The sequence below is a fragment of the Stegostoma tigrinum genome, chromosome 13 (assembly GCF_030684315.1).
Source record: "Stegostoma tigrinum isolate sSteTig4 chromosome 13, sSteTig4.hap1, whole genome shotgun sequence".
NCBI classification, from domain to species: domain Eukaryota; kingdom Metazoa; phylum Chordata; class Chondrichthyes; order Orectolobiformes; family Stegostomatidae; genus Stegostoma; species Stegostoma tigrinum.
This window is the reverse complement of record NC_081366.1, coordinates 68,237,092-68,356,773: the sequence shown is the minus strand read 5'-3', so window position 1 is coordinate 68,356,773 and position 119,682 is coordinate 68,237,092. Positions and strand designations below refer to the sequence as shown.

Below are 119,682 nucleotides of genomic sequence, written 5' to 3'. Positions count from 1 at the left end.
AAGCTTGCTGCTTTTTGCAACAATTTTATGCATCTCATCTTAATACTTTCCCTAACTTCTTTTGTATGCCAGGGTTGAGCTGCATTTCCTCTTTTTATTTTTTTTATGCCAGGCAGGAATGAATAACTGTTGTAACTCATGAACATGTTCTTCAAATGTTCTGGCCAACATCAATCCCTTCAGTCATGATTCCCAATCCTAACCTCATGGTTATCTTGCCCTCGATTCAGTTCTTATGTTCACACTGAAGACACGGGTCAGGAGGTTATTGATTAACTTTCCACCAACTTAATTCCTCGGTTGCTGTGACTATCTACAAACGAATCAATTTTTCTCTCCACACAGCAGCACATGAACTGGATCAAAGAACGCTCTGAGCTCCTTAGACAAACATCACTTCCTGTCTAGCACTGCAACACAACCTGCTGGCTGCGAAAAAAAAGTCCGGAACTGCACCGACGTCATTTGAGTGATAGGCAGTCTAACCACTGGGAGGCGAGAATGTGAAGAGGATACCCAATAGACATGCCGAGCGGGTCTTCGGAGGAGGTTCTTGGCCAGCAGGTTCGGTTCAGTTGAGCGGGAGGCAGCAGCGGTTCCGATTCCCTCCCCCCCCCTCTGATCTATCGCTTCCTCCCTATCATGGCCGACGTGGGTTTGTTGATGCAGGATGGCCTGTTACACCCGGGTCAGGCGCAGGCGGACGGAGCCGGCGAGCAGCCGAAACCCAACACGGATAACTCTAACCAGGCCCGGTAGGTGTCGGCGGTTGAGCTCTCGCCTTTCCGGAGCTCTCGATCGGTCTCTTCTCTCCCAGAGCGGGCTAGGCCTTGAGCCGCTGGAGTGGGCCTGCTGGGGAGGGAAAGGGATTCGGATATCCCTCCAACACAGAGTTTCTCTCCTCCCGGCGGCAGCTGTCCTTGGACACGGGGCTCGTTCCCCTCTTTCCTTCTGCGAGCTCTGGTTATTTTTGCCCCGGCTCCGAGGCTCTGCACGCGGGGTACAAAGTGGTGGTAGTGCACGAAGAAGCCATGTTTAATTATTCACATTTCACCTTCCCCTTTTAAAACTTTAACTGCATTGTCTTCCGTGCCCCACTTTTCTCTTTTGGTTGGTGTGCAGGGCGTTTCAGAAGGCCCGTTCGAGTATTTCCGTAACTTTATTTGTCTTCCTTTTGCGTTTATCACGCGGTTCCCATCCAAAGGCAACCAGAATGTTTGTACGGGGCCATGCGGAGAGCTCTTTGACCGTGGACTGCTTTGTAACACCTTGCAGCCTGTCAGTGTACTTAGAGATGGATAACTGGACAATTTGTTATTTCAAATTAATCTGTTCAGGCACTTCTGAAACAGATGGGATATGAACCTGGCCTTCTGGCCTAGACGTTCCCAGAAACTATGCCACAGGTGCCCCCTTTTCTCAAGGCAAGAAATTTTGGGGGGGAGGGGGGTGTATCGGTCGGTGAAATCACATCACATCACATCATCTCATCATCACATCATCACATCACATCACATCAAGAAAATATTGATCTTCTCAGACAGTGTAAATTCAAGTCAAACAAAAACTGTGTAGAAATGTTTCGATCTAGGCTAAGTTACAATGTTGTTGATCCACAGTAATGTGCATCCCCCGTTGCTAATTGCTTATGCAAAGTTCAGAGGTCATTGGATCTTCATCGGGGCTGAATGTCATTGCATTTTCTTTAATATTTGGCATTGTCAATTGCTTATTTGGTGTCAACAGTAAAACATAAGTTGTAAGTTATTTTTGTTTAACTTCCTTACCTCAGTCAGTTGGTGACTGAAGTTACTTGTTTGTAAAATCGTTTGCCAGCAAAAGATCCTTGGCACATGTATTTGACACCCTGCTAGGGTACTGGAATATATTGCAAGATGAGCACTTGGAGAAAACGTGGAGGAATTTCAATATTTATGACAGTTGGTGATTTGAGACTGATTGTGTCACGAAGTTTATTAATTTTCTTTATTCTAATCTTGATGAGGGGCCCAAGTAATCTGAAGAAGCAGGAAGTATGACACAAAATCAGCATAATGAACTGTCACTGGACTTAGCATATTTTTGTTAGTGTACAACTGCTAAATCAAAATGTTTTCTTAGTAACTTGGAATTATATTGTGGCTTTTATGCTCACAGTAGAAGTGCTTTACTGTCAGTGAATTAGCATATATAGTTCTCAAAACAGCTGTCAGATACATAACCAGATATGTTGTTTTAATGAGGGTGAAGGCATAGATACTAGCCAGGATATCAGATGAAATTTGCTTTTTGACTCCCACCGGTGCCATGTGATCTTGTACCTGTACCCAGGAGGACAGAAGGAACCCTGTTTTGTGTTTCAATCAGCAATCCAAGGTAGCCAACCTTATATGTTCCATGAGAGTTTCAAGTTATGATGATTTGTGGAATATTTGGAATGAAAGTACAATGTGGATGTGAGTGTAATATTTGAAGATTAGTATCTAATGTATGATTTTGAGATAATTGAAATACGAGGTTAAACAGGAAGCTGATCTAATTTTGGTAGAGATAAAATTGTGGGGCAATTTGAAACTGGGGTGAAAACTGGGGAAGCAGCAGAGCAATATTATAAATACCAGTGTTAACAAAAGTAGGGTGGCAGAGGCTGTGATGATGAGAAGCCTCAGCATTTATTTGTGTTGGAACAGTATTGATGTCTTGGTCAGTCCTGACTTCTTAGGAATTCACGACATTTTATGAAACATTATGAAGTGTTGAAGAAGAGATAATGCCCATTGAAGTGGATAGCCAGCTTGCACACTGTAGAAGATGTGTGTACTCTGTTCTGAAATCCAATGAATGAGTGAGGAAGAGTAGCAACAGAATAAGCTACTCTGTTCAGTAAGGTTGTTTTAGAAATGTTTACAATTCAGTATCTGCTGTTTAAAAAGAGCGGCGTTTCATGATTTAATGCCATTATCCTTGACAGAAATATTGAAAGGGACCTTGACTCTGAATCCAGATTTCTGGTATTCTGGAAGGAGTCTGTTTTTGTTTGTTTTTAATGTAAAGACGTCAGACTTTTTTTTTCTTAATCTCGACCCTTCACTGAGGCAGAAAATGAAGGAAATCAGGTATCATAATAGGACTGCATCTTCTTGTCAAACATGACTTTTTTGAAACTGAAGACCCCTCTTCATTCATAGAAACTCAGTTTGTGCCTTCGCCATTCTGGCAAAGAACCTTGGTTTTGAATACTGAGATTCCCTACAATTTGAAGTGTCTGCTGTGTATTCTGAGGCACGCAAACTGTTCTTTTTTCCAGAAGGAGAAAAGTGAGTCACTCAACAAATTTCACATATCTTGGGTGGTAAATGCCTGAGGCATGTTTCCTATCTGAGACTTGTCTTAACTTAAGACTGACATTTAGCAGTCCTGAGGGACACCCAATCTATGACAGGTGCTACCTTTTCAGATTACATTTTGACCTGAGACTCCATTTGTCCCCTCAAGTAAATATAGAAGATTGAAAGAAGTGCAGAGCAATTCTGCCATTCCAACCCATATTTGACCTTGTATAGGCTCCAGTAAACGATGTTATCCAGTCATTATCATGTTGATGTATTGGATCTTGCTGACCCCAAATTAGCTTCTGTGTTGCTGATAACAATGATTTAAGTTGAGCAAAAATGACGATAAATTACTTTGGGGCATTGTGAGATTATGAAATGTCCTGCAGAAATGTGGGGTTGTTCTTTACAAATTCCTTACTGTATTGGCAGGGAATAACCTGAAGAGGGAACCAAACTGTTTAAATTGTGTATTACAACAATGTCAAAACTGTGAAGATGAGATGTGAATGAGAGGATTAAAAAATAACATGGAGACAATATTTGAAGTAAAAATGTTGTTCAAGGTTGATAAATTATGCATTAAATATTTATTGGAATGATATTGACTTGCAACATTTCTTAGAATGTATACTTGAATAAAAATCTGATATCTAAAATGCGCCTTTGAGTAAGAAGAGACATGCTGTTTGTTGGTTTTCTTTTTGTATCTCATATACTGATCCCTTTTGAACTACTCATTATTCTGGAGTCCTGTTGTGCTTGTTTATTCTTTTCAGCAGTAACATTAGTGCCAGCATTGTGAGACTTGTTTTATACTGCCAACATCGTTTTGAAGGTTTAGTGGTTGGAGTTTCATGTCCATTTGACCTGGCTAGGAATGAGTTTTGGATTGATTGGAAATGTGCAACTGGAAATTGCTACACTCATAACTATGATTTCCAGGAATATAATCAACAAATACCTCCTGCCTTGATGAAACCCTGCAAACTGCTACAAAAGAAAGTGCGCACTCTTAGCGAGAAGCATCAAGTTAAATGACTATTTTGGCTGCTTCTTGATGTTCCCACAATCACTGATAGCTGTCTTCTTCCAGTTTCATCAATAACCTGCTAACTGACACTCGGTTTGGATTGCCAGCTCATTGTAGTCTTGACCCAAATATGAGCAAAGGCATGAGAATAAAATTGACTGCGCTTGGCATCAAGGCAGCAATTGGTCATGTGTGACGCCAAGTGCTTACAACATCCTGGAAGTGAGCAGAAACTAAACGGGACCAGGCAAGCAAATACTATGGTGACAATAACAGGTTAGATGCAGGGAGTCCTGCGACATGACACATGCTTCCTTATTGAAAGTATTATCAAGGTACAGGTCAGTAGATGGAATACTGTCCACTTGGCTGAATGTGTTCAGCTCTAACATTTAAACTTTAACACTACCCAGGACAAAGCAGCTTGCTTGATAGTCATTCCCATCTACCTTCAACCTTTATTTCCCCCACCAATACAAGATTGATTGACTACGGAAATTCACGAAGTCTCTTTTGACAGCACTTTTGAAATCTGTGAAATGTGCTATCTACAGGGATAAAGGCAGTAGCTACATGGGAGTGTCATCACCTGTACAGTCCCTTCCAAGTCATACACAATCCTGACTTGAAAATATATTTGCCATTTCTTCACTGTCACTGTGTCAACATCTTGGAACTTCGCAACGGTACTGAAGATGTGACTACACTGTTCGGACTGCAGCGGTTCCAGAAGGTGGCTCAACATCACCCACCTCTGGCAATTGGGAATGGGCAATAAAAAATGCCAACTGAGCCATTGATGTTAAAATCCAAAGAATAAAAGAAGTTTTCGCGAACTTGAAATCAGTAGTAATTGGTGAGAAAACACTCCACAGTTTTGAACCGTACCTTGTAGAGAGGAAGATCAATGTTGGATACCAATGATCTGAACCCAGGATATTGGTGTTGGTATTTCTGTGTCATCTTGCTTCATTATGGATTTCCTTCCATCTACCTGAGAGCATCATGACCTGCAAAGAGGTGGATGAAGGGAAGGAACCTTGCTGGTTGATAGTTCCACTCCTGATATTGTGTACTCTTTTGTCTGGCACTTCTAACTGATTGGACTTATGACAACTGTAAAACCACCGTCTTTCTATGGCATTAGTTTTGTCTATTGATACAGAATTTCAGCTGTATTCATGAGATAGCGATAAGAACCCACCTTGTCCACCTTTTCAGGTAGCTGTAGTGAATAGAGGTTAAACTTGTCTACTTAGATTTAAAGATGGGAAATTCTTTGAGGGAATATTGCTGTCTGGGTTACAAGTGCATTTTCGTCAAGCCTTTTGGATGCCAAGAACGTGTTGCTGTTGAATTGTAGCTGACATGCATCCCTGCTTTTGTGGATTAATTCTCTTTCATGACTCTTGCATGAATTGTAGTATAATGGCAGGTGCATTTTTCAGTCCATTGTCAGCTGAATGATATCACAGACGTGTTAGGGTGCAGGAGGAGGCTATTTGGTCTGTCATGTCTGCACTGACTCTTCAAATGAACATATCCACTGTCAATTTCCTGCTTTTCCCCCGTATCGTTGCACATTGTTAATATCCAAAATGAACATGCAGAACATACTCTGTTCAGTGCCTCAGTTGAACCATATTTCCAGGCTGTGCAGTCTGTGTGCCAATGTTTCTTGTTTCATCATATTTGCTCCTGTTGTCAATCATTTGCAAATGCCATCTGGTTCTGAATCCTTGTATGAGCAGAAACTGTTTCTCCCTAACTACTCTATTCAGCCATGAGTCAATAAGAAGTAAGCCTTTCAGCCCATCACGTCTGCTCTGCCATTTAGTGAGATCATACCCGATCTGATAATCCTCAACTTGACCTTGCTGCCTTTTCCCCATTTTCCCCGACTGATTAAAAATCTGCCAACCTCAGCCTTGAATATATTTAATGATGTAGTCTCTACAGCCCCCAACAAAGAATTCCACAGATTGTTTGATTGTCTGAGGCAAGTTCCTCTTCATCTCTGTCTTAAAAGGACAGTGCCTGATTCTGAGATTTTGCCCTCTAGTCGTAAATTCTCCTACAAGGCAAAATTGCCGTTCTGCATCTAACTCCTTGCAACATTTCATTAACTTCTCCTGTCATTCTTCGATATTCCAATGAATACAAATCAGCAATACTCAACTTGTTTTCCTCAGACAGTCCTTCTCTATCTGGTATCAGTCTAGTGAACCCTCTTTGGATTCCATCCACTGCCAGTATATCTTTGCTTGGTTAGGATACCCAGAACTGTTCACACTATTCCAGCTGTGGTCTGACTAGTGCCTTGTAAAGCTTCAGCTCCACTCTCGTTGAAATAAATGTCAACATTCCTTTTGCATCTGTGATTAACTGCTTAACTTGGATGCTAACTTTGTGTGATCCTTTGGCAAGGACTTCCAAATTCCTCGGTTCTGCAGTTTTTCTTCACTTTAAATAATGTTTAGCTTCTCTATTCTACCTGCTAAAAAGCATAACTTCACACTTCTTCACATTATGTTCCACTTGCCAAGTTTCTGCCTACTCACTTAACCCCTCTGTATACTTCTTTAGACTGTTTGTGTCATCCTAACCACTCGCCTTCCCACTTATTTTCATCCGCACACTTGACTATAGTATGCTCACTTACTTCATACAAGTTATGAATATATATTGTGAATAATTGTGACCCAGCACTGATCCTTGTGGCACACCACTGGTTATAGGTTGCCAGCCTGAAAACATACCACTTATCCTGCTCTGTCTTCTGTTCATAGCCGATCCTCTATCTGTGCTAATATGCCACCACCTGTACTTTGGGCACATATCTTGTTAAATAGCTTAATGTGTAGCACTGTAGTAAACACCTTCTGAAGATCAAAATATATTGCATCCAAGGCTTCCCCTTCATTTATCCTGCTTGTTACACCTCCAGGAACTCTAGTTAACAGGTCAGGCATGATTTCCTCTTCATGATGCCATGCTGACTCTGTTCGATCGTATTACGCATTTTTGAATGGTGCTCTATTACAAGTGCATCCTTCATAATAGTCACTCACATTTTCCCAGTGATGGACATCAAGCTAACTGGTCTGTAGTTTTTCTGGGACTTCTTCAGAATCTAAACATTCGTGGAAGATACTACCAGTTCATCCATTATCTTTGTAGCAACTTCCTTTAATATGAGGATGCATTCCATCACATCTAGGAGATTTAGCAGTCTTTAGCCCCATGAGTTTCCCTAGCACTTGTGCTGCAGTGACAGTTATTGTTTTATTTCCTGTTTTCATTTTGCACTTTGAATATTTAGCAAATTTGGGTAACCATAATGTCATCTTCTGTGACTGAAACAAAGGAATTATTCAACTCCTCTTCCATTTCCTGGTTCCCCTTTTCTCCCCAGCCTCATTCTCCAAGAGGTTTAAGCTCATTTTGGCTTCTCTCTTCCTTTTTACGTATTTAAAGAAACTGGTGCTGAGCTACTCATGATTTTGTAAACTTCTATCAGATATTTTCTTACTATTCTTTACTCTCCAAGAAAACTAGTTCAAACTTCTCCCACTATTCTCGCAGATAAAATTTTGTATCCCTGGAATCATTTTTGTAGGTTGCTTCCGTAGTTTCTCCAGTGCCTTTATATCTTTTGTATAATGTGACACCCACAACTGTACACTATATTACAGCTAAGACCTAACACATGTCTTATACAAGTTCAACGTTATCCTTTTGCCCTTGTGTTCTATGTCACAGTTAATAAAGCTGAGGACACTGTATGCATTATTAATGGTTCTTTCAACCTGTGCTGCCACTTTCAGCAATCTCTGTACACACACACCCAGGTCCCCCTACTACTGTACCTTGTATGTTCTGTTGTCTTTCAATGTTTTTCCAAGCAAAATGCTTTACCTTGCACTGCACTGTTTTGAACCCCATCTGCCACCTCTTCATCCAATCTACCAATTTATTCATGACAACAAAGTATGGGGCTGGATGCATCTGCAGTTCTCGTTATCTCTGATACCAACTTATTCATGTTGCTTTTGGAGTTCCATGCTCTTGACCTCACAGTTTGCAACTCTTCCAGGTTTCCTGTGCTCTGCAAACGGTGAGTTTGTCCCTTGTTCACCATGATTGAGATGATTAATATATTATTGCCAAAAGTATGGTACTAACTCTTGGGGAATGTCACTACAAACCATCTTCTTGCCTGAAAAATATCCATTAGCAACTGTGCTTCCTGTCACTCAACCAACTTGTAGCCATGTTCCTACTCTCCCTTTTATTCCATGACCACTAAGTTTCTTCAAGTTTACATATGTTCAAACATGGAAAAGTTTCCATGCACTGAATTAGCATGCCAAATGTTTACTTGTAAATGCTGATAGTTGCATTCGCACATCCAAGAAATATGGCAAAAATGATGGCTGTTTGGCCCATTGTGTCTACACCAACCAGAAACAAATATAGCTAATCTGACCTCACTGGGTAAATCTTCTCTCTGGAATATCACATTCTTCCATCATGTGCCAAAAACTGGACAGAATATTGCAGCTTGGGGCGGAGCAAGCATTTTAGACAGCTCTGACCTCAGTTATCTGCCCTTGTATTCCTGCCTTGGCCAATAAAGTACAATATTCTTTCCATAAAGGCCTTTGACCACCTTTATCTATCCTGCCTCACTACCTTGAGGAATTTATCACATGATTAACTATCCCTTTACTTGTATTTTATTTGCTGTTCCTTAACCTTAAATGCGTTTTCTCACTTGTGCAATTCAGATTTCATTTATCACTTTTCGGTCCACCTTATCTGTTTGTATCTTGTCACAGTCTGTTCCTTGCTAATTCAATTTGGCCCATTGGTGAATCACCTTCAAAGTTCTGAATGGTTCTCCTTAGATTTGAGTCTGAAGTGTTGAGTAATGTCAAAAACAGCCAAGGATCATTTTTAAGCCCCATTGGATGCAAGCTTCCAGTCATAAAAGTACTCGTCGTATCCCTACAATGTGGAAACAGACCCTTCTGTCTAACAAGTCCACAGCAATCCTAAGTGCATCCCCATAATAACCCACCTAACCGACACATCCCTGAGCACTACAGGCGATTTAGCATGGCCATTCCACCCACCCTGCACATCTTTGGACTGTGGGAGAAAACCAGAGTACTCTGAGGAAACCCATGCAGACAGTCGCCCAAGGGTGGAATGAAACCCCGGTCCCTGGTGCTGTGAGAGTGCAATGCTAACCACTGAGCTACTGTGCCGCCACCAGCAGTAACTCTTTGCTTTCTGTATTGATTGTCCTGTCAATAGTCTTGCTTAGTCTCACAAACACATTGAAATGTGTTCTCCTAATTAGACCTCTGGGTTTGATTCTGTTCTTGACTTTGAGTCACTATGTATAAATGGTAGGTTTTTGAAGTTATTTCAGTGAATCTTGTTTAAAAACATGTAAAATTCTCAGTGATAGACATTAAGCTAACTGGTCTATAGTTGTTCTTGCTGCCCAAGCAGTTTACAAGTGAACTTCAGGGAGGTAATACACTACCCATGACACTTGACTGAGGTGTCATGCAGCATGATGGGCTCTCACTGCCTTTGGATTATATACAGATGGGTAATAAGTTAAGCTTTTCGCCTAAAAAGTGTCCTAAGAACAAATAATTGAATAAATAGCACAATCAGTCTATCTGGATTAGACGCATTGCTCTGGAGCTTAAGATAGAGGATCACATTGATCTGGATTTTGCCAATACCGGTATTTGTTTTTTCTTTGCTCCCTGATATTATTATGGTGTCACTTATTTCGCTTGCTTGCTCCTTCCACAAAAATTTCACTCACGTACACTGCCAAGTTGAATAGACTTGGTCAGGTAATGCAGTGCAAACCGAAGTCCTTTGAACTTTGTTTTGGTGTCTGTCTTTTACCCCGGAACAAATGCTTCTACTGGAACTTAGAATAATTGCTTCTTAAGGATGAGTGTTGAAAACCGGGGAAGCGCATTATCCTTGCACAAGTTCCTTTTGTTGAAGAAGCCATTTTCCATGGTAGTGAGCTGCTTTATGAATGTGTCAGTACATTGACGTGTCAGCAGTTGGGCTCATCTGTGTGAATTGGTTCTAAAAGTTTTAAAAAGGCAGTGTTTTGAAATATTGCAAAGTACTTAAGCTTTATGTTTTTGTGTCGACAGATGGATCCAGTGAGGGCAGAATAAAGCAAATAATAGCCCCCTTTGCTAAAAGCATTATTTGTGGAATACAGAGTTACATAGCAAGATCCTAGATTCCGTGCAAAAAATAATTGAATATTAAAATATTGTAATAGCAATTTGGATGCAGAAATTGTTGGGCAGGCCTCTCATAGGTTCTGATTTGTGTCACTGTTGCTGAGAAGACAAAAATTTGAATCAGTATGTGAGCACAGAATTTATCTGTTCAATGAAGCCTCCCCTGTCAAATGTCTTGCTGACATTTGCTGCCAAGATCCTGACGACGGCTTGAAATACCAAAGGCTGCCGGTAACCTTGGAAAATTCAGTATGTCAGCACATTAAGTGCTCAGAAGCAGAGAACTGACAGTCCTTTGAGTAATGATATTCAAAGGAATGTTTTGTGAGGCAGAGGGTAACTGGTGGGCATGTTGTGTTTATGCTTTGCTAATTACCATGTTAAAAATTATAATTTACTCAGAGTACTGAAGACTGATTTGTGTTCGTGCGTGAGTTAAATAACCTTTTATAGTGTGAGGGAAGTGCTGTTTTACTTCGGGTGCCCCCTTATTGGCTTTCTTGGGTTTAGTTCATTTTCTCTTGTAAAATAGTGACCTTCAGTCTGATGCACGGTTTTAACAGACATGCTGAGAACGAAGATCAGGGCTCAATGTTAACGCAGAGAATTTTGGGGTGGGGAATGATCTCCAGTGGCTTGTTGATTTAATTCCTACGTGATTAGGTAGAGTGATGCTTTGCGCAGAGTGGTCCTAGTTTGAATCCAGAGTCTGTGCTGAGTGAAGTTATTAGCAACATTTGGGGAGTGAGATATCTGGCTTCAGGCAATTGACATGACCTGTCTTAGTTGGTGTGATGAAGTAGCACTTGGCTGGGGAATGCAGGGGCTACTGCACACCAGTTGAGCAGTTGGGCTTGAGGGGGAAACTTTTGGTCAGATTGCATTGCCGCATCTTATGAAAGAAAGTGTTACTGGGAAAAATGTGTTCATATTCAGCAAACATTGATTTCAATTTACTTGGATGTTAATCTTAGCACACTGCCATAAATTTCAGTGGAATCTGTACATTATCCTTACCCCTTTTTACCAGTAAGAAATTGCATGTCCCAAAGGAGATGCTAGTGTCCAGAAGTGGATAGAACTGTGCAAGACACTTCATCTTTGATTTAATATATCTCCTTTCAAATGGATTATCTTTTGTTACCTCATCACTGAACTTGCATGCAGTCTTGGTATTGATGTCTTCCTTCTGTTCTGAGTTAAATGACAAAAATACCTTTGTGCTATTCTTGTTAAAGAATGTGTTTTTTGCTTCCTCAGCATGTTAGCAGAGCTTGTCTAATTATTAACAGCTAACAAAGTAGAAATGCTACAACTGTGGGTGCCAGGAACGTGAAACAAAAACAAGTGTTCCTGTGACTGCAGCATATTTCCAGCATTTTCTGCTTTTGTTTCTGATAGGTTAAATTGTCACCTGAGCTCTGATTTGTACTTGGTAAATCTGCTTGTTTGAGAATCCATTGAGATAGTGTTTGAGGTACCTCACACTTTTTTTGCGATAACTTTGAATCTCAGTAACTTGAGTACTTGATGTGGTTATCAACTACAAAGGTAAAGAACTCTGGCTTACTGATGTTGGTGGTATCCAGCGACCTCTGCTAGGTCGCGTGTTGGTGGACATTGGATGAGAACAGGATCGTTTGTTTAATTCTGTCACACCAATGCTGGAATTTAACAACGAATACCGAGTATTGGATGTCATGGTCTTGGAGGGTGGCAGATATCTGTGGATTTGCTCCCAAAAGGAGGAGGATCGGAAAACAAAATGCCGAATTTTGAAACTGTCGATAACAATAAGATAACCCATGCAATATAATGTATAAATTATGACAAATCTGTCTTTTTATTTCCTCTGATAGGATGGCACACCAACAAGCGCTACGATTCCGTGGTCCAGCTCCTCCAACAAATGCAATGCTGCGGGGTCCACCACCACTTCATGTACGTCCACCTCCTCCTCCATTTGCGATGATGAGAGGACCTCCACCACGTCCTCCTTTTGGGCGACCACCATTTGATCCTAGTATGCCACCAATTCCACCGCCACCAGGAGGAATTCCACCACCTATGGCTCCACCACATTTACAGGTAGGAGGTACAGAGGATGGACGTTTCAAAACACATTTTTACTGTCTTCAAATACCCACAACTCAGTTGCAGTTTTGAATGGCTCCCTTTTGTTTGAGCATTTTGTCAGGCCACAGTTTCAGCCATGTGGATCAGATATTTTTGTTTATGTAATAGATTGCAGAGAATATGTGCAGTAGTTTCAAGGAGTAAATGCTGCAGCTAGTTTTATTGCTTAAATTCAAATTGGTATGCAGTCAGACGATACTTCTTTTATGGCTATCCAGTGAACCCTTTGACAAACAATATTTATTTGAACCCAGGATAGGGACAGTGTTGAGCAAGACTGTGATACCCTTTGTAAATCTCACTGGTCTGCCTCTGATCCCATGTTGATTCATGCATGGAAGATTGACCAATTGGGTGTGTTCCCAGTGGCAATAATGGTCTCAGCACTATTTAATTCCCTCAAAGGAGGAGAGGCAAATATTAGAATTTTAATTACATGTGGTGAATCAATTTGAGATTGTAGTTCGGATGTAAAACGAGAATGTGATTAACCGTGTGCTGGAAAATCCATGTATCCAGTTTCTCTGAGCTTTATGGTCTTCATAATTTTCTCATCCTGTTGTATTACACTGTTCAAATTCTAGAGCAGGTCCATAATCTGAACGCTTGCCTTTTATTGAGATTACAAGTTTTTTTTCTTCCTTTACTTGTGAATTGGTTTAGCTTATGATTACCCTCAAAATCATGACTAAGGTTTTTTTGAAGATTAACTGTCACTGACGTGAGTCTCTGTTTTCCAAGAGTAACAACCATTTTCCTCAAATCACTTCTTATAACTGCATTTTCTGACTCTCAACTGGATAATATGCAATTCTCCATTTCACACACAACCCCTGCAACTGTTGGCTTGCTGAACCCATTCTTATGTGTTACTTTGATAGCAACAAAATCTCTACCATCCTGGTTATTTGCCCTCGCCTACCCCTTTTTCATTAAGTGAGCACGTAGTGAATGTTTGAGTTTAAACTGATTCAGGAGCAATGAGTCTTTTTGTGAAATGGACGGTATCTCTACTTAGTTTAAGCACTGCAGACAAGACAATATCTGGTTCACAACTGTTTCACCCATCTTTCTTCAGATCTGGATGTACTTTAACAAAATCTTCATGTATTTCTGAGTCTGGAATATGCAATGTGACCAGGAACAAGGGCTAACTTAAAACCAGTGGAGGTGGTAATTTCTGTTGGATTTTTCTCAAGGTGTAATTCAGATTCGCATTCTGATTAACTGTGTGAAAACTGAAAGCTAGTTAAGGAACCTAATTAATAGCTTTTGTGCTCCTGAGATGCTGCTTGGCCTGCTGTGTTCATCCAGCCTCACATTTTATTACCTAATTAATAGAAGCTGCCTGACAGTGGCAGTTATTTGTCAATCAACTGAGAGTGACTGATCTAAAAACAGAAATTGCTGGAAAAGCTCAGCAGGTCTGGTTGCACCTGTGGGGGAAAAAAAAATCAGAGTTCATGTTTTGGGTTTAGTGACCTTTCCTCAAAAATCAGAACAAATAGGATGTTCATTCCTAGAAAAAGGAGCTAACTTTGCAGTTGCAACTTGGTCATGACCCATAGTTCCTGATAATTGTAGACATGTTTTGCTGTCCTGTAGACTGGCAGAGCTTGAATGCAATGAGGGCTATCTTGGGAATTGAGCAGGAGGTGGAACAGATTTGGTGTTAGGATGGGGAGGAAGGTGCTGCTTTTCATAACTTGTTTAGACTTCAAAAACTGAGCTTTCAGGGTTTTCATTAGGTGAACAGGCAGTGACTGAGTTTTAACTGATCAGGAGCTATAAGTCTCTTGTGAAATATACAGTTAAGCTATTTGGTCTTGCTACAGACGACACTTGAATGATCTTGCTAAAGTTTAAAATATCATTTGTTAACTTGTATAATGAAGAAGAGGACCAGTGATCCGTTATAGCTGTGGCATGTGGGAGCTGGTGGTTACTCCGTGGGGCATGGCAGCAACTTGACAAACCAGAATTACAAGCTTGAGCTCAATCTGACCTTCAGATACTGTGATGTCTTTGGGATAGGAAACTAATCTTGATTCTGCAATTCAAGAGCTAGTCATACTGCTTAGATATGTGCTTCAGAAATGGATGTGGCCATGAATAAGGGGGTGTGACTTTGAAGTAAGAATGGAGATCCAGAAGGGAGCTATGGAGGAGCCTCAGCCTTGTAACTGGGGCAAGAGTTTGAAGTTTTTGTGGAGTGCAAAAACAACTGTAAGGGGATTAGCGAACTGGAACGGCACCCTGGTGCAGGGAACTGTTCAGCTGGCGCAAGTAGTATGTGAAGTAGTTGTCACTGGGAGCTAAATAGCTTTGGAGATGAGTGCTGTTCTCTGCTGTCATGAGCGTGATTCTTGAAGGCTGTGTTGCCACAGCTGGATGACATCGCCTCTGGGTCAGTGAGGACCCTGGAGATGGAGGGCTTGGTTCATGTTGGTACCAACAACTGAAGACCACAAAAAGTAGTTCTGCTGAAGGAAAAGGAGTGACAGGATAAAGTTTAAAATGCAGAACCAGAAAGATAATTTCTGGCTTGAACCAGAAGCAACTTGGCGTAAGGTAATTAAGGTTTACAAATCACATGCTTGGTTCAAAGGTTCCAGGGGCACTGGCCTCCACGGTGGGGAAGGAGAGAATTGTACCATTGGGATTGTCTTCGCCACAACTGTCCTATGACTAGTGTACTTGCAAATCACAAATTGCAAACTTTGTTTTAACCAGCGCACTTGACAAACCAGCAAGAATTATACACCTGAAGTATGGAAGTTTGCTATATTATCACGATGTCTGAGTAGTCATCTGAGGGTGCAAGTGAGGAGGCTGTCTGACCTGTTTTATCTCAGACATTGCTGCATTATTATTTGAAATTAACGCTGTAAATCAAGTATAACAGTGATGTGTTGTGTTTCTGTTACTTAGTGTGGTTTTTGACATTGCTTATATGGACCTCTTGATTAATTAGCACACTGCTGGCCCCACAGGTGGTGGGCAATGAAGACTTTAAACTAAGTATCCTAGGAAGGTTCACAGGAATGATAGTTTGGAAAGTTGAAAAGAAAAGACAAGGCAATAGCACAATGTAGCGATGTGTTAATAACCAGAATGTATCAGGAAGCAAGATTTATCAGCTTGGACCAACAAATAAACTCAATCTGGGTAAAATAAGTAAAATGCAGAATTCAAGTTTTTTTTTAATCAATGTGAAGTGTTAGAAGATGGTTCAAGATAGAGTTATAGGTGACCGCAGAGCTCTTGAGTACTGAAGGTTGTTTGACGTTTTGGAAGGACAGGAAAAAGAAAAGGGGGTTACTTGATAAAGAAGGTCGGTACAGTCATGTGAAGTAATTTTTGCTCAAAAGATCAAAATGTAGTCTGTTTGTGAGGAGATAAATATCAAAAGAAACAAATCATTGAGAGTGATTTGTAGGCTCACTGACAGTAGATACACGGAAAGACGGATTATAAATTAAGCATAATTGAGTTTTATGAAAGGGATTGCAATCATCGTGGGAGTTACATTTTCTCTAATTTTAGTAGCCACTGCACAACCCCTGCCGGAGACACCAGAGATTAATATGTTGGCATGCAATCAAGGATGGGCCCTTGGAGTGACTCAGCTTGGAGGGAGGGAAAGTTGCATAGAGATCTTGATTGTGAACAAGTTAACTTGACAAAGGTAGTTTAGAGGATTTGATTAAAAAAATGTACAGGAGAGTTTCTTCAAACTATAAATTCTGGAATCAACCAGGTATCAACCTACTTCAGATCTAAAAATGTGATAAGATTGGATTAATTAATTTGTAATCTCATTGTAAAGGATCTTCTGAGTAAGGGTGACGAGAACATTTAGTTTGAGACAGAAATTTGTATCTATAATTATTCTTAAATAGCAGTGGTTACAAAGATATAAAGATGAAATTGACTAAACTAGAATGTGAAATTAGCCTGAAACACAGGAATCAATGGTGGACATTTGAGGATGTGTTTTGAGATATCCTTTTTGCAGCATCTTTCTTTCTTAACTAAAGAAAGTTATGTCATGTGTGGCTAACTCAATTAATGATATCAAATTGAAAGAAAAGATGCTGTAAAGATTAGTGACTTACGTTGCAAGAAAAGCATGAAGTGAAATTAGAGTGAAAGCTTTTATGTTGGTATAAAAAGCAAGGGAATAGCTAAAGTCAGCATTAGTCCTTTAAACTCCACATCTGGGGAATTAATAATAAATTAAATTCAGTAAATGGCAGAGAATTTGACCAAGTATGTTCGATCTGTCTTTGTTACAGGAGACACAAAGAATATTAGGAAATAGTTGGCAAGGAAATAGGAAGCTTAAAAAATCACAGGTCACTAGAAAAAAAGTATTTGGAAAATTATTGGATCTAAAAATTAGTAAGTCCCTTGGACCTGATGGCCTGCATACTTGAGACTTATGGGAAATGGTTGCAAAGTGGATGCATTTGTTGTAATGATCCAAACATTGCCTAGATTTTGGAAGGGTGATGGAAAACAAGAAATGACAGACTATCTAACCTCATGTTTGTGTTGGTAAATGCTAGAATTGATGATGAAAGAGGTACTAACGAACCACTTAGAACACCATTACAGAATTAGACAAAGTCAAAAAGGGAAACACAGTTTGGATCTGCATTCCTTGCGGAACAAACACTGCTGAGAAAGGGAGGCATAAAGTGTATTTGAGTCTGCAAAAGTGATTTGACAAGTTGTCACCTAAAAATGCTGAAGATAAAACACAGGGGTTCAGGGGTAATATTGATATGGATTTAGGTTCAGCATGTCAACAGGAAACAAGATAAATTGGTCATTTTCAGGTTAGCACATTGTGTCCAGTAGAGCTTACTGGGGATAGTGCGCGGGGGCTTCAGCTATTTTTGATCAATATTAGTTACTTTGATAAAAGGACTTACTCAACCATCAGTAACTTTTCTGATGATAGAACAATAGGCTGAAAAGCAACTTCAGAGGAGAATTCATTGGGCTTGCAAAGGGATTTAGATATGTGAAGTGAGTCTCTCAAAATCCGGTACAGTAATGTGGGAAAATGTGAAATTTCTACTCTGGTGACAAGAATAAAAAGCCAGAATATTATTTGGGTAGAGTCAAACTGAAGAACTTTGTAATACGGGGCATTTGCCCTTGTACATAACCTGCAGAACGTTAGCATGCGGGTGCAGCAAGTGGAAAATATTATATTGATGTTAAAGCAACAGTGTCATTGTATAAGGTTGGTTAGACTTGTTCCAGCTGTATATAGTGTTGGCAAAACTGCACTTGGAATGTTGTGTCCAGTTTTCACTTCCTTAAGGAATATGTTTGCTTTGGAAATGGTTCAGAGAAGATTCAGTCATCTAATTCTTGGGAGGAATTGGTTGCCTTGTGAAGAAAGCTGGAGCAGGATCTGTACAAATTGATGTTCCTTCTTAGCTGCTTGGTTGAGCAGTTGCTCAGATGGCCTATGTACTGGCTGCATTGACTCGCGGTTCCAGAGACCCATGCAGTAGCAGGGAAAACTATGGAAGAATTAGAGGTTTTTTCTGAAGAAGGGTCTTGATCCGAACATCAGCTTTCCTGCTCCTCTGATGCTGCTTGGCTTGCTGTGTTCATTCAGCTCTACACCTTGTTATCTAGGAATCAGAGTTAGCTCATTTTGGTTTTCGGTTGGGTGGGGGTAGAGCTCAGAAGAGTGTTTAACTTAATACAGTATGACTGAGGATAGGGTGAATTTTGTGAGTATGTTGCCCTGTTGTGGTAACGTTCCGACCAGTTAGAATCTACCTGCACATTCTGGGAATTAAGATTGACAGGTAACAGTCTTTGCTATATCTCCATGTCAATCATGGCCTAAATAATCAGTACCCCTTTCTCTTTTTGTCAAAAGTGAGGTGTCTCTTTTTCAGGTCTGTTTCTCATGTTCTAGTTCTGATGAAAGGCTTTATCTTGTTTCCTTTCAGCAATGTTTAAGTTCTGTATTACCAAGCATTTATTTACCTATGAGGACGTAAGGGGCTCACGTTACGTGTAGGAGATGAGAAGAATCTTTCCTGAGACCGTAGTTAGACTTTGGAGGTCTGTTCCCGTGAGGGCAGTGGAAGCTAGAGAATTGAATATGTTTAAGATTGATTTTTAAAAAAAAACAAAAGAACTGTGGATACTGTACATCAGGAACAAAAGCAAAAGTTGCTGGAAGGGCTCAGCAAGTCCAGCAGCATTTGCCAACAGAAATCAAAGTTGACGTTTTGGGTCCTTTTGGAACAGTTCTGAGGAAGGGTCACAGGACCCAAAACATTAGCTCTGATTTCTTGCTGCAGATGCTGCCAGATCTGCTGAGCTTTTCCAGCAGTTTCTGTTTTTGTTGATGTTTAAGTTTGAGTTAGGCAGTTCCTTTGCTGGCAGGGAGCAGTGAGTTCTGAAGAACAGGTAGGTGAATGAAGTTAATGTCAAATCCAATCAAACCATGATCTTAAAGAATGACAGATAAGTCAAATGGCCGAAACTCTTCTTTCTCATGTGAGTTTATGATCTTGCTTTATTTTTTGTAAAACTGTCCAGTGCTGCTGACGAGAGGCATGTTGCCAACCATTTTCTTCATGCACTCATGAGGACAAATGCAACACTGCTAAATTTCAAATAATGACAACCATTTTTATGGCAGGAGAAAAGGTGCAAAACAAAATGGCCGCAATTAGGTGTGATTCTGTAGAGAAGCAGCACTTGCTGAGGAATCAACACTCTAAACCACATGAATGTCTTAAACAAGTCAATCAGTAAAAGTAGGAACTGCAGATGCTGGAGAATCCAGGATAACAAGTTGGAGAGCTGGATGAACACAGCAGGCCAAACAGCACCAGAGAAGCAGGAAAGCTGACTCTTCCCATTTCTGAACAAGGGTCTAGGCCTGAAACACTAGCTTTCCTGCTCCAGTGATGCTGCTTGGCCTGCTGTGTTCAACCAGCTCTACACCTTGTTAACCATGTAAGTTGACTCATTTATGAAGTCATGGATATTGGAATGCGAGTTCTGGTGTTCTGCAAACATAATAAGTGTCAAACTTTGTGCCTTTTCTATATTACCTGGAAGATTAGACAAGCTATTGTTCCATATTGTTTTCTCCCAAGGCAGAGTGTCAGCAAGTGACAACAGACTTGCAAGCAGCCAACACCTGGTTTCTGGTGCAGTATAAACTAATTTAGGTGAAACTAAATTGTGCATTGAGATCAATCTGCGATGAGTTAAGTTGACTTAGGCAGGATCCATCTAAAAGTTTGGACGTCGTAGATCAATGTGAAATTGAAATTAGGTATCAGAAGTAAGAATATGGAGTACATTTAAAATGGTATAATAAAACAGGATAGCTGCGGTTTTGATTTCTAGGTCACTTAAATGGTTCATTGTTTGTAGGTGGTGAACAAAGTAGCTAAAGGTTTGACTTGGATGAATAGTGATTTTGAAGTTTTGGTGAAGCCAACATCAAGAACATAATGTGCTGTGCATGTTTAAAATCTGAAATTAAAACAAAATGCTTAAACTGCTCACCATGTCTTGCACTACATGACAGAGGAAAAAAGACATGCTTACTGTATGACCTTTCATCAGAACAGGGAGAAGTTTGAAATAGAGTTTTTGAGCACGTCTGAAGAGCAAAAGTGTAGGTGAGATAACATGAGAAAATGGTTTAAGAAGTGGTCATGGGGCAAGTCAAAAAATAAAAGATTTGTCCAGAGAAGACTCGAATAGGAGGACCTTGAATAGCTGTCTGGGGGGGAAAAGAAACAGAACAAGCAAGGAAAGATACATGAAAGAATTCAGCAGGGGGCATGCAGTGCAGGCAGCAGCAATAATGATTGAAATTTGTTAAACTTGATATGCATTCCAGGATGCTGCAGAGTTTTCAGTTGAAAGGTGAAGTACTGTTGCTTGGACTTTGTCAGACCACGTTAGGAGGTCAAGGACAGAGATCAGAAGGGAGCAACATTTGGAATTAACATGACATGAAACTTGGTGTCAGGTCTATTGAATGAAGGTGTTCGATAATGCAGTCACCCAGTCTGTAATTGGTTTCCTAATTACAGAAGAATCAAATTCTGTTTAAAGCATGTCGTTTACCAACTTGAAAAAGGCACAGGTAAATCACCGGAATCACTTGGAAAGCGTATGAGATACTGTGAATAGCAAAGAAGGCATATGGTTTGTCACCTGTATGTTCTCACAAAGGTGCACTCGGGAAGACCATGGTTTGGAGATATTGAAGAGTTGGTCAGGGTGTTGTGGAGGAAGTTCAGTATGTTGCAATGGAAGGAAAATATGCTTTGGTGATGGCATTATACTGGAGGCTGGAAATTTTAGAGGATGATCTGCTGAATAGGAGGTAGGTGGTGTGGTAGAAACAGGGCAATGGGAATCAAATTACTGTTGTGAGAGGGAGTTAAAGTGAAGCACCAGTGCATGACGTAGGACAGATGTGTGTGAGAGCCACATCAAATACGGTGAGTTTTTGGGGTGGGAGAGAACAGTCAGTTGAAAAAGAACACAGATGCAGTAATCTATGAGAAACTGCGAGAATGGAACAGAGTTCTTTCAAGGGGTAACAATGTAGATATGGGAAACAAGTTATTTGTGCGAGTCAGTGGCTGATCAGTTTTCACTTGAACATAACTGTATTTGTCTCATTTTAAATTTAGAGAATTGAGTTTAAAGGAAAGCTAATCTGTTCGGAGAAACATGATAAATAGAAGAATTTCAATGCATTTTTTGGGTTAATAAAGAAGTTAGAAATAGAGAGGCATCTCAATTCAACTACTAGATTTGAGGATTAGGGAAAGTGTTTCAGGTTAATGGTATCAAAAGCATTGATTTTTTTTAAAGTTAGGTTGTTATATAGTTTTCCAATGAGAATTGTGGAATGGAAATAATGCCAATTTTTAAAAGAAGAACTTGTTGAACTAGTAATAAATAAAACTTGGGATTATTGTTTGAAAATTTGTTTGGACTCATTCTGGTAATTTGTTTCTTTGCTGAACCTTAGCCTGGTCTTGCATTCTATTTCCCAACATTGCGTTTCTTATTAAAGGGAACAAAAGACAATTTTAAATGTTTTTTTTAATGATACATTCTACAATTTGAGTTCACCAGTTACTTAGGAAACTGTCCACAATTCAGTTCAGTGACTCAATTTATCTATGAGAACGGTATAATAAAATTATTGTATGAAAGCTGAATGTGAGAATTTATCCTCAAGATTATTAACCAGTGAGCAATCACCTCAGTGTGGAATTTCTAACTGTTAAGAACTGGAACTGTGATTTTCCCACCAAATGTCAATATTGCCATCTTCTCAGAATCATCGAATATTTAGAGCACGGAGGAGGTCTTTCGGTCAATTTGTCTGTGTTGCATTTCTCAGAAGACAGCTCATCTAGTTGAACTCCTGCTGTTTCCCTTTATTTTTCTTTATTTAAATTCTTTAAATTTTCTTTATTTCTGTATGCTTAACTTGGTGGCTTTTAAAAGCCATGGTTCTTTCTACTCCACCATACTTGAAGATGTTGCAGTCCAATTCCGTAGAAAGATGTGTCCTCTTGTATGCCAGTGGTTATTTTGCCAGTCGCCTTAAGTTATTGTACTTGGTTTCTCAGTGCTTCCACCATTGTGTGCCCTCTTCCTGGCCCTCGACTCGTCATGAGTTGGAATATTTGTGTCAAATCTCCTGTCAACTTTGTCTGATCTAAGAACAGCCCCAGCTTCTTTAATCTGTCCATGTAACTGCAGTCCCTTGTTCCTCAAATTGTTCTCCTAAGTTCTTTCTGCACCCTCTCTCTCAACCTTTGTTAAAGTCAATGCGCAGAACTGGGATAGTGCTCCATTTCAGGCTAAACTTGTGCTTTATAAAAGTTCAACAGAGCTTCATTCTGTTTGTACTGTACAAATCCCAGGATGTCATATGCTTTGTATAACCACTTGTCAGCTTGCTCTTCCACCCTCAACAACTTGTGTACACACGCTTGGGCTTCAGTTCTGTGCTCCCTTGGAATTCTAAACTTCATATTTGTTGGCCTTTTTTTGTACCAAAGTACATGAAATTTAGTGCAGTAAAATATGAAGTTATGTATCAACACATTCCACCAGCCTGTGTTGTCTAGAAGCCTATTATCATCCTCACAGTTAAGAATATTTAAAACTTGTTGTCATCTGCAAATTTTGAACATGTCTTATCAACCCAAGTCTTCAGTCATTAATATATATCAAAAGAAGTAGTAGAGAGACTTTCAAAAAATGAAACCAGATGGATCCAACACACCATGCTTCTACGGACTACCAAAAATTCACAAACCAGGAGCCCCCCTCAGACCCATAGTGTCGCTACCTGAAACACCAACCTACAGATTAACCAAGGAACTACACCAAAGACAAAAACACCTAGTAGAAGACTCCTACCACTCCATTCGCTTCACCCAAGAATTCCTGAACACCATCAAAGACACCAAGATAGAAGAAGATGAAATAATGGTCTCCTTTGACGTAACAGCCCTGTTCACATCCATCAACATCAACCTGGCCAAAGAAACACTGACTACACTATTAGAAGAACAGAAGACACATACACCAGACACCACCAACCTCATCAGCAAGGACAACATCATCAAGCTAGTGGACCTATGCCTCACCACCCACTTCACTTTCAATAACAAAACCTACAGACAAACCAACGGAACACCCATGGGATCTCTGATTTCAGGGTTCTTAACAGAGGCAGTAATGCAGAGACTCGAACAAACAGCTCTGCCAATCATCCAACCCAAACTTTGGGTCCGCTACTTGGATGACACCTTTGTCATCACTAAACAAAACAAATTAGAGGAAACCTTCAAGACCATCAATAATACCTTTACTGGCATAACATTCACAAAAGAGGAGGAAAATAACAACAAACTGCCATTCCTAGATGTCACAGTAGAGTGAACAGCCAATGGGGAATTTCAAACCAGCGTCGACAAGAAAACAACACATACGGACTAAATACTGAACTACAGGAGCAACCATCCCAACACCCACAAACGAAGCTGCATTAGAACATTATTCCAACGAGCCACCACACACTGCAGCACAGAGGAACTACGCAGAGCAGAGGAAAATCACCTATACAGCGTATTCAAAAAGAATGGGTACCCTATGAACACAGTCCGCCGATTCCTCAGCAATAGACCCAAACAAACAGACAAAACGGGCTCAGAAACCATAACCACTCTCCCCTACATCAAAAACATTTCCAAAATGACTGCCAGACTACTCGGACCTCTTGGCATCAGGATAGCCCACCAACACACTAAAACAGCAGCTAATGAACTTAAAAGGCCCTATACAGATAACAAACAAAACAAACGTCATCTACAAAATACTTTGCAAGAACTGTGACAAACACTACATTGGACAAACTGGCAGAAAGCTAGCCACCAGAATACATGAATATCAACTAGCCACAAAACGACATGACCCACTATCACTCGCATCCTTACATACAGATGAGGTGGGACAACACATCCATCCTAGGACAAGCCAAACAGAGACACGCACGAGAATTCCTAGAAGCATGGCATTCCAACCGGAACTCCATCAACAAACACCTTGATTTGGAGCCAATCTACCATCCCCTGAGAAAAAGAACAGGAAATTACATCACCAACCCAAGGAAACCTAACCAGATAAATAGAAAGCGGGACATAACACCAGCGCTTCGTCGGAGGCTCACTGATGATGTTACCTAGAATGGTGGCGAAACGTCTGAAAACTAACCTTCCAGCTCAGCGAGCAAACTCACATCCAGAAGTAGTATCTAAGTATGAACCCCTGGGGAATACTGCTGTATATCTTCCTTTCTGAAAGAATCTCAATAAAAATGACTCTTTATGTCCTCAATTCTTTGTCTCTGTTGCTACTGTCCCTTGTATCCCATGGGCTTCAACCTGGACAGGACACCAGAGTATTGTTCAATGTGAGATCAATATTGCCTTGTGATTTCGGACAAGTTTTGTCATGCTCGATAAATTTCGTTTCAGCTGTTTAATGTCACTCCTCTTCCAACTTGCACTTGTTAACCAACCATCACTGTTTAGAATCAAGACTTGTTGTGGCATCTCCTTTTGGCTCTGTTTTGTTTCAGAAAATCTCATGATGGCATATGTTTTTGCTTTATTTTCATCAACGATCTTTGGAATTTTGAGCCTCAAATTTCAAGTTGTCATTTTAATTGTCGAAGTTTTTTTTATCCAAGTTGATTTGTTAAAAAAGTTTAATGATTCATCTGAATACCTGCTTCGTGATGCTTGGAGTACATGGGGGTAACAGGTGATTCTGCCCCTGAAATCCCCATTCTCTCAGAACAATTCATTCTCTGGTGTGGCCAATCCAAGAAAAGTCACGCCAAGAAATAGAACAGTGGAATGTTGAGGATCTGCTCCTAAATAATAGACTGGTTAACTTGTACACTTGCTACTAATGGGCTCATGGTGACCCTATTTGCAGCAGACATGGAAGATAAACAGTTTGCAGTTGGAAGAGCAGCCAACCTCTAAGTAAATGCATGCAGTTAAGGAGTTGTCAAAGGAGCAATGTGTTATGGTACAGGAGTGTGGACCAAGAAGAAGGCAGCTGTCAGCAGAAATCTAGTTCAGATTTGAGGTCTTTGGACTCCATGTTAATTCTGTTTTTCTCTCCACAGGTGCTGCAAGACCTGAGTTTCTCAAGCGCTTCTGATTTTGGCTTCTATACAAACTCTCCTGACTTAAGAGGCTGCGCAATTTCTAGAAACCCAACACTTCTGAAATGATTGGTTCCCCTGAACTGAATTGTGGAAAAATAACACTGATTTCCTCACTAGGACAACCTACTCTCTTGGGGAGTTAATTGATGTCGTGGCCGTGTCAGTTGGATAATGAGCTAGTTATATTTGCTGGAACAAGTGTTCACATCCCACCATGGCAGAGAGTGGAATTTGAATTTAATGAAGAAAAATGAGAATGAAAAGCTGGCATAATGGTGACCATGTAACCATTGTCGATTATTGTAAAAATCCACTTGTTAACTCATGCCCTTTAGGAAATAAAATCTGCCGTCTTTATCTGATCTGACATATGTGACTGCAGACTCAGCAATGTGGTTAAATCTTAACTACTCTCTGCTGGCATAGCAAGCTGTGCACAAATCCCATGAATGAATTGAAACTTCTGAACTCACTATTTAGATCCTGATTATTCTCAAGTTAAACCTTATCTAATTATTTGAATGTGTTTATTCTGTTTGCCATAACCGTAGCAATGTATAAACATTTTATTCATTAACACTAAAGGGTTTGTCCCTGGCATCCTATAACTCCTCTCGTCCTTAGTTTAAAAAAAACTTGACAGACGTGACCTACGTCTATCTGCATCTGTTCTGAAATCCAAATCCGAATTTATCAACCTTAAAACCTTTTTGATCACAGTACAGATATTTAATTTGTTTTTGTTTAGTAATGCATAGGACGACAGATTATGAACTGCCTGCTGCCAATAGGTTGACAGAATGTTCGCAAATGCCATTTTGGATCAATGAACTCCTTTTTGCCATCATCTTAAAATTCCTGTTGAAACCAACACTGGAAGAATTCTGCCTGAGTTAGGTCTCTATTTTGTGTTTAATTTTATAGTACTTGGTATGACTATAGGTAGGACTTCTGGTATAGAATAATTCTGCATTAATCATCTCCAGTACTCACTGACAGTTGAGATCGTAATTTTACAGGTTTACAGCATTTAGAAGCTGCTTCTGTTTTAATGTGGCTCCATTAATATTGCAGTTGACAGCCAGTAACACATTTGGAATAATTGTAACGTGAGCAGATGGCCCATGAGCTATGTTGGCTGTATGTCTTGTTTGCACCTCTTGAATACTTCAATTAACAATTTTAAAATGGCTCATGGAGGTGCCAATTCAGATTTTTCTTTGTAAAATGTTGACAACTGAGGAAATAAAAACACAATTACTTCTTTTAAAATCTTGCATGACAAGTAACACCATTTTGGTACATGGTGAATTACATCCATGGGCTGCCATTGGACACTGAATTCGTCAAAAAAATTTTTATGGCTTTTCTATTTTACTAAAATCTAAAAGTATTATCGTCTGTACAAAACTGCAGGTCAGTCAAAGCCTGTCAGACTAAAGCTATATAGGCAGACGTAGGATATTTGGTCCGTTGAGTCTGCTCTGAAATGAGATCACAGCTGCTCTGATCATCCTCAGCTTCACTTTCTTGCCTTAGCCCAATAACCTTTGATCCCATTACCTGTTAAACGTCTGTCTGAGCTTTGAATACACTTAACACAGCCTCTGCAATGAAGAATTCCACAAATTCACTGCCTGTGAAAAGAAATAGTTTCTTATCCCTTTTACATAGGGGAGGTGCTATTATCGCTAGACTATTAATCCAGAAATTCAGCTCATGTTCTGGGAATACAGGTTCAAGTTTCACCGTACAGATGGTGGAATTTGAATAAAAAGAAGCCTGGAATTAAAAATCTACTGATGATCATGGAAGTGTTGTCCAAAATACAGATCTGGGTTCACTAATGTCCCTCAGGGAACAAAATCTGCCGTCCTCACCTGGTCAGGCCTGCATGTCACTCCAGACCCACAGCAATATGGTTGACTCTCAGCTGCCCCCTGAAATGGCCTAGCAAACCATTCACTTAGCCCTGTCCCTACAAGTGAAACTAGATGGATCACTTGGCATTGACCTAAGCACTGGAAAAGACAATAGCAGAAATAATCCTGTCGACCCTGCAGAATCCTCCTCAATAAAATCCAGGGTTCATGCCAAAATTGGGAGAGTTGTCTCACACACAAGGCAAGCAACAGCAAGACATTAGTTGTACTCACAGAATCATACCTTACAGGCTATGTTCCAGACATCACCACCATCTCTGGCTATGTCCTGTGTTACCATCAGGACAGACCCAGCAGAAGTAGTGGCACAGTAGTCTACTGTTGGGAGGGAGTTGCCCTGGAGCCCTCAACATGAACTGTGGACCCCATGAAGTCTCATGGCTTCAGGTTAAAGATAGGCAAGGAAACTTCCTGCTGATTACCTTCTTCCCTTGGCTGATGAATTGATACTCCTCCATGTTGAACAACACCTAGCGGAAGCAGTGAGGATGGCAAGGGCACAAGATGAAATTTGGGTTCAGTGTTCACCAACCAGAGTGGCTCGGCAGCAGTACTACTGATTTGAGCTAATCGTGTCCTGAAAGACACAGGTGCTAGACTCTGTTTCTAGGAAGCGGTGAGGGCACTGACAGGAGGGAAAAATGAACTTAGACCTCATCCTCGCCAATCTGATGACTGCAGATACATCTGTCCACAACAGTATCAGTAAGAGTGACCACTGCACAGTCCTTGTGGAGACAAATTCCTGCCTTCACATTGAGAATAACTTCCATTGTGTTGTGTGACATATCACCGAGATAAATGGGACAGACTTCATATCTATCCAGCAACTCAAGACCAGGCATTCATAAGGTGCTATGGGACAGCAACAGCAGCAGAATTGTACTCCAGCACAATCTGTAACCTCATGGCCCGACATACCCCCCCATCAACCATTACCATCAAGCTAGGGGATCAACCGTGATTCAGTGAAGAGTGCAGGGGGCGTGCCGGGAGCAGCACCAGTCATACCTGAAAACAGGGTGTCAACCTGGTGAAGCAACCAGATTTGACTACTTGCATATCAAACAGCATAAGTAGCAGGTAATAGACAAAGATAAGCAACCCCACAGCCAATGGATCAGATCCAAGTTCTGTAGTGTTGCTGCATCCAGTCGTGAATGGTGATGAATAATTAAACAACCACAGGAGTCTTCACAAGTGTCTCCGTCCTCAATGATTGAAGACCCCGGCACATCAGTGCAAGAGACAAGCCTGAAGTGCTTGCAGCAGTCTTCAGCCAGCAGTGCCGAGTCGGTAATCCATCTTGATCTCTAGTGGCCCCCACCATGTATTTACCAGTCTTCAGCCATTTCGATTCACTCCACGTGATATCAAGAAACAGTTGGAGAAACTGGGTGCTGCTAAGTGACTGGTCCTGACAAAATTCCAGCAATAGTACTGAAGACATGTGCTCCAGAACTTGCAGCTCACCTGACCAAGTCATTCCAGGATAGTTAGGACACTGGCATATGCCTGACAAAGTGAAAAATTCCCCAGGCATAACCTCTCCATTAAAAAAAACAAATCAAATCTGACCCCAGCCAATGGAAGACTTATCATCAATAGTGCTGTAAAGTAGCATCTGCTCAGTGGCGCACAGTTTGGGTTCTGCCACGGCAGCTCAGCTTTTGACGTCATTACAGCCATGATTCAAACATGGACACGAACTGAATTCCAGAGGTGAGGTGAGAGTGATCGTCCTTGACATCAAGGCTGCAGTTGAGTGGGTATTGGCAACAACAAACAATGGCAAAATGGAATCGATGGATATTGGGGAAAACTCCTCACAGTTTGGAGTTATATGTAGTATGCGGAAAGATAGTTTTGGTTGTTGGTCAGTCATTTCATCCCCAGCATATTTCTGCAGGAGTTCCTTGCATTAGTGTCCTCGGCCTAACCAACTTCAGCTGCTTCCTCAGTGATATTTCATCCATCATAAGGCCAAAACTGGGAATGTTTGCTGATTATTGCACAATATTCAGCAAAGTTCATGACTCCTCAGAAACTGAAGCAGGCCGTGCTCAAATGCAACAAAAATCAAACAACATCCAGGCTTGGGGACTGCGTTGTGGAACACCTACACTCAGTTTGCAACAAACATCTCCACCTCCCAGTTGCAAACCATTTCAACTCACAGCACCCCCCCCCCCCATTCCTTGGACAACATGCCCATCCTGGGCATCGTGCATTGCCACAATGACGCCACCCAAAAGATGCAGGAACAGCATCTCATATTTTGCTTGGGAACCCCACAGCCCAAGGCTGCCAATGTGGACTTCACAAGCTTCAAAATCTCCCCTCCCCCAACCACATGCCAAAATCAGCCTCCCGTCTCCTACCCAGCAACCTCATCCCACCTCCTTGACCTGACTGTCCTCCCGGACCGACCTATCGCCTCCCTCACTCCCCACCTACATTCACCTTCACTGGCTCTAACCCTGCCTCTTTGACCTGTCTGTCTCCTTTCCACCTATCTTCTCCTTCATCCATCTTCTATCCACCTCCCCCTGTTTCCCATTTTATTTCAGCATCCCCTTCCCCATTTCTGAAGGAGGGTCCCAACTCAACGCCAAGCTTTCCTGCTCCTCTGATGCTGCTTGGCTTGCTGTGTTCATCCAGCTTCACACCGTGTTATCTCTAATATCCAGGCTTGGGTTGATGAGTGGCAAGTAACATTCATGCCACACAAATGCAAAGCTGTAACCATCTCCAGTAGGGAAGAATCTAATCACTGCCTCTTGACATTTAATGGTGTCAGCATCACTGAATACCTCCCCACTATTAATATCCCGGGAGTTATCATTGACTAGAAACTCAACTGGACCTACTACATCAACACAGTGGTTATAAGAGTAGGTAGGGCTAGGAATATTGCATTGAATAATTAACTTCTTGATTCCTCAAAGCCTGCTCACTATCTACAAGTCAGGAGTGAGAGAATACTCCTTACTTCCTTGGATGGATGCAGCCCCAATAACACTCAAGAAGCTTGGCATCATCATAACAAAGCAGTCTGCTTGATTGGCAAGACATTCATGACCATCCATTCCCTCTACCATTGAAGATTAATAGCAACAGCATGTGGTACCTGCAAGATGCACTACAGAAATTGGTTGATGATCCTTAGGTAGCAACCTCCAATCCCATAACCACTTCCATCTAGAAGGACGAGGGAAGCAGATACATGAGAACGCCACTACCTTCATGTTCCCCTCCAAGCCATTCACCATCCTTCGCCATCCCTGGGTCAAAATCCTGAGTTCTCTCCCTCATGGCATTGTGGGTCTACCTACACCAGATGGATCGCTGCAGTTCAAGAAGGCAGCTCACCACTATCTTGTCAAGGCAAACAAGGGACAGGTAATACATGCTGGCCAGCCAGCCATGTCCACATCCAGCAAATAAAATTTTAAATGATCAACAGCTTATTTTGAGACTCTGTGCTCTAAACCTAGACTGTCCTGCTAGAGGAATCAACATCTCCGTGTCTATCCTGTCAAATCCCATAAGAATCTTACATGTTTCAATAAGGTCTCCTCTGATTTATCTAAATTCTAATGAACTCGTTTCGCTAGTACTCTAAGAACCTCCGCGCAATGCAGAAAGAACTTGCACATATGTGTCACTTATGCTCCCCAGACTCTCCCAGAACCATTTTACAGCAAAAGATAGAGGTTTTTTCCTGCATAATCTAGGGTCCATATCTGCACATTAAGCGCCCTGAAAATCTGTCTCGTTGTTGGTTGAGTTGTTAAATATTCGCCAGGACACTGGGGAGGACACCTTTGCTCATTGTCAGTAAGTGAGATCTTTTACATCCGCCCAGAGGAGAAAAGCAATCTTCATTTTGGCATCTCACATGGTAGATATCACTTCCTAGGATAGCTGCTGCTGTATCAGCCTATCACTCTTTGTGTCATAGAGCAGTGAGAATGCTGATTATTAGTTTAGTCTGATGAGTGCTGCTCATGGAGGATTTGCTGCACACTGGGTGGAGAGAGCTCTTACCAGAACTTGAGAAAAGCACAATCAGGTTAATTTCTTGGTTCTTGGTCAAGTCAGTGACTGGTTTGGTGTCTAAATGCCTTTTGTGGCATCTCAAATTCTGCAAGAATGAATGATTTATATGAAATGCAAATGATTTGAAAATCCTGCCATTTTCAGATAGGATCTTTTAAAAACAATTGACACTGTTGCTGTATCAAGCTGCCAGCAAGGATTCTAGCAATACTAAAATGTCACAAACTTCCACAGAACATTTTCAACTGCTGAATAGTTGTTGGAATCACTCACGTTAGAGGAGTAACGGCGTTAGAAAATAATTTGGTTATATGGGATTCCTGGGAAAGGTGGTAGAATGCCCCATAGAAATCATGTTTTAAACATTTAAATGCTTTACTTTCTTAGTTGGACATTTCCTCGTGTGTCTATTTCTCTGTAATGGAAATGGGTTTTTGAACGTTTCAGTAAGCAACACTTTGAACATTGTCCCATGGAATTTCTTGAATTAATTAAGCTTTGGTGCTCCTGATGTGGTGAAGCCATGCTCTGCAGGAATATTATCAAGGGCTCCATTTCAATGTAATAGGGACAATGACTGAAGATTTGTTTGAAGAAGTAGTTTTAAGCACTGTCTCCAAAGGAGAGCGGAAGATAGGTTTCAGGAAGACATTCTAGAGCTTAGGACCTTGCTAGCTCAAGGTATTGATGAGCAGTGAAACTTCAAGTACAGGAGTCTGAAGGAACGCCAGAAATTGAGGAGATTTGTTGTTGCCTTCCTGATGAGATAATCACGGATCTTGGTTGTGGAACAAGGACATCTTTTAGAAAGAGTTCAAGACTCATTGTTGCTGACTGTGCGCTTTTAACTTGTCTGGGACTCTTATTTTTCTCCCATGTCCTTACCTGAAATTCTGAGAGTGGCTGTGCGGATATTTATTATGAACTAGTACCTTTACATTGAATTTGCTTACCATAACTGCTAATCAGTGATCCAGACTTGAGGACGCCAAGAGCTTGTTTGAGAATATCCCATCTGAATATCACATGCCTTTGCATCGTACATTGAAATGCATGCATTTATTTCAGACGATGTTGATTTTGTTCAAGAATGAGTCTGTGCTAATTTTATAAACCCTAATATAAATCTCATTGATAGCTGGAGTCTTTGTTCATTGGCATTTATCCTCTTCCTGACATTTGAAAATCAATGAGGGCATATGATATATCTAACTCTCAAATACAGTGTTTGACATTTGCATTTGACCCATGGATTCCATACTGTTACCTAGATATGGAAAGTGAAGAGACAGTACACTCCTAGGAAGCAAGGCAGTACTTTGGGTGACATCTTTTGTTACATCTGAGGAACAGAGCCAATGAATTACGAGGGTTGTATGCTTTTTGGTTGGTTCTTCCATGCAGATGGTGTACTGTAAGTGCTTGTTATCAAAAGCCACCTGCAGCTAGTTTACACCTCCGAAACATTCTTGAAATTTAGCCTTAAGTTGTAGACTGTTGCAGCGCAGAAAGACTCTTGTGTCAGAGCTAGTTATCAGCAGTTATTACTCTAATCCCAAATTCTGACACTCAGCCTGTAGCCATTTATGTTATGATGTTTGCAGTACAGATCTAAATTATTTGGAAATAACTTCAGTTCCTGTCTCCATTGCCTTTTAGGTAGTGATTTGCAGACACCCTCTGAATTATTTTTCCCCCAAATTTCCTCTCAACCTCCTGCTCACTACAAAATTGTGACCCCAATTATTGATCCCTCTGCTAAGGGAAAAAGTTATTTCCTATCTGCCCAATCCATGCCCTTCAGAACTTGGTAAGCCAAAAAGTCAGCCTTCCTGCTCCTCTGATGCTGCTTGGTCTGCTGTGTTCATCCAGCTCTACACCTTGTTATCCCCCTTGTCCTTCCCTGCTGTTATGCTGGGATTGTTTTCCTATCTCGTCTCATCTCTGAGCTGAATCGCTCCAGCCATGCGCCGTCCTGGTGAATCCCCTCTGCACCCTGTCTCATGTAGTTACATCCTTTATGTAGTGTGGCAACCAGAACTGCAGACTACCACAGTTTAATAAATATTTTACAAAGATCATAACCTCCTTGTTGTTGCATTCAATGCCTTGACTAATAAAGGCAAATATCCTACACATCACCTTTACTATCCAGTCCACATGCTGCTCTGCAGCCTTCTATGGACATACACACCAAGATCCCTCCGATCTTCAGTGCTCCCTATGGTCCTGCCATTCTTTGTGTACTCCCCTGCCTTGCGGTCCTCCGTAAGTGCACCACTTTGATCCTGTTCTTATATTTAGATACACATAAATTTTGTCCAGTTGTTTGTGCGAGAAAATGTGCCCTGTCTCTGCTTTGAAAACAGATTAAATGTGTTCTCATTGCTGCCTTAGAAACAAGTGTTTTCATCATTATTTATTTGCTTCAGTTCAAGTTGGATACATTCAAGTTAGTTGATTTATTTTCCAGAGACCACCTTTCATGCCGCCTCCTATGACCAATATGCCGCCACCACCTGGAATGATATTTCCACCAGGGATGCCTCCAGTTTCTGCTCCAACAGCACCTGGGTTACCGAACAATGAAGAGATTTGGGTAGAGAACAAAACTCCAGAAGGAAAAGTAAGTTCTTGGAGAATTCAGGGTCAGTGCTTTTGAAAGGTGAAACAGTTTTTAAATTTGACCTTTTAGAGTATGTAAAATTAAGATTATTTTAATGGCCTGTCCATTAAATATCTCTTTCTAGAGATGTATTAATGACTTGAATGTGGAAAGTGAATGTCATATAGCCAAGTTTTTGTATGACATAAATCAATGGGAAGGCAAGTGGCAAGGATGCAAGTGTCTTCAGAAAAGTATTGACTGCTTGAGTAAATGGGCAAAAACTTAATTGATGGAATGTAATGTGGAAAAATGTGATGTTATGCTTTTTTTTTCCTGAGTGGCTGGCAGTAACAAGTCAGGTACCACTGGTAACGGGACCAGCACCCCAGCTGTTCACAGAATATGTTTATGATTTAAATCGGGGAATTAAATCTAATACATCAAAATTTACTAATGATGCAGAATTGGTTGGAAAGATGAAGTATGATTCAGTTATACAGCATGTAAATAAACCTTTCAGTCCAACCGGTCCACACTGACCATGTTTCCAAACTAAAGTAGTCCCACCTGCCTGCACTTGGCTGACATCCCTCCCAGTCTTTGCTATTCGTGAACTTTGACAACATTTAAAAGATTGGGATCTTTACCTGCATCCACACTTTGGTTGTTCTTATCACACACAAACCACTCTGTTTCAAAAAAAAACTTGCCCTTCATGTTCTTTTCGAATCTTTTTCATCTCACTTTAAAAACATGCCCCAAAGTTTTGAACTCCCCCACACTGGGGAAAAGACCTTTGTCATTTACCTTATCTATGTCACTTATGATTTTATAAACTTCAACAAGGTCATCCCTCAACTTCCTATGCTCCAGTGAAAAAAATCCCAGCCTTTCCAGTCTACTTTTTATGTCCCAAATACTCCATTCCTGACAATATCCTGAGGTGGCACGGTGGGTCAGTGGTTAACACTGCAGCCTCACAGCACCAGGGACCCGGGTTCGATTCCAACCTCATGCGACTGTCTGTGTGGCGTTTGCACATTCTCCCAATGTCTGCGTGGGTTTCCTCCAGGTGCTCCGGTTTCCTCCCACAGTCCAAAGATGTGCAGGCTGCGTGGATCGGCCATGCCAAATTGCCCGTAGTGATCAGGGGTTTGTGGGTTTTAGGGGGATGGGTTGGAGTGGGATACTTCAAGGGGCGATGTAGACTTGTTGGGCCAACGGGCCTGTTTCCACACTGTAGGGAATCTAATCTAAAAATCTTTTCTGAACCTTGTCCAGTTTAATAATATCCTTCCTTTAGCAGTGCGACCAGAACTGCACACTACTCCAGAAGATCCAATGCCCTGTAGAACCTCAACACATCGTCTGAACTCATATACTCAGGAGGTCTAGCGATGAAGGCAAGCTTGTTAAAAGCCGCCTTAACCACCCTGCCTACCTGTTACTCAAATTTCAAAGAACTGTATACCTGAACCCCTAGGTCTCTGTTCCTGTAACACTAGCCAAGGCCCTACCATTAACTGTATAAGTCCTGTCCTTGTTTGAATTACCCAAATGCAATACCTCACATTTATCGAAATTAAATGCCATCTGCCACTCCTCAGTCCATTGACCCAATTGATCAAGATCTCTTTGTAATTTCAGATAACTTTCTTCACTCTCCCCTGACCACCAATTTTCATGTCATCTGCTAGCTTACTAACTATGCTTCCGATATTCTCATCCAAAATGTGCTAAAAATAATGGACTAAAGTACCAATCCTTGTGAAATGCCACTGGACACAGGCTTCCAGTCCAGAAATCAACCTTTCATGACCATCCTATCATGAAGCCTTTGTATCCATTTGGCAAGCTTACTCTGAACCTCATGTGATCTAAGCCATTAGTGTATGGAACTGGAGGAACACTGCAGGTCAGGCAGCACCAAAGGAGCAGGAGAGTTGATGACGTTTCGAGTGAAGGGTCCTGACACAAAATGTTAACTCTCCTGCTCCTCCCATACTTGATCTGTGTTCCTCCAGCTCCATACTGTGTTCACTTTGACTCCAGCATCTGCAGATCTTGCTTCACCAAAGTCCAAATAAACAACGCCTACAGCTCTGCCTTAATCTTTCCAGTGACTTCATTAAAAAACTCAGATGAATTTGAGTGAATGATTATGTTGCAGTTTGACTTAGACAGGCCGAGTGAGCGGGCAATTGCGTGGCAGATAAAGAATAATATGGAAAAATGTGAGGTTATCCACATTGGCTGCAGATTCAGAATGCACATTCTTTGGCAGTGAATTGAGGTAGGGAGTGCTCTTGTGCAACAGCCACAAGAATGTAACACAGATGCAACAGACAATGAAGGCGGCATACTGTATGTTGACCTTTGTAGCAAGAGGATTTGAATAGAGGAATGAGGATGCCTTGCTGCAATCATACATGGCATTGGTGAGGCTTGAGGAGTATTGTGTCTAGTTTTGGTCTCCTTAGAAGGAAGGACGCCCTTGCTGTAGCGGGGGTGCAGTGAAGGTGTACAAAATTCATTCCTTGGCTAACACTGCTGATGTATGAGGAGTGATCAAGTCAGTTACTATTGTATTCGCTGAGTTTATAACGGCAAGGTAGGGATGTCATAAAACGTAGAAAATTCTAAGTGGATGAGACAGGTTAGATACAGAAACAAGGTTCTTAATGGTGGGCAAGTCCAGAACCAGGGGTCATTGTTCAATGATAAAGGGTAAACCTTTGAGGATTGAGTTGAGAAATCTTTGTTCAGAGAGTGGGGACCTATGGCATTCACTACCACAGAAATGATGCCAAAATAGTGTTTACAGCAAAGGTGGTAGACATAGGTCTTGTGGTCATAGGGATCAAGGGATATGATGGGAGGGTTGGATTAGGGTATTGAGCACGTATCCTACAAAGAAGCAGGCGTAGCTTGGGGCCATGCGAGTGTTTGTGGCCACCCCCTTAATCTGTTGGAAGTCGGTGGAGTTAAAGGTGAAGTTGTTCAAGGTAAAGACAAGGTATTTTAAGCAGATAAGGGTGTTGTTGGAGGGGGATCAGGTTGGGCCAGTGGGAGTGGAAGAAACGGAAGGCTTTTAGACTATCTGTGTGGGGAATGCAAGTGTACAGGGATTGGATGTCCATAATGAGGTTGAGGTTTTGGGGGCCAGGGAACTGGATGTCTTGGAGGAGGTGGGGGGCACGGCGGGTGTCCTGAACATATGTGAGGAGTTCTTGTACCAGGATGGGCAGAAAACAGTCAAGATAGGAGGTGAGTTTAGTGGGGCTGGGCAGGAGCAGGCAGAGACAATGTGTCGGCTGGGGTAGTCAGGTTTGTGTATTTTGGGATGGAGATGGGCAGTGTCGGGTTGGGGAACGATAAGTTTGAAGGCTATGGTTAGGTGGTCACCTGACATGGAACAGTCCCTTTTCTGCTGTTACACTGGCATTAGCCCCCACCGCTTCCTCTGCTATATGAACATCCTAGATGTCCTCCTGTTTCAAAGACTGTAAATTTCCCCATCTGGTGATCCAAAATGCTCTCAACCGTGTCTGTTGCATTTCCTGCACTTCTGTTTGTTCATTCCCCGCGCCCCCAACAAAAATAAAGAGAGCATTCCCCTTGACCTCACGTATCACCCCTATGTTCTATGTAAAACTTCATATCCAGCGTATCATTTTCTGCCACTTTGCCACCTACAATCTGACCCCACAACCAGAGAGATATTTCCCTTCCCACTCTCAGCTGCCTTTGATAGGGACCACTCTCTCTGCGACTCCCATGTCCACTCTGCACTCCCCACTTTCCCCACTTAGCCCACCACAACCCGGCACCTTTCCCTGCAACTGCAGGAAGTGCTACACTTGCCCCTTAAACCCCCCCGCCCCCCTCACCCTCATTCAAGGCCCTCATAAACTTTTCATATCAGACAGGGGTTCACCTGTCCATGTGTCAGCTTGGCCTACTCTATCTGCTGCTCCCGAATGGGTCTTCTGTACATCAGTGAGACCAAGCATAGACTTGGAGACTATCTCGTAGAGCATCTGTGCTCTGTATGTGACAAATGGCAACACCTTCTCGCCACCAACCTTGTTAACTCCCTCTCCCACTCCGTGTCCATCTTGTCACTGTGACACTGGAGGAGGGCCACCACCCACAAACTGGAAGAGCAACACCTCATACTGCCTCGGGAGCCTCAAGCCTGATGGTCTAAACATGGAATTTATAAGTTTTAAGATCTCCCCAACCCTGACCTCATCCCATGTCCGACCCTGCCTCTCATTCTCACCTACTTAACCTGACACAATCGGTCCGTCTTCTCTCCCACCTATCCACCCCACTCATCCCACTGACCAATCCCCACCACTCCCTACCTGCATTCACCTATCACCATTCCATTGACTTTCCCCACCTCCAGCCCTGCTCTCTCTATTTATTTCCCAACTCCCTTCCCCCTCCCCGCTTCTGAAGAAGAGTTCCGACCCGACATGTCAACTTTTCTGCTCCTCTACTACCTGGTCTGCTGTGTCCTCCAGCTCCATACTCTGTTGTCTTTGATGTAGCTTACCACTTTTTCGAGGGAAGCATTACTAATAAGGATTGAATTTTAGGATCTCAACTGAGGAGAGTGCAGGCATCATGCATGAATCCCTAGTTCTCCAACGAGAGCTGAACTCGTCATTGCTATCTGCTGAACATATTCAACTCAACAGTGTTTATGATCTTTAATCCATTTTCTGCAGTGCATTGCAAGAATTTTAGATGTTGATGAAACATAGTGCTTTCAGATTGGCAATTGAAATAAAAGCTGTTCATTTCATTGGTTACTGAGTTACATTGTACTCGTTGATGTTCCCAAAGGCCCCATGTTGATATCAGAGGTGGCCTATTCTTTGGCAGCAAATCTGTAAGATGTTAAAAATTAATGAAAGAGACTTCAGCATTTTTCTCAAGGTTGTGTATAAATAGGTGGGAAGGTAAATAGTAAGAATGATCGAAAAGCTCTGAAAAAGGATATAGACAGTTGAAATAAGTAGGCAAACTCTTGACAGATGGAATATGATCTGGGAAAATGATAGGTAATGTATTTGGATAGAAAAAAATAGGAGTTGAAGCATACATGTTCAGCAGGTGATGGGGAGGGTAAATGGAATGTTGGCTGCTCTTTCAGCAGGAATGATTTATGTAATTAGGGAGGTTTTGTTAAAACTACAAGGCATCAGTTGGACCACAGCTGGAATCCTGTGAATGGTTTTGGGCTCATATTTTGGTGTTGGATATTCTGAGGCAGATCAGAGAAGATTCACTTTGTTGATACCAGTTAGGAAGGGAGTGTCTGAAGAGAGGTTTAGTGGATGAGGTCTATATTTGCTAAAATACAGAAGAATAAGTTTCTTGGGAGCTTTGACGGTGTGGATGTGGATATTTTCACTTGTGGGAGAATCTGGCACCAAAGGGCATAATCTCAAAATAAAGGGAAGTCCATTTGAGACAGATGTGAAGGAATTCCTTCCAAGAGTAATGCATATGTAAATTATTTACTTTTGAGGTTCTGTAGAGCATGGGTCATTTTGTATATTTACGGCTGAGATAGATTTTGAATTGTCAAGCAATTGAAAGTTTTGGCAAAAGAGCAGGAAAATGGAGTTGAGATGATTTGATTAGCCATGGTCTCATTGAATGGTGAAATGGGATTGATGGGCTGAATGGCCTACATATGTGCTTATATCTGATGATCTCAATGTCTTAAGCAAGTCCCTGATGATGTGCCCAACCTTAGTTAATCTGATCATACTGAAATTGCCTTTGAATTAATGTCTGCACTCGCAGGAGTACAAAGTTCTTTTTGATGTATTATTACATGTGAATCTGCTATTGTGCTTCTGACAATAGAGGTGCCATCAAGTGTCGAGGTAATAGTGGTACAGGATTTAACTGTGACGTTTTGTGTGAAGTCTGTACAATTAAGTGAGGACAGCATGGGAGAATTGAGTCAAAATTTTGAACTCAGATGATGGGAGCAGAAATTTTCAGGTACGCAGTTGAAAGCATGAATAATAATATTTGGAGTTTATTCTGTTTTTATTCAGTTTTTCCGTACTTTTGACTACATCTGAACTAGATTGCTTTCATGTATTGTGACTATTAGTTGTCATTTTACCTTCTGTTTTCTTTGATTAAAAATTCATATTTGTGGCATGCAATGAACCAAGCTTACCAAACAAACCTGCATATGATGAAATTTCACTTCTCCCATTTTTACTTTTCACCCAAGTCAGATCCAGCATATAAACCATGAATTCATAGGCAAATGTAAGTTCATATCACAATTTAAATTTTCTTGCAAATGGTTTATTCAGTAAACTTTCATAACCAAATGTATCTGCATGCAGTTCACTCTGCACAAATGTAACACCATGTACAGTTTGAACCTTGCCAGCTTAATTGATTTAACTTTGGCAGATGCATTTCCTAGCTTCTGTATCTTTACTTCCTCTTTGTCACTGCTTCAAAGTCAAAAATCTGCAGGTGACATGTATCATTTCTTCAAGAAAATTGCTATTGTTCCCTACACCATTTTTCAGATATGATCAAAAACGATTACACATGCACAGTTCTTTTAAATGAACTGCAGAATTTCCCTGCTGTACTACTTCATCAAAGACTAACAAATTTGTTACCATGTACAGTTATATCATCCAATATATTTATGTACCCATCCATATAGGAAGTATTAGGTCCAAGACAGATGTGTTGATCAGGAAAATTTCAAATCCTTAATTAAAATCTAACGAGTGACTTGTATCTTCAGAGTTAGTTTTGAATAAATTGTTAATCATCTACCATTGTACAAGGTATAAAGTCATAAATCCAAAGAGGAACAACTTTAAGATTTAAGTACTTTTTAGCTGCAGAGACTGCATCATTTTTTACAGACGCTCCCTATGAAACTGCCACAGACTGAAGAATTTTGATGGTTAACGAGACCAACTTTATGGTGCAGGCATGAGAAGCACTAAAAATCGCAGTGTGTGTGAGGTTTGAATGACAGGAATACAGACATTGAGAAATGTTATAATGATGGAAATTGTCGTGGTCGGGAGGATAAGGTCGTGGAGTGTGTTGAGAAAGACGACGAGAATTTTAAAATAAAAAGTGTCATTGGTAAGAGGCAAGGTGATGTGAGAAGGATGATGTGTGTTCAGAGGCCCAGTTCCTGAAGATGTATCTGATTTAAAAACAATTGGAGAAGTCTACTTTTTGACCAAGTAAGACAATCTGATGTCTGAACCAGTGTATTCTGTGGTTCTGAATGCCCCTAGCTGAAGTGAATTTTTCCCCGATTTATATTGTTGCCATTTCTTTCTTTCTGTGTGGTTGTGGGACATTAGCAACCTACTTCTCCTGAGGGAAAAGTGGTGGCTCTGTTCCTTAAAATCCTGTAGTTTTGTGATTGCATGGCAATAATTTCAGGATTTTGATTCAGTAACAACAAAGGAATGGTATCCAACAGATGCAGTATAACGCTCTTTTATCCAAAGCCTCGAGGCAACAGGACTGAATATTCCTGTTACATGACAGTAATTACTTCAGTACCAAAGTAACCACCAGTGCATGGACAGACCAGGCTGAGGATATCAGTTTGCCAGTAGCTCTGAAGAAATGTCCTTCAATATTGGTGATCTCTTTGATTCAGCCTGCACAGTGATTACCTGAGCAGTACTGTCCTTTCTCTTTGGAGTTGCCACACTGCTGTCAGGTTGTCTTTGCGTGAATGCAGTCGCTTTGCCACCTAGTTGGGGAATTCACAATAAAAACAGTTGTTGATTTGTGAGTTCCAGACAGTTACATGGCAGCCACTCAGGGATTGAATTTTGAGTTGTGGATGCACAAATCGATCAGAATATTTAATCCTGGACAGCGTCAAATCCTTCATTGTGCTAAGACTCTATCCATGCATATGTTTTCTGTTGTACCCCTGACTTGCTCCGTGTTGATATAGCGACACTTGGCGGGACAAAAAGTAGCCTGCTTCTTGGGCTGTCAGTTATTTTCCCTGTTGACCAAGCTAAGCTGTGATTGTTCTAATCAAGTTTTTGATGGCCGGTGAACCTTAAATGTAGGGAAATTCTGCTCTGATGTTACTGTTTTATCCAAAGGGAAAAAGGTCATTTTCTTGAAACACCAATGCAAAGGCTGTTTTCTGTTTGTCATTCCAAGCCTTGGTGTTACCTAAATTATTCTGTAGATTAGCGTTGACTGTCCAGTGAGTTGAGAGCTTAATGCTGGAATCATTGGAGGTGGATGGGTGCACAGTCACAACATTTGAAAGACAGTTAGATAAGTACATGAACAGGAAAGGCTTGGATGGATATTGTCCTGGAGCATGCAACTGGGGCAAGTTTTAGTTCAGATTATGCTCTGGATAGACGAGTTGGACCTGAGGGTCTGTGTCTGTGCTGTGTGACTGACTCTTAGCACCTGTAGTCCGCTCGTCACCTAACCAAGGCATTGTGTTGACGCAGCAGTTTTTAAGAAAAGGTTGAACACAGGATGCTGCCCTGAGGGCTTCCTGTTGAGCTCCTGGTTTGGCTGATAACTATGGCTGTCTGCCATTCATCAAGTGCAATTGTAACTCAGTGTGGGTGTCCCTCTTTGTCTTTATTGACCTCCATTTTGACAGGGAAAACTGTATTAAACCTCAAAATTCATGGGGGGGATTTTTTAAAATTAATCTTTGTTACACTGTGCTGTTGTTTGGCATTTCATAAAGAGAAGCTCTTCTTTCTTTCTTAGGTATATTATTACAATGCTCGGACCCGAGAGTCTGCTTGGTCAAAGCCAGAGGGTGTAAAGATAATCCAGCAATCTGAACTGACACCGGTCATGGCCTCACAAGTGATCACTACGACATCAACACCTATTGGCAGCACAACCGCCCCATCAGTCTCAACACCAGCTTCATCTATTCAGACAACCACACCAGCCTCTTCTAGTACACCTGCGTCAGTTGTTACGGTTTCAACAGCAGGTGCAGGTCAGTAATGCTGAAACGTACAGTTAAGATAAATTATGAGCAGTCAGGAAAGGATCCCAAGCGTTAAGTTTATCAGGGCTTTAGACTGTTCATTAAATATACACTTGTTTTAGTAAATGCATTTATTTAGTTGTATTGTCAATTACATTGCTGCATTTTCTGCAGGGATTGTCCGTTTAATGCTCTGAGGACCAAATATCTTAACAATGGGTCAGTATGCGTGTTTGATCTGGAAAATCCATCTTTGATAAAAATGAGAATTTTTTAATAGAGTGCTGCTTGCATGGTCAGCAATCCTACAATTAGAGTTGAGCAATAAAGGACATGGAGTCATGGTAATTACAACATTAGGCCATATGACGTTCCTCCTTCCACTGTAACCTCTGGTACCCTAGCTAATATCGAGCTCTCAACCATTAGCCCAGAAGCAAATTAATCAGTCATTTTTGGGGCCTTTGCATAAGTTGGTAAACACATGTATTATATTTCAAGACTGATAATAAATCAAAAAATTGTCATTGATGTAAAGCACTTTGGAATAACCTGATGTCATACAAGGTGATATGTGAATCCAGTCTTTGCCCAGTTAAGGTTTGCCACCTATAAGCTAATTCAAAACTTTACACTCACGAAACTTCTGTCTTTACAGTACGTTGGCATTTGTTATGGAAAACTTGGTGATACCTGTGGAAAAGTTTGAAAGCAAATTGATTCTTCAGGCAAATTGAGGTTAGAGGCCAGAATTATTCCTGGGGTATCTTGTAGCTCAATCCCCAATTTGAATTTGGCTAATTTGTTATTAAGAATTTAGATTAGATTAGATTCCCTACAGTGTGGAAACAAGCCCTTCGACCCAACAAGTCCACACCGCCCCTTGATATATCCCACCCAGACCCCTGAATACTACGGGCAATTTAGCATAACCAATCCACCTAACCAGCACATTTTTGGACGGTGGGATGAAACCGGAGCACCCGGAGGAAACCCACGCAGACACGGGGAGAATGTGCAAACTCCACACAGGCACTCGCCCAAGGGTGGATTCGAACCCAGGTCCCTGGCGCTGTGAGACTGCAGTGCTAACTACTGAGCCACCGTGCTGCCGCCATTCCCATTTAAAATGGGAATATGATAATTTGTCTATAGCTTTAATGGAAATTGCCATTGTAAACTTGTCATGTGTTGCACCTCAATGAGCTAAAGTACTTGAAATCAAGCCCTGCCATTCCCTATGATGTCTCACAAATTAGAGACTTCAAAACCAGTCAACAGAAGAATGGACACGATTTCTGTACTGAACTATTACTGTAGCAAATGCTTTATTAACTGCCACCTATGGGACCAGGAGTGCGCCAGTTGATCAAAACTTCTGGTCAATCAGGAAGTCCACGTAATCCATTCAGAAACACACACAAATAGTAGAAATGTAATGCAGGGAGTATACAGATGATGTTTACACTTTATTTACAGTGTGAATCACTTAAATAATAATCCAACTTTGCCTTACATAGAACCTACCACCAGAGAGCCTTCTCACTTGCACCCTCAACTGACAATACAGTTAAAACTGTAACCATTTTTAAACTTCACTTGATGCTCATGCACAAAGGGTGAGGGAAAGCTTGTCCACAGAGTTTGCTGAGAAGAATATTTGCTGATCAATGTACTCCTTCTCAGTCTTTCTTCTCCAGTTACGACCACTTGTTTGCCTGAGTTACAGGGTGGCTGGTTCACAATTATGAAGGTCTGACATCAGTTGTGTTGCGACTTGGAAAGGGGAAATAAACAGGGTATCTTCAAGTTGGGGATGTTTTTTACTGCAGAGAAAAGAGACATTTCTGTGTTTGCAGAAATTTGATTCTTCCTGCAAGCATTCAAACCCCAAGCTGTTCAGCTGTCTTGAAGTCAATCACTGCTGTTGGTAGGTGGACAGCCTTTGTTGTTGATTATTGGTCACAAGTCCACTGATCAATCGGCTATTTGTTGCTCAAAAAACGCTCTGTTCATACATGACCTTTGGCTCCAAGTTCACTGAAAACTAGACTTCTGCAGCTGCTTGAACTTGCCAACTGTATCAACAGTATTTAAGCTTCACGTTACTGCCTTTTTAAAAAAGCAGCAATCTTTCAGCCCTTTAAAACGGTCTTTTTCCCATTTCTGTCTACAATTAAAAATAGAGTAAAGTAAAGAAATACAGTCTTTACATGTGTTGCAATCTTACTCTTCCACTAGCCCTAACACAGCAGTAGCTTGATTTTTATGTCATTGACAATTTTACACATGCAGTTTCCAGTTCAAAATATGGACATAAGAATTCATAATGAGGTTGATAGCAAGTGCACGCAGGCTCTAGATTTGTTCAGTAAATTACACGGTTCATGAGCTGGAGACTTGAGTTCATATTTCACCATTGTGGTTAGGGAATTTAAATTCTATTAACAAAATTAATCTTGGATTAAAATATTCGTAATAGTGAACATGAAACGCTGATCATTACTGAACATTGAAGTTTGGCAGTCTTTTTTTAAAACACCGCTCGACATCTGGAGTAAAAATTTTGGATGTCAGGTTGCACTTTGACTCTCCCAACTGAGGACCAGTTTCATCAGATTAAACTGAAGGTAGCTTTAAGCTTATTCACAAAAGTAACTGTCCTCCAAATTGAAGACCAAATAATGAGCATTTTATCATGAAGCCTTGATGTAGGAGCCTGAACCAATTTCATATCCAAGTGCACGTTTTTTGAACAGATAGCAGAGTCAAGATCAAGAATGGGAATGTGGGCTCATTTTCAAAACTTTTGTTTTCTTTTGTTGCGAAGTGACGTTAAGACCAATGATAACATTCCATTAATAACACTCAGAGGGGCTCCGCACCTTAACTGATAGCAGAGATTAGTCCTGAATCCTCACTGATCTGTGTTACATGTCATAAGTCACTTAATAGCTAGGAGAACTTAGTTTGTTCAATGTCTAAATATTTGAAGTAGGGGCTACATAATCTGCCAGTTAACATAGTCTTTTTTTCCTTTGCATAAACTGCACAATATATGCCTAGACATGTGAAAGCTTAAGATTCTAGTTTATGTAGTTTTTTAGGCTTAGAATTTTGATATCCAAAATTTAATGTACTGTTGCAATTCATTGAAACCATTAATGTGTCTCTGAAAGGATGACTGCAGTAGAATCTATGATTTGTAGTCAAGAAAATTTGCAAGCTACAACCGTTGAACTGTCTACCATGTCAATTTTTAAAATATGTGCTAACAGTATATCTGTGTATGAGAAAGTGAAGGCTTTCTTAGCCTGTTTAGTATGATATGTTTTCCAACTGCTGCTTTTGTTTCATTTGAAATGGTACAGATCATATGCGATTAAGTGCTCCAACTTACTCAGCATTAAAAGTGTTTGGAAAAAGTATGAGGAGTGTGTCAAGTGACGGTGCCAGCTTTACTTTTCCACTGGTATCTGCAGCTCCCGATCAGCCTCCACCTGCTGTATCAGTTGCTAACCCAACACCCGTCTCTGTAGCCGTAACTACCAGTGCGACGCAGCAGCCAGTACCGCAATCTGTGCCACAGGCCATGCCCCCACCTGTACCACAGCCCGTGCCACAGCCAGCTACAGCAATCCCAGCCTTTCCACCAGTGATGGTGCCACCATTCCGTGTGCCATTGCCAGGCATGCCAATTCCATTGCCAGGTAGGATACCACTTTTTTTTGTGACTTCTGTTCATTTCCCTTTGTGATTACCAATCTTAGTTTTGTGATTATTGCTTCCTGAAATGTGGATTATGTGTGTTCTGTTTGTTTTGTGATTGCTATCTATGTTTGGATGTTCATCCATAACAATTCCAATAAGGTTTTATCTTCTGCATTAAAAGTCCTTGAGATTTAAGAATCCTAAATATTTAAATGCATATGCATATAAGAGAAGGCTTTGCTGTCTACGCGTCTTCTGGCTCATGTCAGTGATTCTAGTTTTATAGCAAATAGAAGCACTTCACATGTTTGAAGCAGGCGGAGCGCCATCCATCCAGTGTCTGAAATAGCAAGTTTCTCAGATTGTGGGAACACCGGTCTGACTTTGGAAGATCGGCACACCCTCTGATTTTTTTTTTGTCCAGTGAAGAGATGCAGCATGCTGATGAGCTTAAAAATGATGTGTTGCTTCATTGCTAGTGTTTGCTGTTTGAACGTTACTGAAGAATGTAACCTTTCGCAAAGCTTTCGTACACTGAGCCAATACCTTCTCGTGAGTGCGCTATTATCATGAATTGTAATAACTTTGTGGGTGAAATTCTTTTACCCTCGAACTTTTAGGTGCTGTAATGGTAATGCCACTATCGCTACTATAGCTGCTGCAAATTAAATTTATATAACACCTTAATGTTTACATGATTCCTAAATATGTAATAAAAGTGTCTCACAGGGGCTTTATATTACATAACAAAGAGTAACCTACTTAGCCATACCAAGGGATATTAGGTAAAATGACCAAAAGCTACTGACCTGAAGTGCACCATCACTTTCACTCTTAACACCCAAGTTCCCGGCAAAACCATTTTTACCTTAAAACTTGAGCCAGAGGAGGGCCCATCTCTGCTGCTTGAATTCAATGCCTACAGGTTGGAAACATTATGACAGATGACTATTTTAGCGTTTTATCATCCACTATGGCCAGACAACTTAAAACATTACTGGATTACATTCTGACCTTCAGAACCTTGGCTGCTTGTCTTTTGCAAGTCATGGTGACTTTAGTTTAAGCATTCAACTATATAATGCTTTTGCGAAAAAAAGCAAGAATTCAGCCCAAAGAAAATCCAGCCTGTGCAGTAATTTGAAGAACTTATTCCCCATAGGAAGTTTTTCAAAATGCCCTACTGATTTGGCAGGAACACTTTGTGCATGCTACCCAGTGCCTGAAAGTATGGTTGAGTTTGCAATAATCGCCAGCATTTTTTTGTTCAAGTGATCACATATCTGCCCTTACCTATACTGTCAGAAAAAAGAACAATTTCTATTTTAGTTGAATTTTGTACAGAATTTTGTGCTAGATGTACTTGATTCAGGGCACCTTTACTGATGGGTTGCTGCTGTTGGAGGTCTTTCCAAACCATTGACTACAAGTGACTCCCCAAAAGTTGAGTGATGAATTCAGGCTGACCCAAGCCAATTGCACGCCGTCAAGTCTCGGAACAGTGCTTGGGTTACCCCGTTTGATGATATGATCCTTGTAGTGAGCAGTGAATTTTATGAAGGGATACATTTTCTGGTGATTTAAAGGAGCAAAGTTTAAGTTTTAAGAATTTTACTGCACCATGCAACCCTAAAAATTCATGTAGATCAAGCATGAATCAAGCTAAGAAAAGATTCATTTGCATTAACTAATGCAGTCTGTATATTTCTTGTGAAATACTTAAAGCAAAGCCCCATTTGGGCAGATATCTGGAATAGCACAGCCACTTCTGGCTCTCCAGTACGCTCATTTTTCCATGTGACACCAGGTCAAAACTTCAACCACTTTTGGACAGTCATTCAAGTTCTTCCAAATACTGTTACCTCCAACAAGACACACCTCGTCAATTCTCTGCCCCTGAAATCTTCAGAGCCCTGACTAGTACATTCCTTTTTCTTCTGACAGAAACTGAGCTTACACCAGCATCCTGCTTGGTTGTTGGTATAAAACAGTCCAATTACTTTTGCATGGCAGTAGCTGCTTTGAGGCTGCATTTCTCACAGCAGCCTATATGTTTTTTTCAATGACCCACTATGTCGAGGTATCAACATTGTCATCCACTGTGGATAGGTTTCCGTTTGCGTTTTCCTACCCGTGGTAATCAGATTATATGGCCATCTCTCTGAGCTTAGGTATTCATCCAGAATTTTTGTCTACTCTGAGTTGCAAGTAGATTTCAAAACATCTCCATTTTGTAAAGTTCAACATTCATGACAAATGTGATTTCTCTCTATTTCGCAACTTTCCAGAATTGATGAGAATTCTCTGAAATCATCAAAATAATCCATGGGTTAGAGACCCCCAGGATTTCATGAGCAGCTTCTACAAAATAGCAAAACTGAAAAATAGTTGACCCACCTTTTTTCTATATAGAATGGACAAGTCCCTTGAACAATTAGTACTGTGAAAACTTCCCTTTCTCTTAAGTGATATCATTCAAATACTTGTTCAGGTGCAACAATGGTCAAGGCAGGAACCATCGAGAAATTTAAAGAGCTATTTAGGTGAGAACTTGAAACACCATAACATAGACTACGAGCAAAATGCTGAGAACTGGGAATAGAATATGTAGTTCCTTGATGAACAGCATGGACACAAAGGTCTGAACGTTCTTTTTCTACGCTGTAAAAACTCCATAATGCTGAGAGCAGAATGATGAGCATCCTGTTCATTCTACTGTGTCTGATTTCACTTGGGTGTTTAATCTGACTGTTAGTCAGATGTGAAAACGTGAGTGTCTCAGTATTTTTCTTTCAGCCTCCTTGTTGTGTTTGTTACATTGGGAGTTATGAGTTGTAAATATACTTAGACCACCTATGAACAGATGAGTAATATATAAGGCTATAAAGTAAAAGTATAAAATTTAACGGTGAGAAAATGGGGTTTGTTTAGTTGGTGTTATGGCCAGCTGTTCAATGTTTGGACTCTTGTCTTTTCTGGTTTTGCAATTTGGCAATTGGAAATTGTTCAGCAACAGTTTTAATTTATCTTCTGACTTTTTCTCCCCTCAGTTCCAGTTTATTGTACGTTTTGTTTTTACTAAGAATTATTTTGGATTGAGGTGATCAAGAGTTCAACTGGAAAATAGGTCTTGATTTGATAGAATCATGAGCTTCCAGGAAAGGCTCGATAGATGAGACTTCTTAGCATAAATTAAATGACTTTAAGCATTTTAATTGGGGTGGCACGGTGGCTCAATGGTCAGCACTGCAGCCTCACAGCACCAGGGACCCGGGTTCGATTCCAGCCTCTGGTGACTGTCTGTGTGGAGTTAGCACATTCTCCCCGTGTCTGCGTGGGTTTCCTCCAGGTGTTCCGGTTTCCTCCCACAGTCCAAAGATGTGCAGGTTAGGTGGATTGACCATGCTAAAATTGCCCGTACTGTTCAGGGGTGTGTGGGTTATAGGGGGATGGGTCTGGGTGGGATACTTCAAGGGGCAGTGTGGACCTGATGGGCTGAAGGGCCTGTGTCCACACTGTAGGGAATCTAATCTAAAATCTAATGTGCAAGACTTTGTGTATTTTTGTGGAAGCGAGAGAACGATGTTGATGAGGAATACAAGCAATTGAAATGGAATGGTTCATCGATTGAGAGGCAAGCTGTATTTTAGGATGTATATTGGCTAAAGTAGGGCCAAATAACATACAATGGCTGGAGTTGTATTTGCAGCAAGAATGGTTTAGTCTTTAGGAAACACAAATTTACATCATACGACACAGTTGTAGTTATTTAAAGACGGAGTTAATTTTTTAAAAATTGTGTGCTGTATTTTGTGATGTGGTGGCCATGACATGATTCCAGTGTATAAATGCTGAGGCTAAACAATTGAGCACCACCTTGGAATAAGTTGACAGCAGAATATTCAAATTGGATCCGTTTTAATTCTCACTGTCTTCCAGATTCTACTATTACCAATCTTTATCAAATAGGTTGACTTTATGTCTTTGCCCCACTCTATCTGTTTTAAGCTTCTTTGACATCTTTTTCCCTTCTGACTGAATATCTCCTTTGCCTGCCCATGTCTGCTTCCCTTCTGACCCCATTGTGGTCTTTTCTCCCTATTCTGCCACAGAAAATATTTGATTGTACCTGCCATACTTTTCTCCCATCTTTTGTAGCGACTTGTTGAATATCTGGAGCATCCAGTTACCACAGCATATCCCTAGCATCTGTATGTCAATGGATACATTTAGTAATTGGGAAATGCAGTTTGGAGGATCATTCTTTGGCTCAATCTGGTCCAAAAATCCCTTCAAATATGCTTTGAATAAAAATCCATCTTAACATCTATGCATTATGAATTCTGTATGAAATGAGATTGCTTCCCACTTCAATTTGTATTATTTATCTATAAGATGCTGAATTCTATCAGTAAAGCAACACAAATTCAATGGATTTTGAGGCTTCTGAATTTCACTGAGAAAGTGTTGCAGCTGAAAGGTGACAATTTACTATTTTTCTGTCTCAATATAAATGAGGTTTTTTTATTTCCAGTTCCTATGATCTGACTTTCTGTGACTATTGGGTGCCTCCATTTATTCATATTGCAGTGTGGATGAGTGGTGCACGCATGTTATTTATAAAAGGAATGAAGGGAGCATTAAAGGTGCTCATTTCCATTGAGCATTACGTGTATGGAACCAGAGCATGTTAGTGAAATTGCTGTAAATGTAATAAAAGCAAAGCAGCTCATGCCAGCGGTGTTATTGTTGGAGCAGTGTTTCTGTCCTGGCTGACCCAAGAAACATGCAAACTGGTTAGCTCGCTGCTTAGGTGTATTGCAACGTACCAATAAACTTCTTCCCTTTGCCTATGTAGCAGCAACTGTGTAGTTTAATTAATTGCACATGAAGGCTTTTGGGGATGCATGTCCAGTTGAGTCATACTGGACACAACATTATTTCTGTTCCAACAGATGCTTTCAGGCTTGCTGAGTTTCCCCTGCATTTTCTAAATTTGTTTGTGATTTCAACTTCCACACTATTTAACAATAAATTTTTTTTATTGTTAAGCTGTTGTGAGACTTCTGACTTTTCTTTCGCTCCATGTACATACCTAAGTTTGTATATGTAAACAAGGAGCTGTTTAAAATCTGAAAGTGTGTCGTTGTGCACTTGTCTGTGATTTAGTAGTTTCATGATGGTCCCAGAAGTTTTTAAGATTTAAAACTTATTTTTGCTGTCAATATTTGTTTTGTGCATTGTTTTCATGAAATTGATTTTGAATTTGAAATAAAAAGTTCTTACTCAGCTCCTTTGCACATAACATCCAGCTGAAAGAAGTGAGAGCTATTAGACAGGATCTTGAATTCAACAGAGACTTCAGTGATGTATTTAAATTGCTGCTATCATTCCAGAGTTTAAGATTTTCCAGCAAAGTGCTTTTTCCCCATGAACCATTATATTCTAGTATCGTATTGTTAGTTAAACTGTAAAATGCTTTTTTGTCCTTGTTCATAAGTTCTCATCTTAATTTAGTGATTGAAAATGTAATGCTTTTAGTTAACTGAATTTCCTTTTCATAGCCCTATTAGTCACAGCTGATAAACTATCATGACAGAATCAGAAAATTGTGGGCTTCAGTCACATAACTTGGACTGATAGTTCAGACCAGTGCTAAGTGTGTACTGGAAATGCTGTCCTTTGAATGCAAGTTTAAATTGAAGCCTAATCTGCTTTCTCAAGTAGTTGACAGAGTCCCATGACACCATTTTGAAGAAGAGTAAGAGCATTCACCCTAGTGTGTTGCCCAGTTTTTGGAAATATAATGGTGACTGCACTCCATGAGGTTTCGATGCCTGTAAAATGTTTTCAGTCTGTGAATGCAAGTCTTTATTCCTTTTCAGAACAACACTGCTTCCTGTATACAATGCTGAAGTGCTACGGCACATGATTTCTCTCAGCCAGGCTGTTGTCTAAGAGCAACCAAAGAAAATGCTGGAGAGCTTGTCTGGCAGAATTTATGTTTCAGGTCCAGTATGACTGTTCAGAAGATGAGTCATACTGGACACAACATTATTTCTGTTCCAACAGATGCTTTCAGGCTTGCTGAGTTTCCCCTGCATTTTCCAAATTTGTTTGTGATTTCAACTTCCACACTATTTTTGCTTTTATTTGGAGTCAAAGAACTAATTTCATGTTGAGTATTTTTGTACTATTAGTATCTGAATATTTTAAAGCTGAGACAGTGACTGCTGTCTCCTGAATAAGTCACAACATTGCTCTAATTTTCAGTATTTTAGAATTGGGCATCTCAGACCTTTGTATGTTCCTGTGCTTCTGTTAATGACTGGCACATTGTAAACACAAGCATTATGCAAAAAATGGACCTCAGAATGTTAAAAATCTAAATAGGCTTTATATTCTGACCAACTGTGGTATCAAACCCTTTCTGCTTTCTTATACTTAACAATTGCATTTATTTAAGCTTAAACTTAAACCCAGATTTTAGGATTGTAAATCCAGTTTGAAAATTACTCCACTCTTGCATGGTCAATTGGAGACATTTTTAGAGTTGTTGCCATCTCCCCTGTTGTTTCCCTCTTTTTCCCACTTTCTGACTCTGCCTCTCTGTCTGTCTTGCACTGTCCCCTCGTGCCCTGCTTGTCTAGTTCCTGTCTCTTGCGCGCTCATTGGGTTGAAATAACAGCTATGGAATGGGCAAGGCTTCTGCTATCTCTGTATTAAGCACAGATTGGCAGTCAATGTTTTCCAAAATAATATGTAACTTTCATGTAAACTTACTGTTATGCCATAAGTAATCTCCAATTTTTTAAGGCTCAGGCAATGCAATACTTTGTATATACCATAGTAGTAATATGCTGTTGATTTAAATTGTTTAATTATTATGCTTCATGCAACTTAGCCCAAGATCATAATTCTGCCTATAGTTAAGTGTTTACAGATGTGTATATGGATTTCAGTAAAGTGTTTGATAACGTTCCCCGCAGTAGGGTATTGTAGAAAATATGGAGGGATGGGATTGAGGGTGATTTAGTGGTTTGGATCAGAAATTTGCTAGCTGAAAGAAGACAGAGGGTGGTGGATGGGAAATGTTCATCCTGGAGTTCAGATATTAGTGGTATACCGCAAGGATCTGTTTTGGGGCCACTACTGTTTGTCATTTTTATAAATGACCTGGATGACGGCATAGAAGGATGGATTAGTAATTTTGCGGATGACACTAAAGTCGTTGGAGTTGTGGATAGTGCAGAAGGATGTTGCAGGTTACAGAGGGCCATAGATAAGCTGCAGAGTTGGGCTGAGAGGTGGCAAATGGAGTTTAATGCAGAAAAGTGTGAGGTCATTTATTCTGGAAGGAGTAACAGGAAGACAGAGTACTGGGCTAGTGGTAAGATCCTTGGTAGCGTGGATGAGCAGAGAGATCTCGGTGTCCATGTACATAGATCCCTGAAAGTTGCCACCTTGGTTGATAAGGTTGTTAAGAAGCTGTACGATGTGTTAGGTTTTATTGGTAGAGACATTGAGTTTCAGAGCCATGAGGTCATGTTGCAGCTGTACAAAACTCTGGTGTGGCCGCACTTGGAGTATTGCGTACAGTTCTGGTCGCCGCATTATAGGAAGGATGTGGAAGCATTGGAAAAGGTGCGGAGGAGATTTACCAGGATGTTGCCTGGTATGGAGGGAAGGTTTCATAAGGAAAGGCCGAAGGACTTGAGGCTGTTTTATAGAGCATAGAACATTACAGCACAGTACAGGCCCTTCGGCCCTCGATGTTGTGCCGACCTGTCATACCGATCTGAAGCCCATCTAACCTAGACTATTCCATGTACATCCATATGCTTATCCAATGACGACTTAAATGTACCTAAAGTTGGCTACTTTACTGCCGTTGCAGGCAAAGCGTTCCATTCCCTTACTACTCTCTGAGTAAAGAAACCACCTCTGACATCTGTCCTATATCTTTCACCCCTCAATTTAAAGCTATGCCCCCTCGTGCTTGCCGTCACCATCCTTGGAAAAAGGCTCTCCCTATCCACCCTATCTAACCCTCTGATTATTTTATATGTTTCAATTAAGTCACCTCTCAACCTTCTTCTCTCTAATGAAAACAGCCTCAAGTCCCTCAGCCTTTCCTTGTAAGACCTTCCCTACATACCAGGCAACATCCTAGTAAATCTCCTCTGCACCCTTTCCAAAGCTTCCACATCCTCCTTATAATGCAGTGACCAGAACTGTACGCATTGGAGTCATTAGAGAGAAGACTGTTCAGAGGTGACTTAACAGAGACCTGCAAGATGGTTGGAGGATTAGATAGGGCTGACAGTGAGAGCCTTTATCCTCGGATGGTGATGGCTAGCTCGAGGGGACGTAGCTTTAAATTGAGGGGTAATAGATATAGGACGGATGTCAGAGTTAGGTTCTTTACTCAGAGAGTAGTAAGGCCATGGAATGCCCTGCCTGCAACAGGAGTAGACTTGCCAACTTTAAGGGCATTTAAATGGCCATTGGATCAACATATGGATGATAATGGAATAGTGTAGATTAGATGGGCTTCAAGTTGGTTTAACAGGTCGGCTCAACATCGAGGGCTGAAGGGCCTGTACTGTGCTGTTATGTCTTCCGTTCTATTTGTGAAGTATGAATATTATAGATTGAAGATGTGTCAATCTCACTTAAGCTCTGAAAATAACATTAATTTAAAGAAGGAATAATCCATGTGTATACATGACATGGGACTCAGTCAAGGTGAATTTTGAGCCTGCTTGCATAGAACTTCTTCAGTAATGTTACCTCTTTCTCAACCTGCACACTCAGCATGTAGTGTATGAAACAAACAGTAAATCAGCTGCAACTTAGTTATCTCGTAACAGCAGTGCTGAAGTGAGCCAAGCTGAATAGATTTTAATTTAAATGTATTTAAGCTTTTTGTCAATGTTGAAAAGTTTTGACATTAAAATAGCAAATATTTCTCCCTATGATCACTGCTTATAGCAAAAGTTATCATCCATAGGACCGTCTTTTTTCTTGAGAGAGCAAGGCTATGTTTCCAATGTTTTGTGTTTTGTTTCATATTTCCAGCATTTGCACTATTTTGCCTTTCTCCTAGGTGATTTTACAATAGTGGTCATCTTTGCCATCCAGTTCTCACATGTCTCAGTTCTGTTCTTGCGGTTGTGTTAGTGAGTGCTCCTCATCACATACCTGCCATTCTGTTAGCAGATCACCAATGTCCTTATTAATTGTCACTGCCTCAGAAACTGACCCCAATGCAGATAATGCGATCAAGATGGATTTTAATCAGGACTCAGAACCACGAAAATAAAATTATGGTCTGGATTTTGTTAGTAGGTGGTTTGGAGTGAATCAACAGCGCATGGCTTTCATTATGCTTAACATTTGCCTGTAAGACCTCTGTGGGCCTTTTCCCGATAATTTAATAACTGTAGTTATGCGAGAGCCAAAATAAATCCTCTGCAGGGGATATGAAAAGTCTGTGAAAAGGGCAAACAATCATGTGGTCAGTGATATTGTTGAATCCTTAGGGAGAGGCACTGAATCTAAACCCATAAGTGTAAGTTGAGTATCATTAGGACAATGTGCATCCTTAAAATGGAAAGGTGGGGTGAGAAAGATGGGATCCAGAGAGAAATATGACAGAGAAAGAAAATGTTTGAGATTTTAATGTAAATTTCCTGACAAGAATTAACTTGTTAAGTAATTCGGCTCCACGCTATGAAAAATAAATTAGTGTAATGGCGTTTACTTGAAAATCATTAAATTAAATGTCAACACACCCTTGGTGGATAATTATCACAACTTTATTCCCTTCCTTTTACGTGAATGTTGACTCTTGGAAGCACACCTCATGAAGCTTCGAGAGGAGAAGAGCAAATATGATGGCAATTTTATAACTTGTGCATTTAACTGAAACTTCTGCAGATTCTGGAAATTGCAATCCTATTTACTGTTCATTAATGGTGAATGCTGCTATCCTTAAATTATGTAAGTGCAAAATCTTGGCCTTTGATGTACTTGAGATAGCAAGGTGTAGAACTGGATGAACACAGCAGGCCGAGCAGGAAGGCTGACGTTTCGGGGCCCAGACCCTCCTTCGGAAATGAAAATGCCTGACGTCTTTCTGAAGAAGGATCTAGGCCTGAAGCATCAGCTTTCCTGCTCCTCGGATGCTGCTTGGGCTGCTGTGTTCATCCGGCCCTACACCCTGTTATCTCAGTTTCTCCAGCATCTGCAGTTCCTATTACCTCTGAAACATTGGTGTATTTGTTGGCACTAATTATAATATAATGGGATAGAATTAAATGCCATACAAATTCCAGAAGTAATTTCTAAATTTACCAGGAAGATCTGGGGCATCAGAATCCAAAAAAGAGAGTTTTCAGAAGTGACAGGGCCACCATGAATTTCCCAACTTATAATTATCTTGGCACAAATGCCAAGCTAGGACTTCAGCAATATTACATTCAGTCTCTGAATGTCTGAGATAGGGAGAGTAAACTTCAGTGTGTGCTCAATCCTTACTAATGGAGTGACTGAACCAAAAATGTGCTGCTGTGAGACATCTCGTGAGCAAATTGTTAATGATGTGCTGCTGATGGGTAGTGTATGTAGAACTCCTTTCTTGGCTGAGATACCAATGTGCCACGATTGGGCAGAAGCTCATTTTCATTGAGAATGTTGGAATGACATGCGACTACTGGCACTTTTACAAGGTGCTTTGACTAGAACAGCTTTTAAAAAAAATAGAGGACATGAAGTTTAACTTAAGTGCAGTGTAAAATGTCATGAGCTACCACTTTTGTGATAAAGTGCTTACCTACTTCAAGTTTTGGATGGCAGATAAAAATTGCTACTCAAAACCTTGAGCAAAAAAATGCAGAGCTTTTATCAGTTGAGTGTTCTGTCAGTAACAAACCAGCAGATGGCAGAGACTAGTAAGTATCTGCCTGATATTTGTGTCTTGCATACGCTTTTCTAGAAAATTCCAACACCTGCTTTCCCACTATCTCCCGTGCTTAAGGTTCAATACTTGGGGATATTGAGCATTATTTCTAACTGCGACTAAGCAAGAGGGAACACTGTGCAGAAAGAATAGTTAGAGCTGCAGGGACCCTGAGTACTACTTCCAAGGCAATGTTAAAGCTGTTGATTTCATTTGAGATGAGTTTTAACAGCCTTTATGTGAAGTCACGATCTGAACTGAAGTGAGTGTTGGTAACTTATTGAGGTGAAAGAGCCTCATCAGAAGCTGAAGGCTATAATTTGAAATAACTGAAGTAACATTCAATTAAAATGAGAATCTTGGTAGAATCTGGGAGACTAACCTTGGCTATTAACATCTAGCTCCTTCAGATTGGTATACGCACCAGAGATGATTGGAGGGGGAGAAAAATCCGACTCGGAGACTGACAATTGATTTTGAAGTTATATTTTAAAATTGCATTTTGAGTTAAACTAGCTTTAATTATCAGAAGACCATATCAGAGACTATAAGTAATAGGAGCAGATACAGGCCATTAGGCCCATCAAGTCTGTTCCACCATTCGATCATTGCTAATGTGTTTCTTAACCCCATTCTTCTGCCATTTCCTTGTGACTCTTGGACACCTTACTGATCGAGAATCTTTCTGCCAGTGTCTTAAAAACACTCAATAACTTGGCCTCCAAAGCCTTCTTTGATCATTTCCACAGATTCGCCACCCTCTGGTTGAAGAAATTCTTCCTCATCTCAGTCCTAAAGGGTTGTCCCTTCACTCTGAGTTTCTGCCCTCGGATCCTAGTCTCTCCTACAATTGAGAACATCTTCCCCATGCCCACTGTATCCAGGCCACTCAGTGTTCCCTACAAGTTTCATTCAGATCCCCCTTCATCCTTCTAAACTCCATTGAATACAGATCCAGTGTTCTCAACTGCTCCTCATATGATAACCCTTCACCCCCAGGGTCATTGTTGTGAACCTCCTCTGGACTCCTTCCAAGACCAACACATCCTTTGTTAGATATGGGGTCAAAACTGCTCTCAATATTCTGGGTGCAGTCTGACCAGGACTTTAGACAGCCTCAGCAATCCATCCTTGCTGTTATATTCTAGAAGTCTTGAAATCAACGCTAACATTGCCTTTGCCTTCCTAATTGCCAATTGCGCCTGCATGTTACCCTTAAGAGAATCCTGAATTAGGTCTGCTAAATTCCTTTGGCTTCAGGTTTTCAAAGCCTTTCCCCAGTTAGAAAATAGTCTACTATTCTTTTTACTGAAGTGCATAATCTCACACTTTACCATATAATTTCTTATGTCACCTGTCATTTCTTTTCCCAATATCTTGTCCAAGTCCTTCTGCAGCCTCCTTGTTTCCTCAACACTACTGGCCCTTGCAGCTATCTTTTATGTCATCTACAAAATTAGCAACAATGCTGTCAATTTCTTTGCCCAGAGCATTAATGTGTATTATGAATAGTGCTGGTCAGAATGCAGGCCCCTGCAGAATTCTGCTATTCACTGGCTGCCGTCCTGGAAAAAAAACCCTTTATCCCAACTCGCTGCCTTCTGCCAGTCAGCCAATCCTCTCCATGCCATACCTTGCCCCTAACAATATGAGCTGTTGTCTTATTTAGTGGCCCCTTGTGTGAAACCTAGTTCAAGGTCTTTGGGAAATCCAAATAGATCATGCCTACTGACTCACCCCTGTCTAATTTGCTTGTTACCTCCTCCAAGGGGGATCTGAATTAAACTTGTAGGGAATACTGAGAGGCCTGGATAGAGGTGGCATGGAGAAGACATTCTAACAGGTTGGTCAGGCATGACCGCCCCTTGATGAAGCCATTTTGACTCAGCCCTGTTTTACCATGCACTTCGAAATACTCAGCAATTTGATCCTTAATAATGGACTCTAAAATCTTACCATTGGTTGAGGTCAGGCTTACTGGCTTATAATTTCATGTCTTCTGCTCCTCCTCTTCCTTGGATAGGAGTGTTACATTCGCCATCTTCCAGTCCTCTGGGATCCTCCCTTAAACCATTGATTCCTGAAAGATCCCCAGCAATCCCTCTCCAATCTCCTCAGCTATCTTGTTCAGAACTCTGGGGTATATTGTTTCTGGTCCAAATGATTTATCAACCATCAGACCATTTGTTTCTCCAGCACCTTCTCCTTAGTGATGGCCATTATACTCACCTCTACCCCTGAACTCTTGAAGTTCATGTACATTTTTGGTGTGTTCCACTGTGAAAACTGATGCAGAGTACCTAATCATTTCCTTCGCTGTTTCCTTGTTCCCTGTTACTATTTCTCCAGCCTCCTTTTCCAGCAGTCCAATAACCACGCTGGCACTCTGTTTGGATATCTTAAAAAAAAAAGTGTCTTGCAATATTCGCTTGTATTGTATTACGTGGTAGAATGTCCTGTTTCATCTTCTCCCCACATTGCTTTTTTAGTTTAAAAACTGAAAGAACTGTGGATGCTGTAAATCAGGAACAAAAACAGAAATGCTGCAAAAGCACAGCAAGTCTGGCAGCATCTGTGAAGAAAAACAAAATCAAAGTTCGTGTTTTGGGTCTAGTGACCTTTCCAGAGAATCACTGGACTGAAACATTAACTCTGATTCTTTCTGTCACAGACGCTGCCAGACTTGCTAAGCTTTTCTAGCAACGTCTGTTTATATTGCCTTTTTTAGAGTTATCCACTTCTAGGCTTCCTGCTTAAAGCTATCCAATTCTCTGTCTTCCCACTAATTTTCACACTGTGCTTTTTCTTTCGCTTTTATGCTGACCCTGAAATGAATGCCTTCATCCTCTCCTTACTACGTTCTGTTTCCTTGTGCTGAATTTGTGCTGTGCCTCCTGAATTACTCCCAGAAACCCCTACTGTTACTGCTGGACATGGCCCCTGCTAGGCTTCCCTTCCAAGCAGCTCTGGCCAGCTCCTTCCTTCTGTCTTTGCAGTTCCCTTTTCTCAATTGTAGTATAATACCAGTATTGTAATTGTCATGTCTGATTGCAGCTTCTCCCTCTCAAACAGCAAGGTAAATTATGTCACGTTGCAGTTACTGCCCCCTAGGGTTCCTTTGCTCTAAGCTCCCCAATCAAATCTGCCTCATTATACATTGCTGACGTGAGGACAGTTTTCTGGGTAATAGTGTTATTATCTAGGCCACAATGTATTAGCTGACAACACAACAAAAATAAAAAGAGATAAAAATTGCCCCCTTGACTTTCATTGAGTGTTTTTCTGAGCTTGTGCCAGCTGTACTTATCTGCTTTAAATTTTTGTAGTTAACTCCCCAATGGCTTAATTCAATGCTGATTTCAAGAAGATCCCATGTGAAATTTGTACCTTTTGACTGATGTCATTGGAAATGGTGAAGGAATGATGGCTTCCCCTCCTCAAGTTAAGAAAGGGCAAATTGAACCATTTATTCCTGAAATTTGGAGAACGTGGATGTCAGTTAAGACTGCTGCACAGCTTCAACTCTCTCCTCAATGGAGTGGTATGATAACACTCACTAAGCTGTGCTGCTTGAAATTTAACATCCTTTGGAACCGAAGCCCAGCACAAGCTAGTGACTTCAAAGGGGTAAGGCAAAAGACAAAATGACTAGGTTTGCCATGTACATTTTTCAAAGACTCGACAGTGTCAACAACTGATGAAAGTACTGTGTTTTTTTTAAATAGATAAGCTCCCTCATCTGTACATGAGAAGAAAATAAAATTATCCATTGGAATAACCTTTCTTTTGTTGAGGACTGACTTTGTTAATGAATATGTTAAGAATGATTTCCGTCTGCCTCCCGCTATGTTGAATTGGTATGAGATAAATTGACTAGTTTGGTTTAAAGCTGCATTATACTTAATAATGCATTATGATACTTTCATTTTTATCAGTTTTTTCTCATGAATATGTATATATTTTTCCCAAATTGAGTTTAGGCATGTGCACCTACTAATCTTCTATTAGTATGTATACTTTGTGTACATTATCTGACCGATTCAGTTATTAGTTCCTAAGGATGTACCTGTGCCAATTCTCGGCAGGTTTACAAGTACAGTCTACTCCACTTACCTATAAGTGCGTACCTCACTTAAGTGTCTTATAATATTTTGTTTTAACAAACCAAAGTTTCCCCCATTTCTTAGGGAACCTGTGGTATTAAACTCCAAATATTACAAATAATTTTTCTTAACTGTGACCCTTAAAGATGTGTAAAACATAGATAAATGGCCCCAATTTTTACTGCTCTGTTACTCTGTTCAGTATAGTTCAGGCAATGTAAATGTCTTGATGCTTTCCTAAAATGTTACTGTATGACATGCTGATCATTTTTTAAACATGTACCATGATGTACACAAATGTGTGTTCTTCAAAATGTATTCTAAGGATAAGTGTGTACATGTCCTGGGAACTCACTGCACTAGCAAAGCCCCTAGTGTGACACTTTACATTCAGGCAATGAATGACTAAGTTTTCTTCCCTCTGCAATGTTGTATTGTACTTCTACAACTAATGATTTAAGTGAGGAATTGGAACATGTTTTTACTATAATGCAGCTTTAAAATCTTAACAGCTGACGCCTATCTTTTCTCCAACACGCTTGCTTATCCATTCTTACAGGTGTAGCAATGATGCAAATAGTCAGCTGCCCGTATGTAAAGACAGTCACTACCGCCAAGAATGGTAATGTTTTATCTTGGTCCTTTCTGTCTTAATAGTGGCATGATATTTGAATGTTATTTATTTCAGCTGTCCAACTCAATACCTATTCCCAAACCTCTGGCTTTATTTTAAGATAGCATTTTATTTCACATACAAAGTGCCATCACTTTGGGATCTTTCTTCAAAGCAGCTTGGATAATACCATGCTGTGCAGTACCCAATGTTGCTATAGGGAAGCTTATATGTGTAGATTCCCAAGTAGATTTGCTTGTTTTGTGTTCTGTTTATATTAATTTGTTTGTGCATTGTAATTCATCCTTCATCCACTTAGCTATGCTGTCCGTGTTGAGCAGTGCTGTGTGTGCAAAGCCCATTTCCTCCTGCATAGTAGTCATTTTGTATGCATGCCTTTATGTGCTACCCATAACCTGCCTCAGTAACTTTATTTCTGCCATATTTTACAAATGTTTTGTTTGCTTTGCCATTTTTTAGCCTAAACAACACGATTCCAATTTGAAAGAAAGTTCTGCCATTTTTATGGTGTGGTTACTTAGGGTTGTGGGACGGTCTGGGAGTATTTTCAGCTGTTGTGTCTAACTGAGCAAAAGCTTTTGGTGTCAGAAGTTGGAGGTTCACTCCTGAACTTCTGTATATCAAGGTGCCGTTTTGTCCCAATTTTATCCAATATTTTACATCTCTGGTGAACAAGAATTCTCCAATCTCTCTGGCTTGTATAATCCTGCATAGGAAGAAATAATTTCCAGTCCAATAATTCCAGAGTTCTTTATTATTTAGCCTATTTGTTTAGTTTCCTTCCATGGTGGAGTATCCTGAAGCAACTGATTGCTGTGATGCAGAAGGTTTTCCTAAAATGGCAGTGCAGAATATTAGATCATATGTCCTAAAACATCTGTTACGTTGAGCACCATAGCACTTGCTGACTTTGAAAGTCCATCAAAGCAGGATGTAGTCCCTGATCTTTGTGAACTCAAAACATGTAACATTGGATTGTAATGATCCTGTACGTGAGCATAGAGTCTAGAGAACTCACGTATGACAAATAGTAAACTATGTGCACAAATACAGATGAGGGAAGGTTTGTTTTGTCATGTTGAGGACAGGGTCATGTAAACTTTTGCACAACCTGTTAGAATAATTCATAATCAATACTACGTGTAGGGAGAGAAATAAAAAAGTTTTAAGGTTCAGAATTTGACTGGTGATCAACATGCTTTTCAGTTTAATTGTAGAGAACTTGGGGATCATCAGAAGAATGAAACAAGGTGAAAACTCTTTAACTTTGACAGTGATTGAGAACTGATCTTTGATTTCTCCAATGAAATTTAGTCAAGTTTGAGATAATGGCCAATCTAGTTTTCCAGTTATTCCACAATAGTGTTTTCTGACAGGTAAAAACGGTACCAATCTTTTGTGCTTAAGCACCTTTTGAATTGGATTTCGTAGAGTGAGCTTCTGACTGTGCATTGTTAGTTCCTTTTGAAAATTTACATGTATAAAATGATTTGGAGGCAAATGAAAATTACAAATGATGCATGACAAAATACAATTAATTTTTGTCCTTTGAACAGCTATAAATGAAACACTTGTTTGATTGCAACTTAAACATTCACACAGTACCTTCAAATTCTGATGCACCATTTGCTTTTCTCTCAATGATCAAAAACTAACTATGAAACTACAAATTAAAATGAAGGCAGAGGTCTCATTTTAATAAATGCAAGTATATGTAACACTTAAATTGCGTTCTTGGGATCTGTTTTTGAAGATTAAGTAGCATTTTTGGTCTTTTTTCCAGAATGAAGTGGCAAGATGAAACCTGGAGAATGAAATGACATGAGAATCTCTGCTTAGTTTGGAAATAAAGCAGTCTAGCAGCCTAAATAAAAATGGTCGTCATTTAAAAATTTGTTGTAATACATTATTGTTTTGTTGTGATGTTAAGAGCGTTTTAACAAATATTGTCGAGCAGACTTAAGTTTGTTTCGAATTTTACAGGAACAAACTAGTTTGCAATTGCCCTTGAATAATGTTCAACTGCTTTGCTGTCAAGCTACATAGGGAGATTCTGATGTGTCATTTCATTCTGCATGCTTCATCTTGCAGTCTGTGGAATGAATCTTAAAGCAGTTATTCACACTGATGCATATTTGTTCTGATTGAATGGAAAATGTGATTAGACCAAAAAAAAGCAATGAAAATTGAGGGAGCAATATCTAAAACTTCATTTCCATCTGAATGAACTTTTACCACAGCAATTTCCTTTTTCAACAAGAGATTTTATTTGGAACTAAATTGAATTTACAGCAGCAATGTTATGAGGAACAATTTCTTTGTAACGACTGAATCCTGCTAAAACCAGCAAACTAACAATTATCCTGACGGCATGCACTAGTCAAACAAGAAATTGATTCAAACCTATTAATGAGAAGAGACAAAGCTGTGGGGAACAAGAATTTTTTTTGTAAATTCAAATACACAGGCTGTCTGCCTGTTAGATTTTATTCAGGGGTGGGTAATACAACTGAAACTTTGATCATAATCTAATGAGATTAATCACTTTGTGGTTCATTTTTTTTTCTTTATCTCTAACTTAAGATGTAGCCACAGTGGTGTAACCTGAACCTACTGTGTTCTTCTTTTCAGGTATGCTACCTGGAATGGCCCCACCGATGGTGCCCATGTTGCCTCCACAGGTTACAATTGCTTCTTCAGTCACCCTCCCTGGAGGTATCCCAGGCTCTGAGTGGACAGAATATAAAACTGGCGATGGGAAAACTTACTACTATAACAATCGGACTTTGGAATCCACATGGGAGAAGCCACAGGAGCTGAAAGAGAAAGGTAATGACTGTAAATTTTAAAAAAAAACGGCTTTTGCCCCACAGATTTTTTTCCTTGCACACTTGGCAAGCAATTTAAACAGTGGGGGCATTGTAGTCTATTTGCACGGACCAATGGGCAGCAGTGATGATCAGGAATGCAGGTTGATTTTTTTTTCCCCTCAAACTTGGGACACTGAGACCAATAATTACACCATCAGTTTCTGAGAACATCTGGCCCATTTGGCTTCATGATGCACAACCTTGAACCTTTCTTTCAGCTCTCTTTCTGCTGCCAGTCAATATAGAGTTCCAGGTCAGTGAGAGAATGGTTTGATTCATTGCGATTTGTACAATGCATTCAATATAAGAATTGATGATGGAGCAAGAAATTAAGGATGCCCTTTTCCCATTACTGGCACAGTTACTGTTAAGCAAAACTCACTGCTCCATGTTTCCTGGTATCCTGGGAATATATGTACTGGTGGCTGATGATATGCTAGCTCCGTGAGGCTAGCTGTGAGAGTCTGTCCACAGGCAAAAATAAAATGACGGTGTCAATGGAAAGCAATGGCATTAATTTTTAACTATATTTCATGGAATGTTTAATTGTACTCAGCAGGTGGGCATTAACTGGGGACTCATTCGTGCATATAATGAGTGACCTTGTGCAGTGATAGTGTGCTTACTTCTGAGCCAAGAGACCCAGGTTCCAGTCCCACCTGCTCCAGAGGTCTGTAATAGCATGTCAGGACAGGTTAATTAGAAAATGTTCGTACGTGTTATGGGTCTCTTGTGGCACAGTCATACCTCTGAAGTAGAAAGCCTGGGTTCAAGTCCCAGGTATGTGCCATATCTGCCTGAACAGGATGATTAAAAATATCTTGATGCTTGTTATGGGGCTCCTCTGGTGCAGTGGTTGTGTCTCTTCCTTTGAGCCAGGAGGCCCAGGTTCAACCCACACCTGGTCTAGAGTTAACCTTTTAACTGGAAGATATTTCACCAGAACTAAGAAAAGTTCAAAATGTAGTGTGTTTTAGGTTAGTGAAAGTGGAGCAGGTATGACAAAGAACAGAAGCAAAAATTATTATACGACGGAAGCTAGGTTATAATAAATCACAAGTAGGTTATTTGTCCAAGCCTAAAGGGTTTCATGATAGACAGTTTCTTTCAACTTTCCAGGCAATTGGTGAATGACAGCATGGTGAACAAGTACCATCCAAAAGCAAAACAGAGACCGAAAGGAGAGTTCAACCAAAATCTGCAAAGAGGAAGGAAATGAGGCAGAGGTTGTAGCCTTAAATTGCTGAACTTTTAGTCCAGAAGGCTGTGAAGTGTAAGCTTTGAAGATGAGATGATGTTCTTCAAGTTTAGACTGAGCTTCATTGGAACACAGGAGGTGGATCAGGCTCACATATCAGTGTGAGAGCGAGTTGAAAAAGCAAATTGGCAAGAAGCTTAAAGTCACTGTTAGGGACTGAATCTTCCCATGGCTAAATGTACCCTCTGCCTTGTCCATTCCACTTCATGCACCATAAGACCTAAGAGTAGAAGAAGACCATTTGACCCATTGAGATAACACGGTGTGAAGCTGGATGAACACAGCAGGCCAAGCAGCATTAGAGGAGCTGAAAAGTTTGAAGTTTCGGGTTGAGGCCCTTCTTCAGAAATGGGGCAGGGGAACGGGATTCCTGAAATAAACAAGAAGACAGGGGGAGGTGGATAGAAGTTGGATAAAGGAGAAGACAGGTGGAGAGGAGACAGACAGGTCAAAGATGCGGGGTTGGAGCGAGTGAAGGCGAATGTAGGTGGGGAGTTAGGGAGGGGATAGGTCGGTCCAGGGAGGACAGACAGGTCAAGGAGGCGGGATGAGGTTAATGGGGAGGAGATGGGGGTGGGGCTTGAGGTGGGAGGAATGGTTAGGGAGGTGGGGACTAGCTGGGCTGGTTTTGGGATGCACTTGTGGGAGGGGAGGTTTCGAAGCATGTGAAGTCCATATTGATACCCTTGGGCTGCAGGGTTCCCAAGCAAAATATGAGGTGCTGTTCCTGCATCTTTCGGGTGGCGTCATCGTGAAACTGCAGAAGGCTCAGATTGGACGTGTCGTCTGAGGAGTGTGGGGGTGGGGGGGCGGGGGTGGTGTGGAGGAGAAGGGGGGTGGAGAGAGAGAGAGAGAGTGTGTTGAAATGGTTCGTGACTGGGAGGTGTAGTTGTTTGTTGCGAACTGAGCATAGGTTTTCTGCAAAGCGGTCCCCAAGCCTCTGCTTGGTTTCCCCGATGTAGAGGAGGCCACAATGGGAACAGCGGATACAGTATATCAAAGTTAGAGATGTGCAGGTGAACGTCTGTTTGATGTAGAAAGTCTTCTTAGGGCCTAAGGTGGGGGTGAGCGGGGAGGTATAGGGGCTAGTGTAGCACTTGTTTCGGTTGCAGGGAAAAGTGCTGGAGGTGGTGGCGCTGGAGGGGAGTGTGGAGCAGACAAGGGGGTCACAGAGAGAGCGGTCCCTCCAGAAAGTACATAAGGGTGGGGAGGGAAGAATGACTTTGGTAGTGGGGTCAGATTGCAGATGGTGGAAATGTCAGAGGATGATGCGTTGGATTTGGAGGTTGGTGGGGTGGTACGTGAGGACGAGGGGGATTCTGTTTTGGTTATTATTGTGGATAGGGGGTGTGAGGGATGAGTTGCAGGAAATGCGGGAGACACAGTCGACGGCACTTTCGATCACCGTGGAGGGAAAACTGCGGTTCTTGAGAAAAGGGAACATCTGGGATGTTCGGGAGTGGAATACCTTTTTTCGGGAGCAGATACAGCGGAGGTGAAGGAATTGGCAATAGGGGATGGCCTTTTTACAGGAAGGTGGGTGAGAGGAGGAATGTTCTGGGAGTCGGGAGGCTTAAAATGGATATCAAAGAGGTCCAGGTAGGAGAGAGACGTGTCAGAGATGGTCCAGGTGAACTTAAGGTTGGGGTAGAAGTTGTTAGTCAAGTGGATGAACTGTTTGAGCTCCTCGTGGGAACACGAGGTGGCGCCGAAACGGTCATCAATGTAACGGAGGAAGAGATGGGGGTTAGGGCCAGTGTAACTTTGGAAGAGGGATTGTTCCATGTAGCCTACAAAGAGGCTGGCAAAGCTTGGGCCCATGCGGGTACCCGTGGCCACCCCCTTTGTCTGTCGGAAGTGGAAGGAATTGAAAGATAACATGTTGAGGGTGAGGACGAGTTCGGTTAAGCGGATGATGGTGTCAGTGGAGGGTGACGTTTCGGGTCGAGACCCTTCTTGAGAAATTCATTTCTGAAGAAGGGCCTTGACCCGAAACGTCAAACTTTCCTGCCCCTCTGATGCTGCTTGGCCTGCTGTATTTGTCTAGCTTCACGCAGTGTTATCTCAGATTCTCCAGCATCAGCAGTTCTTACTATCTCATTTGACCCATTGAATCTGCTTTGTCATTCGGGGAGATCATGGCCGATTTTTGTAATCCTCAATTCCATCTTCCTGCCTTATCCTTCTTTTCCCTATTTCCCTTATTGGTTACAAAACAGCCTCTCAGTCTTGAATTTTCTGAACAAGCCAGCCTCAATGGTTTTCTATGATGAAGAATTCCACAGATCCACTACTGTCTGAGAGAAGACATTCCTCCTGGTCTGATTTAAATGGGGAAACAGTCTTTCCACATGCATCATATGTCTCCTGTCATTCTTCCAACCCAATCAACTGAGGCCCAACCTACTGAACCTTCTCTTGTAAGAAAATCTCTCTGTACGCAGAACCAACCTGGTGATCCTTCTCTGAACTGCATCCAGTGCTACAGCCCCTTTGCTTCTCTTAAGGGCCTGAAACTGTTCATGCGTATTCCAACTGTTGTCTGGCTATAATTTATAGTTTTAACTCTCCTTGTAATCCATTCCCTTAGAAAGAAAGGCCAACAGTCCATTTGCCTTTCCTATCACATAATGAACTTGTATGCTAACCTTTTGTGATATGCACGAGGACTCTAAATCCCTTTGTACTGCAGTTTTTTGCAGTTCTTCCTCATTTCAATAATATTCAGCTCCTGCATATTTGCTGCTAATGTGCACAACCTTGCACTATTCCTCATCATATTCCATCTACCAAGATTTTGTCTACTCCCCTATGAACTCTTATTTCATCGTCATAGCTGTCTTCTGTGATTTGCGAACTCAACAATAGTATGTTTACTTCACTGAACCATGTTGTTCATTTATATTGCAAATAATTGTAGCCTCACTACTGATCCCTGTGCTATTCCACACATTACATAGAACATAGAACATTACAACACAGGCCCTTCGGCCCTCGATGTTGTGCCACCCTGAAGCCCATCTAACCTACACTATTCCATGTACGTCCATATGCTTGTCCAATGATGACTTAAATGTACTTAAAGTTGGCGAATCTACTACCGTTGCAGGCAAAGCGTTCCATTCCCTTACTACTCTCAGTGAAGAAACCACCTCTGACATCTGTCCTATATCTTTCACCCCTCAATTTGAAGCTTATTTAATGCCTTTTGAAAATCAAAAAGTGTAACACCAAATTATTCTCCTTTACTTTTCATGCTTGTTACCTCTTCAATGATGTCTTCATAAATTTGTCAAAAGTGATTTCCCCTTCATGAAGCCAAGCTGATTCTACTTGATTGTATTGCCTAATTCTAAATGCTATCCTGTTAACTCCTTTATGATAGAATCCACATTTACATTATAATGTTTGAGAGTCTAAAACTATTTTCTTGTGTACCATTGTTCATCAACTGTCTTTTCTGCTAAACTTCTATCCCAGCCCAATCCAGCCAACACTGTCCACATCACTTTGTAATTACCTTTATTAAAGTTTAGCACTGTTGATATTGAACCAAGTTCCTTGTTCTCAAACTCAGTATGCAATTCTACCAAGCTGTGGTCACTGTTCACTCGAAGGTCTTTTACTCTGAGATCCTTTCTTGTTAGTGTTCTCATCTCTCCCTACCCAGAATCTTGATGAAGTTCCCTTTTACATCCATCTTCCAACCTCCAACCTCTGTATTCAACAGATTCCTGCCAAGCTACCATTTCTTTAATGAGACCATTACCAAATATACTTTTCTTTCCCCTTTTCACATTTTAAACAAGACTGTTGCCTCCATGTCAACCTGTTGGATTCCTCAGTCATTCCAATATTGCCCCCTCATCTTAAGGCACTTTCCATGCTTTTCCATTCCCAGAAGTGATATCTATCATTTCATATTATTACTTTTCAGGATATTTATATTTGCCAATTCTTATATAGAATCCTTGCAGCGTGGAAACAGGCCCTTCTGCCCGACAAGTCCACATTGACCCTTAGAGCATCCCACCTTATCTACACATTACTGAACACTATGGGCAATTTAGAATGACCAATCCAATTATCCTGCACAGCTTTGGACTGTGGGAAGAAACCGGAGCACCCAGAGGAAACCCATGCAGACACTGGGAGCATATGCAAATTCCACACAGACAGTCACCTCGGGGTGGAATTGAACCCGGGTCCCTGGCGCTGTGAGGCAGCAGTGCTAACCACTGAGCCACCATGCCGCCCTTTTAAAACTGGCTTAATTAAGTCCAGTCTAACAGGATTTCAAAGATCACTTGTGCTTGTTCATGAAATGGTGTTAAGTAGTAGTCATGTGACTTTTATGTTTGAAGTAAGTACTTTTAAATTCCTGTGTCAGTTTCCAATACTTTCCTCAATTATGCTTATTTCATGGTAAGCAAATATGGATAAGGAGACCATACAAAAGAAAATTCTGATTCTGATCAGCCTTTGATAAGTATGTAGAAACATGTCAGTTTTGTGATAATATAAAATCCAGGAACCGGTTGTGTTGTACTTTCTTTTCTTTAAACATGACTGGATCTACTAATCCGACATTGCTTAAGTTATTTGCCATGCAAACTTACAATAACAGGATGCCAGAAATTGGGATCCAACTGCATTAGAATTTGATGTTTGATATTTAGATGGCATGTTATCCTTGCTCAGTGTTGCACAAGTGGAAATGCCAACAGTGATTCAGATAGAGCACCAAGAAAACATAAAACATTTATATTTCTGTCTGTTAGTTGGTCAGGCTTTTCTCATAAATTGAGGGTAAAATTTGTGGTAGGTCACATCAAACCCCTTACAAAGCTGCAACACTTGTGTTAAAAGAAACTGAGTTCTTAGTTATATTGATCCAAGAGATTGGTGTTAACCTTCAACGGAATAATTTAATACCAGTCAAGCATGTTTTAATGTCAGTTGAACAAAGTCTTTTATCAACTGAGATCTTACAATTAGCAGACTGCTTCTTAACTGACCAAATACAACTCCTTCTGAAGGAACTTTTCTTTCTGAAACAAGAGATGTACATTTTCACTTTTGAGTTATAATAGCCTGCATAACCCGAGTCAATAGAAACAGAGGAGTCAAAGCTAAAGAAGTGAGCTCTTTGACTCCTGTGACAATCTTTTTATAGGTGTGATTTAGTTTCAGAGCTGATTCGAGAACTTGGCACAATCTAATTAATTTTTAAGAGCTGGCGCTCTCTCCCTCCCTCCCTCCTCCAGCGAGGGTCGCGTGATAATTGTAAGGAGTGCCGTCTGTTGCTGACTCTTGTTACCTCATCCGCGGACACTGAGGAAAATTGGTAGTAAAGCATCTGTGTTTCCACACAATTTCTGTTCGTTCACTGTTACCCTCAAGGATGAGATCAGTTCAGCATGGACTGCTTTGAACCTGTTATCTGTTAGCCTGTGTAACATTTGCTGAACTAGATCGTATCCTTGGACCACTTTGCTATTGGCACTCTGCTATGAAAGCAGGTAGTAGGTGAACAATTGATCACTATGGAACTCCTTCTGCAACAGGTGTCAAAATCCAGCTACACTACTTGCACATTTTTAGCAAGGGCTACATGTGCTTTTACTTTCAGCTTTAATTTTCTTTTCCATCTTAAAGGTTGAAACAGTTGCATTCAATTTTTCGTTCAAAGCAAACTGAGTTCTGGTAAGTGTTTCATGGTTGAAGAACTAATATGAATACTTTTTTCTCTGCAGCAGATAAAGAAGTTGAGAAGCCAAAAGAATCCATCAAAGAGCCAGCAGAACCCGAGCCAATGGAGATGGAAGAGGAAGAGCCTAAAGAGGAACCTCCAAAAGAGAAGAAGGAGGTCTGTGAGCAGGCTGTATAGACAGTGGCTTCAGTCCATTCAAGGGAAGAGTTAGACACCGTTCTTTCCCCCCCAGTTGTGCTTAGGCCAAGCACGGAATGACTACATCAGCTCCAGCTGAGTACAGCTCACTCAGAACAAACTAGCATTGAAATTTGGATATGCCCTGGTCTGAATGTCTTGACTGCCCAAATGAGTCATGCTTTGAAATTATTGGATTCCACAACCAATTCTTTTTTAAACTGTGGTATGAGTGAAAGTAAATTACAGTAGATTGCGTCTCACCATCATAGATTAGTAATCCAGACATATGGACAAATAATCCCAAGAAATAGAGTTCAAATCCCACCATGTCAATTCGAGAATTTAAACTCATTTAAAAAAAATCTGAAAATAAACAAGTTAGATGAAAAAACAAAAAAGTGACTTAGATTGTTATTTAAAAACCCAATTCGTTTCTTAATGCACTCTAAAGGAAGAAGAAACCTGTTGTTGCCTGATCTAGTCTATGTGTGACTTCAATTCAACTGACTGTTGACTGCCCAAGGCCATTAGAATTACCTCCTGTTGATGTCAGAGAGAGCCTGCCGCAACCCCACATTGCCAATGATCTCTCTTTGAAAAGAAGACGTCAATATTGTTAGTAATGAACACCCTTCTTTTATGTTTTTATTCCAGAATGCTTTGAGAATAAATACTTCTTCAGTATCATCAGCCCCATCACTGCATTGGTGCCAACATGCAGTTGGATTTTTTTTGAGCTTGTGTCATGTAGTACTGTACTCTTGCTTTGAGCACCTTGAATGGTTCCTACTCCTAATGTGTATTGTTTCACACTACTAAAGATATTTGGTCACAACCAGTATTTTGACAATAATATGGCTTCTACAGTCGGTTACCGTAGCAAGGGTGTCTCAGTTTGCAAATCTTAACCATCCCAGTGTACTCAACAACTCCTGCTTCTGCTTACATTTCTTATTTGCTGTCTTGCCCTTTTTGAATCCTCTGGGTCTGGAGATATGCAATCGATTATTTTTTGCACTGTTACCTTATTTGGAGAAATTTGCAGTCAGAATATCAAAGCCTGACAGTATCTCCAGGTTGTGAGAGATGAAGGTTCATGGGTGTATTCATTTCAACTTTTTCTCCTGGCCTGTAAGGCTCTTTGTTAGCTCATGTACTGCTTGCAAAGATAAATACCTTTGAAAATTCCTGTTGTGTAGCTTTAATCACTAATCTTCGACACTACAACTATTTGCTTGCCTATCATTTTTAGGAGCCAAAAGAGGAGGTGTTGACTGAAGAGGAGAAGGCTGCACAAAAAGCCAAACCTGTGGCCACCACTCCTGTCCCTGGCACACCGTGGTATGTATGCAGATGTGTTCACTAAGCTGGTGCTCCTTGGGCGTTTGTTTTTGTATCTATGAAATTTAAAATAATCTTCAAAAGTAAATAAACTTCTAAGGTAATAAGTCGCGAGATCAATATTCCAGCTGTATTTCCTGTATACTGCTTGATATAGTTGTGTCACAACATGTGGCTGACAGAGGAGACTTTCAAACTTTTAATCTAGGCTGGATTTTTTACTAGGTTCCTGAGGTAGAAGGATAGTCTTTTGCACTCAGTTTCACATTAAAAATCCATAGCTTGTAGGTTTTCATTTTGAATGAAACCTGAGTGCAGGATATTTTTGCATTATTTTATGAAAAAAAACTATATTTTTCCAATGTAAGTCCATAATTTCTGTTCTACTTTTTCTTCCGTTCATGTTTGAAAATCAGCCTTTATTTTGGTGTTAATTGACTTATTTATCTTTGCCATTTCTGAATTGAGTGGGTGGACAGGCAGGCAGCCTTACTTAAGTTGAGGCACTGTTTTATTTCAAATCGGGCTTATAACGGTGCTTGAGAGTTGCAGCAGACTCAGTTCAACTTCTCTCTCGTGTTGAGTTTGGGTATTTGCTTTGGGGGAGGGAGTCCTCAGCATTACGGCAGAGGAACAGGAATGCAGGCAATATTCAACTTCAAATGCTTGATCAATTTAATTTGGTTTTGATCAAGCTGAATTGATTTGATGTAAAGAAGATTTTTCTTTTATTTGAGCCAGGACTTGTCTATCTAGATATTTTTTCACTCTTTGTCTCGGGCCTTAAGTTTTACGCTTTTAAATTTTGGTTGATCCCGACCTAACACCATGCAATTTCTAATGCGCTTTGCTAGCGACCTCAGTGAACTAAAACTGCACTCATCATCCACTCTCAAAATGCTGAAGAAAAGCAGCAGGGAGCACTGAATCAGTGACTTGTAAGAAAGCCTGACATTTGCTTTCTGTAATAAATGTCATCAATTCACTAGTGCCAAATTAAATGGCACTGTTGAGATGCTGTGTCCTATTGAAACAGTTTTTTCACACAATTTTTCTTTCCAGTTGAAGGCATCAGAAGTATCTGTCGAGGTATTGTTATTTTTAGTCCCCTTTGCTTTTGATTACCCATAACTTGAAATCCAAATACTGTAGTACTCTCTTTCAAATTTGGACTGACTTTTGAAACAGAAATAGAAATTGCTGCAGAAACTCAACTGGGAGAACTTCAAAGGAAGGGCCACTGGACCCGAAACATTAATTCTGCTTTCTGCCCACAGATGCTGCCAGCCTTGATAAACTCTTCCAGCAATTTCAGTTTTTGTGTCTGATTCCAGCATCTGCAGTTCTTCTTCATTTTCTTTGGGACGCACTTTCCTTGCATTTCACATGATGTGCTGTTCATTCTTTACAGACTAATGGATAAGTTTTTTTAAAGCTTAATCAGGTTAGATTTGTTCTGGGTAGTGAACCCTCACTCCCATGGCCCGGTGGATTGTTCTTTTGTTAGTAGAAGATAACAGTGGCCGGCAACAGCCCATGATAGAGCAGCAAAAGCAAAATCTTGACCACTGAGCGAGTCAGCACTAGGAAAGAATATAAACATACAGGTATGCTGCCAGTAGATGGTGCTTGGACACTTTGTTTACAAAATGTGACAGATAACTTGGTTTAAAATAATAGCACTCCTCATTTGGATTGTACTTTCAGCAATCCTTGACTCGTCTTCCCATCTCACAACCCATCTTCTGGAGTGATTATGCTATTTTCAGTCTTGTTGGTATTTTATCTTGTCTCCTACCACTTTTCAACCTCTGTATGCCCCTTTTGTCTGTGTTATTGATGTTGTGATAGTTGGGAATTTCCTCCACTGTTCATCATTTAAATTGAGGTTTTCTTCATTTCAGATGTATCTTCCACTCCCAACTACTTGTTACCACATGCTTAATACTTCTAAATGTCTTTGAATTCTCACTCTTTCCTCCATCTTACATCCTTCTTTCAAAATCTGTACTTGCTGATGCCTGCTCACCTTTTCGGGAATTGCTTCATCTTTTCTATACTTATCAATTTTTGCTATCTTATACAATAGATGTTGGTCCTTAACCTAGGTTTGTCACTTCTGAAAAGCTATCTAATTTTCTGCAAAAAGGCAGGCCAGAGTTATGATTGCTGTTTAGTAAGGAAGCATTTGGTCATAGGTTTTTTTATTGGCATTGCAGGTGTGTTGTATGGACTGGTGATGAGCGGGTGTTTTATTATAATCCAACAACCCGCTTGTCAATGTGGGATCGGCCAGATGAGTTGGTTGGAAGAGCGGATGTGGACAAAATTATCCAGGAGCCGCCTCATAAAAAGTCTGAGAATGAGAAAAGACCCGGTAAGCAATTCTGATCAATGTCTTGATTCCTTGCGATAACATTGCTTCTGATGTAGTATATCTGATGCTTGAACTGGCAGTTGGAATTATTCTCCATTGTCAGAACATGTTGAGTGCATCGCTGAGACAACATAGCTTCTCTGTGAGATCTTTACTTAATGACGTAGTTTTTTGAGTTCATGGGATGTGATTTTTGCTGGCTGGATCAGCATTTATTGCACATCCCTAAATGCTCAGGGAGTAATTGTGGGGCTGGAGTTGCATATATGCCAGATCAGGTAAGGAAAATGGATTTTTCTTCCTTAAATGATAGCAGTGAACCAGATGGGTTTTTTCTTACAACAATTGACAATGGTTACATGAATGCCATTAGGCTAGCTTTTAATTCCTTGTTTAATTGATTTAAAGTTTCACCATCTGCCCATGATGGGATTCAAGATTATCTTTGGTCATTCTTTTTGTGTTAATTGATTGTGGTTGACCATTCTACAGAATGCAGGACCTAGGTAGCCCAGAGTTTTAATTTTAATTGATCAGTGGACATAATACTTAAAGTAGTGTTCTTACAACGGTGGAAAGTTGCGGTTTTACTGACTTTCTCATTTTCGATTTGTTTCCTTCTGTTGACATGTAGACTGATGTGAAGTTACATGTTAATTTAAATTAAGACATAAGTTTCACTCAGCAATGGCACTTAGTAAAAGTATGAGCTTACTTAGAGTTTAGCATGAATTATTTAATCGAAGAACTAAATTGTTTAACAAAAATTAATCTTTTTATTTAATTTTGAATAAAGCAAACTCTGCCAGTGGGGCAAAGAAATTTTGTTTCCACATTTAAAATATTTTTCCTTTCATCAAGTTAAAGAAGAGACTGAACCCCCAGAAGATGAATATGATGATGAACCAATTAAAGCAAAGAAGCGAAAGTGAGTATGTAAAGCCTGATAAATCTGCCCTGTGCAGGAAGCCTTAAATGCAGCCTGCATTGTTTCTTTTCCTTTCGTCTGGTTGAATGCAATGTGTTAAAAGCAGTGTATTGTTCTATGTATGTATGTATGTAATGTTAAGCAGTACAACTCCATTCTTTTCCCTTTCCTTCTCAAAAGCACCATCTCCAGCTTAGGTACAGTTCCGTGTGTGACAGATGCCTATTGGTGTTGCACTCATGTGGATATTCTTGAAGTGGGTGTAGTTGGTAACTTGCAGCAGCTTCCTGTGGCCCCATGCAATCGTCTATTTCATTAACAGGCTTGTCTCTCAGGGTTCCTATTTAGCTGAAATGAGGGAAATGGCGTATGCAGGAGGGCAAGCAGGAGACAGGATGAGGATTATGGGGAAGTGGAAGGGAAGAGTGCAGTGGATAGATAGGGACAGGGAGAGACAGAGACAAAAGCACTTGCACAAATTGGAGGGATAGGCATAGAGAAATATTAGTATGCAAATGGTAGTGGTTCATCGATGAGTTCAAGAGAAGACTGGAGACACGCGCACACCTTTGTGTGCAGTAAGGACCAAGAAATACTCATGGATACTCGGAGAAAGAGCGCGCACAACGCTTGGACATGGCTGGGACGTATCAATAGAGAGAGACGGACACATTAAGTGCAAGCAAGAGAGGGGAATGGACTTTGCTCCTCCTTCCTCCTCTCCCCTCTTATCCTCCCCCACCCTCCACCCCCATATGAAGCAGACTAGAAGGTGCATAAAATGTGAGCTGAAAAGCCACTTCCATATAAACTTCATTAAAGCCACCTCAATGTATATCACTTGAGGTGTTGTTTGGCACTTTGCACTTGTCACTTTTTTCGAGTCATGCATTTATTTAAATTTGTTGTTTACTAAAATAATGTATTATTTCAGGTTTGTTTTGCAATTCATGTGCAGTGTTGTGCCAAACGTGTGCCTTTGTTAAATTTGTGCACTAGTGAGTGAGAGAAAAATTGAAATGTGTCCCCCTGTCCTCCCCCATGCAAAAAGATTGGTTACCCAGGTTTTTTCGGAAATAAACTGGACGTACTCCTCCATGTCACACACCATCCAGAATTAGAAATATATCACCATTCCTCCCTTGGAACTGGTCCAAAGTCCTGCAGTTTCTTTTCTAACAGCCACCTGGGCCTACCTACACATAAAGAACTATGGTAATTCCAAGAACGCTGTTCAACCACCACTTCAAGGCAATTTGAGAGGAACAATAAATGTAGACCTCACCAGCAAAGTCCATGTCTTACGAAAAAACACAAAATAAAACTGAAAATGGGATCAGATGTTTTTTCTTTAGTTGTGAAGTTGTAATTTTTTTGTGTTGAAATATATTGCAGGAAGGATGATCTCAAAGATCCAGAATCTGAGAAAGAGGCAGCTATGGAAGCTGAGATCAAAGCAGCCCGGGAGAGAGCCATTGTCCCGCTGGATTCTCGCATGAAACAGTTCCGAGATATGCTACTTGAGAGAGGGGTAAGAATGATGTGCATTTTTTTTTTGTACAAGATTTGGAAAGTAAGGCCTGGATCACCTATAGTAACCACAGTACCTCCTTTAATTTTGAAAAATTAAACTTATTTTTCTAATGAACCTGTTCAGAGATGTTATTGCACTCCTCTGGAGCAGCTGGGACTTGAACCTGGGCCTAGGAGTAGGCACTTCATCTCTTTAGCGCAAGAGGGCCCCAGTATCCCCGTTATTACTGTGGTCATTGATAGATTCTTATTCATAAACAATTGATAGACATTCTTACTCACTTAGTAGTGAAATCCAGACAGTTCTTGTTCCCTGACAGTGTTTGAGTTCAACACCTACCATTTGGTGAAATCTTGTGGAAACCTCATTTCCTAATGTAAAGATGTCATGAAAGGTCAGATTAATTCAAGTAATTTTGAAATAATTTCACTTTGTTATATTTGCTATCTGTACCTCAATTTTGCTTGTCAACTTGAGACACTAAGGGAGTGCTTAAGGCGTACAGTGTTGGCACTGATTGTACTAAGGGAGCCTGGCATGGAAAGAAGTAGAACCATCTCATTTCAGACAGATCATGTCAGCATTAATTGTATTTGTGTATATGAACCAAGGCAAGGAACTCTTCTTTCTGCTTGGCTCTTCCATCAACCATATTTTGCAGAATCTTGAGCAAGATTGCTGGTTATAGTTTTTTTCGGCTTGGGCCTACCATAATTAGTCAGAGAGTAAGAGAATTTATTTTGTTTTGAGACCTCTCAGCACTAAAAAAAGACAATTTAATCTCATTATTGGGCTCTGTCTCGTGCTAGCCCACATCATGGAACAGTTGTCTGCATCTGTTGAACCTTGTTTTAAACCCCACTGTTCCAGTACGTATCTTGGCTGTTTGAATCTCTCATGTTCCCCTATTGTGTTGGATAGTTAAGGATGACTCAGTATCTCATTTCATTCAAACAGTTTGGAAAATATCACTATTTGGCCCCGAACACTAATTTACATTTTGTCAACCAAAGTAAGTTTCAAGTCTTTATGATTTACTTTGTCCCTTCTGCAAATAAATTACATTCCTTTCAACCCTTCAGTTAGTAACTGTTCTGACTTGACTGTAAATTAATCGCATTTGATTTGGTTTTGTTACAAGGCATTTCTTAGCATCTTCCCAGCATTCTTAGCCAAGGTCACATGTCAGTTGCATTCGGATCAGGACATTATCCTTATTTGCACTGTAATGCAACTTAGAACAAGAATTTGCTGTTTCCTCCATTCAGATGCTGTAGAACTCTGAAGTACTGTGGGACTCATAAAGTAATTTGCAGTCATTTGGATCTTCAAGTGTTAGCAGTCCTAGCCAAGTGAATGAATAGCTATGACCTAAATCCTTCAGGGATTTTGATGGATTTTGTAAGTGAACTGTTCCTTAGCTGCTGTGGTGCATGTTAATTAGGTCAAATTTGTTTGCACATCCAAGATGGAAGAGTCCTCCCATTTTTGATAAAACTTTTCACAGAAGCTTTTGTAGTTTAGTCTGACTTTGTGATTCTCTTGGTTTAGCTCAAATCAGGGTGTCCCATTCAGCTTGTGTAATACTTGATTATTTTTCCCAATTTGCACAAAATTCTTGAGTCCACGTCTTGATTCCTCGGTGAAGCACCTTGAGATATTTTTGTATTTAAGATTGAACACTGTGTATAAATACAAATTGTTAATATTGCTGTGCTTACCTTTTTTGTTGGACAATGCAATGTAAAGTGATTACCTTGCCTTCAAAAACTGTACCCTCACCAGAATCCGATCTGTTGAATCCCACAGATCTTGCAGGCCGAATAGCTTTGGAGAAGTCAGTATTGCATGAATAACTTTAGCTTAGCTTCATGCCAAAAATATGGGTAATGTGGCGCAAGTCTTGAATCGAGATACAAGTGAAACTGGAAGACTGTATGTTTCACCATCTAATTGATATGTCATGATGACACTTTCATGACTCAGTGCGTAGTTTCCTTAGTCAGATAAACTGGTGTCCTTCACAGTGGACGGTGTTGTCAGTTGAATAAAAATGACCATCTTACCAAGTAGATAATGTATATTTTTACAGTAATCTTCCTCTCTGTCTGTCTTTCTGCCTCAATTATGTAAATTTGTGCCAAGGCCACATTCCAAACATAAATCCAAGTCATTGAGATGTGAGCCGACACAGTCAGTGTCGACAGGCTATTTAGGCATCATAGTTGGGCTGAACCAGCCCCACCCTAGCACTTGGGCTTGAAAATAGGAACCATGATGAGGAGAGGACTCCTGACAGCTGTTTTTCATTGCCAAACCTAGCTGAAATCAGTCTTGACTCTCCAAATATTAGCTCAGTTCACATAAACACCAAAGCGAAAACATAAGATCAGGAGTCAGCCATTCAACCTGTCGAGATTGCCCTGCCATTCTAGATTGTGGCTGATCATCTATCTCGATGCCATATTCCTGTGCACCCCCATATACCTTTGTCATTAGTAAATAGAAATCTAGCAATTTCTCTTTTGAACTTTGTGCCTGAATTTCTACAGCACTATGTAGTAGAGTATTTCAAAAATTCCCTACTGCCTGAATGAGGTGCCTCTTTATTTCAGTTCTTAATGAACAATCTTTTTATTCTGTGAACGTGGGGTTTAGTGCAATAGTCTCCACTCTGTGGTTTGAAATCCCTGGAATGACAGCTCTTGAAACTCAGGCAGTTATGGTTTTATTTTGGCCTACTGTTTAAATGCTGTTACCTCCTGCAGACGCATCTTGAGTTACAACTTCAAATACATTAAACTTTGCGTATAACTCCAGATATTGTGTGCTTATGAGATCCACGTTGACTAATTCTTGGATTCTTATTGGATGCCAGGCCATCAGGGAGGGGAGAAAGAGGTACAAACTTACTTTTGAGCTTTACGAGTATGATGTGCTGATTTAGATGCAATAAAGAAGCACTACTTGTTTTTTAAAAAAAAAATGTTTTTAATCATTGACAATAACCTAACATAAGGTACATTGATCTTTCCATTGTTTCCAGAGTTATACATTTCATGGCGTGCCCTTGTATGTTATCTAATAACTCTTTTCACTCGTCATCTTTCCCAACATCTTGCATTTCCTAGGATTCATTGTATGACATGATCTTCAGGTACTTTCTTGTCCAGTAGATCTCACTTAATTTATGCACCATGGCATAAAGAGAGCTTACAGAACTTGAAATCAAAAGATTAAACTTCAAGGCTTTGCTTCCATGGGAGCTCCTGCTGTGGCCATTTTAAATGTCACCCGGTGGTGGATCTTTTAATGAGAAACTAGTTGACTGATGGAATAATTGTTCAATGGAATTCAAGGCCAATTAGTAGCAAAATTGTCAGCATCCCACTGTTGCTTGTCTTTTCTGATAGAGATGGAAGCTGTAGTCATATAAGGTGAAATTTTGGATATGGTTGAATTAGATTTTATTATTCTCAGGGATCTGTCCAATCTTCCTTTCCTGTTCTTCTTTCGTGAAGATTTTGGCTACTCATCAAGGTACAGTCTCATGGGCATCAGCTACCTTCTGACATGTGATTGAGCCTGAACTGTGTCAGGCTGTTGCACTACAGAGAGCATCACTGGGAATCCACTTCTACTTCAGCATACCTTTCAGTAGATGTCACAAGGCAAAATCATAGAACCTGTGCAGTGTACAAGCAGGCCATTCAGCCCATCAGACCCATGCCAGCCTTTTGAAGGATATCCCTCACAGACCCACCCTCCTTATTGTATAACCCTGCATTTACAGTGGATAATCCACTTAGCCTGCACATTGCTGGACACGATGGGCAATTTAGCATGGCCAGTCTACCTAACCTGTGTATCCGAAGGAAACCCACACAGATACAGGGAGAATGTGCAGACTCCACACACAGTCACCCACGGATGGGATCGTACGCAGGTCCTTGATACTGTGAGGCAGCGGTGCTAACCAGTGAGCCATTGTGCTGATAGTGCTTTTATTTTTCACCTTAAATTTTGGTTTTGTTGTCATTCTCACTAAAATCAACTGCAGCCAGAATTAAAACAATATTTCTGATCACCCTGTTCAGAGGTGTTGTTATTACACACCTCTGGAGCAGGTGGGAGTTGAACCTGGACCTTTTGACCTCGGGATAGGGACACTACCACTGCACCATGAGAGGGCTCCAAGACCAGGTTTAATTTTTTATAAGTTAACGCTACCACTGCATTACAAGAGGGCCCTCAAGACCAGAGTTAAACGATTTTTCTTAAGAACTTGTTCAGAAACCTCTGGAGAAGGTCAGATTTGAAACTGTATCTCTCGGTTCAGGGATCGGAGCACTCCCTTTTATACCTCAAGAGGGCCCTAAAAATATCTGTGACTACGTCACCACATGGCCTCAAATCACCAACCTTCGAGTTCACAGCATAACGTGCTGACCAACCACTACACAGGACAATAAAGAAGGCAGCGCAACATCTGAAAGAGAATTCAAATCAAAGCTGACAGCAGTGGGTTTCAAATGTACATCTCTGGAGAGATTGGTATTTGAGTCCAGCACATTAACTCAGTCGACCTTGATACAGGAAGACCACAATTAAACTTGAAATAATTGGTTTACTGGAGACTCTTTGTGTTATAAATGTAGGCAATTCGAGGAGTTTAGTTTCGTTAGTTTTCTTTAATGTGTCAGCACATTTGTTTTCTTTTGGGCTGGTAGAAGTGCAAAGGGGCCACTATTGGAATTCTCATTTCTGTTCTCTGTGTAAGTTTCCTTTCTGCACATCTCCAGTGCCTTTTGGATAAATTCATCTCAGTTGCTTTTCGTTTATTTCCCTGTTCATTCATTTAGGTCTCAGCATTCTCTACATGGGAGAAGGAGCTCCACAAGATTGTTTTTGATCCGAGATACCTCCTCCTGAATCCGAAGGAAAGAAAGCAGGTAACAGTGAGACTGTCAACTGCACTGAGAGAGATGATGGAATTACAGTGAGGGCGGCACGGTGGCTCAGTGGTTAGCACTGCAGCCTCACAGCACCAGGGACCCGGGTTCGATTCCAGCCTCGAGCACCTGTCTGTGCGGAGTTTGCACATTCTCCCCGTGTCTGCGTGGTTTTCCTCCCACAGTCCAAAGATGTGCAGGCTAGGTGGATCGCTAAATTGCCCGTAGTGTTCAGGGTGTGTGGGTTATAGGGGAATGGGTATGGGTGGGATGCTTCATGGGGCAGTGTGGACCTGTTGGGCCGAATGGCCTGTTTCCACACTGTAAGCAATGTAATCTAAAAGTTGTGGCTATGTTCCTGAAAGTTGCAACTTGAAGTGAAACATGTGTTTCCATGGGAATACGTTAGAACTGGAGTTATATTCTGCACAGCCTTTCTTATCAGAAAAAAAATAAAAACATCGTATCAGATGTTAGTTGAGATTCTTTAGATTGCTGAATTCCTACAGCAGTAAAGGAGAACATGTAAAATACAAAATCTTTCTACTTAAAATACCTACTCACTGATCCTCCTACTTCCTGATCCTCATAATAACTGCAGATTCTTACCTTCGATGATATGACTTGCGACTTGTACCCTTCACTGACCCTCTGATTTTCAGCCTGTTTCCTTTGCTGACCATCTAACCTGTAGCTTTTTCCCTTCACTCAGCCTCTGATTTGCAGTCTATAGCCCTCCCTCACCCACAGCTGGAGGGACTGGTACTCAAAGTCTGTACCAGATACTCTTTTCTCATTAAGCTCCAGATTGCCAGCTTGATCCATTGCTTGTGGTGCCACATTGTTGTCACTGCCTGATGGTATCTTTTTGAAAGCCCATGACCTTGCTTTTGCTGGCCGCCGCTACCTCCTGAGTCTGCTTGGACATGATGGAGCTGCCCCCTTCGGCTGACTGCAGGTTCTTGGCCACCTTTTCCCTCTCCCGGGCTGGCAGAGTATCGATTGTGACTGGACTCTGTAGTGGAGTAATGGAAACCATGTTAAAATGAATCTTACAACCCTGGGGATTAAACACCTCATTAAGTTATTGATGGTAAAGTGAAACAGTGCTAAGCAGGACAATGATTTGCTGTATCTGTGTGAAACTCCTGTCCTTTAAAAAGATAAGGTCAAAACATATCCAGCAACATCTGGAAAAGTTTTGTAAGCGTATTATTCAAATCCTCCTCCTTCTGTTCCATTAAAGGGTCAGTCTTAGGGTGGTTCAGTTCCATAAGTACTGGCCACTCACTAACAGCTGACAACAAGGAAGGTTGCCCTGTTATCTTGTGATGTCTCTGGCATCCACTCCTAACAGTTATACAAAGGCAGCAAGCAATGTATCCTGTTGTTTTTGGTGGAATATCTGGTGTTTTAAAAGTGTGGCGCCTTTAATTTATTTTACGCAGCAACTTAAAGGAGTCTTGAGTTTCTCTAGTACTTGTTTTCAATCCCAAACTTTTTAACCTGTCCACATAAAATCCCTCCATGCCTGCGATCAACCTTGTGAACCTTCTTTGTATTGCTTCCATTAAAGTACATCTTAGCTTGGATAAAAGGACCAGAGATATTTGCATTATTCCAGGTGCGGTCTGACTCGTGCTTGTATAGTTTTAGCTAGGTATCCTTTTTAGACTCCAGTTTCTTTGAAATAAAGACACACAGCCCATTTATCTACCTGCTGAACTTGAATGGTAGCTTTTTGTGATTCACGCACAAGGACCTGTAATTCCCACTCCTTTGCAACTTTCTGCAGTTTCTCTTCATTTGAATAATAGTCAGCTCCTGTATTCATCCTGCCACAATGTATAATCTGTCATTTTTGCACATCATGTTCCATCTACTGAGTTTTTATCCACTCACTTAATCTGTGTATCTTCCTCTGTAGATTTTTTTTGTGTCATCCCCATTACTTGCTTCCCACCTATTTTGTGTCATCTGCTGTGGTGCATTCACTTCTGATTCAAATTCACATCCAGTTCAGTTCTGATCTTGGTTCTGTCGAATATCATATATTGACATTCACAAGTTCAGTCTTGAAGTCTGATCGAGCTGGAGTAAAACTATTGCAAATATAAATGCATATTTATTAAAATTGGCTTTGAAAAACACACTCTATGGTCCTTCCTGTTCCTGGTTCCTATCTGTCCCAAGTACTGCATGCCGGTCTGCAGCTGACATGAGTATCCGTGTTCATGGATTAATATCTTAAATGGGAAATAATACTTTAAATATTCACACAGGACATCCAATTGCATGCTGTCTGTTACCAATTCCAAATTGCAATGCATGATCTGCAATGTATCATCAGTAATCAGTTGTGTGGATACATTGCACATGACATCCACAGAATATTGGGAAAATGGATAATGGATGGCATCATTCTGAGACAGGTAAAACTGGATAGATTGCAGAGTGATGGGTGCAATTAATGATCCAGATTGATTCCAATACAGTGCATTGCCCTGGGGACATTTGGAAAGTTTGTTCAGGTTTGGTTCCTGGTGACTTTGATTTCATTGACACAATGCAACATCCTAAATATCTTCAGGTTACAGTGAGCATTATGAACACGTAGTCCTTTTGATTAGGACAATTGTTTAATAAATCTAGATCTGCAATGTGGAATTGAACTGTGTAGATATTTATGCTTCAATCGTAGGATCCCTGCAGTGTGGAAACAGGCCCTTTGGCACAACAAGCCCACGCCGACCCTCAGAGAACCCCACCCAGACCCGTCCCCCTATAACCCACCTAATCTACACATTCCTGAACAGTATGGGGTAATTTAGTATGGCCAATCCACCTAGCCTGCACATGTTTGGACTGTGGGAGGAAACCCATGCAGACATAGGGAGTAAGTGCAAGCTTCACACAGACAGTTGCCCGAGGGTGGAATCGGACCGGGGTCCCTGATGCTGTGAGTCAGCAGTGCTAACCACTGTGCCACCCGAATTTAAGAATGTTCTTGAACAAATGGGATCTGAGACCTGGGTTTCAATTTCTGACCTGATGTTAGTTTGCTGCTCTGCTGACAAGTGAATTCTGCAGCTTCAAACCATAAATCATTGAAATGTACAACATGGAAGGAGGCCATTCGGTCCATCTTGTCCAACCTAACTCCACTTACCAGCTCTTATCCCATAGTTACAGCATTTCAAGTATTTTGAGGATTTTTTTTGGCCTATATGCCCCCTTCAGGCTTAAGAGTTCCTGATAATTCTGCAGATGAAAACATTTCCCCTCAAACTTCCTCAAAACTTCTTAGTCTCCCCTAAAACTGTACCCCCTCATTACAGGTCTCTGAATCAAAGGGAATGCTGTCTTTGTATTTACCCTATATAGCTCCATCATGTTTTTATACACTTTAACCAGGTCTCCCCTTGATTTCACTTTTCCAGGCAACCTAAGCCTCTCCACTCCTTACTCATGGCTAAAATTCTCCAGTTCAAGCAACATCCTTATAAGTCCCTCTGTATTCTCTCCAGTCTCATTTTTCTTATAGTGTGGTGACCGGAACAATACTATTCTGCAGTACTCCAGTCTATAGCTTAACAATTGGTGTGCTCAGCTTTAATTTGAATTTCCAGCTCTTGCATTTGTTCTTCATCTGTCAAAATTAAGACCTGACGTTACTTTACAAAATTAGCAGCATTTGTAGAAAGGTGATTTTTTATTTGGGAGTCCCTGTGTCTTTTATGCTGTGCTCCATAAATATCATTTACAAAACTTCACTGTTGGTGTACAAGTTTGATTTGTTCTGAAGGTACTGGCTCCCAACCTCTTTATTATCAACTGGAAGGAAATATGTATCCGGCCTAGCCTTCATTCTAAGTTCTTGGAAGTCTAGATAATGTCATCAGTTTTGTCTGTGAATAGAAACTCAGCTTTTTTTAATGTTGTAATTTTGTGTTGACCAATGATCGAACAGGTTTTTGACCAGTATGTTAAAACTAGAGCTGAAGAAGAGCGTAAAGAGAAGAAAAACAAACTGCAACAATCAAAAGAAGACTTCAAAAAGTTACTAGAAGATGCAAAGTTAACTCCCAGGTAGGTACTGCTGAATTCCATTTCTTGCAATGTCTAAGCACCAATGCGTCCTTGGCATCTTTAAAGCTTGAGTTGCAGCATAAGATTAGTTTTCAGTCATAATTTATCTGATCACTCCTGTCGACTCTGAAGGACTCTGGGGGATATACCTACTGTGAGTATTTGCGATTTAAATTTTCATTGCTATCTCATTATTTTTAACCATACTTTTCCCACAAGTCTGCGTACCAAACTGATACCTCTGTCATTCAAATGTTGCTTAATTAGGCAAACCTCTTTCCTCCTTCAGATGGACTCTTGCTGTTGCCTCAAATAATTTGATGCATATTGAAGGCCAGCTAGCTCATGTCTTTCTCCTCATGCACGTTTAAATCTGGCATTGGGAAATAATGAGCTAAATTATTCAGTTCATGGTGATTTTGAGTCCCAATTTTAGAGTGACCAAAAGAAGTGTAAATGCCAGGGGATGCATACACTAAGGGCTAGATACCATTGTTGACTCACTTTCTATGGTTAGGTAGCTGAAATAACTCCCATATTTAAAAACAGTTTGACAGTTTTTGAATTACATACTTCCTTTAAAATACAAGCAACTCTGTCAGTGATGCCAGGAGAGTACCTTTGAGGGAAAGATGCAATTTCTTTTTCCCTTGAACTTCTAAGTTTATACTCAAGTGTTAAGCCACGTCATAAGCAAAAAAAATTAACTTCTATTAGTGGGGTCCAACCTTAATTTACAAACTTTCTGATATTCTTTTATGTCCTTCAACCTTTTGCTAAGTGATCATAATCTTGCATGGAGAATATATTAAACTTCCTTCATACTGCAAGGGCATGCTATACAATAGATTAATTGTTTTGAATTATAATAGTCCCATATAAATGACCTTTTCGTGAATAAAATGGGATATAATTAGATTATAAGACTAAGTTGGATTAAAATTCATTCAGAATTGATTGAAATTTCTAAAAGGATTGACATGATATTATCTCACGATTGGTGATTTTTTTTTGCGAACTGTGTGTTGCCTGTGTGTGATGTGGATTGGAGAACTGAGATGAATGTTAAGAGAGCTGGTGTGATATCTTGGTGGTATAGTGGGAAGAGGTCATTAGGCCCTCCTTCCCTGTACATCACCTAGTACTCAGTCCTGTAAACTTGAGGAGGGAAGACAGTGGCCTATTTGTATTATTGCTAGACTATTAATCCAGAATCTCAACTAATGTATTGGTTCAAATTCCTTCATGGCAGATGGTGAAATTTTGAATTCAGTAAAGAATGTGGAATTAAGAATCCACTGATGACCGTGAAGCCATTGACAATTGACAGAAAAACCCACCTAGTTCACTAATGTCATTTAGGGTAAGAAGTCTGTCATCCTCACGTGGTCTGGTCGACATGTGATTCTAGACTGCCTCAGCATTTTGGAAACAGTGACCACAATTCCTTAAGTTTTAAGATGGATATGAACGAGGCTAACTCAAGACCAAGTCCTAAATTGGGGGAGGGCTGATGACGTCAGCATTAGGCAAAGAGCTTGGGAGTATTAATTGGGAGGAGCTGTTACCAGGCAAGTCCACATTTTGAGATAACAAAATGTGGAGCTGGATAAATGCAGCAGGCCAAGCAACATCTTAAGAGCACAAAAGCTGACATTTCAGCCTTTACTAATGAAGGGTCTAGGCCAAAACATCAGCTTTTGTGCTCCTAAGATGTCGCTTAGCCTGCTGTGTTCATCCAGCTCCACGCTTCATTATCTCAGATTCTCCATTTGCAGTTCCCATTATAGAACATAGAACAGTACAGCACAGAACAGGCTGTTCAGCCCACAATTTTGTGCCGACCATTGATCCTCATGTATGCACCCTCAAATTTCTGTGACCATATACATGTCCAGCAGTCTCTTAAATGACCCCAATGATCTTGCTTCCACAACTGCTGCTGGCAACGCATTCCATGCTCTCACAACTCTCTGCGTAAAGAACCTGCCTCTGACATCCCCTCGATACTTTCCACCAACCAGCTTAAAACTATGACCCCTCGTGCTAGCCATTTCTGCCCTGGGAAATAGTCTCTGGCTATCAACTCTATCTATGCCTCTCATTATCTTGTATACCTCAATTAGGTCCCCGCTCCTCCTCCTTTTCTCCAATGAAAAGAGACCGAGCTCAGTCAACCTCTCTTCATAAGATAAGCCCTCCAGTCCAGGCAGCATCCTGGTAAACCTCCTCTGAACCCTCTCCAAAGCATCCACATCTTTCCTATAATAGGGCGCCCAGAACTGGACGCAGTATTCCAAGTGCGGTCTAACCAAAGTTTTATAGAGCTGCAACAAGATCTCACGACTCTTAAACTCAATCCCCCTGTTAATGAAAGCCAAAACACCATATGCTTTCTTAACAACCCTGTCCACTTGGGTGGCCATTTTAAGGGATCTGTGTATCTGCACACCAAGATCCCTCTGTTCCTCCACGCTGCCAAGAATCCTATCCTTAATCCTATACTCAGCTTTCAAATTCGACCTTCCAAAATGCATCACCTCGCATTTATCCAGGTTGAACTCCATCTGCCACCTCTCAGCCCATCTCTGCATCCTGTCAATGTCCCGCTGCAGCCTACAACAGCCCTCTACGCTGTCAACGACACCTCCGACCTTTGTGTCGTCTGCAAACTTGCTGACCCATCCTTCAATCCCCTCATCCAAGTCATTAATAAAAATTACAAACAGTAGAGGCCCAAGGACAGAGCCCTGTGGAACCCCACTCACCACTGACTTCCAGGCAGAATATTTTCCTTCTACTACCACTCGCTGTCTTCTGTTGGCCAGCCAATTTTGTATCCAAGCAGCTAAGTTCCCCTGTATCCCATTCCTCCTGACCTTCTGAATGAGCCTACCATGGGGAACCTTATCAAATGCCTTACTGAAGTCCATATACACCACATCCACAGCTCGACCCTCATCAACCTTTCTAGTCACATCCTCAAAAAACTCGATAAGGTTTGTAAGGCATGACCTACCTCTCACAAAGCCGTGTTGACTCTGATACAAGTCCACATTTGACATGTGAGAACTGTTTAAAGACCTGCTGGGGAGAGTTCAAGATCGGCATGTTCCAGTAAGAAGGAAGGATGAGGATGGCAAGGTCAGGGCCCCTTGGGTAACAAGGGAGGTTGTGAAGGTAGTCAAAAGGGAAAAGATTTAGGAAGCTAAAATCTGACAGGGCCTCAGGAATATAAGGAAAGCAGGAAAGTACTCAAGCAGGGAATTAGGAAAGCAAGAAGCATCCATGAAATGACCTTGGCAAGTAGGGTTAAAGAGAATCCCAAAGCATTCTGTAGGTATGTTAAAAGCAAGAGGATAAGGGGGGAGAAGCTAGGACCACTCCAGGATAAAGGAGGGAACGTGTGCTTGCAGGCAGAGAATATGGGTGAGATCGTAGGTGAGTAGTTTGTGTTGATATTCACCCAGGAAAAGGACATGGGGGATAGTGAGATTTGTGCAGAGCATGCTAATATATTAGGGTATTTTGAAATCAAGGAAGAAGTGGCGTTGAATCTCGTGAAGAGCATTAAGGTGGATAAGTCCCCAGGGCCCAATGGTATCTACCCCAGGTTCTTGAGAAGAGCAGGAGAGGACTTTGACCAAGATTTTTGTAACCTTGCTAGCCACAGAAGAGGCCGTGGAGGACTGGCGAATAGCTAATGTTGTTCCTCTGTTTCAGAAGGGAAACAGGGATAATCCAAGGAACTACAGGCCAATGAGTCTCATTGGTTGGGATGCTATTGGTGAGAATTCTGAGGGATCGGATTTACACTTTTTCAAAAAGCATGGCCTAATTAGGGACAGTCAGCATAGCTTTGTGCAGGGCAGGTCATGTTTTACGAACATGATTGAACTTTTTGAAGAAGTGCTGAAGTTGATCAATGAGGGTGGAACAGTGGATGTTGTTTATGTGGATTTTAGGAAGGCTTTTGACAAGGTCCCTCACGGTAGGCTCACCCAGAAGACTAAGATGCATGGGATCTACGATGACTTGGCTGCATGGATTCAGAATTGGCTTGCCCACAGAAGGCAGAGGGTAGTGGTGGAAGAGTGTATTTCAGGCTGGAGGCCCATGACATGTGGCGTTCTACAGGAATCCGCAGTGGGATCACTGCTGTTTGTTATGTATAAATAACTTGAATGAAAATGTAGGTGGTTGGCTTGGTAAGTTTGTAGACGGTACAAAGGTCGGTAGAGTTGTTGATAGTGTAGAAAGTTGTCAAAAGATATAGCAGGCTATATATCAGTTGGTGGTATGAGTGGAGAGATGGCAAATAGTCTAATGCTGCATTTTGGGAGATCGTGTTCAGGAAAAGTATAGTTAATGGCAGGACTCTGAACAGCATTGATGTACAAAAGGATCTTGGGGTTTATGCCCAGACCTCCCTGAAAGTGACCACGCAAGTAGGTAGGACGGTCGGCTTAGAAGGCGTATGGCACACTTGCCTTTATTGGGCAGGGAATTGAGTACAAGTGTCAGGACGTCATGTTGCTGCTTTATAAGACTTTGGTTAGGCCACACTTATGGTATTGCATTCAGTTTCTGTCACCACAATACAGGAAGGATGTGGAGGCTTTAGAGATGATGCAGAAGAGATTTGCCAGGTTGCTACCTGGATTAGAGGGTATGAGCTATAAGGAGAGGGGCTAGAAAACCTCAGGTTTTCACTTGAGCAGCGGAGGCTGAGGGAAAAGTTGATAGAAGTCTGTAAAATTTTGAAATGCATGGATAGATTGACGATCAGAATCTTCCCAGAGTTGAAATGTCTAATACTAAGATTAGAGGGCAAAAGTTCAAAGGAGACATGAGGGGCAAGTTTTGTTTTTAACACAGTGGCAGGAGCCTGGAATGCACTGCCAGAGGTGGTGGTGAGGCCAATACAGTAAAGGCATTTAAGAGACTTTCAGGTAGGCACATGAATACGCAAGGAATGAAGGGATGGGGACTGAAGGTAGGCAGAAGGGGCTCATCAGAAGGGGCATGCAAGGAGTATCAGGAATAAAAGTGATGAACTTAGAGCATGGATCAGTACCTGGTGCTATGATGTTGTGGCCATAACAGAGACATGGGTTTCTCATGGGCAGGAATGGTTGCTGGATCTTCCAGGGTTTAGAACATTTAAAAAGAATAGGGAGGGGGGAAAAAGAGGAGGGGGTGTAGCACTACTAATCAGAGAGGGTATCACAGCTACAGAAGCTTCCATTGTCGAGGAAGATCTGCCTACTGAGTCAGTATGGGTGGAAATTAGGAACAGCAAGGGAGCAGTCACCTCGTTAGGGGTTTACTACAGGCCCCCCAATAGCAGCAGGGAGATTGAAGAAAGCATAGGTCGACAGAGTTTGGAAAAGTGTGCACGCAGTAGGGTTGTTGTAATGGGTGACTTTAACTTTCCTAATATTGATTGGAACCTCCTTCGAGCAGAAGATTTGAATGGAGCTGTTTTTGTAAGGTGTGTTCAGGAGGGTTTCCTAACGCAGTACGTTGACAGGCCGACGAGGGGAGAGGCCATTCTGGACTTGGTGCTCGGAAACGAGCCGGGGCAGGTATCAGATCTTGTGGTGGGAGAGCATTTTGGTGATAGTGACCATAACTGCCTCACATTCTACATAGCTATGGAGAAGGAGAGGATTAGGCAAAATGGGAGGATATTTAATTGGGGAAGAGGAAACTATGATGCGATTAGACATGAGTTAGGAAGAATGGACTGGGAGCAGTTGTTCATTAGTAAGGGAACTATTGACATGTGGAGACTGTTTAAGGAACAGTTGTTGGGAGTGATGAGTAAATATGTCCCTCTGAGACAGGCAAGAAGGGGTAAGATAAAGGAACCTTGGATGACGAGAGCGGTGGAGCTTCTAGTGACAAGGAAGAAGGTAGCTTACATAAGGTGGAGGAAGCTAGGGTCAAGTTCAGCTAGAGAGGATTACATGCAGGCAAGGAAGGAGCTCAAAAATGGTCTGAGGAGAGCCAGGAGGGGGCACAAGAAAGGCTTGGCAGAAGGAATCAGGGAAAACACAAAGGCATTTTACACTTATGTGAGGAATAAGAGAATGGTCAAAGAAAGAGTAGGGCCGATCAGGGATAGCATAGGGAACTTGTGTGTGGAGTCTGAGGAGGTAGGGGAAGCCCTAAATGAGTTTTTTTGCTTCTGTCTTTACAAAAGAAACGAACTTTGTAGTGAATGAAACCTTTGAAGAGCAGGTGTGCATGCTGGAATGGATAGAGATAGAGGAAGCTGATGTGCTGAAAATTTTGTCAAACATTAAGATTGAAAAGTTGCCAGGCCCGGACCAGATTTGTCCTCGGCTGCTTTGGGAAGCGAGAAATGCAATTGCTTTGCCACTTGCGAAGATCTTTGCATCCTCGCTCTCCACTGGAGTTGTACCTGAGGACTGGAGAGAGGCAAATGTAATTCCTCTCTTCAAGAAAGGAAATAGGGAAATCCCCGGCAATTATAGACCGGTAAGTCTCACGTCTGTCGTCTGCAAGGTGTTAGAAAGGATTCTGAGGGATAAGATTTATGACCATCTGGAAGAGCATGGCTTGATCAAATACAGTCAGCACGGCTTTGTGAGGGGTAGGTCATGCCTTACAAACCTTATCGAGTTTTTTGAGGATGTGACTAGAAAAGTTGATGAGGGTCGAGCTGTGGATGTGGTGTATATGGACTTCAGTAAGGCATTTGATAAGGTTCCCCATGGTAGGCTCATTCAGAAGGTCAGGAGGAATGGGATACAGGGGAACTTAGCTGCTTGGATACAAAATTGGCTGGCCAACAGAAGACAGCGAGTGGTAGTAGAAGGAAAATATTCTGCCTGGAAGTCAGTGGTGAGTGGGGTTCCACAGGGCTCTGTCCTTGGGCCTCTACTGTTTGTAATTTTTATTAATGACTTGGATGAGGGGATTGAAGGATGGGTCAGCAAGTTTGCAGACGACACAAAGGTCGGAGGTGTCGTTGACAGCGTAGAGGGCTGTTGTAGGCTGCAGCGGGACATTGACAGGATGCAGAGATGGGCTGAGAGGTGGCAGATGGAGTTCAACCTGGATAAATGCGAGGTGATGCATTTTGGAAGGTCGAATTTGAAAGCTGAGTATAGGATTAAGGATAGGATTCTTGGCAGCGTGGAGGAACAGAGGGATCTTGGTGTGCAGATACACAGATCCCTTAAAATGGCCACCCAAGTGGACAGGGTTGTTAAGAAAGCATATGGTGTTTTGGCTTTCATTAACAGGGGGATTGAGTTTAAGAGTCGTGAGATCTTGTTGCAGCTCTATAAAACTTTGGTTAGACCGCACTTGGAATACTGCGTCCAGTTCTGGGCGCCCTATTATAGGAAAGATGTGGATGCTTTGGAGAGGGTTCAGAGGAGGTTTACCAGGATGCTGCCTGGACTGGAGGGCTTATCTTATGAAGAGGATCAATGAGGATCAATGGTCGGCACAACATTGTGGGCTGAAGGGCCTGTTCTGTGCTGTACTGTTCTATGTTCTATGTTCTATCTCATTTGGTGTCATGTTCAGCAAAACCTTATTGGCCCAAGGGCCCCTTCCTGTGCTGTACAGTTCTGTGTCATATTGACTCTAATGGGCAATTAGGGATTGGCAATAAATGCTGGCTTGTTCACTGATGCCCACATCCCATGAATGAATTTAAAAATAAAACCAGAAGATCTCAGGTTCTATTTCTTACTTTGTCCTGAGTCAGACAGTTCTATCTGAGAAACCATTCATGTTGACTGTACTTAGCCTCAGTCTCCTCTCATGCCAGGGCACGTGATAAATGAGCAGATCTTGATTTTTGATCTTGATCGTGCTGTCTTTAGTTAACTCTGCAACAATTGAGCTTGTACGTGTGGGGTGCAAATCCATAATCAGCCAGCTCAATGCTTCTCTATTAACTCTTTCCATCAGAATTTCTGATCCAACAATGGCACCTGAAGACAGGTGGCAACGATGGTGCAGTAACCTGACCAAGAGTTCATACCATGAAAGGGCCAGATTCTACTCCTAATGCTTAATTTAACTCAGAAATTGTTCATAAAATCGCAAAATTTAATGAGGTTACATTATGTCAACCTAGAAAGTAGACTAATTTTGTTGTGGAGCAACAGCAACAATGTTTACTAAACTGTTCAAAAGAGAATTACGAATAATCTTCAGAAAAGTAGTGACAATACACTGCTACAGAAGGTTGTGAGTAGCCAAGTCAGTTGGAATGTATAGAAAGGAACTAGATAGAGAATGATGGGATTTGGAGAGAAAGTAGTTAAGATGAAGCTACCATGACGAACAACATGGCAGAGGAAGTTTAATTGACCCAAGTCTCTTCTCTTTACCTGCTCATAATATCAAAATAACCAATCCAAAACTCCTAAATTCAGATTTATATATATATTTCACAAATTTAGATCCACTTTCAGTGACTTTGCTGCCAAATATGGCAAAGACTCCAGATTCAAAGCAATTGAAAAGATGAAAGATCGGGAAAGCATGTTTATCGAGTTTATTACCAGTGTGAGGAAACGAGAGAAGGAAGATTCGAAGAGTCGGACAGAGAAGGTAAGGTGGTTGTAGTTCCAGTGGAGTGAGTGGTGGGAGCGCGAATGTGAGGGACACCAGACTCTCCCAGTAGAAACCGTGCGAAACAAAACCTACCTTTTTAATAATTATTTGTGTATTTCAGTGTGCACTTTTATCTTTGGGTTTCCTGGCAGTAGTTTTATCTTTTGAGGGGAAGAAAATCCAATGTGTAAATCAGTGTGTTTCAAAAATAAAGGTCGTGTGTTAAAAATTAATGAGTTTTGAATGTTGTGTTGCTGTGGTGTCAAGTGCCCTGGGGGATGTGGTTTCCACTGGGATGCAGCTTGGTAGGGAGGAGGCATCAATAGTATTATGATAACAACACACTGCAGCCTTCCCAGAAGTCCCTGTGTGCTGTGTGAATGTGATTCTTTCAACCTCTGAAGCCTAATCATTTGTGACATATGCAACAGGAGAATGTTGAATATCTGCTATTCATGTAAATTTTGTCCATAAATTATATAAAGAATTAACAAATGAACGTTAACATTTTTTATATTCTTTTTTAGAAATCTTGACTGAAGCTGCTTATAATGATTATGCTTTTCAGAGGGTAATATGTTAAATGGTTTTGGAAATAGTAAAAATTGCCTAATTTAAATTTGACTGCAGTACTACAGTAAAGATTTTTACTTGTAAATGTTTTTATTTGAAAATTGCATGTTTATTGATAAAATCTGTTTTCTTAGAAATTGTAACTTGTTGATCTTTTGCATTTTGATGTTTTCTAAAGCCATTTTGTAACCATTTTATGTATTCTGTTTTATAACGAGAATAGTCTTTACAGTTTTGTGCTGTGCGGCCTATCAATCAGTTCAGTCTGACAGCTGTCAATCACTGACAAGCAAAGTATTATGGGAATCCCTAGTGAGGAAAGAATTGGTGTTTCTCTGTGTGGTGACTTTAGCCTCCCGCAGCTCTGGTACTTTACATTTTTTTAGTTCTTTTCCTTGTGAAGTGAGAGTTGTGCCCAGAAATGTGTTAAGACAAAACAATCAAAAAAAAGATCTGGATAGAACCAGATCGTGTTCAGCCTTTATTCTATTGCTAACTCTTGTAAAGGTACTTTAACTTGTGTTTCTATCTGTATTTAGTCTTGTTGTACTTTTAACAAGTTACAATACGGAATAGTGTTGCAGTATGTTGTGAAGCTTTCTCAGTCTTCTTCGGATCTTTGACTATTGGCATTAAATTATGTTTTTTGAATTGTTAAAACAAAAATGCTTTGTTTACTTTACGTGTAGCTCTCCTTTACCCTATCCAAAAAAAAATCCCCTTCTGTGTTGCTCGCTTTGTCCCTGAAGAGCTGGCAAATTGAGTTAGGTAGAACAACATTTTGTAGATCTTCCCATTGCTTGATTGGAAGGGGGAACAGAGAGTGTGGCTGTAGAAACCTTGTTCAGATGACTAAACTCAGACTATTGTGGTGCCATAATTTTCTTCGCTGCCCTGGATTGAGGTGGGGTAACAGCTGTGAAATCAAGAATGGTTTCCACTTCTCAAATTATTAGGTCATAGATTGGTACAACGTAAAGGCCATTCAGTCTGTCATGCCCATGCCAGTCCTCTGAAGAGTAACTTAGCTTATTCCATTCACCTGCCTTTTTCATGTAGCCCTGCATTTTATTTCTCTAAACAATCATCCAATTCCCTTTAGAAAGCCATGTTTGAAGCTGCCTTCTCCTCACTCTCCTGCAGTGCATTCCACATCCTAACCACTCATTTCATTGAAAAAACAATCAGTCACCATTTCATCTCTGGTTCTTCTGCCACTCCTTTAAGGCATGGTCCTTCACCTTGAATCTTCCACCAATGGAACCAATATTTCCCTGTTTTCTCTGTCCTAACAGCCACCAACACATCATCTCTTAAGCCTGTCTTTTGAAGAGCAGCCCAACAACGCCAGTCAGCCCATGTAATTGAAATCCCTCATCCGCAGCACCGTTTTCATCATTCTTTTTAAGGATGTCAGAAGTAAGAGCTGGTCCAGACCATTCAGCCCCTGAAGCACTTCTCCCATTCCATTCAAAACTGTCATGGCTGATCATTTATCCATTTATTTGCACATTGGAATGTGCAAATACCATTTCTCATGGTATCCATTGATACCATGAGAAAGTTATTATTCCTGATCTTAGTTATGTTCGTTCATTAATGCGGCATTCACAATCTTCTTGGTAGATAATTCCAAAGTTTCACAATTCCAAGCGATGAATAAGACTCTCCCATTTGGTCCTAAATGGTTGCCTTTTTATCCTGAGACTATGATCTTGTCCTAGCCAGCAAAAACAAACTCTCAAACCTCTTTTAGAGTGGCACATTTCAAGAAGATTACCCTCTTATTCCTGTAAACTCCAGAGAATACTGCACCCACTTTTCTCGTAGGACAACCCTCATTCCAGAAATCAATCTCATGAGCCTTTGCTGAAACTGCCTTCAAAGCAATTATTCTTCCTTCGATATAAAAATCAAAACTGCACACAGTTTTCCAGTTAAAAGCAAAATATTGCCAATGCTAGAGATCTTAAATGCATTGTGCTGTAGAGACTCTATAAACCTGGCAACATCTACAGAGAGAGAAACTGTGTTTACATTTTCATTCCAATGACTGGAGTTCCAAAGAGAAATCATTGGAGTCGAAACATTAGTACTGTTTATGTCTCCACAACCGTTGAAAGATCCTGTCTAGCACTTTGTATTTATCAGTTCTTCAAATGTGTGGTTTCATCCAAGCCCCATGAGAAGACTTCCTTACCCTTGTACTCCAATCCCCTTGTTTAAAGGCCACACATCTTTTGCTGCCTTAATTATGTAATGAACATGCTAATGTATTCTCGGCACCAGTGCACCCAATTTTCTGAGTATGAACATTTGACAATTTAATTCCATTTAAAAAATTTTACGTCTTTATTGACCAAAGTGAATAGCCTGTCACTTCCCACATTGTACTCCATCTGTCGCCTTGTTGCCGACCCATGTAATCTCGCTAACTCTTTTTTGCAACTTCATGCGTTCCCTACAGCCCACAATCCCAACTAAATCTGTATCATCAGCAAACTTAGATTAGTTTACTCTCCAGATTGCTACTCAGCACCCTCTGCTGGAAGTGTGGATATTGAGCTGTGCTCAGCTATTACATTCCCATGTGGCAATATGGGCCATAGATGCCTCCCCCACACAGGATGGCCACCTCAATCAGATACAAAGTCCATGAAATTGGACCCCCAAAAAGTATGTGGAGCTGGACGAACATAGGCCAGGCAGCATTAGTGGAGCAGGAAAGTTAATGTTTTGGGCTGACCCAAAAGGCCAACTTTCTTGCTCCTCAGATGCTGCCTGGCCTGCTGTGTTCCTCCAGCTCCACACTGTGTTATCTCTGACTCCAGCATCTGCAGTTCTTGCTATCCCCAAAAAGGGTGAGCATATTTGCAAGAGAAAACCAAGTTAAGTGGGTGAAAGGAAGAAATGAATTAACTTAAAATGTTTGGAATGAAAATGACATGACACTTCCTTTAGCTGACCAAGACTGAAGGAACAGAATGTGACAATGTGTTGACTTCAGTCAGTTTACCCAGCACTGTTTCATGCATTTGGACCACTTTTAACGTATTTGATCAAAGCAGCAAATTTAATGACTGCTTAACACCCAGTGCTCCTCTTAAATGCTGCCTAGCATTTGCTGTTGCTGTCTCAAGCTTGCCTTTGAATGGTCAGCCTTGTTGAGAGGCATCTTGCTGGGATTTTGCTCACTGCAAGTTGAGTACCTGACATTGCTGAATAACATTCTTTTCAGTAGTACTGACATTCCTTTGTTTTGAGTGCAAGTTTCACTCTGCAAGTGGCATAAACAAGTTCACATTTGGTGCTTAAACCCAAGCCAAGCTTGCCAGTTGCATTTCCTTTCTGTTCCTATTTCTGGTGTAGCAATCAGTCCAGCTTTGTTTCTGATGTATCATCTTGAAATATCCTTTAAAATTAAGATGGAAAAGATGTTTGGAGCTACCAGTAAAATCCAATATGTGCAGAGTGGTTGAAAGGATTTTTTCAGCTCCAACTGTAAAATGTGTTTAGTTCTTTTTGAAATAAGCTTTCAGGTGGGGAAAGAAATTTGGTTAACTATGTTTCAGATCTTTCACATTGTACTGTTCATTTTCAACAGCAACCAAAGTACTGAATTAATTGACAATATAACTATACTTAGACTCAGCAAGCTTCACACATCTGTATACTGATGATATGCTTAATTTAAAACACTAATAAGTAATTAACTGGTAGATGGATACAATCCCCCATCATATAGACGCATTAAAGTTGCTGTATGTCAATGTAATCTTGTGTTTAAAACCCCCGTACTTTAAAATTGGCTGCAATGTTCCTACAATTTTAAAGCATAGATCGATTTTAAATGTTTATTTTTAAATTTCTCTATCATGTTTTTAAAAAGAAACTGTTTCTACCAATTGAGGATTTGTACAAAATAATTTTACAATATTTCTGGGCTTTTTAATTTGTGATGAATTTCATCCATTTTGTACACAAATTGTCTGAAGCTACTGTATTCGTATCTAATTTTAAAATGATCCTAAAACAACTAAATCGTATTGTTGTGTTGCATTTTAATGGAAATCGATTGTCTGAAAAATGGTGTTCAATCACAGAACCTGTTTTGCTCCAAGAACAGCATTGAATATTTAATGTGTAGTTAATTAAACTTAGCTAATTTTAAATCAGTTTGGAAGATTTGTCTACAGGAACAAGCATATGCCTCTCAAAATGGGCTGGTCATGAATTTGAAACTCTTTGGTAGCTTGGCACTCTACTGTCTGCCTTTTGCTGTCCTGGAGTGAGTGCTCTGTCTCTGACTGCCGGCTGAGGCACCTCCATCTTTAGCTGAGCAGCAATCACCCCAGCTTCATTGCATTGTAACTTTGGATCCTAGAGCACTAGTGACTGGCTTTGTGAAACATCCCACTCACTAAGCTATTGCATATGGTGCCAGTGGCTTAAGTAATGTGTTGAAATAAATCAAGAAACTAATTAATGCTAAGATGTTTTTAAAAAATTGCAAACAATGAATGTATTAGCACCAATGTTCTTTTCAAAAAAAAGCTATTTCAAAAAAGTTAATTCAGCAGAGCTAAAACTTATAATTTGTACTTAATTTTGAAGGATTTGAGAAAACTGTCAAGACCCTGCCCCCTAAAAATTGGATCTTCTATTAACTAGGCTTAGATCTATAAAATAAAAATTAGCATTCCATGCAATATTTTATTAAGGTAGTTATAACTTTAGTTGGAGGGTGTATTCACTTTACTTCAGTGTGAGGTGAGTAAATGCAATGGTGACTAAAACAACACAGTTGCAAAACTTTTTCCTGACTTGGATTTATTCTTGTTTTCTCCCCTCATCAAATCCTCAATACTGAGCAGCTAAAAGGCAACTTCTTCGATATGCTGTCTGAGCATCACCTGGACAGTCAGTTACGTTGGAGCAAAGTGAAGGAGAAATTTGAAAGTGACTCGCGTTACAAAGCTGTGGATAGCTCTGGGCTAAGGGAGGATTTCTTTAAGCAGTATATGGAGAAGCTAGCTAAGGTAAGCGTTGTACATTAAAGAGTGCAAAGCATGGTTCTCCATTGACTTCAGTGGGTCAATGCCACGTGTAATTCTGAGTCTCACAGGTGTTGGTGAACTCAGTAGCTATCAGTAAAAGGTGTTATTTATCCTCCTCATGTGGTCTGAGTGTACTGGGGCTTCCTGCTCATGTCAGTGATTGCTGACATTGAATAAAATGCAGGGGTGTAGATATGGACAGGAATTTGATTGCATCTCTCTCCGTGGTCCAAAGCCACCAACACTCAGGTGAATGGTTTGCTTGGTAGTGCACAGTTTGACTTACAGAAAAGAGAGATGTTAAAGATTCTTGCCTTGCATTCATCAGAACAAGCGCAAGAATGCCACGTTTCAGTCACAACTGTTTATACAAAAGGTGGAAAAGGTGCTGATCGGTTGACTAGTTAACTCTTGTTGAGGCATTCCCATGGAGAAAGGAATGGGTGTATATGCCCCTGAACCCGAATGGATGCCATTTCTACCAGTATAAGTAAGTCACATTACAAACTCAACTCATCATCTTAAAATTGGTAGTTGATGTAGCTATTAGCACACTTCAGATTTTTTTTAGCAAATGTTGCCAATCACAGAATCAGGTGTAACAAAAGACATTTGCTTTGAGTTCTACAAACACAGAGAACTGATTTTGCACATCTACTCTGCCTGTAATGGAACAAGCTGTTTGATTTTATCAGTCAATCGTTTGGATGGACAGTCTGCATATCTGGTGTCACACTGGCATTATAATTCATGCTCAATATTAATCAGTTGTGTGGTGGGCAGAATGTCTTTTTGGACTTGCTTCAAAACACAAATAAACATCAATTGTTAGATGTGATCCTGTGATTGGGTAAGCATTAATTGAACAATTTTGAGTGCACTAATAGCTGTACTAACAATCAATTTAAGATTCCCAGCTGAGCTCCAAGTATGGCTTATTTATGCTTGTTCAATGTAGCATGCATTCACATGTAAGGGCCTGTTCTTTGTAACCAAAAGAAATATGTCCAAGTCTCCCACCTTTTATGAATTAAAAGCCTTGAGTCTACAATTGTCTCATTTTGTCTCCAGTGCAAAACCTTGGTCAAACAGAGTCAACTTTCCAACCAAGGAACACCCTTTTACTCCTGTAGTACAAATTGCTTTATTTGAAATTTGGCATTCTTGCATTTTTCCTGATGGATACAAGACAATGAACTTCAACAGCATGTCTCTCTTTGCAGCAATACTTGCATGTGAGGAATGATCATTGGAATGAAATGTTGGAGAGCAACAGGTAGGAGCCTGTGCAATGTGAGCCAGTGAAGATCAATTGCCTCCGGAAGAGATGAAAAGGAAATTGTTTTAAAGTTATTTTTAATGTCATGATTGTATTGTTCTTCTGTTACTTACCTTTTATTGACATCTACAGTACCAATGCCAGGGAATGATATGGATTATTCTGAAAGCTACTTCCATCGCCATCTTTGGGTGACTGGGTTTTCACTGAGTTGACAGAGAATTAGCAGCTACCTGAGCAATAGGGATGAAGGGTTCCACTAACAGATTGGAGTAGTTTCAGCAGGAGTTCCTATATGCAAACCTGTTAATAGTTACTTATTCCAGATTGTGTGGCATAATCAGCAGCTTCACAGCATGATTCAGACTTTCACATCCTGTACCTGTCAAAACCAGCAGGAAGGCAAGGAAAATACAGTGATGGGCAATGAAGAAAGAATTATGTTCGTGTTTATCTCTTGATTATCTTGACTGCTGTCAAAAATCTTTTTGCAGCCTTGTTCTTTGTGAATTTTAATGCCTGGTTTGAATGGAAAGACTGGATCATCTTTGTACAAGTGTGTGGTGTATTAGCTATGTTACTTGTCTAATAATCCTGAGAATGTGAATTCAAATTATACTCCAGCAACTTGAGAGTTTGAATATTATTTTTAAACCTAGATTTTTTTGAAAAATCTGGCGTCTATAGAAGTGACAATTAAGTTGGCAGATTCTTGTACACTTGTTCCTTGAATGTGTTTGTGTATGAGTCAAATATAATGCCAGTCCCACATGGTGAAGTTGATTGTTAGCCCCCTGTGAAATGATTTGGCAAATTCACTCATTCTCATCAAAAATGCTGCAAAGAATTCAGTTTGAGGAGGCGGCCCATTAACCCCGCAGGGTAACTGATGACAGCCATTAAATTTTGGCCTTGCCAGCTGCACCTGCATTTTTTAAAAGTTTGGTAAAAGCAGTTGTCAGGATTTCTGTAAAGCATACTAGTGTATACTTACGTCATTGTCATGTCATGTTGACATCAACTGACCAGATGACTGAATTCGTTCTTCCAAATGTCAGTTGTATTTTGTTTTATCAGTTGGTGCTGATGATGCAGAGCAATTTGCAGAGATAACTTATTATTCATGAAGGGTATTGCATGGCATTAAAGCACATTTGTTACAGTGTGAGATTTCCTATAGCTTTTTGTCACTGCGATGATATTTTAGGTTTGGCCCTAGCATTGTCTTAGCTTGCCTATTTCTTTTGTCCTGCTTAGATGTGCAATTCGCAATGGTCACTTTGTTGCTTTTTTATTAAGCCTGTTAATGTGCATTTGTAGGAACCATTCTAATTTAAAATGCAATGCTTTGTTTAAAGTCATCATTTAAACTCCACTATCTTGTTCCTCCTTGGTAGCACATTGACTCTGATAAGGAGAAGGAACTGGAGCGCCAGGCACGAATAGAAGCAAGTTTACGAGAGAGGGAGAGAGAGGTTCAGAAAGCTCGTTCAGAGCAGACCAAGGAAATTGATCGGGAACGAGAACAGCACAAGAGAGAGGAAGCTATCCAGAATTTCAAAGCTTTACTGTCTGATATGGTAATAAGTCTATGAATGCAAATAGATTTGCACAAAAGCCAGTGTTCAATCCTGGTTGTATCTGTTTACATGTAGAATTTATTGACTTGTTGTAAAATTGTACCAAACAATAATATATTTTCCTATTATTACTTTGGGTGAGCTAATTTTGGTACTTTGCTGAAATTGGGTGACTTTTATTAACCATACTTTATTATCAAACAATGATAATGATTGTAGGGCAGTTTGTCCCTCAGTAAAGGATTTGCAGCTAAAATGTAATTCACTCGGCTGTATTGGAGATTTCATTTGCTTTGAAATGATTTTAGAGCAAACTTTTTATTAACTGACACCTATGGGACCAGGAATGTGCTGACTGATCAAATATTCCATTTGATCAAGTGGTAAAAACGCACCAAGTATTAGAAACATAATTCAGTGATATAAACATCAATGTTATACTTTATTTACAGCGAAATCACTTAAATAATAATGCAACTTTGCCTTAAATAAAACTTATCAGCAGAGAGCCTTCTCATATCCTTACTTGACTACTTGGGCATTGCAGAAATCACAATAATGCAGTAAAATTCCAGAATTTGAGCTATGTAATTTTAGCTAGATTATTAAGAGTGCTCATTCAATGTGGTGCCAGTTAAAATAAAGTTTGCTGTACTTCCTAATATTGCAGCTTAAATCTGTTAAATTTATTTTACTTTTTTCCTTTGGGAGTGTATGTCATACCCATTGCATCAAACACTGTAAAGCAAAGTTATTTCAGGGGAGTGAGGCAAGGATCACTTGGACCAACATGTCTCTGCCACTGTTTACCGATTGAATGTTATCTGTCAAATTTCCTGGCTTGACCCTCAATCACATTTCTCTCCAGAAACTCATTTTCCCTTTCACTTTGATGCAACATGCTTTTGAATGTCATTTGGTGGGCAAGTTCAGCTTTCCCTTGCTGGCGAGTGATTCTCTCTAATTATAATATCATCATAACCTTGAATTAAATCAGCTCAAATGTCTTCATTTTACTCCATGCCTTATTTTGAGTTTTTTTTGAGAAAAAGAATGTTTGCATTATGCATACACAGCGCTGTTTCTCCCTTTTTTCACAAACAAATGTGATTCTTCATGCTTCTTTGTGTTCCGCAGGTCCGTTCTTCCGATGTGACATGGTCAGATACTCGGAGGACCCTTCGCAAAGACCACCGCTGGGAGTCTGCTTCATTACTGGAACGAGAAGAGAAGGAAAAGTTATTTAGTGAGCACATAGAGGCGCTTACAAAGAAGAAGAGGGAGCATTTTAGACAGCTTCTGGATGAAACCTCAGCGGTGTGTCTGACTAGTTTGTTACTAATATCCTCCTTTTGAACCTTCATGTGTCTTGATTCTGCATGGAAACATGAATTGTGTGTAAAGATTGCAGTGGAACTGCCTATAAGAAGTTCCTTCTGTATAGAGTAATAATATGAACATATACATTCATGTGGTTTAAATATGAAGAAATACTACTTGCACGTTTCTCTTCAGCATAATTGAGGTTATGCAGTGCTATATTGTGAAAATGTAAACATGTCTTTTATGTTGAATTTGTTGACTTATGCAGGCAAATGTCAATAACTTATAAAGTAGTTGTGGAGGACTTTTCAGGTATATGTAATTAAACCAGAAAATAAGGAATAAGATTGAGGTGAACAACAGTTTTTGCACAATTACTGTCACTTGTGAGGCCAGCACTTATTGCTATATCAATTTGCCCTTGAGAAAGTAGCTATGAACCATTCACAGATTTAACTCAGTAGCAGCATATTTCTAAGTCATGATGGTGTGCATCATGCCAGTGATGATGTTCCCATGCACCACCTGCTCGTTCTTCCGGATAGTAGAGATTGTGGGTTTGGAACGTGCTCTTGAAGGAATCTTGCAGCACTGCCGCAGTGCATTTTCTACATGCTACACAGTGTAGCCAGATTATGTTCGGATAGAAGCTGTTCAAGTTTGTAGTGGATTGTGTGGCAGTCGGGCGGATCGTGTCACGAAGAATAGTTCAATCTTCTTGAATGATACTGGAAATACACTCATTTAGGAACATGTTATCACCTTCCGGACATGCAGATCATGAAAGGACATTACCTGAGTACCACACAGGAGCTGCTTCCGAGCTGCTCATGTACTCATAGTATTTACCTAGCTCATTTATTTCATGTAGCTGGTGAATGTTTTAAGTTCCCTATTTGTTAGTCATATTTCTTTTTGTTTTGAAATGTAGATTACTCTTACCTCTACATGGAAGGAAGTGAAAAAGGTCATCAAAGAGGATCCTCGCTGCATCAAGTTCTCGTCTAGTGATAGGGTAATGGCCACGTTTGCGAATGATGCAAAGTTTTTACTCATTCACTTCAGTCCAGTCCTTCACTTGTTTATTTGTACTTTCTTTCAGAAAAAGCAGAGAGAGTTTGAAGAATACATTCGAGATAAATACATCACAGCCAAAGCTGACTTTAGGACACTGTTGAAGGAGACCAAATTTATTACTTACAGGTGAGTAATGCCTGCTGTCACTCAGGACTGCAGTAAACTGCTGCTTTCAATATTTGCCTTAATGGCTTTCATCGCCAGCAAAATCTGGTGTACTTTAGAGCATCCCAGTGTTTTTGACTAGAGTAAAAGGAGACATGTTTGGCTTGTTATTCAAGAAGCTGCAGTTGCTGTCAAAATCGATCTCAAGTATTGTGTATGTTATTTTGAACATAGAACATAGAACAGTACAGCACAGAACAGGCCCTTCAGCCCACAATGTTGTGCCGACCATTGATCCTCATGTATGCACCCTCAAATTTCTGTGACCATATGCATGTCCAGCAGTCTCTTAAATGACCCCAGTGACCTTGCTTCCACAACTGCTGCTGGCAACGCATTCCATGCTCTCACAACTCTGTGTAAAGAACCCGCCTCTGACATCCCCTCTATACTTTCCTCCAAACAGCTTAAAACTATGACGCCTCGTGCTAGCCATTTCTGCCCTGGGAAATAGTCTCTGGCTATCAACTCTATCTATGCCTCTCATTATCTTGTATACCTCAATTAGGTCCCCTCTCCTCCTCCTTTTCTCCAATGAAAAGAGACCGAGCTCAGTCAACCTCTCTTCATAAGATAAGCCCTCCAGTCCAGGCAGCATCCTGGTAAACCTCCTCTGAACCCTCTCCAAAGCATCCACATCTTTCCTATAATAGGGCGACCAGAACTGGACGCAGTTTTGCCACCCTTGTTTCAAGTTGTCTCCCACTATTTTGTATGTTCACCACCAAAACATTCTCATCCAGTTGTATCACTTAAACCAGGTAAAGTATTCAGGGTGCTTATTCAATTTGCTAAAGGATGCCTGTTCTCACTTTGTGCCACTTATTAGCACAGGTTCACAAGTCTAGGAGAAGGAAAGTGCATGTAACTAGAGCTGAATCAAGAGGCAAAACTTCTTGAAACGTGGAGCTGCATCTGCACTTCAGCTGGGTAACATGCATATTCAGTTATAAAAGTATAATGGATTAGTAGACAGTCACAGAAGTATAATTATTCATATTGAATCCTGTGAATGAAAAGAGTTTTTTAAATAAGCTTTAATGGCTGTAAGAAAACTTGTTCAAGTAGAGCAGCTATTGGCTGAATGGCATTTTGGAGTTAATTGTCATTCTTTCTTTAATGGAATGTTTGTGTCCTAAAGCAGTTAATGAAAATGCCCGCTGTGATCAGCTTTGCTGAGTTGGGTGAAAGGGCCTGTTTCTGTGCTCTCTGACTATCAATCTGTGCATGCACAGTTTATCCATCGTGCATCATGTCCTTAGTGCAGCTTTTAGTGTACGTGGTACACTCATAGGTCAGGGAATAAACCTTTTCAAATGTTTTGATTAAATAAGAAAGTGTCAAATTGTGGAATCTCAAACAGCTGAAGAGGGGGAGATTGGACCGGGGCAGCCAAATGGTTACCTGTCTAGGCAGAAGAGTTGCATATTAAATGTTAGGTTGCATTATATTACATCCTGCAATGTTGAATGTTTCTTATCAGTTTCTCATCAACCTTAATTAGTGGGTTGTGTACAGAGCATTGAGGCACAGGAGGGAGGGTGGAGATATTTAATGAGAGTATAAGTTATCAAAAGAACTAATTAAGAATAGCACCAATAAGTGGCTGTGAACTGACAGTAGAGGAGACAGACATTGAGCTGGAGGTAGTCCTGTAAGGTATGTTAAAAATATCCACAGCCCGACTCACCACCAACTTCTCGGGACAGCTGGGGATGCGCTGTAAATGTTGGCCTAGCCAGTGATGATCACATCCTGTGAATGAATAAACAAACAAGTAGGTTATTTTGTCATGCTAATCTAGGAATAGCCTTTGATGTTGGTTATTTTCTGAGAGAGATGGTGAGAAAGTATGGAATTTTTCAAGTGAACCATGTTGCTTTTGTTGAATGGATTTCTGAAGAGCTTATATTGTCTGACATAAGTAAATTTGTGCTGGATTTTATTACTCTCTCCAAGGTCAAAAAAACTACTGCACGAGTCAGATCAACATCTAAAAGACATTGAAAGGATCCTTCAGAATGACAAACGGTACTTGGTGTTGGAGTGTGTGCCTGAGGAAAGACGCAAGCTCATTATGGCCTACATTGATGATCTTGATCGGCGAGGCCCTCCCCCACCTCCCACAGCATCAGAACCAACGAGACGCTCTGCCAAATAACACCACAAGGTTCTTCTGAGAATGAGCAGGCTGCCCATCAACTGAGACTTGTGCATGAGCCATCTGCCAGACATCAACGTGTGTGCAGTATTAATGTGTCTGCTTTGTCCAGTTTTGTATATAGTATGGACACATTTGTACCAGCTTGTCGTCATGTTGAAGTGGAAGCTTTGACTCATCATTCGGTTGTGTAAAATAAAAGTTTTAAAAGAAAACAGCTGACGTAGTATGTGTAGCATGGTCATTGTCCAAACAAATGGCTGTGCCACAGCAAAACTGTAAAAACTAGCATTTAGTTACCAGTAATTTTCCAAGTCAGTCACTGAACTCAAAAGGGGTTTTGTTTGTAACGTTTAAGCTTTTACTTGCGTTTAAATGTAAGTTTCCAAAGTGACTTTATTAACTAAGGTGTTGGAAATGTTGCCTAGTTGAAATGTTTACTGCAATAAACCATCTTTTTTTCTAAAATGTTTAGAATGCAGTTTTTTGTGCTGCTTTTAAGTTGTTTTAAGCGAAAATACTTGAATGATTACAGTTCTGTCTTCCAGTTTCTAAGGAAAGCGTGTGCAATTTATCAGATGTTCGCTAACTATATTTCTATCTCCAGCTACCCCAGAGCTCAGGTCTTGGGGGAAAATGCATTCTATTACTTGTTAAAACAGCTGAGATGCTCCTGATTGTACCTTGAGAGATAGATCTTTGGCTCAAGTACCCAGTGGGTGTCATAACTGCAGTTATCTGCAATTTTAAGGGCCTAAGTTTCTGTTGTAACTGAAATAATAGTTGGAACATCTTTAGAAAAACTCCAGGATTAAACACTAAATTAAAAGCAGAGTACTACAGATGCTGGAGATTTTTAAAAAACAGCATCTGTGAAAAGAGGAAGAGTCAATGTTTTTGAGTCTAATTTGACTCTTCTCAGCATTTCAGCCTTATTCGTTTGACATCAGATTCAATCTCAGACCACGAACTCTATTTTCCTCTCATGCAGTGCGTGTGTGGCTTGTTTTCTTGATTTAGCTTTCAATTACAGCTAACTTTTAATCGGCTGTTAGCGCTTGCTGTGGACCAAGACTTTGTTTCTTCACTGTAACCATTACCCCTCTCCCTGGCTTTTGTTCCACCTCAACATTAATATGTGATCTCACTCATGTCTTCAATCTTTCCTTGACTTTGTCTATTCCATTTCCAACCTCCTAACTTTGTCAATGACATGTACCCATCACATTTTCACCTCTCTTTGGTGTCAAAGAAGTAATATTGGACTTGAAATTTTAACTTGTTCTCTCCGCAGTTGATCTCAGACTGAGGATCAAGCCATCAACACATCATGCTTTAGCTGTCTCAATTGCTGGTGTAATAAACGTGAAGACTGGTAAAGGTACTTTGTCATGTTCACTGTCTTGTTTAAACTACCTTGACTGGTTTTTAAACATAGAATCTAGGAGCAAGTATAGGCCATTTGGCCCTTCAAGCCTGTTCCACTTTTCAAAGTGGTCCTGGCTGATCCTCTATGTAAGTGACACTGACATGTTTTATTCTCTGCCCCTTGATGCATTTAAAATCTAAAAGGGTATCTCTCTCTATATTCAGTGACTTGGTTTCCACAGCCTTGTATATCCCTTTTACTGAGGAAGACCCAAATTCTAAGCAATACTCCAGGTGTGGTCTTTCCAAGGTCACGTGCAACAGCAGTGAGACATTATCACTTCTGAACATTCATCCTCTTACAGCGAAGGCCGATATACCATTTGTCTTTCTAGTTGCTTGCTGCACCTTCCCAAATCTGCTTTCATTGAATCATATACTAAAGAGGCCCTTCAGCCCATACTATCAAAATTGAAGTTTTCCAGCACTAGGTCCATAGTCTTGTCTTTGTATACACATTTCCCAATATATGACAACTTAAATAATACTCTTACTTTGAATTTTGTAATGAAGTTTGAACCTTTGCATTTGCCCCAATGTACCACACCTTACCCACTCAAATTGTCTAAATCATTTTGAAGACTCCTTATATTCTCCTCACAATTCTTAATTCTACCCAGTTTTGTGTGGTCAGATAATATATAGTTTGAAGCATCACTGATTTTTTCATTGTTTTTATTCTTTTGCCAACTTTTGTTTGGAGCTGAAGATGAATTGTGGATTTATGAAACAGCTTGTGATAAAAGGAAAAGAACAGAACAAATAGCAATTGATTGCTTGTGAAGCAAGATCTGTGTGTTACTTGAAGGCTGAGTCTTGATCAAAAGTGGACCTACAGAAACACCCAGGAAGAGTGTTCTGTTTAAACAGAAAGCAGAGGTTGGCTACTAATGGGCTCAGCACCTGAGAATTGGCTCCAGCAAGTCTGGAAGAGACCCTCTGTCCAAGCAGATGGCAGATCTTCACTGCTATTGAGGCCTGATTGGTAGCAGGGTGGGGTGGGCAGTGTGAATAGGATATTCAATCTATCATGGTGGAACCAGAACTGAACTCTTGAAATTATTTTCCTTGGAAATGAACTTAGCTGCTGACAAAACAGCAGTAAGATTTGAAACCTCTCTGTCTCGTGCCACACTACCTTTTGGAAGCCCAGAGAGTAGAAAGCTGAGTGTCAAGTCCCTTTACTTGATTCAAATCAGCTGTTCCAAAAAAAGGCAACCAGGAGTCCACATCTGTGCCTGAGAAACAATGCTTTGTGAAAACCCATTTAAAGTAATGGGCCAGTTTTGTTCTTTTATTTATCCCTTAACTGTGCTTATTCGTGGGAATGGGGTCTGAAAACAAATGTTTCTGATTTAAAGCATAAACATTAGCAGTTTACCTTGTTTAGTTTTTTTCTTAATAAGGTTATTTTGAATTTAATAAATAGTTAGTGTTCTGTTTGAAATACAAAACTGGTGTCTGGACATAATTATTCACAAAGTCTGGGATTGGTTATTCCAGAGCCTGGTTACTAACTATTGGGGTCTTTATATTCACATCACAGTAAAAGTGAACCAGAGGTAGAAAGGCTGATTTGGTTCAGCTGTCTGACTTGTAACAATATTATGAATACTTGAGGCCCAAGCACAGATCCTTGCAGTACCCCACTAGCCAATACCTGCCCCTTAAAGACCGATTTATTCCTACCTATTAAAATTCTTGCTCCTTCAAATATATCACAACCTGACTCATGTCATTTAACTTCGCCCACCAACCTCTTACAACAGACTGTATCAAAAGCCTTCTGAAAATCCAAAATATACCACACCGACTAGTTCTTGCTCATCTATTCTACTAGTTACATCATCAAACAACTAGACAATGATATTGGGCTAACTGGTTTGAAATGAATCTAGTTCATGGTTTCCCCAAAAGGGACCTGATAAATGGTACTTAGAGGTTGTATTATTGAACATTTTCAATTTGGTTATTTAAGAGTAGTTTAGCTAGCAAACCATTGAGGTGACTTCACACTATTAAATGGGACGAAAGAGGGTTTGGATGGCTTCTATTTGTGGAAGTACTGCTCCCAGTATTGAAAATTTCAAGCTCACTTGGCCACTGATCAGGCACATAGACAAAGCAATATTCTGAATTGGGGGAAAAACTGGTCACAAATTTACCATTCTATCCTCGACCTTGTGGACGTTACCGTGTTTCCGTTTCTTGTAGTTAATCTTGACTTGGAATATGTATTTGTTTAAATAAAACAAAGCACTGCGGGTGCTGAAAATCCGATTCAAAACCAAATATTGCTGAGAAACTCAACAGCATCTGGGGGAAGCAATACTGTTGACATTTTGAGTCAGGTGACCGTTCCCTCAGAACGGATAGTCGCTGGACTCGAAATGTTAAGTCTGCTTTGTCTCCGTAGATGCTGCTGCGTTTCTCCAGTAAATTAATGATAAACTGCACTCTGCCAACATATTCAACAAAAACGAAGAGCTGCTGTGATAATTCAAGTTATCCGAAAGAACGTTGAGAAATTGTCTACTTACCGCAACTTTGAAATACATACATGTTGTGCTAAATCTATTCCGAATTATTCAGAAAACGTGCATTTTTCGACGATTGTACTTGGATCGCTGATTAAACTTGAGAATTCTTGTGAGCGGTTAATCGATATAAAATCGAAGATTTTGCTTTACGCCTCTCTTGGGAAAAAGCAATTCGTTTCTCCCCTTCAGCACAGTTTAATTGCGCATTTGGACGTTGTAAAGCGGTGCCACTAAAATCAATTTTTTCAACGGCCGTCAAAAGGTAACACTTCCTTTCCAAAATAAAACAAAACTGTGGAAGCTGAAACAAAAACAAAAATTCCTGGGGGACAATACTTAGCATATCTGGCAGCAGATGTACTGAGTTGCTCCTAATGCGGCTGAACCTCTCCAGCAGTTTGACTTCATTTCTACGCTCTCTTCTGACTTTAAAAGAAAAACTTGCCTCTTTCGATTCTCTGACGGGACACTCTTGCCTTTAGTTCTATTATCTGTTTACGAAACTGCAGTCGCTTAAGTCATATAAAACATGCCCAGGAGCAAAATCGCAAGGTCCACGATCGGGGAATATACACCAAATAGCTCAAATCTGTGTCTTTTACAAGTTATGGAGATACTTGTACGTGTGCGCGATCGTTTTCGTAGCAAATAAGAACGAAAAAAGGTTTTGAAATCGCTGAGGTAGTAGAACGGTACACGAGTTCTGTAAATCTATTTATTATGTAACAAGTTTCAACAAATAGTATGTTTACATTTCAGGACCGCGAACACCAAACCAAAACAGTTACAATTAAACAGCTTCATTTTCGGCGACATCGAAACTCAACAAATTTGTCGACGATGTTATAATCCGGACTGAAAAAAAACTGTTTTTATACAAACAAAGAGTTGATCTCAATACATAAACCCTAACCTTTACCGAACAGTTGCGGCTTCACCATATCCAATTAAAATGACCAAAATACAAAAAGGACGTTTCATACGAGGTGAGAAATTCCAGACACTGAAATCTAAACCTGTATCCACACTGAGCAGGTTTAAGATTAAAAAAAACAGGCGGATTGCTAAAAGCAACAACAGTACATTCAGAAGTAATTCACTGATGCTGGTGAGGACCCATCGCGGTCAGCACGATCACTCACCCTTTGTTGCAAAATATGTTTTGCACAAATTCTACAGAAAATAAAACACAACGACAACAAGTCTGACCAGGTGAAGTTAACTTTCACAACAAAATCGAATTCGTTTCCAACAGTTAATTTACACAGGACAAGGGCGGTGTTAAATCAGAACTCAGCATTTCCACAGCACCGAATGTCCAACATCCCGCACTTCTGACACACGCGCAAGAGGAGAAGGCCAATCAGCCCATCCAGACTCCTGCCGTCCGACTGGATCTTTGATGAACTGGAGCCAATTAATTCGGAGACATTTGAGAATGCAAACAGTTCGCGGGGATGGGACGCCGGTCGTCCCAACGTTTCTTGCCGGATCGAGATCGGAACAGAGATGCGCCGCCGCGCAAACACGGTTAAAAATTGATTCATCCAGTGCGGGGAGTCCTGCTCAAAATCTGGCCAATTGCAGTCAAAACTAACTTCGAAATCACACGAAGAGAATATTTCAATGAAAGCCCGCTCCCTCCCAGCGACCCAGCTTCCATCATATCTCGGGGCAAGGCGTCTCGCTTTGATGCTCCCAGGGGATGGGATCTTCCTGTGCAGCGGCGGGGATGTTCTGCCGGTCGTGCCAGAACTGCTCCATGTCGGTGAGGACCAAGTTGGCAGCCTTGCTGGCCGGGCTCTCCTGGTCGGGTTCGGGCACCTGGACGGACTTCTCCTGCCGGGGCTGGACGGGGTCGCTTCGGGCGCCGGACCCTCCGCTCTCCCGGGTCCTGGGTGCGGTAGGTGCCGGGATCCGGGGCCTCCGGGAGATCAACTTCTTCCAGAGTCCCGGAAACTCCTCCCTGAACTCGTCGGAGAGGGCGGCGAAGAGGAGCGGGTCGAGAAAGGACAGGGCGAGCACCAGCAGCTGGGCGAGCAGGGCGAGGGCGACGGGCGGAGTGGCCTGGCTGCGCTGGGGGCTGTGCCGCAGCCAGAGCCAGACCACCCACTCGGGGGCACAGAGGGCGGCGAATGCCAAGCTCAGGCTGGAGGAGAGCACCACCAGGCGCCTGCCCCGCAGCTGGTTCCGCAGCTTGTGCGCGGGGCTGACCGTGGCGGTGCCGCCGTGCCGCCGGCACCTCCTGAGGGCCTGGCAATGGAAGCTGAGGCTGCACAGCACCGGCGCGCCGTACACCAGCAGCGGGTACAGCTTGGAGTAGACGGCGGGGAAGGCGCCGCCCGGCGCTTGGGCAACGCAGAGCCGCCTGCCCGACGCCTGGAGGCGGACACTGGTGAAAATCCAGTGGGGCAGAGGCAGGCTGAAGGCGAGAGCCCAGAGGCCGACCAACAAAGTGGCGACCCTCCAGCGCTGCAGCGGGGCTCCGGGTCCCGCCTTGGGGCTCCGGCTGACATACACGAGGCCGGCTTTGGCCAACGCCGCCCCGGTAAAAGCTTTGGCCGCCAGGCAGCCGTGCAGGAACCAATCCGAGGTGCGGCACACGAAGCGGCCGAGCACCCAGGAGGAGCGCGACCAGGCGGCCGCCCGCAGCGGGGCGCACAGCAGCAGCACGAGCAAGTCGGCGGCTCCCAGGCTCGCCAGGAGCCCGTGGATCAGCGACGAGCGGCCCCTGCGAGCGTAGCCCAGCAGCACGGCCAGCAACAACCCGTTCCCCGCCAGCCCCATCGCGCAGATCCCCGCCACCGTCACCGGGATGGCCACTCTGAGCTCCCGGGACTCGACGTCCTGAGAGCCGCCGGCCGGCAGCAGCCCGTCCCCGCTGCCGTTCGCCAGTTGCAGTGCCACTCGCACCATCCTCCTGACTTGCTGTTCCGCCGGGACTCTGCAACTCTTGCGGGCGCTTTCCAACCGGAGATGGTGGAACTGGGAATCAGAATCTCCTGGCTGAAGGCCAGACACACTAGCACTGGCCCCACTCGAGCTGCGGATTGGGAGCTGGTGGAAGATTGACAAGCGACCACAGCCCCCCAACTCCTTCCACGCACTGAGGTGCATCTCTTATAAATACACTGCGGCTTCAGGGGTCCAATTAGCATGCACTTGAAGACCTACCTCCTTCATCAATCATGCATAACTTTTCAGATTAGCGTATTTACAAACACACAAAAGTATCTGCCACTCTTTAATGTGGTGAGACATTTGAGGCACCTTATCGTTTCACAGAACTAATGTCGTGCACAAGAATTTCATTCGGCCCGTTGTGTCCCCACTGATTCTATTACCTGGCGCTAACCTCCTGCCTTTTCCCCAAATTCCTGTGCAGCATTTCTATACAAATGATTATCCTCTTGAATGTCTCAATTGAACCTGCCCGGACTATCATTCCAGACCCTAACTACTCCCTGTGTGAAAATTATTTTCTCACACACCCGTTGCAGTTTTTCACACCACTTTAAATCTGTGGCCTCTCGTTTATGTTTCTTTTACAAGCTTTACCTATCTACTGCGTCCAGCCTGCTCATGATTTCGAACGCAACAGTCAAATCTCCTCTCTGCTTCCTTCATCCCAAGGGGAATAGCCCCAACTTCTTCAGCCCATCCTCATAAATAAAGTTTCTCATTCCCGGAACCATGCATCACGCTCGCAATGCATTTTCATCTTTCCGAAAGCGTGGCACCCACAATGTTGCCTTTGATTTATTTTTGTCCCTATCAGGGGAATTCACCAGCTCATTGTGGTACCGAATGCTGTGCGTTCCTACATTTGTAAATGCTCCAAATTTGTCTGCATTTTTTTTTGTTGGAAATTGTTGTGGTTGCGTTGAAAAGCAACTTTTCACATGCCGCCGCTCTTTTGTTTTTGTGTTATTTGTAAATCCCAGATTTAAACCAACACAATTCTTTGCTCGGACTTTTTAGTAGATGCCAGGTGAAAGAGTGCGTGTTGTAATGAGAGGATTGAACTGTACGCTTACCTCGAAAATGTAAATACAACAAAGTGTGCTGGATTTTTTTTCAACTGATTTACTTTATATGCCACCTTTAAAAGAGTGAAAGGATTCTCAATGCACTTTCAATACGGGTTCATCACAATAAAAATGTGTTACTAAGCCACGTGAGAAGAAATCAGAACGGGGTCGCGGGCTCAATCACGTTTTGTGGAGCCTTGTAAAGGGAGGGAATTCGGAGCTTAGTACCCAGGCATCTGGAGACAGGATAACCAATGGCAAGCCTAGTTAAAATCAGAGACGAGCGAAGGGATCGAAATCAGCAGAATATAAGAGCGACGAGGGGATGCCAAGCCAGGGGAGATTTGGCAGAATCATTGGGTGACACAGCACAGAGGAGGCATGATTTGTGAAAGAGTTTCCAATCTGCCCGCTCCCCTGTCTTTCCCCAGGATGCAACTTTGTTTTTTCTTTTCCAGCATTTAAGTGATTTACATTTGAGCTGTTATTAAATCTGCTTCCACTGCTATTTCAGCCAGTGTGTTTCAGATCTTAAAAATTACTGCATTAAATGTTGTGATGATCCCAGCATGTGGTAATTTTGGACAAATCCCATTGCGGAGTGAAATCTAAATAAAAAAACTGAAAGAACTGCAGATACTTTAAACAGGGAACAAAAACAGAAGTTGCTGGATAACCAGTTTTGACGTCCCGTCACCATACTCGAAACCTTAACTCGGATTTTTAATTAAATTAAAGTTCTAGTCTATCAAGCAATTTCACTCTGGAACAAAAACAGAAGATGCTGGAAAAGCTCAGCAGGTCTGGAAGCATCTGTGAAGAAAAAAATCCGAGTTAACGTTTCGAGTATGGTGACGGTTCCTCAGAACTGGTTTTCCAGCTACTTCTGTTTTTGTTCCAGAGTGAAATTGCTTGATAGACTAGAACTTTAATTTAATTATTATTGGTTACCATTGTGATCAGTTGCCAAGTGCATTCAAACAAGATTGTTAATGTAATTGCAACGAAAGAACATAAGTTTGTTGCGCAAAAGAGCAGAAAATAGAAGTACAAAATGAAAATTTCTGAGATAGAGAATTCTGGAGAAATTCAGCAGGTTGGCAGCATCAGTGGAAAACTTCGGTATAATACTGGACTCAAACTATTTATATTTGTCAGAATTTTGCACTTTATCTTAATCGCAAATACATCTTATTCTCACTTCTGTAGGTACTACTTGACTTTGGTCCCAGTAAATCGCTTCTCCTTTGGCAAGTTCACTTTTCACCAGCTAATTTACTCTTCTTAATTGATCACATAGCTCATTTAAAAGGTGTAAATGTTCTTTCTATGTCTTGTTAAATACAACTGAGTTCTTAGTGCCCACACACAGTTATCTAATCTTTCAATAGCTTTGTTGGGTATTTGCTGAAAAGTTGCTGGTGTACTTTTCATTCTGAACAACCCGACATTACATTGATGAAATGTATCCAGTGTTACAAAGCTGATATGCCTTTGTCTGTATCAGTCAACAGTACTTGTCAAGATCATTTTAATAAGTCAATTTGGTAACAAATCACTCACCTCCAGTTCTTTCAATGCAATCCTCTAATTATGGAATATGACGAGTCTGCTTTTATACTATTTTGACTTGGTAATAATCGTGGAACTCGCTTCCCTCGACAGTGAAGGAGTCAGAGATATTCAGTATTTTCAAGGCTAAGTCAGGTAGGGTCTTGACTAATAAGCAAGTCAAAAGCTTTTGTGGGTAGGAAGGAAAGTGGAGTTGAGACCATTTTCAGAAGCCAACCTCTAAAGTCCCCACAGAGATTTATGCAAGAGCAGAGGGAATGTTAAGGCTAGAAGCAATGCCATGTTACGCAGGAGATATGACACAGAAAAAGCATTTTCAGTCCAACCATTTCATGACAGCATTTATACTGAACTCAAGCCTCCGCTCAACTTTCCTTATCTGCATCAATAATTAGAATCCTTCTCTTTCCTTTT

At 41.0% G+C, this 119,682-nt stretch overlaps 2 protein-coding genes across 5 annotated transcripts; one reads left to right on the top strand and one right to left on the bottom strand.

Annotated features, from left to right (window-relative positions):
- The first annotated feature begins 592 nt into the window (after positions 1-592).
- On the top strand, positions 593-110,165 carry tcerg1b (transcription elongation regulator 1b (CA150)). 4 transcript variants are annotated; one of them, XM_048543032.2, is made up of 21 exons: positions 593-755; positions 12,521-12,749; positions 34,063-34,215; positions 42,991-43,231; positions 46,594-46,932; positions 62,559-62,621; positions 65,265-65,462; positions 72,521-72,630; positions 73,907-73,995; positions 76,215-76,372; positions 77,234-77,300; positions 78,696-78,831; positions 83,697-83,786; positions 87,757-87,875; positions 96,329-96,479; positions 101,930-102,094; positions 104,789-104,971; positions 106,109-106,288; positions 107,226-107,309; positions 107,397-107,497; positions 109,496-110,165. In XM_048543032.2, the coding sequence occupies exons 1-21, from the start codon at positions 643-645 to the stop codon at positions 109,695-109,697; spliced, it is 3,171 nt and encodes a 1,056-aa protein (XP_048398989.1). In that variant the 5' UTR covers positions 593-642; the 3' UTR covers positions 109,698-110,165. The 4 variants fall into 4 exon arrangements, with proteins under 4 accessions (XP_048398989.1, XP_048398992.1, XP_048398988.1 ...); XM_048543031.2 differs by having other exon boundaries at positions 594-755; positions 72,518-72,630; XM_048543035.2 differs by lacking the exon at positions 62,559-62,621.
- Positions 110,166-115,201: 5,036 nt separating this feature from the next.
- On the bottom strand, positions 115,202-116,782 carry gpr151 (G protein-coupled receptor 151). The gene has a single exon (XM_048543738.2). It carries the CDS (start codon positions 116,780-116,782, stop codon positions 115,328-115,330), a length of 1,455 nt encoding a protein of 484 aa, XP_048399695.1. The 3' UTR covers positions 115,202-115,327.
- Between the last annotated feature and the right edge of the window lie 2,900 nt (positions 116,783-119,682).

Bases quoted from the DNA above. Each gene is read 5' to 3' on its own strand.
- tcerg1b (XM_048543031.2), top strand. From the start codon at position 643: ATGGCCGACGTGGGTTTGTTGATGCAGGATGGCCTGTTACACCCGGGT. The intron at 34,216-42,990 runs GTAAGTTCTTGG...TTTCTTTCTTAG, and splicing joins ACAAAACTCCAGAAGGAAAA to GTATATTATTACAATGCTCG. The intron at 46,933-62,558 runs GTAGGATACCAC...CCATTCTTACAG, and splicing joins CATGCCAATTCCATTGCCAG to GTGTAGCAATGATGCAAATA.
- gpr151 (XM_048543738.2), bottom strand. From the start codon at position 116,782: ATGCACCTCAGTGCGTGGAAGGAGTTGGGGGGCTGTGGTCGCTTGTCA.